The 144179-nt window shown below is 46.6% G+C and overlaps 1 protein-coding gene across 2 annotated transcripts; it reads right to left on the minus strand.

The window, feature by feature from the left end:
* Positions 1 to 19689: 19689 nt before the first annotated feature.
* Positions 19690 to 92692, minus strand: GRB2 (growth factor receptor bound protein 2; the record flags this gene model as incomplete). Of its 2 annotated transcripts, XM_080713430.1 has the most annotated exons (5): positions 19690 to 19900; positions 20678 to 20846; positions 24055 to 24177; positions 33794 to 33891; positions 92615 to 92692. In XM_080713430.1, 5 exons carry the CDS (start codon positions 92690 to 92692, stop codon positions 19715 to 19717), a joined length of 654 nt encoding a protein of 217 aa, XP_080569556.1. In that variant the 3' UTR covers positions 19690 to 19714. The 2 variants fall into 2 exon arrangements, with proteins under 2 accessions (XP_080569556.1, XP_080569557.1); XM_080713431.1 differs by lacking the exon at positions 24055 to 24177.
* Between the last annotated feature and the right edge of the window lie 51487 nt (positions 92693 to 144179).

Genomic DNA, 144179 nt, shown 5'->3' on the forward strand with positions numbered 1-144179 from the left:
TCGGCTACTTAATAAGACTCTCTGCAACTTAGTGAAAGAGACCCTGTCTCAAAATAAAGATTAAATAAAGCTGGGCGTGGTGGCACACGCTTGTCATCCCCGCGCTTGGGAGGCAGAGACAGGAGGATCGCGCAGGTTCGAAGCCAGCCGCGCGCGCTGGCTTAGGAGACCCTGTTTCCAAATTTTAAAAAATGTAAAAATAGGTCTGGGAGTGTAGCCTGGAGGAAGAAGGGCTTCCAGGAACCCCAGTACCACCAAAAAATAAATAAATAAATAAATAAATAAATAAATTTTTAAAAATAAAGATTAAATAATAGGGCTGGGGGTGAGCTCAGAGGTAGAATGCCCCTGGGTTAAATCCCCAATAACAAAAAACAAACAAACAAACAAACAAATAAATAAAATAAAATAAAAAATAAGGACGGGGTGTAGTTCAGAGGTAGAATGCCTCTGATTTTATTCGCCAGTAATATTAAAAAAAAGAGTTGGTAAATTGCCCCTGGGAGGAGGGTGCGGCAGTGGAATATGGATCTCTTCCTTTTTTATTTTTTGGTAGTGGGGATTGAACCTAGGACCTAGGAGCATTCTGCCTCCCAACTATACCTCCAGCACTTTTTTTTTTTTTTTTTTTTTGGTGGTGGTACTAGGGTTCCTGGAAGCCCTTCTACCTCCGGGCTACACTCCCAGACCTATTTAATATTTTTATTTGGAAACACAGTCTCTTAAGCCAGTGAGGCTGGCTTCGAACCAGCGCGATCCTCCTGTCTCCGCCTCCCAAGAGCGGGGATCACGAGCGTGCGCCACCGCGCCCAGAACCAGCACTTTCTTTTTTTTTTTTACTATGATATAGGATCTAAGTTACTGTACTCTGGCCCCGAATCTGCAATTCTCCAGTGTTAGCGTCCCAGGGGAGTGCCACTCCAGCAAGTTAGATCTCCCTCTCTTTATGTAATTCTATACTGTTTTAATTTGTTATATATTAAAAAAACTAAACTCAAATGTAAAATTATTTGAAGCTGGGCGTGGTGGCCCACACTTATAATCCCAGCATTCAGGAGGCTGAGAGACAGGAGGATCGCGGTTCATGGCCAGCCTCAGCTACTTAGTGAGGCCCTTTGCAATTCAGTGAGACCCAGTTTCAAAATAAAGGATAAAAAAAAAAAAATAGAGCTGGGGGTGTAGCTCGGAGGTAGAATGTCCTTGGGGTTCCATCCCCAGACTCGCAAAAAAAAATAATAATAATAATAAAATAAAAATTACTTGAGAAGGGACCTCAGCGTTAACTTGATACTCAGTAAGGGGCAGGAAGCCACTACCTACAGCATCACAACCTCCAGACTCTGTCCTGTCCTGTCCTATCGCTGATTCCTTTTCTTCTCTCACCCATCCTGTAACTCCTCCCGGCACCTGTGAGCAGCCGTTTCAACAGAGAGCAGGCGAGTGGACGGCCAACCCTCTCCCAGGGTTCCCACCGGGCTGCTCAGGGTGCTGGGTAGTGTCAGGTTCTTGCCATCTGGAAGGGAAGGAGGGGCGAGCCCAAGTAGCAGGTGCATGGCTCAATTTCCAGGAGAATACCGGGTTCTTTCCTCTGGAAGCCCAGCCTATAGTTTCATGGCTCACAAGCACAGTGAACAGGGGTGGGGAGCCTGGGTTAGGAAAGAAGTAGACTTTTATAAATAAGTAACTCTAGAGCCGGGCGTGGTGGCGCACGCTTGTAATCCTAGCGTTCGGGAGGCTGAGACCAGAGGATCGCGGTTCGCAGACAGCCTCAGCTACTCAGTGAGGCCTTCCGCAACTTAGTGAGACCCTGTCTCATAAAAAAGAATAAAAAATAGGGCAGGGGGTGTAGCTCGGAGGTCTAATTCCCCTGGGTTCCACCCCGCAAAAAAAAAAAAAAAAAAAAAAAAAAACTCTATGCTGCTGGACATACCTCAGAGCTCAGCACAAGAAATTTGGTTCCTAGCTGGCAGGGTGGCGCACGCCTGTAATCTTGGCCCTTTGGAAGGATGAGACAGGAGAATTACAAGTTTGAGACCAGCGTGGGCAATTAATTAATTAATTTATTTATTTATTTATTTATTTTTGCGGGTCTGGGGATGGAACCCAGAGGCATTTGACCTCCGAGCTACACCCCCTGCCCTAGTTTTTATTCTTTATTTTGAAACCGGGTCTCACTGAGTTGCAGAGGGCCTCACTAAGTAGCTGAGGCTGTCCGCGAACCGCGATCCTCCAGGTCTCAGCCTCCTGAATGCTGGGATTACAAGCGTGGGCCACCACGCCCGGCTCAGCGTGGGCAATTTAATAAGACCCTGTCTCAAAATAAATATAAAGCTGGGCATGGCGGTGCATGCCTGTAATCCCAATACTTGGTAAGCTGAGACAGGAGGACCGCAGGTTTGAGGACAGCCTCATCAAGTAATGAGACTTTCATCAACCTAGCAAGACCCTGTTTCAAAATAAAAATTGTAAAATAGGGCTGGGAGCTGGGCATGGTGGCACACGCTTGTAATCCCAGCATTTGGGAGGTTATGACAGGTAGGTGATCACGATTTGCAGACACCTCAGCTACTACTTAGCGAGGCCCTTTGCATCTCAGTAAGACCCTGTTTCAAAATAAAGAATAAAAAATAGGCCTGGGGGTGTAGCACGGAGGTAGAATGTACGTGGGTTCCATCCCCAGTACCAAATAGATAAATAAACAGGGCTACAGATTACAGATGTGGTTTGGTGGCAGAGGTACTGGTCCTGGGTTCAATCCCAGCACCACAAAGAACCTTGGGTTCTAGTTCTGCTTCTCTCGGGCACCTTTGGCAAGTTAACTTAACAATGGGTTCAGTTTTACCTTCTAAAATGGGCATGATAACTGTCCTGGCATGGGCCGGACTGCTGAGTGAATTATGCAAGGTGCTCTATGTCAAAGCCATATACACCTGAAAGGGTTTGGGTTTTTTTAGCTTTTTTTCAGGACTGGTGATCGCACCCCAGCCTCACACAGGTGTTCTACCACTGTGCCACATTCCTCAGCCCTGTGTGTATATGTGTGTGTACATGTGTGTGTGCATGGTGTTGTATGTACTGGGGATTGAACCCAGGAGTACTCTACCTCTGAGCTCCCCCACCCCAGCCCTTTTCATTTTTTATTTAGAAGCAGGGTCTCACTAGATTGGTGAGAGTCTAAGTTGCTGAGGCTGAGTAATCAAGTACTCAGATTACAGGTAAAAAGTCCCCGAGACTTTGCCGGGCGTGGTGGCGCACACTTGTAATCCCCGCGCTTGGGAGGCAGAGACAGGAGGATCGCGCAGGTTCGAAGCCAGCCGCGCTGGCTTATGAGACCCTGTTTCAAAATATAAAAAAAAAATAGGTCTGGGAGTATATCCCAGAGGTAGAAGGGCTTCCAGGAACCCCAGTACCACCGAAAAAAAAAAAAAAAAAAAAAAGTCCCCGGGCCTTTTTATTTTATTTTGAGGTGGGGGTCTCACTAAGTTGTCCAGGCTGGCCTCAAACTTGTTACCCATCTGTCTCAGCCTCCCACCTTGCTGGTATTACAGGTAAGTGCCACTGTGCCTGGCTTGAAAGGGCTTTAAATGCACTTTTTCAATCAGGCATGGTGGTGCATGCCTGTAATCTCAAGTATTTAGGAGGTTGAGACAGGAGGATAATAGGTTTGAGGCCAGCTTTAGGAACATCTGAGGCTGTTTAAAAATAAAATATAAAATAAGGCTAGGGGTGTAGCCTGAGGTAGAATGCCTCTAGGTTCAGTCTCCAGTGTGACTAAGTAAACAAATGAATGTACTTTGTTGTTGTTGTTGTTGTTTTTCAATACTGGGGATGGAACTCAGAGGCATACCTCTGAGCTATACTCCCTGCCCTATTTTTTATTCTTTATTTTGAAACAGGGTCTCACTGAGTTGCAGAGGGCCTCACTAAGTAGCTGAGGCTGTCTGCGAATCGAAATCCTCCAGTCTCAGCTTCCCAAAAGCTGGGATTACAAGTGTGCGCCACCACGCCAGGCAATTGTGTGTACTTTTTTAGCTGGGTGGGATGGCACCCCCTACTGGGTTATATACCCTTGTAACTCAGTATTTAGGAAGTTGAAACAGGAGGATCACAGGTGCAAAGCCAGCCTCACCAAGCCTCTCAGCAGTTTAGCTAGAACTGTTTCAAATAAAAAATAAGCCGGGCGTGGTAGCACATGCTTGTCATCCCAGCGTTCGGGAGGCTGAGACCAGAGGATCGCAGTTTGCAGACAGCCTCAGCTACTTAGTGAGGCCCTCTGCAACTCAGTGAGGCCTGGTTTCAAAATAAAGAATAAAAAAATAGGAGCCGGGCGTGGTGGCTCACGCTTGTAATCCCAGCATTCGGGAGGCTGAGACAGGAGGATCGCGGTTCACGGACAGCCTCAGCTACTTAGTGAGGCCCTCCACAACTTAATGAGACCTTGTTTCAAAACAAAGAATAAAATATAGGGCAGGGTGTAGCTCGGAGGTCAATGCCCCTGGGTTCCATCCCCAGACCTGCAAAAAAAAAAAAAAAAAAAAAAAAGAGGAGGGGTAGGGGTGTAACTCGGAACTAGAAAGCCCCTAACCCCAGTGCCACAAAAACAAAACAAATAAAATAAAAAAGCCAGGCGTGGTGGTGCACGCTTGCAATCCCAGCGCTTAGGAAGCTGAGACAGGAGGATTGCACAGGTTCGAAGCCAGCCTCAGCTACTTAGTGAGGCTCTCCACGACTTAGTGAGACCCTGTTTCCAAATAAAATATAAAATAGGTCTGGGAGTATAACCCGGAGGTAGAAAGCCCCTGGGTTCCACCCCCAGTACCACCAATAAATAAATAAAAAGGGCTGTGGTGTAGCTCAGAAGTAAAAGGCCCCTGGGTCCACTCTCCAGTACAACACGAAAGAAAGAGAAAAAAAAAAGGGAAATGAGGAAATGTGACGCCGGGTGGTGGCGCAGACTAGTACTCCAGTTATTTGAGAGAATGAGTCTGGAAGATGAAAGATTAGAGGTCAGCCTCAGCAATTTTACGGGACCCTCAGCAACTTAGTGAGACTGTTTCAAAATAAAAAATAAAAAGGGCTGGGGGGTGTATCTTGGAGGTAGAAATTCCCTGGGTTCTCCCCCTGGACCCAAAAAAGAAAGCGAGAAAAAAAAAAAAAAGAAAAAGAAAAAGGAATATAAGCACGGTGTAACACCGCGGCACCCAGAGCTGGCAGGGTGGGTGGGGTGTGCGTGACACTTGGCCTCTCTCCCTGCGGATCTGCAGAAGACCAAGGTTCCGCACACAGGCGCCCTGCGGGGCCGGCGGGGTCCAGGCGCGCCGCGGGAGCGGGCCTGCCGCAGGTGCCGGAGCCCGGGGGTGCGGGGCGGGCGGCGTCCCAGAAGATGCTCCTCAGGTCAGGTGAGCCACGTGAGTACCGTCCCGCCCCCGCGAGGACCAGTCGCGTGTGCTCCCTGGGGTCCGCCCCGAAGGGCGAGGATGCAGGTCCCCAAGAGGACAGCGAAGAGGGCAGAGGTAGAGGTCACTCACCGTCTCCGCCCGGGCCGTCCGCGTCCCGGCGATCCGCTCTCCCTCGCTCCTCTGGCCGTGCAATAGCAACTCTACTGTGCGCTGTGGAAACTGACAGAAATCTGAGCCAATCGCTGCGCTGCTCCTAACAGACGCTAGACCAGTGGTTGTACGCGCTAGAACTAGCCACCGCCTCCCGCAATGCCTCCCTGGGTAATGTAGTCTTCCGCTATCGCGCTCTGTCCCGCCCACCTGCTGGCGCAAAGCCTCCTGGGAGATGTAGTCTCTGCACGGGCACGCGCGCTGTGCTGACGCGTGGGCAATAGACTAGGGTTGCGAAGAGAGACTGCGACCTTAGGTGTCGCCACACTCTGTGTCTTGTGGCTCCGGAGTCCGCCTGCAGGGTGTGGAAGCTTAGGGCGTGCTGAACTCGACACGTTTTCCCCAAAACCTTCATAGTCTCAGAATCCGGCACTCTATACTTGAAAAAGGTAACGAGAAGCCCACCAAAAACTTGGAGGAGGCGGTGCCGCACGCTTGTAATCCCCGCGCTTGGGAGGCCGAGACAGGAGGATCACACAGGTTCGAAGCCAGCCTCAGCTACTTAGTGAGGCTCTCAGCAACTTAGTGAGACCCTGTTTCCAAATAAAGTATAAAATAGGTCTGGAGCCGGGCATGGTGGCTCACGCTTGTCATCCCAGCATTCGGGAGGCTGAGACCTGGAGGATCGCGGTTCGCGGACAGCCTCAGCTACTTAGTGAGGCCCTCTGCAACTCAATGAGACCCGGTTTCAAAATAAAGAATAAAAAATAGGGCAGGGGGTGTAGCTTGGAGGTCGAATGCCCCTGGGTTCCATCCCCAGACCCGAAAATAAAATAAATTAAAATAGGTCTGGGAGTGCAGCCCGGAGGTACAAAGTCCCTGGGTTTCACTCCCAGTACCACAATAAATAAAGAAAATAAAATTTGGAGGACGGGGTGAAACACTAGACGGGTTCTTTTGTGTGTATGGTACTGGAGATTGAACCCAGGGGCCGTCTGCCTCTGAGCTATACCCCCAGCCCTATTTTATTTTTTATTTTGCAACAGGGTCTCATTAAACTGGTGAGGTTGTCCTCGGACCAATAACCCTCAGGTCTCAACCTCCCAACTACAGAGATTACAAGCGTGCGCCTTTGTGCTGGGTTTACATGGTCCTTCACATCAGAATACCTGAGAACTTGAACAGGTTGTGGTGGTACAGGCTTGTAATCCCAGGACTTGGGAGGCTGAGGCAGGAAGATTGCAGGTCTGAGGATCGCCTCAGTAACTGTGTGAGGACCTCTGCAACTGAGGCCATGATTCAGAATAAAGAATAAAAAATAGGGCTAGGGATGTAGCTCGGAGGTAGAATGTCCCTAGGTTCAATCCCTAGTACTCCCCCCACCCGCCAAAAAATAAATAAAAAGAATACATGAGGACAGCCTCGGCAATTTAGCAAGGCTCTCATCAATCTGGGAAGACCCTGTTTCAAAATAAAAAGTAAGCCGGGCTTGGTGGCGCACGCTTGCAATCCCCGAGCTTGGGAGGCTGAGACAGGAGGATCGCACAGGTTGGAGGCAAGCGTCAGCTACTTAGTGAGGCTCTCAGCAACTTAGTGAGGCCCTGTTTCCGAATTTAAAAAAAAACAGGTCTAGTAGTATAGCCCGGAGGTAGAAAGCCTCTGTGTTCCATTCCCAGTACCACCAAAAGAATAAAATAAAAAAAATAAATGAATAAATTAAATAAAAAGGCTGAGACAGGAGGATCGCGGGTTTGCAGCCAGCCTCAGCTACTTAGGTGAGACCCTCCAAAACTTAATGAGGCATTGCTTTAAAATAAAGAATAGCCGGGCGTGGTGGCGCACGCTTGTAATCCCCGCGCTTGGGAGACGGAGACAGGAGGATCGCGCAGGTTCGAAGCCAGCCACGCGTGCTGGTTTAGGAGACCCTGTTTCCAAATAAAAATGTAAAAAAAAAAAATAGGTCTGGGAGTGTAGCCCGGAGGTAGAAGGGCTTCAAGGAACCCCAGTACCACCACCAAAAAAATAAAATAAAATAAAGAATAAAAGCCGGGTGTGGAGGCGCACCCTTGTAATCCCAGCGCTTGGCAGGCTGAGACAGGAGGATTGCACAGGTTCTAAAGTATTTAAAAATAGGTCTGGGAGTACAGCCCGGAGGTAGAAAAGCCCCTGGGTTCCACCCCCAGCACCACTAAAAAAAAAAAAAAAAAGAATAAAAATAGGGTTGAGCCGGGTGTAGTGGCGCACGCTTGTAATCCCCGTGCTTGGAAGGCTGAGACAGGAGGATCGCACAGGTTTGAAGCCAGCCTCAAGCTACTTAGTGAGGCTCTCACTTAGTAGTGAGACCTTGTTTCCACATAAAATATAGAATAGGCCAGGCATGGTGGCGCACGCTTGTAATCCCCGCGCTTAGGAGGCTGAGACAGGAGGATCGCACAGGTTCAAAGCCAGCCTCAGCTACTGAGTGAGGCTCTCAGCAACTTAGTGAGACCCTGTTTCCAAATAAAATATAAAATAGGTCTGGGAGTATAGCCCAGAGGTAGAAAAGCCCCTGGGTTCCACCCCCAGTACTACCAAAAAAACCCAAAAAATATATATATATTTTATATATACAGGAGGATCGCAGTTCACGGACTGCCTCAGCTACTTAGGCCCTTTGCAACTCAGTGAGACCCTGTTTCAAAATAAAGAATAAAAATAGGGCTGGGGTGTAGCTCAGAGGTAGAATGCCCCTGGGTTCCATCCCCAGTACCATTAAAAAAAAAAAAAAAAGAATTGGGATTACAAGTATGCGCCGCCATGCCCAGCTGCGCAAAGTTTAAGGAGATTAATGAACTCACATGTAGTGTCTTCCTCACTACCAGCTTTTACCAATTGGCAGTCAAGCTTGTTTTCACTATCTGCATCTATTGTGATGTCCCTAACATGACCTTGAGGTAAATATCAGACATATGCTTTCACCAGTTAACATTTCAGTAGCTGTGGTGTGTGTGTGTGTGTGTGTGTGTGTGTGTGTGTGTGTGTGTGTGTGTGTGTGGCGGGGGAATGAACCCAGCGGCATTCTACCTTTGAGCTCATTCCCAGCCAGAATTTTTATTTTTTATTTTTATTTATTTTTTTTAGCTTTGGGGATGATGGAACCCAGGAGCATTCTGCACTCCCCAACTTTTTTTTTTTTTTTGGTGGTACTGGGGTTCCTGGAAGCCCTTCTACCTCCGGACTATACTCTTAGACCTATTTTATATTTTATTTGGAAACGGAGTCTTTTAAGCCAGCGAAGGTTGGCTCCGAACCTGTGCGATCCTCCTGTCTCAGCCTCCCAAGCACGGGCGTGTGCCACCACGCCCGACTGTCAACCCTATTTTTTATTCTTTATTTGAAACAGGGTCTCACTGAGTTGCAAAGGGCCTCACTAAGTAGCTGAGGCTGTCTGCGAACCTGATCCTCCTGTCTCAGCCTCCCAAATGCTGGGATTACAAGTGTGTGCCACCACTCCGGGCTCAATTTTTTATTCCTTATTTGGAAACAGGGTCTCACTAAGTTGCTGAGAGCCTCTCTTAGTAGCCGAGGCTGGCCTGGAACTACGATCCTCCTGTCTCAGCCCCCCAAGTACTGGGATTACAAGCGTGCACCACCATGCCCGACTTTTTTTTTTTTAATTGTGGTACTGGAGGTTGAACCTAGGTGCATTCTACCTCCAGTTTCAGTAGATATCTTTAGAAAACAGCATTCTCCTTTTAAAACATATCCACGCCAGGCGTGGTGGTGCACGCTTGTAATCCCCGCGCTTGGGAGGCAGAGACAGGAGGATCACGCAGGTTCGAAGCCAGCCGCGCGTGTTGGCTTAGGAGACCCTGTTTCCAAATAAAAAATGTAAAAATAGGTTTGGGAGTGTAGCCCGGAGGTAGAAGGGCTTCCAGGAACCCCAGTACCACCAAAAAAAAAAAAAAAAAAAAAAAACATATCCACTCCTGGCTCAATACTGATGGAAGTAATTTGTTTAACAATCTCAGAAAGGCTGAGTCAGTCAATTAGTCGCTGTGGATTCTCGTCTGGAAGCGACCCCGTGTCTTAGAGCCTTCGCCGCAAGGCATTTTCCTCGTCCTGATTCTCAGTCTTGGTAGGCATGCGAATAGGTGCTTTCACTTTGAGGTTCTTTTCTTTGGCGCCTGTAATCAAATCAGCACACATCTTTTCCAGCGACTTCACATAGCGGCTGGTGAGGGTAATTCTTTTTTTTTTTTTTTTTTTTTTTTGGTGGTACTGGGGTTCCTGGAAGCCCTTCTATCTCCGGGCTACACTCCCAAACCTATTTTTACATTTTTATTTGGAAACAGGGTCTCCTAAGCCAGCGCGCGCGGCTAGCTTCGAACCTGCGCGATCCTCCTGTCTCTGCCTCCCAAGCGCGGGGATTACAAGCGTGCACCACCACGCCCGGCTTGGTGAGGGTAATTCTGATTCGGTAAATCGCCACCTCTGGTTCCGTGGGTGTCCTTCCAGTATCTTTAAAAGCCACGGCTGTGGTGCGGTTTCCTGACCCGACTTGCTCCTCCACGCGCGAGAACAGCAGTGAGTCAGGAGTGGGATCCCCTCCAAAAGAGCCCTTCTGATTTTGAAACAGGGTCTCATTGAATTGCTGACACTGGCCTTGAACCCAATATGTCTCAGTCTCCCAAGTACTGGGATTGCAGGCGTGTGTCACTGCACCTTAGAATAGGCCTCTTGGAGCAGGCTTGTAATCCCAGCATTCAGGAGGTGGAGATTGGGGGATAGAGGTTAGTGGACAGCCTCAGCTACTTACTGAGGCCCTTTGCAACTCAGTGAGACCTTGTTTCATAAAATAAAAAGACTAAAAAATAAGGCTGGGGTGCAGCTCGGAGGGGGGGGGCGGTTAGAGTGCCCCAGGTTTCCATCCTCAGGACCACAGGGAAAAAAAATAGGCCTCTCTAGTAGCCATTCAGCAGATAGGCCAGTAAGACCTTTGGGCACAGACTAACTGTGGGCTGTGTTATACCCAGGGAAGCAGAGGTCAACATTACCGGAAAGACTCAAGACGTCTAAGCAGGCCCCAGAGGAGCTGTTTTGTGCCCAAGATCTTTCAAGGTCAGATGGCAAATGGATGGCCGAGCCCAGATGAGACTCGTGGCAGGTGCCAGTTTTTCTGGGCTTGCACCCTGATTCTAGTTTTTGACCTTTAAAATCTGATCATTTCAGCCGGGCGTGGTGGCGCACGCTTGTAATCCCCGCGCTTGGGAGGCTGAGACAGGAGGATCACACGGGTTCGAAGCCAGCCTCAGCTACTTAGTGAGGCTCTCAGCAACTTAGTGAGACCCTGTTTCCAAATAAAATATAAAATAGGTCTGGGAGTATAGCCCGGACGTAGAATGCCTCTGAGTTCCACCCCCAGTACCACCAAAATAAAAATAAAAAAATCTGATCATTTCAAGTTACACATATTCAGTAAATCATGTCATGTGAGAAGAGAAACCGGAAAATTACGGTTCCCGTCAGCTTGGGGAAGTGAACTCTTCAGTGACCTCATCAACACTTACCCTAAACAACCTATTAAAAGCAACTTTGGACTTCCCCCGCCTCCTCAGAGAGAGGAAACTTCTCCTTGGCTTTGACCAAACAGCATGAGAACAGCTGCCCGGCCTGCGCTGCCCTTAGTGCCCGGGAGAACTGGCCCAGGGGCCGTGGGGGACTGTGAGGCCAGGGTTGGGAGGCAGCTACCTCCCTATGTGTCTTTGGCAAGTGACTTTCCTTCTCTGGGCTACAGTTGCTCCGTGTACAAAGGTGAAGAGATTTGGGAGCCTGAGACAGGAGGATTGCCCGGGTTCGAAGCCAGCCTCGGCTACCCAGTGAGGCTCTCCGCAACTTAGCAAGAACCTGTATCCAAATTAAACATAAAACAGGTCGGGGTGTATCCTGGAGGTAGAAGACGCCTGGGTTCCATCCCCAGTACCACAAAATAAAAAAGTAGATATAAAAATGAAGAAGTAGCCGGGCATAGTGGGATATCCTTGTAATCCCAGGACTTGGGAGGCGGAGACAGGAGGATCACGGTTTTTGCAGCCAGCCTCAGCTACTTAGTAAGGCTTTCGGCAATTTAGAGAGATCCTACTTCAAAATAAAGAATAATGCCGGGCGTGGTGGCGCACGCTTGTAATCCCCGCGCTTGGGAGGCGGAGACAGGAGGATCACGCTGGTTCGAAGCCAGCCTCGCTGGTTTAAGAGACTCTGTTTCCACATAAAAATGTTAAAAAATAGGTCTGGGAGTGTAGCCCGTGGGAGTGTATCCCGGAGGTAGAAGGGCTTCCAGGAACCCCAGTACCACCAAAAAAATAAATAAATAAATAAATAAAATAAATAAATAAATAAATAAAATAAAATAAAGAATAAAAAATCAGGCTGGGGATGGAGCTCGCATGTTGAATGCCCATGGGTTCAATACCCAGTATTGCAAACATAAAGAAATAAAGTTGCTAATACACCTCCATGTGTAGGTTTTTTCATAGATGTGTTTCCATCACTTACATTATTTGTTACCTATCTATCTATCTGGTGGTACTGGGGGTTAAACCTATGGGCATTCTACCTCTGAGCTATACCTCTAGCCCTATCTTCTTCTTTTGTTTTTTCACAGTACTGGGGATAGAAGCCAGGGTCATTCTACCTCTGAACTATACCCCCAGCCCTATTCTTTATTCTTCATTTTGAAACAGGGTCTCACTGAGTTGCAAAGGGCCTCACTAAGTAGTAGCTGAGGCTGTCTGTGAACCGCGATCCTCCTGTCTCAGCCTCCCAAATGCTGGATTACAAGCATGTACTGCCATGCCCAGCTTAATTTTTTTTTTTTTTTTTTTTTTTGCAGTACTGGGAATGGAATCCAGGGGCATTTGACCTCCAACCTACACTCCCAGCCCAATTTTTTATTCTTTATTTTAAAACAAGGTCTCACTGAGTTGCAAAGGGCCTCACTAGTAGCTGAGTCTGTCCACGAACTGCAATCCTCCTGTCTCAGACTCCCAAATGCTGGGATTACAAGCGTGCACCACCACGCCAGGCTTATTTATTTTAAACTTTAGAGCTATAGCTCTGACACAACCATATAAAAAACCAGCACTAGAGCCAGGCATGGTGGTGCACGCTTTTAATCCCAGTACATGGGAGGCTGAGATAGGAGGATCACAGGCTCAAGGCCAGCCTTAGCTACTTAGTGAGGCCCTCTGCAACTTCATGAGACCTTATTTCAAAATAAAAATAAAAAATAGGGCTGGGGGTGTAGTTCAGAGGTAGAATACCCCTGGGTTCTAATCACAGTACCACACAAAAACAAACAAACAACAACAACAACAATAAAAAACCCAGCCAGGCATGGTGGTGCATGTTTGTAATTCCAGCATTTGGGAGTCTTGAGACAGGAGGATGGAGGTTCATGGACAGCCTCAGCTAATTAGCAAGGCCCTTTGCAACTCAGTGAGACCTTATTTAAAATAAATAAATAAATAAGACTGGGGGTGTAGTTTGGAGGTAGAATGTCCCTGGGTTTCATCCCCAGTACCTCAAAACAAAAACAAATACAAACAAAAAACCAGCGCTACTGCTACTAGAAGATTCTAGAGGAAGTCTGATAGCCTGCAGGGCCAAAGATGGGGGTTCTTCTAATAGTTCCTTCTTTGTTGTTAGAGATTGAATCTTGGGACATTCTATCTCTGAGCTATACCTCTAGCCCTTTTAATTTTAATTTTTTAATTTTTTTAATTTTTTAATTTTTTAAATTTTTTAATTTTTGGTGGTACTGGGGGTGGAGCCCAGGGACCTTCTACCTCCGGGCTTCACTCCCAGACCTAGACCTATTTTTATATTTTATTTGGAAACAGAGTCTCTTAAGCCAGCTGAGGCTGGCTTTGAACCTGTGCGATCCTCCTGTCTCAGCCTCCCAAGTGCTTTATTTTTTGACACAGGGTCTCACTAAATTCCTGAGGCTGGCCTTGAACCTGTGATCCTCCTGTCTCGGCTGCCCAAGTACTGGGATTACAAGCATGCACCACCATGCCTAGCATGGAGCTAATGAATCTTGAGTGTTTCAACTTCCCTCTCTCGCTCTTCTTAGCTGAGCCCAGTGTCAGGGGGCTTGGGGCTGTCGACGTCAGCCCAAAGGGTTCTGAGGCGGCTGGAGCTTTCAAGGCTCCCAGCTTTCGGCTAACTCTGACCAGATCACCAGTGTTGGGGGTGCCAGCGCCTCCCCCATTTCTGAACTTCCTTGAGTGTTTACTGCTCTGTCTGGGGGACGCCTGTCTCACCCTGCCCCCGTCACACAGAGGAAGAGAGTGGGTGTAGCCGTCTTGAAGGCCGAGGTGTCTGTGTGTGGCAGAAGGGCTGGCGTGTCCACATCAACCACAGACCCACGACTTCTTCCACAGACCCACGACTTCTGCTCCCGCCTGACTCGCTGACTCGGGGTGGAGGTGGGGACTACTTCTGGAAACCCCCAATCTAAAAATCAGGGGTCTGTGCTGTCCTACAGTATGGGGCAGCCATTAGGGGGTCTTAGAATGTATCTCCCGTTGGTAAGGAGGGCTCGTGCACTCGCAGAGAAAACAGATCTGGAGCTCTCGGAACAAATAGCAAGTCAGGATGGTTGTGTTACCACACCCAAGACACACAGGAACCTGGCTCTGGAGACATCAGTCCCCTCTACCTCTCGCCAGCACCGTTCCCCCATCAGTCCTTTAGGGCCCATGTCAAAGGCCACCTTCTGTCAGATATGTTGGCACATGCTTGTAATCCCAGTACTTGGGAGGCTGAGACAGGAGGATCACAGCTTTGCGGCCAGCCTCAGCTACATAGTAAGGCCACCCATAACTTAGCAAGACCCTGTTTCAAAATAAAAAATAAAATAGGGCTGGGTGTAGTGGCACATGCTTGTAATTCCAGTACTTGGGAGGCTGAGACAAGAGGATCACAGGTTTGTGGCCAGCCTCAGCTACTTAGTGAGGCTCTCTGCAACTTAGTGAGACCCTGTTTGAGAAGAATGAAAGAAAAAAAAAAAAAAAGCCGGGTGTTGTACACTTGTAATCCCATCCTCTGGGAGGCTGAGACTGGAGGATCACAGCCTCAGCAGTAGAGGCCCTGTTTCAAACTAAAGAATAAAAAAACAGGGCTGGGGGTATAGCTTGGAGATAGAATGCCCCTGGGTTTCATCTCCAGTACTGCAAAAATATATAAAGACCCTGTTTCAAACTAAAGAATAAAAAACAGGGCTGCGGGTGTAGCTTGGAGATAGGATGCCCCTGGGTTTCATCCCTAGTACTGCAAAAATATATAAATAAATAAGTAAATAAGTAAGCTAACGTGCACAGTGCCCACATGGCAGCTGTGCACCACCACGCCCAGCTTCTCTGCTCACTCTCAGCAGCTCTCGTCCTGGGGTGGATTCTTGCTCAAGCCAAGGGTTGGTGTTTTGTAACCGTCATGCGTTTCTCTGTCTCCGGCACTTGACGCCAGCGGTGCTCGCAGAGGGCACGGATGACGCAGGGTCCCGGTGGCTCAGAGTGCGATAATCTCCTTCCCTGCATCTGCCTCTGCCCGTGAGGTATATTTATAGACAAGGGGTGTAGGAGTAGAGAGAACTGGATGCACAGGAGAGTGGAACAGAGAAAGGCTGGGGCATTTTTTTCCTTTGTTCACCTTTGAGGTGGGGATACACCCGCTTGAGAGCTCCCTTGGCGTGAACGGTGGTAGATCAGGATCGAATCAGCTGCCAGGAGGTAGCAGAACCCTGCATAACGGCGGGTTAAACTCACTCAAGTCCAAGCCAGGCGTGGTGGTGCAGGCCTGTCATCCCAGGACTTGGGAGGCTGAGACAGGAGGATGGCGGTTTGCAGACGGACAGCCTCGGCTACTTAGGCCCTTTGCAACTCAGTGAGACCCTGTTTCAAAATAAAGAATAAAAGAAAAGTAGGGCTGGGATGTAGCTCAGTGGCAAAGCGCTTGCCTGGCAAGTGCACCACCCTGGGTTCGATCCCCAGTCCAAAAAGACAACAACAAAAAAAGACTCCCTTTAAAAGAAAAGTGCTAGCTGGGCGTGGAGGCGCACGCTTGTGATCCCCGCGCTTGGGAGGCTGAGACAGGAGGATCGCGCGGGTTCGAAGCCAGCCTCAGCTACTTAGCGAGGCTCTCAGCAACTTAGTGAGACCCTGTTCCCAAATAAAACATAAAATAGGTCTGGGAGTATAGTCTGGAGGTAGAAAGCCCCTGAGTTCCACCCCAGTACCAAAAAAAAAAAAAAAAAAACCCAAAAAACAAATAAAGAATAAAAAAAATAGGTCTGAGAGTAGAGCCTGGAGGTAGAAAAGCCCCTGGGTTTCACCCCCAGTACCACAAAAAAAATTTTTTTTTTAAAATTTTGGTGGTACTGGAGTTCCTGGGGGCCCTTCTACCTCCAGGCTACACTCCCAGACCTATTTTACATTTTTTAAATTTGGAAACAGGATCTCTTAAGCCAGCGAGGCTGAGGCTGGCTCCAAACCAGCGTGATCCTCCTGTCTCCGCCTCCCAAGCACGGGGATTACAAGCATGCACCACCACGCCCAGCTATATACACACCCGGCTATACACACACACACACACACCCCCCAGGGGAGCCAGTGTGTGTGTGTGTGTGTGTGTTTGTGTGTGTGGTACTGAAAATTGAACTCAGAGGCATTCTATCTCTGAGCTACACCCCCAGACCAACTTTATTTCTTATTTGGAAACAGAGTCTCACTAGGTTGCTGAAGGCCTCACTAAATTGCTGAGACTGCCGTCAAACCTCTGATCCTCCCGCCTCAGCCTCCCACGTACTGGGACGACAGGCCTGCACCACCATGCCTGGCTGTTCCCTTATATTTGACAGGAGGATGAGCAAGTCCACCTTTCTCCCTAAAACCTCCATAAGGGGCCTCTCAAGTTTCCCCCAACTCCCCCTCCCCCAGGTGGCCCCTAGGCAGTGAGGGTGGGGGAGCTGCGGACACAGAGAACCCCCTCAGGACGGTGGCTCCACACCTCTCCTTGGGGCCAAGCCTAGCCAGGGGTCTGCGCCCAGCTAGGAACGGAAGGCAGCAAAGACCACATGGCTGACCACGCCATCACACAAGCTGCACTGAGCCCAGGCCTTGGGGCCCACGGCCCAGCGAGGCGGGACGCAGAACGCGGGCCTGCTTCCTTCTTTTTATTTGCTTTGCAGTGCTGGGCATTGAACCCAGGCCCTGTGTATACTGTACAAGAGCTCTGGTGCTGAGCTACACCCCAGCAGGCTCCCTAGGTCCTAGCTAACAGCCTTGGCCTTTTCCAGGCTTCCTGGGTTCTGTTCTGCCTGCGTGCTACTGCAAGCCGGGCGTGCCTCAAACCCAGCTTCCATCCTGCTGCTGGTCTACTCGACCAATGGAGGCCTTTGGTGTGGACGACAGGGCGAGCCCGGGTGTGGTGCCGTGTGCCTGTACTCCCAAGTGCTTGGGAGGCGGAGACAGGAGGATCCCAGGTGCGCACCTTCATGAGAACCTGTTTATTTGGATGGAACCTAGGGGGAATTCTACCTCCCATCTACACCCTCAGCTACTTAGTGAGACCATGTTTCAAAATAAATAATGAAAAAAAGTAGGGCTGGAGGTGTAGCTTGGAGGTAGAATACCCCTAGGTTCCATCCCGAGTATCTTAAAAAAAAAAAAAAAAAAACTGGAAGAGGAAATTCCCTAAGGTACATTCACAAACACATCACTAAGCCAATATGAGGAGGGAGGGGGAGAGAAGGGGGGTGGGAATGGGGTAAGGGCTATTGAGTGATGTGTGTATGTCTCTACCATCTTGTACCCAGTAAGATGTATGACTACAATGCATTAAAAAAAAAAAAAAAGAAAAGAAAAAACTAGGCCTAAGGGTCTAACTCAGAGATAGAAAGCCTCTAGGTTCAAGCCTTAGCACCACAAAAACAAAACAAAACAAAACAAAACAAAAATGTGGTTCAGGAGTATTAAGAAATAAAGAGCTGGGTGTGGCAACACACTCTTGTAATCCCAGTACTTGGAAGTCTAAGACAGGAAGATCACAGGCTCACAGCCAGCCTCCCAGCTACTTAGTGAGGCTCTCCTCAGCTTAGTGAGACCCTGTTTCAAAATAGACTAGCCAGGTGTGGTGGCGCACGCTTGTGATCCCAGCCTTTGGGAGGCTGAGACAGGAGGATCCAGGTTCATGGCAGTCTCAGCTACTTAGGCCCTCTGCAACTCAGTGAGACCATTTCAAAATAAAGAATAAAAAATAAAAAATAGGGCTGGGGGTGTAGCTCGGAGGTAGAATGCCCCTGAGTTCCATCCCTAGTCACTCACTCACACACACACACACACACACACACACACACACACACACACACACACACACAGCAGACCGTCACATCCTGCTCAGTTTTACATTTTTAAGTAAGGGAGGGGAAAAAAAGATACAGAGTGAAGAATTCATTGTATGTTTATTATTCACAGTTAATTACTACCTACCAAATGCTATCCGCAGAGTTAAAGGATTAAGTACATAGGTCTTTTTATTTAAACACTGATTTTTTTTAAATATATACACACAAAACTTAGTTCAGCAAGGCTTCATGATATACACCAATTTCAAAATAAAACAATCAAACGGTCCAGGTGTACAGCGCCAGATTCCTTTCTTCGTCAGCAGGGAAAGGAGGAAGCCGAGCCAGGAGTGCGGGAGACGCTTGTCCGGAAGAGGCACCGCTGCGGGCCTGGCCGAGTCCCCTCTGCCGGAGCCTGGGCGCCCCAGCCCCTCGCAACCCAGAGGCCAAGGTCACCAACTTCGCGGTGTGGAGAGAGGGTTTACAGGCACGTCACCACAGGGGACCAAACCCGACAGAAGGTGGGTTGAGCTTCGCCACAGCCTCAGTCCTGGCCTGGCCTCCCCATCTCTCCTGCCACTGCCCCGGGGCTCACTTGGAAGGCTAGAGGACACACAGGTGAGGGCCAGGAGCTAACTTAACAAACAGGAGAGGCAGAAAGCAAGTACTGCCCGACTCCGAGCTCAGGGCAGGAGCGGGCAGAGCCCGGCCACAGCCCAGCGTGGCAGTTTAGACACTGCCGCCTCCCCTGGGGTTTGTCCCTGGGGACTATGGGGCTAGAAGGGTCAGATCAGCCTGAGCCAGGGAGGGGTCAGGAAGCCGGCAGAGGCCCTGCAGCTGCCCACCAGGTGCATGGCTCTCCCTTTGCTCTGAGGGCTCCCGGACATTAAAGCTGAGCCCGCCACAACTTCTGGCTGAGCGCAGGCAGTGCCCATGCCCTCCTTCCACTAGCCCTCTGCCCTGCTCTCCCCTCCTGAGGGGGGACATTTACACGGGGCAGGGGACAAATTGGCTGAAAAGTTCTGGACTGTCTTTAATTTATTTTTAAAACAAATAATAAAAAAAACACTCATAAGCAACCCTTGAAACAAGAAAAAAAGGCACTATAAAAAAATGACATCCTCAGTAATAACATGGGGGGGCAAGGCGGGAAGGCTCCGGTCTGCAGTCTGATTTTCTTGGGAAGCTACAGGGGCAGCCTGCCCTGCCAGCTGGAGTTCCAAAACACCTGGGAACCTGGAGACTTGAGCTGAAGGTGGCGGCCTCAGGCCTCCTCTAGCAGGAGCCCCGGAGCAAGAGCCAGAGCAGCTCAGGCTGCCCGTGGTTCCCTTACGCACGTGTGCGTGCGTGCATGTGTGTGTGTAACACAGACCAGACTGTTCTCCATTCAGTCATTTCCACTAGAACAGACATTTTGCATAGAGAAAATACCAGCCCACATGGTTTCTTTTCTTTTATTATTGGCATCAGCTGGGACTATATGTGCCTTAAACGTCATGCACCAGAGGACAGGAGAAAAAGGACGAGGAAAAGGACACGGGGAAAACAGGAGCAGCAGTGAGAATCTGTAATAAAAACTCTTCTTAATTCAACAGGTAAGTTTTGGCATTTTGATATCCGACGCCCCCCCACCCCCCCAAAGTTCCAACCAGAGCGAGCGGGTCCCCGCGCGGCCCGCCAGGCGTCCCGAGCTCCCTCACCCGCTGCTCACAGGCAGCTTGTGGGTAGGACTCCTTTGCGTGTTTTAACCTTTCACTTTCTTTAAATAATCTCTTCTTGCTTCTTAGACGTTCCGGTTCACGGGGGTGACATAATTGCGGGGAAACATGCCGGTCTGCCCATGGCAAGCCCCCTTCCACCAGTTGGGGTCTGAGTTATCCATGACGTGAATGAAGTCTCCCCGGCGGAAGCCCAGCTCGCCATCCTCCTGGGGGTCGAAGTCGAAGAGCGCCTGGACGTAGGTGGGCTGCTGCGGAAGAGGAGCAGGGGAAACCAAACTCACGTTCTGGAGCCCGTCAGCTGCGAGCTTCCCAGCTCCCGGAGGACTCCTTGCCCCTCCCCCCCATAGTCTATCTGGGCGGGGGCCATTGGGGACTGAACGGGGGCGGGGGATCAGTCTACCTCCAAGTTACAACCCCAGCCTTTTTTTTTTCTTCTTAATTGGGGATTGAACCCAAAGCCATTCTATCCTCAAACTAAACCCTCAGCCTGATTTTATTTATTTGGAAACAGGATCTCACTAGGTTGATGAGTGCCTCACTAAATTGCCAAGGCTGGCTTTGAACCTGCGATCCCATTTCAGCCTCACTAGTACTGGGATTGCAAGCATGCATCGCTATGCCCAGCTTTCCTTTTATTTATTTATTATTATTATTATTATTATTATTATTATTATTATTATGCAGGTCTGGAGATAGAACCCAGGGTCATTTGACCTCTGAGCTACACTCCATGTCCTATTTTTTATTCTTTATTTTGAAACCAGGTCTCACTGAGTTGCAGAGGGCCTAAGTAGCTGAGGCTGTCCACAAACCGTGATCCTCTGGTCTCAGCCTCCCGAATGCTGGGATTACAAGCGTGCGCCCCCACGCCCGGCCAGATCTGATCTCTGATGTCACTGAGGAGTAACATTCTGAATAATGGACAGAGGAGCCCCAGGAATGACTCTCCAGGGGGCACCAGCTTGCTTGAAGTTGTTCACAGCTGGGAAGAGTCCCGCGATCTCTCTGGCGGGGCTCAGGCTTACCTGTGGCACCTGTTCTATGTCCCGCAGGAAGATCTGCTGGTTTCTGGACACGGATGTTGATCTGTGATAATCTACCAGCTCATTCAAAGAATTGAACTTCACCACCCAGAGGAAATACTTCCCAGCTCCGTCGCGGAGCACCTTAAAGTGCTGCACATCATTGCCAAACCTGGGGAGAGCAGCAACACACGTGAACTGGCGGCTGCCCGGCGGGGAGGTGTGCCGGCCCTGGCAGCACTCCGCACAGTCTGAGGGCGCAGGGACCACAACGCAACTTGTCCCGAAGCTGGGGAGTCAATGCGTATCCCTGCGACCTCCATGACAGGGCCACCAGTAACCAAGGAAGACTCCTCAGACAGGACAACCCACCCAACAGACCGATTCTAAAGATGCTTGTAAGATACAGACGCTGTCCTAACATTTGTGCCCTGCACGGTACCAAGTAACAGCCTTACTCACAAGGTGACTTAACCACTGCCCTCTCAACGGAAAAAACAAAAATTAAAATGTGATGCGACATTAAAAACTAGAAAAGGCTGGGCGTGGTGGCGCACGCTTATAATCCCCGCGCTTAGGAGGCTGAGACAGGAGGATCGCACGGGTTCGAAGCCAGCCTCAGCTACTTAGTGAGGCTTCTACAACTTTGTGAGCCCCTGTTTCAAAATGAAGAATAAAAAAATGAGGCTAGGGGTGCAGCTCAGAGGTAGAATGCCTCTGGGTTTGATCCTTAGTATCACAAAAAAAGAAGAGAAGGAGGAGAAAAAAAGTAAGAGAAAATAAGATGAGAAGGTCTGAAAATACTGCCAACAACTCTCTTGTAACCAGGAACAGTTCAATTTTCAATTCAGGATTTTTTTTTTTTTTTTGGGTGGTACTGGGGGTGGAACCCAGGGGCTTTTCTACCTCCGGGTTATACTCCCAGACCTATTTTCTATTTTATTTGGAAACAGGGTCTCACTAAGCTGCTGAGAGCCTCACTCAGTAGCTGAGGCTGGCTTCGAACCTGCGCCATCCTCCTGTCTCAGCCTTCCAAGCGCGGGGATTAGAAGTGTGCGCCACCACGCCTGGCTCCATTCAGAGATTTTAGTTTTCTCTTTCTATGAGAAAAATGTCTCACAATAAAAAGGACATGCTGGGACACTAAAAGAGGCCCAAGCATCAAAGAAACAATGACTCCATCACCAGACGACACCCTTCGCTGCGGAGGTGGCAAAAATGACAAGAGTGCGGTGAGCCACGGAGGCTGTCATGGCGACATCTGCCGGAACAGCAGCTCAGCGAGGGCTCTGCTGTCCCATTCACTGCCAAGTCCTCAAAAGGCACTCCGAGAACGTCTGTGCGGTGAATGGAGTCTCCTTCAGTTTGAAAGCTTGAAGAAATGGAACACTTCCTAAACACAAGCCAGTAGGTGGCAGCACTGAGCGTTAAGCCAGAGGGCTCAAGGGACCAAGTGTTTGCAGGGTGCTTGCTCTCCTATCCTTGGGGATGCAGTCCACTACCCGGTGACTCCAAACACAGATAGTGCGAGCCCTCTCTTCTTCCCCCACCACACACACATGTACCCGGTTAAAGCTTGACTTCCAGTAAGAGATTAACAATAATAGAACAATTGTAACAAAAAGCTCTGGTCTAACCCAGGGTCTCACACATGCGAGGAAGGCGCTCCACCACTGAACTGCGCCCTGCCCTCATTAGTTCTTTGTTTTGAGATGGGGTCTTGCTAGGTTGCCCAGAATGGACAAGAAAAAAATGTGGACCATGAGAAGGCCTCGGGAGGAAGGGCGTGTCCAGTGGCACTGTGACCACGCAGATTCACTCAGGGACGCCTGCAGTGAGCACAGCAATGGCCATGTTTGAAATCGCCTAGTATGAGCCGGGCATGGTGATGCCAGCCTCGGCTACTTAGTGGGGCCCTCCGCAACTCAGCGAGACCCTGTTTCAAAATAAAGAATAAAGAACAGGGCCGGGGTGTAGCTCAGAGGTAGAACGCCCCTGGGTTCCATCCCCAGTACCACAGAAAAAAAGGGGGGTTGGGCTGTAGCTTGAAGGTGGAATGCCTCTTAGTTCAACCCTCAGCACCGAAAATAAAGAAAAGCATAGTAATATGAATCTTTTATTTATTTTTATTTTTTGTGGATTGAGCCCAGGGGCATTCTACCTCTGAGCTACACCTCCAGTTCTAATTTTTTTTTCTTAATTTTTATTCTGAAACAGGGTCTTACTAGGTTGACGAGAGCCTCATTAGTTGTTGGAAGTTGTCTTCGAACCTGTGATCCTCCTGCCTCAGCCTCCCAAAGTACTGAGATTACAAGCATGTGCCACCATGCTCAGCATGAATGTAGAAAACATTAAAAATATAGAAACTAGCTGGGTGAGGTGGCTCACGTTTGTACTCCCCGTGCTTGGGAGGCTGAGACAGGATGATCGCACAGGTTCGAAGCCAGCCTCAGCTACTGAATGAGGTTCTCAGCAATGGAGTGAGACCATTTCAAATAAACTATAATATAGGTCTGGGAGCATACCCTGGAGATAGAAAGCCCCTGGGTTCCACCCCTAGTACCATTAAAAAAAAAAAAAAAAAAAAAAAAAAAAAAAAAAAAGCCGAGCGTGGGGGCACACACTTGTAATCCCCGCGCTTGGGAGGCTGAGACAGGAGGATCGCGCAGGTTTGAAGCTAGCCTCAGCTACTTAGTGAGGCTCTCAGCAACTTAGTGAGACCCTGTTTCCAAATAAAATATAAAATGGGTCTGGGAGTACAGCCCAGAGGTAGAAAGCCTCTGGGTTCCACCCCCAGTACCACCAAAAAAAAAAAAAAAAAAAAAAAAAAAAAAAAAAAAATCCTTACTTCATAGATAGGTGTGATTAGCAGAATCTTTGAAGTTCCAATTTATGTTCAACATGACTGCCAAGGTGGTAAGACTCTGTCTTCCCCATTCACTGCTTACCAGCTCCCTTCCACACTTAAACTTATACTGGGCAAAAAAACATTTCCCGACCCTCTCTGTAACCTTTTGAAGCTACGTGAGAGGCCTGCGCCGGGGCTGCTAGACTGCTCCTTGGTACAGGCGGCTGCGATGGCAACCAGCTGCTCCTCAGATAGCAGCAGGAGCCCCACCAGGGCAGGCCACGCATGGTGGGGCCCGGGGGACATGGCCGGCGCGTGCTGTCTGAGGGGCTGCTGCCAGCTCAAGACCCACCCCAACACAGAGGAAGACCTAGCGCTGCCAGAACCGTTTCTTTATGAGAACGCAGAAGCTAGGATTTGGAAGTGAAGTTACAATACTGAGCAGGCTAAACCCCTAAGAGTTTGTGTGTAGCCAGACACCTGACCAATGGCCCAATTTAGTCAGCCAGAGACTCCAGCAGGAAACACTTACTTGACGGAGAGGGAGAAATCCCCAGGCGCACTCTCACTCTCTCGGATTAGAAAGGCCCCATCGTGCCGCTGTTTGCTAAGCATTTCTTCTGCCTTGGCTCTGGGGATTTTGCCAAAAAACCACCTAAGGAAGGAAGGCAAGCCAGTCAACATCTGCTTCCCCAGAAAGAAACGGCATGTCCAGCTTTGAATGCAAGTAACAGGACGCCGCTTGCCAGAGGATGGGGCTGGTTCTTTACCCTCTGGTCTCAATGTGCCCAAGATGGGAGGGTGTTGGGTTGCGTTGTCCCCGAGATAGACCTTCAAAGAGCTCCAACCCACTCCACTTCGCAGAGAGAAACATCTGGGCACCATTGAAGGAAGACACTTGAAAATGGGCACCCAAGCCCAAGTCCAGGCCTCTGGATGAGCAGTACAGGAGGGACACTGGGGTGGACAGCCCTTCTCGCAGCCAGTGGATATGGTGGCAGCAGGGCCACACCTGCTAATGGGCTATGAAAAAGTCAGGCGTGGTGGTGCATGCTTGTAATCCCAGTGCTTGGGAGGCTGAGACAGGAGGATTGCACAGGGCACAGGTTCGAAGCCAGCCTCAGCTACTTAGTGACGCTCTCAGCAACTTAATGAGACCCTGTTTCCAAATAAAGTATAAAATAGGTATGGGAGCCAGGTGTGGTGGCACATGCTTGTAATCCCAGCATTTGGGAGGCTGAGACAGGAGGATTGCGCAGGTGTGAAGCCAGCCTCAGATACTTAGTGAGGCCCTTTGCAACTCAGTAAGACCCTGTTTCAAAAATAAATAAATAAAGAATAAAAAATAGGGCTGGGGGTGTCGCTCAGAGGTACAATGCCCCTGGGTTCCATCCCCAGTACCCAAAATAAAACAAAATAAAATAAAATAAAATGGGGTATGGGAGTGTAGCCCAGAGGTAGAAGGCCTCAGTATTCCACCCTCAGTAACACATACACACACACTAAAAAAAAAAAAAAAATAGGGCTGGGGGTGTCACTAGGAGGTACAATGCCCCTGGGTTCCATCCCTAGTACCCAAAATAAAATAAAATAAAATAAAATAAAATAAAATAAAATAAAATAAAATAAAATAAAATAGGTATGGGGGTGTAGCCCAGAGGCAGAAGGCCACAGGGTTCCACCCTCAGTACCACACACACACACACACACACACACACACACACACACACAATAAAAAAAATAGGGCTGGGGGTGTAGCTCAGAGGTAGAATGCACCTGGGTTCCTCCAATAAGAGGGCGATGAAAGCAGCATCTACCAGTTACCGCGGCCGGCACTCCTCTTGGGTGTCTTTCTGGGCCATGTCCCAGTGCTCAGCTTCCCAAAGCGTCAGAAAGGGGCTGGGGTGGGCTCAGCAGTACAATACCTGCCTAGCAAGCATGAGGCCCTAGGTCTGACACCCATCACCACAAAAATAAAATAATAAATAAATAAATAAATAAAACAAAACACAACATAGGCCGAGTGTGGTGGTGTATGCCTATGAGCCCACTTACTTGGAAGGCTGAGACAAAGAATTGCAGGCTTGAAGCCAGCTTCAGCATTTTAGAGAGATCTGTTCAAAATAAAAAATAAGGGCTGTAGCTCAGTGGGAGGGTTCTTGCATACATGCATTGCCTTAGGTTCAGTAACCAGCACAAATAAATGAATAAGTCAGTAAGTACAGAGGGCTGGGGGTATAGCCTGGAGGCAGGACACCCCTGGGCTCAATCCCCAGGACCCAAACAAACACCCCCCCAACACACAAAAAACAGCAAACAAACAGCCAGGGGTGGCGGCGCAGGTTTGTAATCCCAGCATTTGGGAGGATGAGACGGGAGGATCACGGTTCGCGGACAGCCTCAGCTACTCAGTGAGGCCTTCTGCAACTCAGTGAGACCTTGTTTCAAAATAAAGAATAAAAAAATAGGGCTGAGGGTATAGCTGGAAGGTAGAATGCCCTGCCCCAGGTTCCATCCACAGTAACACACACACACACAGCCCTGGATAGCAAAAGAAACACAACATAAAGACATCATAATTTACCACACACACAACATAGTTCCCAAATCAAGATTTTTCATCTGAAGCAAGTTACAGATGCTTCTGTTCCCAATATGATTTCACTTTGGCTAGAAAAAAAGGGAGGCTGAATTCATGGAAAATTGTGGAAGCAACTGGCCTGTGGCTCACTGGGAAGAAATGGGGGACACCTCTATAAGAGCAGGGCAAGGCGGTCTGTTACTAACGATGCTCTTTTCACAATCATCTTCCAATTTTTTTTTTTTTTTTTTTTGGCAGGTCTGGGGATGAAACCCAGAGGCATTTGACCTCCAAGCTACACCCCCTGCCCTATTTTAATTCTTTATTTTGAAACAGGGTCTCAATAAGTTGTGGAGGGCCTCACTAACTGAAGCTGTCCGCAAACCGCAATCCTCTAGTCTCAGCCTCCGGAATGCTGGGATCACAAGCGTGCGCCACCACGCCCGGCTATCTTCCAATGTTTTGCTATGATTAATAATTTTTTGTGGTGCTGGGGATTGAACCCAGAGGCATTCTACCTCTAGGTACACCTCCAGCCCCCCGTTTTTATGTTTTGTTTTGAAACTAGGACTTGATAGGTTATTAAAAGTCTTGCTACTTGCTGAAGCTGTCCCGAACTTGTGATCCTCCTGTCTCAGCCTCACAAATACTGGGATTACAAGCATGCACCACCATGCTCGGCTTGTGTTTCTTCCTTTCTCCTTTTCTTTTTCTTATTATTCTGAAAAATGATCTAAATTAGCTGGGCGTGGTGGCGCACGCTTGTAATCCCCGTGCTTGGGAGGCAGAGACAGGAGGATGGCGCAGGTTTGAAGCCAGCCGCGCGCGCTGGCTCAGGAGACCCTGTTTCCAAATAAAAATGTAAAAATAGGTCTGGGAGTGTAGCCTGGAGGTAGAAGGGCTTCCAGGAACCCCAGTACCAAAAAAAAAAAAAAATCTAAGTTGTGGAGGGCCTAAGTAGTTGAGGCTTGCTGTGAGCCTGCGATCCTCCTGTCTCAGCCCCCTAAGTACTGGGATTACAAGCGTGTGCCACCAACGCCTGGCTTTTTATTATTATTATTATTATTATTATTATTATTATTATTATTATTATTATTAAACTTATTTGCAGTACTGGTGATGGAACCCAGGGGCATTCTAACTCTGAGCTACACCCCTAGCCGTATTTTTTATTCTTATTTTGAAACAAGAACTCACTGAGTTGCAAAGGGCCTCACTAAGTAGCTGAGGCTGCCCACGAACCGCAATCCTCCTGTCTCAGCAGCCTCCCAAATGCGGGGATTACAAGGGTGCACCACCGCACGCCCAGCTTGTTTTATTATTTTTTATTTTATTTTTAAGATTTAAAGAAGTTTATTAAAAAGATAGAAATACAGAAAATAGAAATTCAGAAAATAGTTACAGCCCTATGCCAAAATGGCATGAGGGGGGAGGGTGGCCCAGGCCAACTCACCACTCCCCCTTGTTTTATTATTTTTTAAAAGCACAAACATTTATAGCCAAGACCCATCTTACATGATAACTAGCATCCATTTAATGTGCAAACGATAATAGCACGTGTATTAAATAGTTCACTGAAGTTATAAACTTAACCTTTCTATCTTATAAGCAACCCTACTGCAAGGCGTTTCTAATACACGGCACACAATGACCTTCAGGCAGGTGTGCAGAGGCGGCCTCAGCTACCCGAGGCCTCATCCTCTTGCTCTCTCCCACCTGGCACAATCAGATGCCAAGTTGCAAAGGAGCTGGTATAACACATCCACCTGCTTCTACAAATGCTCAGGGGTTAAGTCCTGTGGTGCCTGGGAATCAGGCCACATGAAAGAAATCGCAAACTCAACAGGCCAGAGGATTTCTAAAGATGAAAACAGCTGCCAGTATCAAGGCCGCTTGGACATTTTTGGAGAGCGCACTGAACGCGTGAGAAGCCTCAGCAGCCTTGCCCGCGTGCCCCCGCTGCACGAGGGGGGGGTGCAGGTTCTCCACAGCACCCCTGTCCTCCTGGACTTCAACATCTTCCCACCAGGACCACTAACACTGAGCAACAACCCACCAGCCCTTTTTGTTTCCAGATAGGGTCTTGCTATATTGCCCAGGCTGGTCTCAAACTAGATTCTCCTGTCTCTGCCTCCCAAGTCACTGAAATTACAGGCCACAGCCCCTCACTTTAAGGTATAGAGTAATTAATATAAATTGAAAAGGTCTAGATGTATTTGAAGTAAAAATAAAACTCAAGACTTCCTCAATCCCCACAAGCACTGACTATTGGCAGCTGTATGGGTGTGTTTCAAGACCTTTCCTTATGGGCAGACATTCATAAATTTGCTAAGTTGCAGTGTTTTCTCCCCCCCAGTCTAAGATCATCTTAATTTTATTTCCAATTTAAAAGAAAATTGTAGGCCAGGTGTGGAGGTGCACGCTTGTAACCCCAGCATTCGGGAGGCTGAGACTGTAGGATCACGGTTCACGGACAGCCTCAGCTACTTAGTGAGGCTCTTTGCAACTCAGTGAGACCCTGTTTCAAAAATTAAAAATACTGCCGGGCGTGGTGGCGCACGCTTGTAATCCCCACGCTTGGGAGGCGGAGACAGGAGGATGGCGCAGGTTCGAAGCCAGCCACGTTGGCTTAAGAGACCCTGTTTCCAAATAAAAAAGTTTAAAATAGGTCTGGGAGTGTAGCCGGAGGTAGAAGGGTTTACAGGAACCCCAGTACCTCAAAAAAAAAAAAAAAAAAAAAAAAAAAAAAAAAAAAAAAAAGGAAGGAAGGAAGGAAGGAAAATACTGAGCTGGGCGTGGTGGCGCACACTTGTAATCCCAGCATTTGGGAGGCTGAGACAGGAGGATCCTGGTTCGCAGACAGCCTCAGCTACTTAGTGAGGCCCTCTGCAACTCATTGAGACCCTATTTCAAAATTAAAGAATAAAAAATAGTGCTGGGGTTGTAGCTCAGAGGTAGAATGCCCCTGGGTTCCAGACCCAGTACTGCAAAAATAAATAAATAAATAAATAAATAAAATTCATTAAATAAAGATCTGTGGAGGCCAGGGGTAGTGGCACACACTTGCAATCTCAGCATTCTGGAGGCTGAGAGAAGAGGATCGTGGTTCACGGACAGCCTCAGCTACTTAGTGAGGCCTTCTGCAACTTAGTAAGACCCTGTTTCCAAATAAAGAATAAAAAATAGGGCTGGGGGAGTAGCTCAGAGGTAGAATGCCCCTGGGATGAATCCACAGTACTGCAAACAAAAAACAAAAACCCCACAAAGGTCAGTGGATCTGCTATTTCATAAAATACACTCACATCCCCTCTCTGAAAGACGTCCCACCGAGCAGAAGGGACAGTACACTGACGAGGAGCTGTCGCTCTCAGTTAAAACATCTAACCTCCACCACTTTAAGTTCCCTCAACGTTTCTTATCATTTATAAATGGGACAGACCTCCTATAATTTTTTTGTAGTGCTAGGGATGGAACATAGGGTCTCATGCATGCTAGGCAAGCACCTACCACTGAGCTACACTGAGCCTGACAAGCTTAATGGTGGCACATTTACGAGTACATCTGTACAGTCCAATGTTCTACAAATCTTTAAAAGAGGAGTCTGTACAAAATAGAAGCAGCAAGGGAGGAAGCCAAGTGGAGGAGAGATTTATTTTCCAATTTATTATTCATGGCACGCTGCAGGCTCCCGTCCACATGCACTTACCAAGCACACACGTGGCTCTGCCCAGCACGCACCGCTCAGGACTGCACCGCGGCAGCGGTCATTCCCAATCTGCTTTTAGTATGTTAACATAAAGCCACACTAGGTGAGGTGAGGTGAGGCGGTGCTCTCTTTTATACTTTCTTTTTTCCAAAGAATGGGGGGTAGGCTGGTGTCTGTTCTGCCCCACACCTCTGCCCACCCAGGCACGGCAGCCCCTCAGTGGGAACCGTGCCTGTGAGGCCGCGGCTCCACGGGGCACAAGCGCCGTCTTCCCCGGCCATGTGGCAGACACGGACCAGGAGAGCTTCTCGCTCTTCAGCCAGAGAGCTGGTGTGGGCACTTCCCCATCAGACGTCACCCCAGAGCTCTGCACGAAAGGGGCGCAGGAGCGACTCGCTTCTTTCTTTTTTGTGGTGCTGGGGGTGGAACCCAGGGGTATTCTACCTTTGAGTTACCACCCCAGCTTTACCTCCCTCCCTACCTCCCTATTTATTTTGTAGTACTGGGGATGGAACCCAGGGGCGTTCTACCTCTGAGCTACATCCCCAGCCCAATTTTTTTATTCTTAATTTTTGAAACAGAGTCTCACTGAGTTGAAAATGGCCTAAGTAGCTGAGGCTGCCTGTGAACTGTGATCCTCCTGTCTGAGCCTCCCAAATGCTGGGATGACAAGTGTGTATTACAAGGGTGTGCCATCACGCCCGGCTCTATTTTATTTTTTATTTGGAAAAAGCATCTTGCCAAATTGGTAAGAGCCTCACTAAGGTGTTGGCTTGAACCTAAATCCTCCTGTCTCAGCCTCCCAAGTACTCAAATTACAGGCAGGAGTCACCATGCCCTGCTGAAAGTGACTTTTGAATCAACTGTCCAAAGAAGGTCGCCTTTTCTATTTTTTTTCTCAACAGTCAGATACAAAATGCTACCAGGTACGGCCCTGTCTCAAAAAAAAAAAAAGTATACAGGGTATAAAGGGCTGGAGGTGCAGTTCAGTGACAGTGTTCTGGGTTCCATCCCCAGTGCCACAAAACAAAAAACCCCAAAATGCCCATGTTACCTGAAACTATCTAGAAAAAAACTAAGATTCTGAGCCACGGGTCTTGTATTTAATATAAAAATCAGAGTATGGTTATTCTCCTGGGTTCCCTTTCAGTCTGAAAACATGAAAATGAAAAGGAGCTGAAGCTGGTTTTATCATCGCTGGATCCGGTGCTGTAACTAGCAAAGCATGGCTCTTGACCTAAACTTGCCCTGTTTCTGTGTGGCCTACAACCAAGGCTGCTTTTAAGATGTTTAGCTGGGCGTGGTGACACGTGCCTGTACTCCCAACACTTGGGAGGCTGAGACAGGAGGATGACAGGTTCAAAGTCAGCCTCGGCAACTTAGTGACAGTCTCAGCAACCTAGAGGCCTTGTTTCCAGTAGAAAATAAAATCCAAAGCTGGGCGTGGTGGCGCACATTTGTAATCCCAGGATTCGGGAGGCTGAGACGGGAGGATCACGGTTTGCAGAGGGCCTCAGCTACTTAGGGAGGCCCTTTACTCAGCGAGGCTCTGTTGCAAAATAAAGAATAAAAAATAGGGCTGGGGGTGTAGCTCAGAGGTACAATACCCCCAGGTTCCATCCCTAGTACTGAAGGAAGGAAGAAAGGTCAGTCCACCTGCAGGTGTAGCTTGAAGCTAGAATGCCTCTGGGCCCAGCCTTCAGTACCAAAACAAACAAAATATTTAAGGTGGGTGAGGTGGCAATCGCTTGTAATCCTAGTACTTCAGGAGGCTGAGCCAGGAGGACTGCAGGCTCTGGGACAGTCTCAGCAAATAGTGAGACTCTCATCAATCTATCAAGACCCTACTTCCAAAATAAGAAATAAAATTGTGTGTGTGTGGTGTAGAGCATCGCAGAGGTATGCCTGGCATGGACTGCCAAAAGAACAAATTTGAGCTGAGTATGGTGGTACACGCCTGTAGTGCCAGCACTCAGGAGGCTGAGGTGGAAAATCATTTGAGCCTAAGAGGTTGAGAGTAGCCTGAGCAACACGGTGTGCGTGTGTGGGGCGGGGAGGGCCAGGCATGGTGGCCCACACCTGTAATCCTGGTACTTGGGGGCCGAGACAAAAAGATTACAGGTTTGACGAGAGCCTTGGCAATGTAGCAAGACTCTCAAGCAACGTAGTGAGACCCTGTTTCCAAACAAAACTAAAAAGGGCTGGGGTAGCCGGGCGTGGTGGCGCATGCCTGTAATCCCAGCGTTTGGGGAGGCTGAGACAGGAGGATCGCGCAGGTTCGAAGCCAGCCTCGGCTGCTTAGTGAGGCTCTCAGAAACTTACTGAGACCCTGTCTCCAAATAAAATATAAAAAAGAGGTCTGAGCTGGGTGTGGCGGCACACGCTTGTAATCCCAGCATTCGGGAGGCTGAGACCCGAGGATCACGGTTCGCGGACAGCCTCAGCTACTTAAGTGAGGCCCTCTGCAACTCAGTGAGATCCGGTTTCAAAATAAAGAATAAGGCCGGGTGTGGTGGCGCACGCTTGTAATCCCCGCACTTGGGAGGCTGAGACAGGAGGATCGCGCAGGTTCAAAGCCAGCCTCATCTGGCTTAAGAGACCCTGTTTCCAAATAAAATATAAAATAGGTCTGGGAGTGTAGCCTGGAGGTAGAAGGCCCCTGGGTTTCATCCTCAGTACCACCAAAAAAAAAAAAAAAAAAAAAAAAAAAAAAAAAAAAGAATAAGCCGGGCGTGGTGGTGCACGCTTGTAATCCCCCAATTTGGGAGGCGGAGACAGGAGGATCGCGCAGGTTCGAAGCCAGCCGCACGCGCTGGCTTAGGAGACCCTGTTTCCAAATAAAAAAATGTAAAAATAGGTCTGGGAATGTAGCCCAGAGGTAGACGGGCTTCCAGGAACCCCAGTACCACCGCCCTCCCCCAAAAAAGAAGAAAAAAAATCTAGTAAAAAAGAAGAGACGAGACGAAATGGGACTGGACGAGAAGGAATCCAACTTGTGGTCAGGATCTGCCTCAGTACTTGGGAGAAAAGGAGCGAAGAGGTGACAGGTACATGGTGGCTGGTGGCAGTGGGGAGGGCCGGGGTTACCACGTTAAGTCACCCAGAGCCTCACTTGGTGTTGCCCCTTAACAGCACTCAAGGCCCAGCACCAAGAGCTGGGGCTTCCCCTCACACACGAGCAAGGCTTGCAAACGACTGTTTTACCTTTCTTGGTACTGGGGATTGAACCCAGGGGCATTCTACCTCCAGTTCCTTTCTTTTTATGTTGAACTAATTCTCACTAAGTTGCTGAGGGCCTTGCTAAGTTGCTAAGGGTGGTCTCAAAAATGTAATCCTCCTCTCAGCCTTTTAAGTACTAGGATTACAGGTGTACATCACTGGGCCTAGCTTCATTATACATTACTTTTTTTTTTTTTTTTGATGGGTCTGGGGATGGAACCCAGGGGCATTTGACCTCCAAGCTACACCCCCTGCCCTATTTTTTATTCTTTATTTTGAAACAGGGTCTCACTAAGTTGTGGAGGGGATCACTAAGTAGCTGAGGCAGTCCACAAACCGCAATCCTCTGGTCTCAGCCTCCGAATGCTGGGATTACAAGTGTGTGCCACCACGCCTGGCTTTATACATTACTATTAACATGTACAATCAACATGCTTTGTTAGTTTTCTAGAGAGACAGAATAGTATGACATCTATTCTAGTGGCTACAATTTTTTTTGAGGGTCTGGGGATGGAACCCAGGGGCATTCTACCTCTGAAAGAATTTTTATTCTTTACTTTGAAACAGGATCTCACTAAGTTGCGGAGGGCCTCACTTAGTAGCTGAGGCTGTCCGCAAACCGATCCTCCAGTCTCAGCCTCCCGAATGCTGGGATTATAAGCGTGCACCACCATCCCTGGCTCAGTGGCTACAATTTTAAACACAGTATTTGAAATAGGCAGGTGGGTATCCTCCCGCCTGGGAAACCAGAGGTGCCTGACTTACGGGTGTGGTTTCATTTCTATGTAGTTCTTGGGAATGAAGCCGTCCTTCCCGTTGAGCTCTGCCTTGTACCAGTTTTGATCACATTCTTCATTCAAAACCTGAAAAGAAATAAGACGAGAAAAATCAGTTAGCCTCAGCTACTTAGCAAGAGCTTTTTTCCAAATAAAAAATAAAGCAGGGCCAGGCATGGTGGCACACGCTTGTAATCCCCGGCGTTGGGACGTGGAGACAGGAGGATCGCGCTGGTTCGAAGCTAGCCACGCTGGCTTAAGAGACCCCGTTTCCAAATAAAAATTAAAAAAAAAAAATGGGTCTGGGAGTGTAGCCCGGAAGTAGAAGGGTTTTCAGGAACCCCGGTACCACAATAAATAAATAAATAAATAAATAAATAAATAAATAAATAAAGCAAGCAAGCAAGCAAGCAAGCAAGCAAGCAAGCAAGCAAGCAAGCAAGCAGGGCTGGGGTAGAGGTTAGATGCCCCTGGGTCCCATCCTTCCACCTCTGTATCCCCACCCACTCTCTCTAACTCTGATGTCTGTGTATTGACATTTATTTTTAGCACTGGGAATTGAACCCAGGGACATTCTACTTCCAAGCTACACCCCAGCCCTATTTTTTATTCTTTATTTTGAAACAGGGTCTCACTGAATTGCAAAGGGCCTCACTAAGTAGTAGATGGGGCTATCCAAGAACTGTGATCCTCCTATCTCAGCCTCCCAAATGCTGGGATTGCAAATATGAGCCACCATGCCTGGCTCCACTCTGTCCTGTTTTTAATCTTCTTTTGAAATAGGATCTAAGTCACTGAGGGCTTCAAAACTTTATTTTCATACTCCGTTTCAAAATAAAGTAAAAAAAATAGAAAAAGCCGGGCGGGTGTGGTAGAGCACGCTTAAAATCCCCGCGCTTGGGAGGCTGAGACAGGAGAATCACACAGGTTCGAAGCCAGCCTCAGCTACTCAGTGAGGCTCTCAGCAACTTAGTGAGACCCTGTTTCCAAATAAAGTACAAAAAAATAAGTCTGGGAGTATAGCCCAGAAGTAGAAATCCCCTGGGTTCCATCCCTAATACCACCAAAAAAAAAAAAAAAAAAAAAAAAGCTCTTGGGTTCAATCCCCAGTGAGACAGACAGACACGCGCGCGTACACACACACACACACACACACACACACCCCATTATTTTATTTTATTTATTTATTTATTTGGTGGTACTGGGGTTCCTGGAAGCCCTTCTACCTCCGGGCTACACTCCCAGACCTATTTTTACATTTTCATTTTGGAAACAGGATCTCCTAAACCAGCGCGCGCGGCTGGCTTCGAACCTGCGCGATCCTCCTGTCTCCGCCTCCCAAGCGCGGGGATTACAAGCGTGCGCCACCACGCCCGGCCCAACCATTATTTTAGCTGGGCATGGTGGCACATGACTGTAATCCCAGTACTTGGGAGGCTGAGACAAGACAACTGTTGAAGGTTTGAAACCATCCTTTGCAACGTAGAGAAGCTTGTAGCAACCTAGCAAGACTCTATTTTCCAGTAAATAAAATTGAGCTGGGGGTATATCTCAGAGGTATAATGACTCTGAGTTCATTCCCCAGTAACACCAAAAAAAAAGCAAGCAAAAAAATCTCATGTCATTTTATTAAAAACTATAATGATAGAAAATTATGTAAAACATTCATGCTGTGCATGGGCGGTAAAAACTTGTAATTCCAGTACTTGAGAGGCTGAAATAGGAGGACTGCAGGGTCGTGACCAGCCTCAACAACTTAGTAAGAGCTTTCACAACTCTGTGAGACTCTATTTCAAAATAAAATAGGGCCGGGGGTGTATTTCATAGGTAGAATGCCCCTGGGTTCAATCCCCAGTATCATCAAAAACAAGCAAACCAACAAACAAACCCCAACAAACCCCACATCCACTTTTGTGTGTGTGGTACTGAGGATGAAATCCAGGGGCATTCTACCTTCAATCTACACCCCCAACCAGCCCTATTTTTTATTCTTTTTTTTTTTTTTTTTTTTGTGGTACTGGGGGTGGAACCCAGGGGCCTTCTACCTCTGGGCTACACTCCCAGACCTATTTTATATATTTTATTTGGAAACAGGGTCTCTTACGCCAGCGGAGGCTGGCTTCAAACCTGCATGATCCTCCTGTCTCAGCCTCCCAAGAGTGGGGATTACCAGCGTGCGCCACCACGCCCTGCCTATTTTTTATTCTTTATTTTCAGTCAGGGTCTCGATGAGTTGCAAAGGGCCTCACTGAGGAGCTGAGACTGTCCACAAACCCGGATCCTCCTGTTTCAGCCTCCAAATGTTGGGATTACAAACGTGCACCATCACGCCTGGCAGCATTCACAATTTTTATCTTCATTTAGAAACAGTGAAGGGTGCTATGTCCAGCAGACGTCTTTTGTTGCTCATGAAGACACGCTGGTGATCTGGGTGTGGTGGCACAGGCATGTAATCCCAGCTACTTCAAAGGCTGAGATAGGAAGACTGCACACTCAAGCCCAGCTCGGGCAACTTTGCATGACCCTGTCTCAAGATAAGAGTTGGGGATGTAGCTTAGTGGTAGAGTGTCTCTGGGTTCAATCCCTAACACCAAACAACACACACACACACACACACACACACACACACACACACACACACACACACACACACACACACACACACACACACACACCCCACTTAGTGTTAGAGTGTCTCTGGGTTCAATCCCTAACACCAAACAATACACACACACACACACACACACACACACACACACACACACACCCCACGACAAAGGGAAGAGGACAAAGCTTAGGAAAGTGTTAACTCCACTAGGATCACTGCCCATCCCCGCACAGAATAGAGCTCCTAACAGCCTTCCAGAAGCTACTTCAAAGTTGCTTAAGGCCAGGTTTTTGTTATCTACAAAAAAGGGGCAGTTAATTATCTTATAAAGCACCATCCAATGTTCAGTAGGTTATAAACAAGAGCTTTTTTTTTTTTTTTTTTTTTTTGGTGGTACTAGGGGTGGAACCCAGGGGCTTTCTACCTCTGAGAAATATCCCCAACCCCATTTTTTATTCTTTATTTTATTTTACTTTATTTTTTTTGCAGGTTTAGGGATGTAACCCAGAGGCACTCAACCTCCGAGCTACACCCCCATCCCTATTTTTTCTTTATTTTATTTTATTTTTGCGAGTTTAGGGATAGAACCCAGGGGCATTTGACACTCCCTACCCTATTTTTTATTCTTTATTTTGAAACAGATTATCATTAAGTTTCGTAGGGCCTCACGAAATTCCTGAGGCTGTTGAGAACCACGATTCTCTGGTCTCAGCCTCCCAAATTCTGGGATAACAAGCATGCACCATCACTCCCGGCTTATTCTTTATTTTGAAATAGGGTCTCACTGAGTTGCAGAGGGTCTCGCTAAGTAGCTGAGGCTGTCCATAAACCGCGATCCTCCTGTCTCAGCCTCCCGGATGCTGGGATTACAAGCGTGCTTGTGTGCCACCACGCCTGGCTGAACAAGAGTTTTTCTAAATTTCTTAGGAACTCCTGCACTGCTCAGAGGCACACACTGAAGAATTTTTGGAAGATAAAGGAGAGTTCCGCTGACAAGGAGCTGACTGTGGCCTAGATGGGCGTCAAAATGGAATACGGTAATGACAGAAAAAGTCAGTATGACCTGTGCCTAACAGCCTTGCAGAAAGAGACGAGTGTGCACATACCAGGAGCTCCTGGAACAGCACACCCTGTCACCTTTACTAAGGGGAAATCCCCTAAGAGGTGTCCTCCTCTGCCAATAAATGAGGCTGCACAGCAACTCCAAAACCTGGGACGAATTTAGAATCATGGCTTTCTACAGCATAAAATTATTACTTGTTGTTGAGCATGCTTCTCTGTCCCAGAAGGCAGGGAAATACAGAACTGGTTCTCTTAAAGTAATGCTTGGATACACAAGTGCTTACCATTTTGGTTATCTGGAAATTCTGGCATCCAGAATATCACCAGACGTTTCTGTGCCTGGCTTTAAACCTCTTCACGAGCCGGGTGGGGATGCGCACCAATCCTAGCACCTGGGAGGCTAGGACAAGAGAATCTCGGGCTCCAGGCCAGCCTCGGTCATTTAGTGAGACCCCGTTTCAAAAGAAAAGAATAGCCAGGCTACACTCGTAATCCCACCATCTGGAAGGCCGAGACAGGAGGATGCTGTCTGAAGCCAGCCTCAGCTACTTAGTTAGTTGCCCTTTGCAACTCAGTGAGGCCCTGTTTAAAAAAATAAAGAATAAAAAAGAGGGCTGGGTTTTTTTGGAGGTAGAATGCCCCTGGGTCCCATCTGCAGTACCACTCACACACAAAAAGAATAAAAAAAATAGGACTGGGGGTGTTGCTTGGAAGTAGAATGCCCCTGGGGTTCCATCCCAGTGTTGCGAGAAAAGAGAAGAAAAGAAAGAAAAAGTTAAACTTTTTTTAAATGCTTAAGTAACATAGCAGCAGAGGACACAGAGCACAGCAGAGGGGAGCAGAGCCCGGGCCAGGGCGTACCTCCAGGGCCTGCAGCTCTCAGAGAGCACGCCACTTCCATCAGCGCTGCTTACAGCCTGCCCAGAGCCCTGAGACCAGGGAAGCTTGCTGAGCAGGGCCTCCTCACAAACAGGTGAGCTCACAGCTGAAGCTACAAGGACGGAGGCCAGCCACTGCCCAAGGCTGTGTTCTCCTTCCAGCCCCCACGTTCCCTCAAGTTATGACTCAGGAGCCACACTAAACATTACAGGGTAACGGAAGCAGACTGAGAGATGAGATGACAAAATGGGGAAGAACCAAGTTCTAGTGAAGGCTCAGCCCCCCCCCCCACCAAAAAAACCCCACCACTGCTGACGATGCTGACCCACATCAGGACAATTTAAGAGACAGGAATGAGGGAGCCGGGCGAGGCGGCGCACGCTTGTAATCCCAGCGTACGGGAGGCTGAGACAGGAGGATCGCGGTTCCTGGACAGCCCCAGCTACTTAGACCCTCTTCTTTGTAGTACTGGGGGTGGAACTAAGGGGCCTTCTACCTCTGGGCTACACCCCAGACTTACTTTTATTTGGAAACAGAGTCCAAGTTACTGCTGAGAGCCTCACAACAAGTTGCTGAAGCTGGCTGTGAACACACCATCTTCCTGTCTCAGCCTCCCAAGTACTGGGATTACAAGAATGCGCCACATTCTACCTCCGACCTATACCCCCAGCCCTATTTATTATTCTTTTCTCTTTTTTTGGTGGCACTGGGGTTCCTGGAAACCCTTTTACCTCCGGGTTACACTCCCTGACCTATTTTTATATTTTTAAAATTTGGAAACAGGGTCTCTTCAGCCAGCGCTTCGAACCTGTGCGATCCTCCTGTCTCCGCCTCCCAAGCGCAGGGATTACAAGCGTGCGCCACCACGCCCGGCAATTATTCTTTATTTTTTTTTATTTTTTTTATTTTTTATTTTTGGTGGTACTGGGGTTCCTGGAAGCCCTTCTTCCTCCGGGCTACACTCCCAGACCTACTTTTTTACATTTTTGTTTGGAAACAGGGTCTCCTAAGCCAGTGCGCACGGCTGGCTTCGAACCTGCGCGATCCTCCTGTCTCTGCCTCCCAAGCGCGGGGATTACAAGCGTGCGCCACCACGCCCGGCATTTATTCTTTATTTTGAAACAGGGTTTCACTGAGTTGCAAAGGGCCTAAGTGGCTGAGGCTGAACCGCAATCCTCCTATTTCAGCCTCCCAAATGCTGGGATTAAAAGCACATGCCACCACTCCTGGCTCCAAGTCCTATTTTTTATTCTTTATTTTGAAACAGGTTCTCACTAAGTAGTTGAGGCTGGCTGCGAACCTGTGATCTTCCCGTCTCAGCCTCCTAAATACAGGATCACAAGCACCCACTGTCACCACCATGCCCAGCTCAAAAAGCCTTTTTTTTTCTTTGCAGTACTGGGGATGGAGCCCTGGGCCATTCTACCTCTGGGCCACAACCCCAGCCCTATTTTTTATTCTTTATTTTGAAACACGGTCTCACTGAGTTGCAAAGGGTCTCACTAAGTAACTGAGGCTGTCCATGAACCACGATCCTCTTGTTTCAGCCTCTAAATGCTGGGATTACAAGAATGTACCACCATGCCCAGCTTAAAAAATACGCTTACTTATTTATTTATTTAATTTTTTTGTGGTACCAGGGATAGAACCCAGGGGCATTCTACCTCTGAGCTACACCCCCATCCCTATTTTTTATTCTTTATTTTGAAACAGGGTCTCACTGAGTTGCAAAGGGCCTCATAACATAAAAACCAAAAATGCCATTTATAGCTAGTCCCTGCATTATAGAAATTCAACATCAACCACTGAATTTCCCTTGGTCCTTTTCCTTTTCTCCTTCTCTCTTTCCTTCTGAGCATGTTACCACTTTTATTTATTTATTTATTTATTTGTTTGTTTATTTATTTATTTTGCGGGTCTGGGAATGGAACCCAGAGGCATTTGACCTCTAAGCTATACCCCTGCCCAATTTTTTATTCTTTATTTTGAAACAGGGTCTCACTGAGTTGCAGAGGGCCTCACCAAGTAGCTGAGACTGTCGGCAAACTGTGATCCTCCGGTCTCAGCCTCCTGAATGCTGGGATTACAAGCGTGCACCACCACGCCCAGCTACCACTTCTATTTTTTGAGACAGGGTCTTGCTAAATTGCTCAGGTGGTTTCCAACTTGCGACCCTCCTGCCTTGACTTACAAATTGCTGGGATTACAGACGTGTTGTCACCTTGCCCAATTCCCTAGTCCTTCTAAAACCCAGGTGATACTAGTTCAATCCCCAGCATCAATCATTCCCAAAGGAGCAATACTGAAACACTGCCATGACTAAAGACAAATTTAAAATTCCTAAACACACACTTTAAAAGACTATGACCCCTAGTTGGGCGTGGTGGCGCACATTTGTAATCCCAGCATTTGGGAGGCTGAGACAGGAGGTTTGCGGTTCGTGGACAGCCTCAGCTACTTAGTGAAGCCCTTTGCAACTCAGTGAGACCCTGTTTCAAAATAAAGAATAAAAAATAGGGCTGGGGAAGCTGGGCATAGTGGCGCACGCTTGTAATTCCAGCATTTGGGAGGCTGAGACTGGAGGATCGTGGTTCTTGGACAGCCTCAGCTATCTAGTGAGGCCCTCTGCAACTTAGTGAGACCCTGTTTCAAAATAAAGAAGAAAAAAATAGGGCAGGAGTATAGCTTGGAGGTTGAATGCCCCTGGGTTCCATCCCCAGACTCCCCCCCCCCAAAAAAAAAGACTATGACCCCTAAGAACAAAGGAAGGGGCAGGGCCCTGGCTAAGGTTAACACTCCTGGGAGAGCCTTTTAAAATTAATTCTTGCCTGGCCTGACCTGATAGGGCAGACTTGTAATCCCACTACTCAGAAGGCTGACACAGGAGGATCATAGGTTCAAAGCCAGCCTCAACAACTTAGAGAGGTTGTTTGCAACTTATGGGACCCCGTGTCTCAAAATAAGAAATAAAATTGGGTTAGGGGTATAACGTGGAGGTAGAATGCTTATGGGTTCTATTCCCAGTGCCAAAAAACCAAACCAAAACAAAAAAATCAGTTCTCTCCAGTTGTGTGTTACGTATTTGGCTAGAAACTGCTGGCATGCTTGTCAGCCGCCCTGAGCACAGCTGACTCAGTCTGAGGCCATACTGATTCATCATCCACTCCGCGTGCCTTACGATCACCACCTCCATCTGTTACAGGTTTTGTTCAGCATGAGAAACATCTTGGCTACTCTGCTTGATCTCCTATGTGCCAAACCATAGAAAACACCCACCACGCAGATAGGCCGTTAAGAACTTTCATGACGAGATAACCAATTTGAAGGTAGCTGGATAATCAAGGTTCCTGGTGCCACAGAAGCCTCCAACTGCTTCCTGAGCAGAGACAGCAAGTTTTCAGGTTTGCCTGACGGAGGCCTCCATTCTAAATGAATGTCAACGGCCACAGCTATCCGCAGGCCACAACTCGGTGAGGCTGGCAGAGCCTCCCAGCCAGGCAGGCGCGCACTTAGCTGAGGAGTAGCAACGTGGGAAGAAAGGAAATGCACCGGTTAGGTTTAGACCTCTCCAAAAAGTAAAAAAAAAAAACAAAAAACCAAAAACTGCTGATTTTGGTAGATTTATAAAATTGTATGTAAACAGAACACTAAGCTGGTTTAAAAAATGATTGAAAAGTATCTATGTAATGATATCGAACCAAGAGGGTATGTGTGTAGGTACTGAATTCAAGGGCTCTCTACTACTAGGCTAAACCCCCGGTCCTTACTGTTTTTTTTCTAAGACAGGGTCTCCCTAAGCCACCAAGGCTGGTCTACACTTGTGGTCCTGACTTGGCCTCCCAAGCAGCTGACAATGATACGGGCATGAGCCACCAGGGCTGGCTATCTTGAAGGAGTGGCGTGTACATGAGGTTTTGTTCTGAATGGGCACACAGCACCGCAGAAAGTGGGGTCCAGAAACCCTTGTTATCCCAGTACTTGGGAGGCTGAGACGGGAGGATCGCAGTTCACGGACAACTTCAGCTACTTAGTGAGGCCCTCTGCAACTTAGTGAGACCTCGGTTCCAAATAAAGAATAAAAAACAGGACTGGAGGTGTAGCTCAGGGGTAGAAAGGTAGACTGTCCCTGGGTTCCAGCCCCAGAGCCTCAAAAAAACCAAAACAACAACAACAAGCATATGATCTGTGTTCCTTGAGGAACCGCTTCAGCAAATCCTAGAAAGACTGGTCCCTGTGAGTTTGTTTCTTCAAGGAAGGAACAGCAAAGTAAAGGAAGTGATGGGGTCAGGCAGGCAGTCCTCCTGGAACGGGGCGATGCCGCCAAATGACACCACGTGGAGGGCCTCGAAAGGGCATGCCAGGCCTTCCCGCACGACCGCCCGCCGGCACTCTCTCCAAGACAAGGGTTGAGGGTGGATGAGCGCGGAGAAAAGTTTCAACCTGACCTGGATAATAGGAGGCCATGTCTCGGCTGGACTGGGAGAGAGGAAGTGTGGCTGCGGTGGGCCCTCCTCACTGGGGCGGGAGAAAAGGAAGATGCTTGCTTCAGCTCACACGTCTGACTCGTGACTGACTTTTGCAGGGTGTTTATGTTATTTCTGGTACTGGGATGGAGCCCAGGGGCATTCTACCTCTGAGCTACACCCCCAGCCCTTTTTATTTTTATTTTTGGAAGAGTCTCACTAAGTAGCTGGGGCTAGTCTTGAACCTGTGATCCTCCTGTCTCAGCCCCCCAAATACTGGGATTACAAGCTGTGCCACCACGCTGACCGGGTGTTTATTTTATAGCTTCGATTCTTCCAGCAACATTTGTATACAAGAGTCTAGAAGACTTTGGATTTTTTTTATTCTTCCACTGAATGACAGCAAGATTGATGTAGAGACAAAAAATGGCCACACACACAAAATTACATTAGGAGCCCAGGACAACTGTATGTTTTGTACTAAGAATTGAACCAGGGACAATTTACCTCCAAGCTATACCCCCATCCCTTTTTATTTATTTATTTTTTTATATTTGGTGGTACTGGGGATGGAACCCAGGGGTCTTCTACCCCCAGGCTACACTCCCAGACCTATTTTTTATATTCTATATGGAAACAGGGTCTCTTAAACCAGCTGAGGCTGGCTTTGAACCTTCATGATCCTCCTGTCTCAGCCTCCCGAGCGCGGGGATTACAAGCATGCACCACCACGCCCAGCTTTTACTTAATTTTAATTAATTTATTTATTTTTGGTGGTACTGGAGAATAGAACCCTTCTACCTCCTGGTTACACTCCCAGGCTTGTTTTATATTTTATTTGGAAACAAGATCTCTTTAACCAGCAAGGCTGGCTTCAAACCTGCACGATCCTCCTGTCTCTGCCTCCCAAGCAAGGGAATTACAAGTGTGCGCCACCACGCCTGGCAAATTTTATTTTTAAATTACGTCTAAGTTGCTGGGGCTTGTCTTGAGCCTGAAATCCTCCTGCCTCAGCCTCCCAAGTATTATTTTTTTTTAAAGGTAAGACTTCCTTTATGAGGTGTCTATCTTTTAGAAGGTAAGCAATTAGCCGGGCATGGTGGCTCATGCTTGTAATCCCAGCATTCAGGAGGCTGAGACCAGAGGATTGTGGTTCACGAACAAACTCAGCTACTTAGTGAAGTCCTCTGCAACTTAGTGAGGTCCTCTGCAACTTAGTGAGACTCTGTTCCAAAATGCTAAGGCTGGACTAGAGGAGCCTTGGGATACAAGGATGCCCTGCCGGGAGCCTGGGGCACTGAGATGCACACCAAGGGAGGTGCGGGGCTGCGGTGAGAATCAATTCAACAGAAAATGCCTGGGCTTCAAGAATGAGAGACCACTTAACCTCAGTGCAGGGGATACTGGGAAAGTTTCCCAGAGGAAGTGTGAACTAGGTTACATTTACTGTATCTTTTTTTTTTTTTTTTTGGTAGTACTGAGGATGGAACCCAGGGATATTCTATTCCCAGAGCTATACCCTCTTACCCTGATTTTTTTTTTTTATTATTCTTTATTTTGAAACAAGGTCTCACTGAGTTGCAAGGGCCTCACTAAGTAGCTGAGGCTGGCTGACAACCCTAATCCTCCTGTCTCAGCCTCCCGAATGCTGGGATTACAAGTGTGGCCACCACGCCCGGCTCTCTCCCAGCTCTAATTTTTATTTTTATTTTGAGACAGGGTCTCACTGGGTTGATGAGAGTCTCACTCCTTGCTGAGGCTGCCCGTGAACCTATGATCCTCCTGTCTCAGCCTCCCAAACACTGGGATTATAAACCTGTGCCACCATGCCCTGCTGTTTGGATCTTTAGTGGGAGGAAAACAGCTGACTTCTCAACTTGCTGTCAAGACAGATGGACTTTTCTTTTGGCTAAACTTAGGCAACTATCTAGAAGGCAGGTTACAGTTGCTTAAATTGAGAAGTAACGTCTTTACTGATCATATCAGAACTTCCTAATGGAAATAGCCCAGATAACCTCAAACTACAACTAACTCTTCAACAGTATCGTTTTGGCTACTGTCCTTTTCCTCTTGTTCACTAATTGAATCTTAAGTCAAGTTCTACACTCTGTCAACAAAACAAAAAACAAAGCCACTCAGACCAGGCCAGCGGTCACAGGCACCAGCTTCCCCAGTGCCTCTCCAGAGAACAGAGCAGGAGCCCCCAACACCCTGTGACCAATGGCAACTGAGTCCATCGCACCTAGGGCCTTCCTGGTTGAAGAGGCAAGCTGACTCAATCCACGCACAGCCTCTGGGACCCAAAAGCCTCAACAGAGAATGGTGCTTTAGGAGGCAAATGAACTGACATCTGCATAAGGACCCAAGGCTTGCAAACACTCCAGGCCAGCGTCCTTGCACTCGCCAGGTCTCATTCTCAATTAAAAAGCCAGTTTCAAACGCATTTCCACTGCTGAAGTAGTTAATGTAGCTGCAAATTAGGAGACCCCCCCACCCCCACCCCCCCGTGCTGGGAGTTGAACCAGGAGCGTTCTACCTCTGGGCTGCACCCCTAAGTTGCTGAGACAAGCTGAAGGAGTATACATGAGGGTCGGGGTTAGGTTCTGTAGGGAGCCCTGGGCTGGTGGAGGGCAGCGCTGTGTGCAGAGGGCTCCCGGGGTGCTCAGGAGAGTGGGAGGCGGGTGCACGGAGGGTCACTGCAAGCACAGCTCCGCTGCTGGCTGTGCCTTTCACTGCTCTGCGCATGACCCACGGCACAGAGGCGGGCACTACACCATGCGCAGGTCAGAGGACAGCAGGCAGGGCAGTACAGGGCGAGGCACTTGGGTTATTTTTGGAGAAGAAACTTCTTCTCCAAAATGTTTGGGGAAATAGTTTCATTTTCCACTAAATTTTTCTGGAAAGTGTTTTGCTCATTTATTTACTCACTTACTTTTGTGGTACTCGAGAGTGAACTCAGAGGTGCTCCACCACTGAGCTACCCCTCAGCGCCCATTCTATCTCACCACGGCCCCTGCCGTTCTCCCAACCTCCCAAGTACTGGCATTACAGGCATGTGCCACCACGCCTGGCTTATTTTATTTTGAAACAGGGCCTCACGAAATTTGAACCTGCCACCCTTCTAGCTCATCCTCTGGAGTACTGGGATTACAGGTGTGCACCGCCACACCTGGCTATCTCCAGCCCTTCTGAACTTTTTAAAATTGTGAAACAGGTCTCAGTTGCCCAGGCTGGCCTTAAATTTGCAGTCCTACCTCAGTCTACCAAGTATCTGGGATGACAGGTGTATGGCACTACACCCAGCTAAACCCCCTCTTTGAAATCTGCCATGGGTGAAAAGCCTCGTTTGAGCAGGCAGGCGTGCTTCGCCGCCACCTGCCTCAGTCTGTCAGCATCCTGCTCTCTGTATGGACCCCGCTCACAGGCCCCACCAGAGCTGTGACTATGCAGAGGCCCACAGAAGACAGAGGGGGCTGACTGAGTGACTGAGGTCAGGGTATTTGTTCCTCTGGCTCCTTCCCAGGGGAGGTCTGTGAGAACCTCCAACTTGCAACTGAAGGTCAGAGTCCTTACACCCTTACACCTCAAGGTTTGGGGAACTCCTCCCTTCCTTTGCCCCCCAGCCTTCCTCCTCTGTGTTTTCTGGAGCAACTACCTACACCTGGCAAACATTTTTTCCTTTTCTTGTCTTTCTTTCTTTCTTTCTTTCTTTTTTATTTTTATTTTTTTGTGGTACTGGGGATGGAGCCCAGGGACATTCTACCTCTGAGCTACACCCCCAGCCCTATTTTTTGTGTGTGTGGTACTGGGGTTCCTGAAAACCCTTCTGCCGCCAGGTGTGGTGGCGCACGCTTGTAATCCCCACGCTTGGGAGGCAGAGACAGGAGGATCGCGCAGGTTCAAAGCCAGCCGCGCGCTGGCTTAGGAGATCCTGTTTCCAAATAAAAATGTAAAAATAGGTCTGGGAGGGTAGCCCGGAGGTAGAAGGGCTTCCAGGAACCCCAGTACCACCAAAAAAACCCACAAAAACAAAAAAAAACAAAAACAAAAAACAAACAAACAAAAAAAACCCTTCTACCTCCAGGCTACACTCCCAGACCTGTTTTATACTTTTATTTGGAAACAGGGTCTCTTATGCCAGTTGAGGCTGGTTTCAAACATGCGCGATCCTCCTGTATCCGCCTCCCAAGCGTGGGGATTACAAGCATGTGCCATCGCACCCAGCATATTTTTTTTTTATTCTTTATTTTGAAACAGGGTCTCACTGAGTTGTAGAGTGTCTCACTGAGTAGCTGCGGCTATCCGCGAACCGCAACCCTCCTGTCCTCAGCCTCCCGAATGCTGGGATCACAAGCATGGGCCTGGTGGCCCCGCCTGGCAAACATTCTTGTTAATGAAGTCCCCTCATGCATTTCCTACCAGAAACATGACTATTGCCTTTGAACTCACCTTAGTTAATATTTAAGTGTCTGCTATACTGAAAGCATTTGTTAGGAAGCTGCAACAAAGGGAAAAAAGAAGACACAGGCCCTACCCTCACCAAGTGTTTACGAACTAAGGGAGCGTTGCATGTAATAACAAAGGAATGAGTAAAAAGTGGTGCGCCGTGGGCCGAACGTGGAATTCACGGCAACGCGCTTCCGTACTGGCTGCGGCGGAGGCGGAAGGCGTTCGTGTCTGGAGAAACTAGAAAAAGGACAACTTCAAACAGCCCCGAAATGGAGCAGGGCCCCCAAAGCAGAGCGAGTCAGTGTGTCAAGGATATAAGGAGGCATTTTCCCTTTTGGTTTTAATTGGGTTTAAGCACAGAAGGGAGCCATTGTTGTTTGAGGCACTTTGCTGGCTTCCTCTGCTGGCTACACACTGCCTTCCTGCGATGGAGCTGTCCTGTTTAAACAACAAATGGTACTCTGCGTGCCTTCTGGACAGCTGGCTGTGGTCATCAAGCAGTCGTCTCTCACAGGTAACCAGCTGGCAGTGTCACTCCACTGCAGACGCACTGCTGCCACCAGGGCAGCTATCCCTGCACCCCACCACGGGAAGGCTGGGTGCCCTACAGCTCTCTAGTCTCAAGGACGCAATTTCACGCAGGCTGGCCTGCAGGGACAGGATGAAGGTCTCCCCCAGACTCTGACAGGCTGCTCCTCCTTTTGGATGACCATACTTAATACTCAGAGATACAAAAAGATATATGGTTTTATGAAAAGTGATATGGCCATATGCTGCTGCTGCTGCTGCTGCTGCTGCTGCTGCTGCTGTTGTTGTTGTTATGGCTTTTGGCAATGAGGGTTAAATCCAGGGACATTCTACCTCTGCACCCCCCCCAGCCCTAAGTGTGAACAGGCTATAACTCAGCCCAAGGATGGATCATTCACGTGAGCAGGAGTAACCCTCCAGGCAGAGGGAAGACACTAAGCCAATGCTCCTCGGCAGGGAGGGGCACAGAAAGTCCAGAAATGGAAACGCTAAGTGTGGGTGAGCTAGGCAGCCAGTGTAGACCCAGGACCAGAATACTGGTCAATTCCCAGTACTGAAAGAAGAAGAAATCCTATTCTTGGAGGAAAACGAAGGTGATGTTTTAGCCACTATTAATAAAAAAAAAATCTGACACTGCCTTTTCATATTGCCAATTCAAACTGGCAGTTGCCATGGCGGCGCACACCTGTAATACCAGCATACTTGGGATGCTGAGACAAGAGGATCAGGAGTTTGAATTCAGCCTCAGCAATTTAGCAACTTTGTGGAACCCTGTTTCCAAATAAACAATAAAATGGGGCTGGAGGTACAGCCTGGAGGTAGAAGGTCCCTGGGTCCTATACCTAGTACCAGAAAACAAACTGAAGCAAACAGTGTCACACACTTGTAATACCAGCAACACAGGAGGCTGAGGCTGAAGGATCAAAACGCTTGTAATCCCAGAACTTGGGAGGCTGAGATCAGAGGATCCGGGTTTGCAGACAGCTTCAGCTACTTAGTGAAGCCCTCTGCAACTTAGTGAGACCCTGTTTCAAAATAAAGAATAAAAAATTGGGCTGGGGGTGTAGCTCAGAGGCAGAATGCCCCTGGGTTCCATCCCCAGCATCATTAAAAAAAAAAAAAAAGTTCAAGGCCAGCCTAGCAATTCAGCCAGATTGTGTTTTAAAATTTAAGAAAAAAAAAAAAAAAAAGGCTGATGTATAGGTTAATGGTAGAATGCCCCTGGGTTCAATGCCAAGCACTGCAACCTCCTCCCCAACCTCCCAAAACAAAACAAACCGATACAATGTGTAGGAAGTCTTTTTTTTTTTTGGTGGTACTGGGGTTCCTGGAAACCCTTCTACCTCTGGGTTACACTCCCAGACCATTTTTATATTTTTTTATTTGGAAACAGGGTCTCTTAAGCCAATGCGGCTGGCTTCGAACCTGCGCAATCCTCCAGTCTCCGCCTCCCAAGCGCGGGGATTACAAGCGTGCGCCACCACGCCCGGTGTAGGAAGTCTTTGAATCCATGAAGATGTTCCATTTTGACTAATATGCCCTGACTCAAGCTTATTCCTTACCAGGTGCACTTTCTCTACTTCAAGAGAGATACCAGAGGGCGTATAGACCCCAAATACAGCCCCTTCCATGAAGGAAATGGGCACAGGAGTTCAGGATATAAGCACTTGTTCCAGGCACCTCCGATGGGACAGGGACAAACAGAACTGCTGTAGGAGACAAGCTAATGCCCTGCTGTGCTGGAGGAATCACCACGCTTCTGGCCTCCTCCAGACAGCCGCAGAGCTGGAGGCCTCCACAGGAGCAAGCTCCTGAGAGCCGTCAAAAGAGGACCAGCCTGCGCCTGGCTCCGCCTGCAGTTTCTCTCTCTGAGCACCTACACACGGCTCTGTGCGGAAAATCAGCACTTGTATCCTGCAGAAATGTCACAACCTGCAGAGAGGAGAGGGACTAGAAGGTCTAAATAATAGGATGTGAGTACAAACCATGGGCATGTCAGACCCTCGATCCCAGACTGCAGGAGCAACTTCCTGATGTCACACAGCATTAAAGGGGAGCCTTGTTACCACTCCTCGATCTGGGGTGGGCCACGGCGCTGAGAGGACCACGTCACTGCTGCTTGGAAGTGGAAGGGTGGCCAAGCATAGAAGACCTCACCCTCAGTGCAGGCAGGCAGCACACACCTGTAATCTCAGTAAATGAGAGCCGGGGACAGGAAAGTCGCAGGTTCCAGGCCAGCCTTAGCAACTCGGTGAGGCCTCCAGCAACTCGGTGAGCCCCTGCTTCAACCTAAAAGGGCTGAGGGTATAGCTCAGAGGCAGAATGGCCCTGGGCTCAATCCTCAGACCCTGGGTTCAATTCTAAGTACCAGAAAATCACTCTCTTATTATAACAATGACCAGACATACTACAGAATATTATTTGGCCTTTATGATCCCAACCCCTAACTCGGGGGGGGGGGGCTGTGTTTGGGTGTGCGCGTGAGTACGCACACTGGGGAATGAATTCAGGGGCATTCTGAGCTACATCTCCAGCCCTATTTTTATTTTTTATTTTGAAACAGGGTCTTGCTAAGTTGCTGACAGCCTCACTAAATTGCCGAGGCTGGCTTCCAACCTGCTGGCCTCCCGTCTTGGCCTCCCAAGTCCCGGGGTTACGGGCATGTGTCACCATACCTGGTAAAAGTTGTGTGTGGGGGTGGGTGGTGGTCCTGGGGGTTGAACCCAAGGGCTTCACGCATGCTAAGCAAGCACTGGGTGTCATCCTCAGCCTACTGCACTTTTTATTTTCAGACAGGGTCTTGTTAAGTTTCCAAGGCTGGCCTCAAACTTGTGATCTTGCCTCATATTAAAGTTGCAGATATCCTATCAGTACTGATAATGCAGATATCAGTATTCCCCTAAATACCTGGCACACACACTATTAACTCTAGTTAATGTTTAACTGGTGGTGTTTTCTTTTGGTGTGAATTTACATAACCACCACCATGGGGAAAGAGTGTGGAGGTCACCCAGCAAGTTTCCTCAGGCCCCCTCCCTGGTTCCCCCTTCCGGAGCCTGCCCCAGGCCTGCTTCTGCTCTCACCAGTCATCAAAGTCTCATCAAGGCCACCAGAAGTTCCGAAGCCAGAGACCTAGGCCCTGTTCATTTGACTTGGCTCCAGGAGCACGTTAACACAAGTGACCATTTCCTTCACCTCGACACTTTCTTGGCTTCCAGAATATAACATTTCCCAGGGTTTCTTCCCACCTGTCTACTTACTAGTTCTCAGCTTGTTAATTTTTTTTTTCCTTGTAGCACTGGGGATTGAACTCCGAGGGCATTTTACCTCTGAGCTACACTCCCAGCCCTATTTATTTATTTTATTTTTGCAGTACTGGGGAAGGAACTCTGGGGCATTCTACCTCCAAGGTACACCCCCAGCCCTATTTTTATTTTATAAGTTTTTATTTGCGGCTTCTCTAGAATCAGTTTCCAACAATATCAAGAGTGTGCAAACAAACTGACAGTCATGTGGAACTTTTTAACTGGAATGGAGTTGTTCTGAAATGCAGATATTTCACATCTCCTAACTTGACCTTACTTTTTATTTTTATTTTATTTTATTGCAGTACTGGGGATGGAAACCAAGGGCATTCTACTTCCAAGCTACACCTCAGTCCATTTATTTATTTATTTATTTATTTATTTATTTATTTATTTATTTATTTATTTATTGTGGTACTGGGGTTCCTGGAAGCCCCTTTACCTCTGGGCTATACTCCCAGGCCTATTTTATATTTTTATTTGGAAACAGGGTCTCTTACGCCAGCAAGGCTGGCTTCGAATCTGCGCAATCCTCCTGTCTCTGCCTCCTAAGCGCGGAGATTACAAGTGTGCACCACCACACCCTGCTTGTCTTTTTTTGGTACTGGGGATGGAACCGAGGGGCATTCTACGTCTGCACTACACCCTCAGCCCTATTTTTTTATTCTTTTTTATTTATTTTTTAAATAGGCTCTCACTGAGTTGCAAAGGGCCTAACTAGCTGAGGCTGTCCACATCTCAGCCTCCCAAATGCTGGGATTACAAGCATGCGCCACCACGCTGGGCTTTTTTGTTTGTGGGTCCGAGGATGGAAACCAGGAGCATTCTACCTCTGAGGTACTCCTCAGCCCTATTTTTTAATCTTTTCATTTCTCACTGAGTTGCAAAGGACCTAAGTAGCTGAGGCTTTCCACAGCGATCCTCTCAATCCTCCCATCTCTGCCTCCCAAATACTGTGATTACAAGCAGGCGCCACCACGCCTGACCCTTTTTTTTTTAAATCAAGGAATCTTCTCAGTCCCATAAAGATTATTTCCTTTATATCCTACCAGATGGTTCAGATCTTCTTTAAATATCCTTGCTCCTTTAAACAACAGAATGCCCAGAAAAGCTGGTCTAATGGAGAAAATTCTTCCCGAGAAACCCATCCCCAACTTTCATTTTTTTCAGGTTCTACATCTTTGGTCCTGACTCATGAGTCACATCTACTTCTCCTTTCATTAATATAGTGACGTAATAATAACTCTCCTTCTCAATGAATGAAAGAATTCGCCACCAAGGCGAAGCGGACGCTCTGTAGGTGAGTGTCCCAGGTGTCCCTGTGAGCGCACTCTTCCCAGATCTCTAGGTGAGTGTCCCAGGTGTCCCTGTGAGCGCACTCTTCCCAGATCTCACCCAACTCCAAAGGACCCCGGGGAGGCTGGAAGCTGCCTGTGCGGCGCCAAAGGACACTTTCCTCTTGCCCAGGAGGACATACTGAGGGTGCCGCCCCAGCCCTATTTTTATTCTTTACTTTGAAACAGGGTCTCACTAAGTTTTGGAGAACCTCACTAAGCAGCTGAGGCTGGCCATGAACCTGTGGTCCTCCCGTCTCTGTCTCCCAAGTACTGGGATTACAAGGGTGCATCACCATGTCCAGCTCCTTTTTATTTTTTGTTTGGAAACAGGGTCTCACTAGATTACCAAGAGTCTTGCTATGCTGCTGAAGCACCTTGACCCTCATCTTAGCCTCCAAGGGCTGGGGTTAAGGCCTGCACACCTGGTTTCCTTAAATACTAGAGTGCTCCTCCTCCTTTGTCTACACTAATGCCCTAGGTTGTCCCAGCCAGTTTTATGGCTTTCCCCACCCAAACGGCACAATCCTCTCACCCAATCCATTTCCCAGAACTGGCTTCCTAACCGTCACCACCTTCTCTTTGTATCATTAAAGTATAATCCAGAGCTGTGACAGCCAAGAGGAATCTGAGGAGACATGACCACAAAATGTGCCTCGCTGTACTAAAGAAATCTGAATATCATCTGCTAGTCAATGAATGTTAACAATGGGAGACTGGGTTGGGGTGTACAGGAACACGTCCTAAAACTTGTCTAAGTCTAAAACTGTTCTAAAGAATATTAAGTAAAAGAAAAACAGCTACCATGTTGTTGTATACAAAATCTCATTCCTCAAACATATTGTGTACCTTTTTCTTTTCTTCTTTTTTTTTCTTTTGGTACTGGTGATTAAACCCAAGGTACTCTGCAGAGCCGGGCGTGGTGGCGCACGCTTGTAATCCTGCGCTTGGGAGGCTGAGACAGGAGGATCGCACAGGTTCGAAGGCAGACTCAGCTACTTAGTGAGGCTCTCAGCAACTTAGTGAAACCCTGTCTCCAAATAAAATAGAAAATAGGTTTGAGAGTAGAGCCCAGAGGTAGAAAGCCTCTGGGTTCCACCCCTAGTACCACCCAAAAAAAAAAAAAAAAAAAAAAATCCAAGGTACTCTGCTACTGAGCTATATACCCAGGCCACCCCTTTTCATTTTGAGACAGGGTCTCACTAAAAACTGCCTCCACCAGCCTCAAATGTGGCTCCTCCCTTCAGCTTCCAGAGCAGCTGGGATCACAGGAGTGTACACACTTGTACCTGTTCATATTTGTTACTTTGGTTTTGATTCCTCTCCCCCTTTTGGTACTGGGATTGAACCCAAGGCATTCTACCTCAAAGTTACATCCCTTTTTGTTTAATTTTTTGTGGTACTAGGGACTGAAGTCAGGAGCGTTCTATCTCCGAACTACATCCCTAGTCCTATTTGATTCTCCATTTTGAAACAGGGTCTAAGTTGCAGAGGGCCTCACTACATAGCTGAGGCTGGTTGCGAACTTGAGATTCTCCGTCTCAGCCTCCCAAGTACTGGAGTTACAAGCGTGCACCACCACACTTGGCTCCTATCCCTTTTTATTTTGAAATAGGATCTTGCTAAGTTGCTGGGGCTGGCCTTGAACCTTTGACTCTCCTATCTTAGCCTCTAACATACTGGGATTACAGGTATGTACCACCTTGCCTGACTGTGTTTGTGTTGAAAACTTGAAGCAATACAAAAGCAAACTAGGTATTCTACTGATGTGGGTGTAACCTGAAAACAGAGATTACTTCAGAGCATAAAGGGACCTGGTTGCAGGTACCATGGGAAGAACTATTGAGTGCCATGTCCAGTGCTTTTTCCAGACAACTCAGCCTATGTGGCCCTGTTCACCACCTTCAATGACGGTATATCCCCAATGACAGGTCTGCTGTCACTGGTGACACGTGGACACTGTCTCTGCTAAAAACACATTCCCTTATCATATAGTGACATCCTTTTGAACTTACAGGCCCTGACTACTGTTCTTTGAATTTCCCCTTCAGAATAAGGTCCTGACTGTACAAATAAACAAATGTTGGAAAGAAACGGGGAATATGAAGCAGATGAACAATAAAAAAGGTTAGCATCCATTTAAGTTGAGATTTAAAAAAACCCACAGCCAGGCGAGTTGGCGCATGCTTGCAATCCCAGCATTTGGGGGCGGAGACAGGAGGAACGGGGTTCGCGGACAGCCTCAGCTACCACTTAGTGAGGTCCTTTCCAACTCAGTGGGACCCTATTCAAAACTTATCTTATTCAAAACAAAGAATAAAAAATAGGGCTTGGGATGGTGCTCGAAGGTAGACTGCCCCTGGGTTCCATAGCTGGTACCACCACCAAACAAACAAACAAACAAACAAACATAAAAAAAAAAACACACACACACTCATAAGATAGGAGATATTTAGCAATATACATTACATCTTTGAAAATGTTAGGGGCTAGCTGGGCATGGTGGCACAGGCTTGTGATCCCAGGACTTGGGAGGCTGAGACCAGAGGACTGCAGGTTCACGGCCAGCCTCAGCTTAGTGAAGCCCTCTGCAACTTAGTGAGACCCTGTTTCAAAATAAAGAATAAGCCAGGCGTGGTGGTGCACATTTGTAATCCCAATACTTGGGAGGCTGAGACAGGAGGATTGCACAGGTTCAAAGCCAGCCTCAGCTACTTAGTAAGGTTCTCAGAAACTTAGTGAGACCCTATTTTCTATTTTCAAATAAAACAGAAAATAGGTCTGGGAGTGTAGCCCGGAGGTAGAAAGCCTCTGGGGTTCCATTCCCAGCACTCCCATCCTAAAAAAAAGAATAAAAAATAGGGATGGGGCATAGCTCGGAGATAGAATGTCCCTGGGTTTAATCCCCAGCACCACAAACCCAAAACCAAAACAAACAAACAAACAAAAGAGCATGTGACTTGGCAGTAAACCCATACTTATCATATGCAAGACCTGAGTTTGAATCCCAGCACCAATTAAAAAATAATTTGGCATCAGTTATTTCCTTTTATTTTTTGGTACTGGGGATTGAACCTAGGGCCATTTTACCTCTGAGCTGTGCCCACTGCTCTATTTATTTTGAAACAGGGTCTCACTAAGTTGCCACGGCCAGCCTTGAACCTGCAATCCTTCTGTCTTGGCCTCTCAAGCACTAGGATTACTGGTGTGCCCCACCTCGCCCACTTTGGTATCAATTATTTATTATATTTTTTGCGGTACGGGGAATTGAACCTGGGGGCATTCTACCTCTGAGCCACACCCCCAGACCTTTTTTTTTATTCTTTATTTTGAAACAGAGTCTCACTACTTTGCAGAGGGCCTTACAAAGTAGCAGAGGCTGACTGTGAACATGTGATCCTCCTGTCTCAGCCTCCCAAGTATGGGAATTACATGCCTGCACCACCACACCTGGCTGGCATTAATTATTTTAAATAGGTCTTGTGTCCTATTTTTAGTTTAAATATTTACTTACAAAAGTTACTTTTCAGGGCTGGAAATGTGGTAGAGTGCTTGCCTACCATGGACACGGTTCTGTGTTCAATGTCCACTACCACAAAAAACAAAAGCTATTTTTCTTCCATTATACTTACCTGTGTAGGCAATGGATCTAGTTAATTTAAGTTAAAAGACCAAGAACACCAAGTCCAGAGAGCTTGTCTTTTTTTTTTTTTTTTCCCTCCTTTCTTTATGGTACCAATCCCCCCCGCCTTTTTTTGTTTTGGGCAGTACTAGGATGGAACCCAGGGTCATTCTATCTCCGAGCTACATCCCCGGCTTAGTCTTTTTATTTTTTGAAACAGGGTCTCACTGAGTTGCAAAGGGCCTCACTAAGTGGCTGCGGCTGTCCAGGAACCGCAATTCTCCAAGTCTCAGCCTCCCAAGTGCCGGGATTACAAGCGCACACCCATCTTCCCATCCCCATTTTTGATTCTTTATTTTGAAACAAGGAGCCACTAAGCTGCGGAGTGCCTAAGTATTTGAGGCTGGCCAAGAACCTGCCTTCCTCCTGTCTAAGCCTCCCAAATCTTGGGATTACAAGTGTAAACTACCATGCCTGGCTTAGAGCTTGCCCTTGACTAACAAAGCCGGTAAACACTATCCTTCAGGAGAGATGGCGGTGCTTTCAGATGGGTGGAAAGAGCACACCCTGAGCATGCAGCTCCCACTGTGCAGCTCTTCTCCCACGACCTAGGCTCACCTTCCTGCTTTTTCCTGCCTTGAACTCCAAGTTCTAACAACACTGAAGCTACTTCCCCGTTTCCTAACTTCTAGGGTGTTATCTAGAATGACAAACTCAAGTACTAACCGAGAGGCTGGCTGTGGTAGCGCAGGCTTGTAATCCCAGTACTTGGGGAGCTGAGACAGGAGAATCACGGGTTCGTGACCAGCTTCAGCTACTTAGTAAGGCCTTCTGCAATTTAGGGCTGGGGATGTAGCCTGGAGGTTGACAGGCCTCCCTGGTTTCATTCTCAGTACAGAAAAGCAAAGCAAAACAAAACAAAACAAAGATCATTCCTCTATGAGCCCTGTATCGTGTTAATAGTTCGATTGTCATATTTACCTCAATATATTCTAGACTTAACTCTGTGTGGGCTGGAGACTCATCTGTTAATCCTGGGATCTTTGTGGGCACTGAGTAAGTGTTTGGCAGTTTGACTTGTCTTGCTAGGAAAAACCTTTGTTGGAGAAACAGTATGTTACAATTTTTACTTTGTTCTTAATTTTTATTTTTGGTACCATTCTACTTCTGAGCTGCATATCTGTAGACTTAGTTTGATTTTTTTTTTTGTGTGTGTGTGGTACTAGGGATGGAACCCAGGGAATTCTAACTCTGAGCTACACCCCCAGCTCTATTTTGTATTCCTTATTTTGAAACAGGGTCTCACAGAATTGTAGAGGGCCTAAGTAGTTGAGGCTGTCCTTGAAACGCGAACCTCCCGTCTCAGCCTCCCAAATCCTGGGACTATAAGCGTGTGCCACCACTCCCAGCTGGATTTATACATTTTACAAATTCTTCTTCCTCTTTTGTTTTTGGAGGGGGGGTAGTGCTGGGGATTGAACTCTGAGGCATTCTCCTCCCAGTCCCATTTTGTTTTATTATTTTGTGTGTGTGGCAGTAGGGGTTGAACCCAGGGGCATTCTACCTCCAAGCTATACCTCCTGCCCTATTTTTTATTCTTTATTTTGAAACAGGGTCTCACTGAGTTGCAGAGGGCCTCACTAAGTAGCTGAGGCTGTCTGTGAACCGTGATCCTCCTATCTCAGCCTCCCGAATGCTGGGATTACAAGCGTGTGCCACCATACCCAGCTTTTTATTTTTTATTTTTAAACAGGTTCTCACTAAGTTGCTGAGGATAGCCTCAAAACTGTAACCCTCCTGTCTCAGCCTCTCCAGAACTAGGACAGTTGTTTTTTAAAAGAACTCTTAAACTAGGCATGCTAGTGCATGGCTATAATCTACTCAGGAGGCTGAGGCAGTAGGATTCCAAATTCAAGGCCAGCCTGGGCAGTTTAGTGATACCCTGTCTCAAAATAAAAATAAATCAACAGAGTTGAGGATGTAGCTCAGTGGTAGCACACTTGACTAGCATGTATAATAAGGTCCTGCATTCAAGCCCCACTACCATAAAAACAAACAAAATGAAACAAATAAAAATAGTAAACTATCTACCAAGTGTAAATTAGGAGATGTAGTTATCATGTAATGAATGTTTATGCCTGGTTTTCTTTCTATTCACAATAAGCAAATGCTTTAATCACTTAAATCTAAAATGTAGTCTCACCAGATTGCAACCACTTACCCCCAACCCCCAATCTCTTCCTCTACAACACAGACCAGTTTTATAAGTGTTTGGAACAATTCCTAGGAATTTTGAGAGAGAGAGAGAGAGAGAGAGAGAGAGAGAGAGAGAGAGAGAGAGAGAGTGTGTGTGTGTCTGACACACACACACGTGCACGCGTGCATGCACGCACCCCAGATGGGACTTTAGGAGATCTTCCAATCCATTTTCTTATCACAAAGCCTGGTATATCTGAAATCACAAATTCGGCAAGGTAATTATCCAATTACAGAAGGCGCCCACCGAGCTGTCCTTAAGAACCCTCACAAATGCATTCCCCAACCTGTGCGACTGAGTTCACACAGGGCAGGAAACACCACCATTGCCACACGCATCTGCACAGTAAAGGGTGACTGAGATGGAAGCAGAGGGTAGCAGAGCAGACGAAGGCAGGGCCCAGTGCCGATGGCTGCACGGCTTCTGCTACCGTCTCTCTCACAGCCTGGCTTCTCTGGACCTCAGAGAAATCTCCCTGAAAATAAGTAACAGCCCTATACGCCGTTCTTTTTTACTTTTTTTTTTTGGCTGTACTGGAGATTGAACCCAGGGACATTCTACCTCTGAGCTATATTCTCAGTCTTATTTTGTGCTTTATTTTGAAATGAGGTCTTGCTAAGTTGCTGAGGCTGGCCTTGAACCTACAACCCTCCTGTCTCAGCCTCCCAAGTAGTATACTGTACACACCTGGCTCTTATGAAATTTTAATACCTCTGATATATTTATGTATTGTAATTTATATTATACTATATTTTGTACAAAAAAAAGAGTAAGATTTTTTTCGCTCGCCAAAAATAAAATTTTGCCCTCTTGAAGGAAAAATCACCCCTGCTGGGAATGCAGATCCAGTTACTCCGCTAAATTAGTCAGAACACACATAAGCCAGAAAGTATTAGCTTGGGAGCCAGCAGATATTTTTAAATGTGTTGATTTGACTGGGATGCACAGATACAAGTACTGAATAATTTCCACTTTTTAAGCATTTTATACTGGTGGATTTTAAGACAAGAAAAACAGGGGGGGAAAACTTCTATCTGTTGTAAAGCTGCTTCCGCTGGCTTCATCAGGTGCATGGGCTTTGTCTTGACTTTAAAAAAAACTCTGAAACTATACATGCTCCCACCCACAGCATCCTGCCTCTGCACTCAGAATCCAGCCAGCGCGCTGCTGCTCCTGTGTGTATCTAAGCACAATGGTGTGTGGGCCAATCTACAGAAGGGCAGAACGGCCCCCCACCTCCAGCCAGGCCCACCCAACGACTACTGTGACAAAAACTGACAGCCAAATAAAGCACTACAGTTAAATGCTAAAGGCTTTCACATTTGGGGAGCGGAGGAAGGAATAGTGAGTCTAGGAAACAGAAAAGGGGGAAATGAGAACTGTGGACGGTGGATAATAAAAGACAGAAAGGGATATGAGTGCTCCAGGAGCTCACCCTTTTAAAAGGGGCATGGTGAAGCTGGGCGTGGTGGGGCATGCTTGTAATCCCAGTACCCAGGAGGCAGAGACAGGAGGAGCGCAGGTTTGCATCCAGCCTCAGCTACTTAGTAAAACCCTATTTCAAAATAAAATAGTATAGCTCAGCAGTAGACTGCCATCCCCAAATAAAGGAAGAAAAAGAAGGGCATGGTGGTACACTGCTATAATCCCAGTACTTGGGAAACTAAGACAGGAGGATCGCAAGTTCCAGGCCGGCCTCAGCAACCTAGCAAGACTGTTTCAAAATAAAAAAATAAAAAGGTATGGTGGTGTAGCTCAGAGTTAGAATGCCCCTAGGTTCAATCCCCAGCAACACACTCACACACACATACACACACATACACACACACACACACTCTCTCTCTCTCTCTCTCTCCCTCTCTCCCTCCTTCCCTCCCTCTCCCTCTCCCTCTCTCTCTCCCTCTCCCTCTCCCTCTCTCCACCCCTCCCGCCTGCCTGCCTGCCTGCGGGGACTTTGTTCTGGACACACCATGTCTCATGATCTATTTTTGTCACAAAAGCATGTGTCTGTTCGTTCTAGTGGGATAGTAAGATTACTTTCCATGGCATAGATTTCCTGGTTTCTAACTTTGTGAGGAGACCCTTTCTCGAAGGTTTACCTACATATTTCCTCCGGTCAGTGTATGCCCCCACCACCCAAAAGCACCCTTCTAGCAGACAGATCATCCCTAAAATCAGTTACAGAGGATGGGCTCATTTTACTTCTACTCACTGCAGCATCTTCTGCTCTCTGGGATATCTTTCCTACTTTGTAAAACTATGTGGGTCATGAAGAAGACAGTGATACTGTTTTAACAATGATTTCAGGAATCCCAAAGTACAACAGACACAAAGAATCTTTCAGTATATTTGCAAAATGCTTTACTGAACCTCATTCTTATGAAATCCCAGCCTTGAATTTTTGTTGAGCTTGTCCTAAGTGCAAATTAGCTAAAGAACATGGAGAGCGCTAACGTGGTGGGTGCCACACAGTCAACACGGTGATTGCATACCAAAAGTCAACAAGACTCTCCTGTATGGCAACCTCTTTGGGCTTCAAGGACAGCAGACGTGTCCCATGGCACAGCTCACTGCTGGCTCCTTTGGAAGTGGCTGAGATATTTCTCAAGGTTCTCTTTTTGGTATTGTTCTAGCCATACAGTTCCACTTTTTAAAAAGCCCACTTCTGCACAAATGTCCAATTTGGGCTATTCCCCAAATTCTTCACCAGTTCACAGCGCCCACTGCCTTCATCAGGTTTCCTACCTCTCCCCAAGTCTAGTTCCTTGCGTCCCCTAGGTGAACGTCCCCTCAATATCGTCTCTACGAGAAGAAAGAGGACCATCCTCACTGACTTCCTCCCCACCACTGCTGCAACTCGTCCTTAAAATACCAGTGAGCAGCCAGGTGTGGTAAGCCCCAATTTAGTAGTGAGAGCCTGTTTTGAAACAAAGAATAATATATATATATATATATACACACACACACACACACACACACACACATACATACATACATACATACATACATACACAGGGCTAGGGGTATAGCTTGGTAGCAGAATGTCCCTAGTACCACACACACAAAGAAAAAAAAATCAAAATCAAAACCTTTTTGTGTGTGCATGTGCTGGAGATTGAACCCAGAACATTCTGCCTTTGAGCTACACCTCACACCCCCCTTTTTTTGTGTGGTACTGGGGGTGGAACTCAGGCGCCATTCTACCTCCGAGTTATGTCCCCAGCTCTTTCTTTTTTTTTTTTTTTAAAAGGTCTCACTGAGTTGCAAAGGGCCTCACAAAGTAGCTGAGGCTGGCTGTAAACCCAGATCCTCTTGTCCCAGCCTCTTGAATGTTGGGATTAGAAGCCTGTGCCACCACCCCCGGCTCCAATGTTTATTTTTTGAAACAGGGTCTCACTAATTTCCAGAGGGCCTTACAAAATTGCTGAGGCTGGCTTTGAACTTAAGATCCTTTCGTCTCACCCACCTTACTTTTTTCATTTTCAAACAGGGTCTCACTAAATTATCCTCGCTAAATTACTAAAGCTGTCTTCAAATCTGTGATCCTTCCTTCTGTCTCCATCAAATCCTATTTTTAGTCCAGCATTCAGTTAGTCCCTAATGGTAAAGTTTCTGGTTGCTTCTCCAACCACCTCTGCCATTTTCTCACGAAGACCCCTGGTTTTTTTTTTTTTGATGGTACTGGGGGTGGAACCCAGGGGCATTGTACCTGGGAGCTACACTCCCAGGCCTATTTTTTAGTCCTTTTTATTTCTGAAACAAGGTCTGAGTTGCAAAGGGTCTCACTAAGTAGTTGAGGCTGTCCACGATCTGCGGTCCTCCCGTCTCAGCCTCCTGCAGGCCGGGGTTACGCGTGTGCGCCTCCCCACTGAGACTCCTCTTGGTGACTGCAGTAGCAGAACTATCTGCAGTTCCCCTCATGTTCTTACTTCTACCATGTCTGCCTGGAAGGCCATTCTCACCAAATTCATTCACCTAGTTGTGTGTGTGTGCATGTGTGTGCATATGTGGTTCTGGGGACTGAACCCAGGGCATTCTATCTCTGAGCTACACGCTCAGACCTTTTAATTTTTCATCTAAAAACAGTATCTCACTAAGCTGCTCAGAGTCTTGCTAAATTACAGAGACTGGCTTGGAACCTGAGAGCCCTCCTGTTTCAGTCTCCTAAATACTGGGATTACAGGCATGTGCCACCATTCCCATAATCCCTTTCACCTAGTCTTAATTTACCTTCAGAACTTCTGGGAGCCGGGTGTGGTGGCGCATGCTTGTAATCTCAGCATTTGGGAGGCTGTGACAGGAAGATCGCGGTTCAAGAAGTATCAACTATTTAGTGGGGCCCTCCACAACTTTGAGATCCTGTCTCAAACTAAAGATAAAAAATAGGGCTGGGGTGAGGCTCAGAGGTAGAATGCCCCAGTACTGGGGGAAAAAAAGAAAAGAAAAGAAAGAAAAAAAAAACTTTGAGGAATGGCCCATCACCTGTGATGTGAAATCCAACATCACCACTCCTTTCGAGTCTTGTACCAGCACCTATACAAACCTCTACTGGTGAACTCCAACTGGACCACCACAGCCCATGTCTTTCAGAAGTGCATTTTTATCACAAACACATTTGAAGAACGAATTAATCTCCCCTTTAATAAAGGGAAGACAGGAGGATCGTGGTTCGAAGACAACCTCAGCTACTTAGTGAGGCCCTTTACAACTCAGTGAGACCCTGCTTCAAAATAAAAAATAAAAAACAGGGCTGGGGGTGTAGCTCAGAGATAGAATGCCCCTGGGTTCCATCCCCAGTACCGTTAAAAACACACACACACACACACACACACACACACACACACACACACACAACTTACATTTACTAAATATATTTTATATGCCAGAATTCATAATATATTTGGCCAGCTCATCCTATAAGGTGGGTAAGTATCCCACTTTACAGATGAAGAATCTTAGGTCCATCTGGAGAGGCCAGGGACTTGTAAATGGACTAGGAGGATGAGAACTCAGGCCACGCTCACAGCCACCATGAAAACATCCCTCCCTGCGGGCTGGGCTGCTGCACACGGCCCTCAAACACTTTGTCCACACTACTTGTGACCAGCGTTTCTGTCATCATCCACCTGGGTTTCTACTGGGTATTTTATTTTCTGCAGCTGAGGAGATAGAGGTATTTCAGATTAAGAGTGTTATAGACAATAATCTTGGGATAAACTTTACACCAAACTTGGATGCATTTGGTATTCAACCTAATCTTTCCATTCTATCCAAACTTAAAAGACCCATCCAAGAAGAAAAGGCCACTGAGGTCCTTTAAGGTCTACTCAAAGGGCGGGGGCAGAACATCTATTTACTCAGGTTAACACCAAAACAGAACTCTTTTTTTTTTTTTTTTGAGAAGGCAGAACAGTCTGAAACTATGGCAGTTTTGAGCCTAATACACAAAGTTCTCACGACAGACCATGAAAAAAAGTAAGATCAAGCTAATCGTCCTGGCTTCTCCTTTGCTATTGCCCATCTCTATTTTTAGGACATTCCTTGGCAGTTCTAGAGTCAAGGGTTTGCTATAATGAGAATATGTGAGCGTTACCAGCTGGCAGGTGTCTGACACCAATCCTACCGCGGCTCCCGCTGCGGCCCACCCAAATGCTCCTGTTTAAACTGGGGGGAGTCCCCGGAGAGAGTAGAAGTAGAAAATGGCTCATCCGACTCCAGATCTCCCACTTTTATTCCTATTTATTTATTTTTGTGGGTCTGGTGATGGAACCCAGGGGCATTCACCCCCTGCCCTATTTTTTATTTTGAAACAGGGTCTACGTTGCGAAGGGCCTAAGTAGCTGAAGCTATCCGTGAACCGCAATCCTCCAGTCTCAGCCTCCTGAATGCTGGGATTACAAGTGTGTACCACCACGCCCGGCTCCCTATTTTTTTTTTAATGGTACTGGGGAGCTGGGCGTGCTAGCGCTCGCTTGTAATCCCCGTGCTTGGGAGGTGGAGACAGGAGGATCGCGCAGGTTCGAAGCCAACTGCGCTGGCTTAAGAGACCCTGTTTCCACATAAAAAAAATGTGAAATAGGTCTGGGAGTGTAGCCCAGAGGTAGAAGGGCTTCCAGGAACCCCAGTAACACCAAAACAAAAAACAAAAAAACAAAACAAAACAAACAAACAAAAAAACAGTGGTACTGGGGACTAAACCCAGGGGCATTCTACCTGCAAGCTACACACCTACCACTATTTTTTAATTTTTTTTGTTTTATTTATTTATTTATTTATTTATTTATTTATTTATTTATTTATTTATTTTGGTGGTGCCGGGGTTCCTGGAAACCCTTCTACCTCCAGGCTACACTCCCAAACACCTATTTTTTAATATTTTTATTTGGAAACAGGGTCTCCTAAGTCAGTGAGGCTGGCTTTGAACCTGCTCGATCCTCCTGTCTCCACCTCCCAAGCACAGGGATTACAAGCGTGCGCCACACGCCTGGCTATTCTTTATTTTTGAGACATGGCCTCACTAAGTCGCTGAGGCTAGCCAGGAACCTGCAGTCCTCCTATCTCAGCCTCCCAACTACTGGGATTACAAGCGCGCACCACCACGTCTGGCTTTCATCTTTCTTTAGAACACCTCTAAATTAAACAAGGATGCTCACCTAAGCATTAGTATAACTAGAGGGAAGAAAAGAAACATCCTAACATATGGAATGGTTAAGTTGCCGAGCACTCATCTGATGTAACACTGTGTGGCTGGTACAGATATTATTCACAGGGCACAGGGAGAAAAACAGCAGAGACTCCGAGTTGTAGTCCTGACCAAACCCCATCTGGTCTCCAGCTCCCTTTGAACTTTTTGTTTATGTACGCCAATATATACCTGCTGCTGCATAGGCCAGTGTTAAGTACTACACTGTTATTTCCAAGTAACAGTGTAACGGTGCCATAACACAATTTTTAATTTTTTAATTTTATTTTTGGTACTAGGGACTGAACTCAGAGCATTCTAACTCTGAGCAACACCCCCAGCCCTATTTTATTTTGAAGCAGAGTCTCACTGAGTTGACGAGGCTGGCCTCGAAACTGTGATCCTCTTGTCTCCGCCTCCCAAGTACTGGGAGCACAGGCGGGCACCACACTGCCCACCTTGTATTTTTTGTTTTAGAACAGTGTCTTCCTAGGTTTGCTAAAAGTCCATAAATTGTTGAGGCGAGCCTCAACAATGTGATCCTCATGTCTCAGCCTCCCGAGTACCAGGTGTACAGTGTGCAGCCACCAGGCCTGGCTATCACAATCTATTACTAACTATGGTCCTCGGAGATCATCCAGCTTGTCCATATTGTCTATTGCTACTTCATATCCTTGGATACTTCTCCCCTATTTCCTCCCTGAACCCACATCCTGGCAATCCCTTTTATTCTCTATCCTTATATTAGACTTTTCTTTTATATGTCTGTTTTATTTCACTCAGCACAATGTCCTCCAGGTCTGTCTATGCTGTGGCAAATGACAGAATCACTTCCTTTTTATGTCTGAAAAATGGGTGTGTGTGCGCGCGCACGTGTGCACACGCGCACATTGTAGTTTATTTGTTCACCCAATGATGTACAGACACGTCTTGGCTAATGTGAACAATGGGGCAACACACATGGGATGCGACCGACTTTTACGCAGAGATGATTTCATTTCCTCTGGGTATATACCAAGAAGAGGGACTGCTCAGTGCAATGGCTGGCACAAAGGGTCATAATCCTACCCACTACTCTGTTTTAAAAAAGTCATGAAACAGGAGCTGCCTAAAGCAATAGTCTCTGGCGCGACTCAGTCCTCCATGACAGGCGTGGCAGCTGCTCCTGCTGCCCCTGTTTGGTTTCGGTTGTGATGACTGGACCCAGGGGCCTTCTGCCTTGGGCCACACCCTCCATCCCCTTTTATTTTAAAACAGGGCCTCAGCTGGGTCCGGGGCCTACTCCACAACAACAAAGGGCCAGCGGGCCCTGCAACCGTGTGGCCAGGAAGCACTAGCCGCTGCCGCTGCCGCTGCCTCATCTCTCAGCAGATTCCCAGATCCAAGTGACCTCCACCAAAAAAACTGATCGTGAGTGGATCGTCTTGTCATAGTTACTCACCTTCTGGCTTTCAGGATTTTAGTAAGTGGGAATCAGTGTGTAAACTAAAAGAAGGACTTCCAAGGAAGAAAGAAACTGTAATTCATTGGATGTGGAGAAATAGAAGCTCTAATACATTATTGGTGAGATTGCAAATTAATTTAACCACTTTGAATAACAGTATGGAAGATCCTCAGAAGAAGGAAAAGGAACTTACCATATGACCCAGCAATACCACCTCTGGGTATCCACCAAAAAGAATGAAAACCAAAATACCAAACTAATGCGTGACAACCGTGTTCATAGCTGCACAGTTCACCATTGCCAAACTATGGAACCAGCTAAGATGTCCTTCAACGATGAGTGGATTACAAAACTATGGGATATGTACTCAATGGAATTTTGCCCAGCCATAGAGGACAACAGAATTATGGCATTTACAGTGAAATGTCACAAAAAATAAGAAATCAGATGCTTTCCCTAATGTGCAAAAACTAGAGAGAGATGGGTAACAGGAGGAACTCTAGATGAAGAAGGGACCCTATAGAGGAGCGATGAAGGTGGCCTATCTGAGGGGATGGGAGGGGGAGAGGGAAACTCTTTAAAGCACATGACGTACTTAAACATACCAAAGTCAACCAGGAAACCAAGCTTGGGAAGGAGGGAGGGGGAGGGAAGGGGTTAAGGATTGGGTAGGGGCTGATTGGGTGATGTGTGCATGTGTATCTCCACAAGTTTTTTATCCCATTAAGATGTATGACTACAATGTACCAATAAAAGAAAGAAAGAAAGAAAGAAAGAAAGAAAGAAAGAAAGAAAGAAAGAAAGAAAGAAAGAAAGGAAAGAGGACCTCAGTAGGTTCCTTAGAATCTTGTTACACTGTTGAGGCTGGTCTTGAACCTGCAGTCCTGTCTCATCCTCCCAGTACTGAGATTACAAGTGTATAGGCCACCATGCCTGGCTTCATTCTTTTGTGGTACTGGGAGTCGAACACAGGAACACTCTACTACTAAGCTACTTCCAGTCCTTTTAATTTTATTTTGATTTGCCTGGGAGTAGGGTACTGAGGAGTGAACCCAGGGGTATTCTACCCTTAAATCCTTTTTATTTTGAAGTAGGCTTTTGCTAAATTGCCCAGGTTGGCCTCACACCTGTGATCCTCCTGCCTCTGTCTCTCGAGCACACATCACTGTGCCCAGCTTAGTAAAATCTCTTCCTATGGTTTAGTATCAAACTAATTAATTCCCCAATTAATTCCCAGCTTTCTCATCTCTGTTAATGGCCCCATATTTTCTCATACTCAAAGCTCTGCAGTTATCTAGCCAAACCGCCTTTCACTCAACGGTCAACTCTCTAGATTTTAACTTTTCCCATTTCATTAACTTATTCCATCAACTTGACTGAAACAAAATTGTTTCTCATTGGTAATAACTCTATACTTGCTGTTTAAGTGCTTTCAGATCTCAATGAGTTTCTGTACCTCTGGGCTAAACCCCTAGGCCTTTTTTTTTTTTTTTTTTTTTTTTTAATTTGGAAACAGGGTCTCACTAAGTTGCTGAGGCTGGCCGTGAACCTGCAATCCTCCTGTCTCAGCCTCCCAAGTACTGGCATTACAGATGTGCACCACCATGCCCAGGTATTTATACTTTTAGAATGAGTATATTTTAGCATCCAGCAGTTTAAAGCCCTTGTCCGGAGCCAGGCATGGTGTAATCCTAGTACTTGGGAGGCTGAGACTGAAGGATCACAGGTTTTCGCCCAGGTTTAGCAACACAGTGAGGCCATCTGCAACTTGGTGAGTTTCTGTTTCAAAATAAAGAATAAAAATAGGGCTAGGATTGTAGCTTGGAGGTAGAATGTCCCCAAGTTCAATCCCCAGTACCACAAAACAAACAACTTGTCCATCTGACTCTCCTGGCAAAAGGCACAAAGTGCCAACCAGAAGGTCTGGCTCCAGCCTGGGCTCCTCATACCCATGTCCTCTACCCTCCCTATTTCATGTGTACTACCCAAAGTAATCTTTTCTAAAGCATAGTCTTGATAAAAGCAGTGTTCCAGAATCTATTAAAAATGCTGTCTATTCCATCACAATAAATACCTACCTGAGCCAGGCGTGGTGGCGCACGCTTGTAACCCCAGCATTCGGGAGGCTGAGACTGAAGGATCGCAGTTCGCGGACAGCCTCAGCTACTTAGTGAGGCCCTCTGCAACTCAGTGAGACCCGGTTTCAAAATAAAGAATAAAAAATAGGGCAGGGACTGTAGTTTGGAGGTAAAATGTCCCTGGGTTCCATCCCCAGACCCGGAAAAAAGAAAGAAAGAAAGAAAGAAAGAAAGAAAGAAAGAAAGAAAGAAAGAAAGAAAGAAAGAAAGAAAGAGCAAGCCAGGAGTGGTGGTGCACACTTGTAATCCCCACGCTTGGGAGGCCGAGACAGGAGGATCACGCAGGTTCGAAGCCAGCCTCACTGGCTTAAGAGACCCTGTTTCCAAATAAAAGTATAAAATAGGTCTGGGAGTATAGCCCGGAGGTAGAAGGGTTCCACCCCCAGTACCACCAAAAAATAAAGTAAAATAAAAAATAAAATAAAGAATAAAAAAAAATAGGGCAGGGGGGTGTAACTCAGAGGTTGAATGCCCCTGGTTCCATCCCCAGACCCACCAAAAAAAAAAAAAAGCCTACTTGTGATGGAACCACAGTTCAAATCTGAGCCAGTAAAAATGATACCCAAAGCTGGGTGTGGAGGCGCACACTTGTAATCCCAGCATTTGAGAAGCTGAGACCGGAGGATCACAGTTCACGGTCAGCCTCAGCAACTTAGTGAGGCCCTCTGCAACTCAGTGAGGCCCTGTTTCAAAACTAAAGAATAAAAAATAGGGCAGGGCATGTAGCTCAGAGGTAGAATGCCCTGCATTCCATCCCCAGTACCACAAAAAAAAGAAGAAAGAAAGAAAGAAAGAATAGAAGTGAAAAGAAAAGAAAAAGAAAAAAAATGATACCCAAATACCTTGCTCTTCTATTTAGCGGGGGCAGTTTTAACAAGTCACGGGACACCCTCTAGTCTCTGATAATCCATTTGAAAGTGCTCTCTAGTGGAAGTGGGAGAGACTGAGAGCAGACAGATGCCCAGATCCTAAAGCTGCAAGCGCTCAGTCAACTCACTCTCCTCCCTCTGATGGCCTACTTCAGTGAGGGGTCTCGGTGTTCAGATCCGCCTGTACCTGTGATGGGATCTACTGTTTTACGAAGTGTTCCTGGCATGGAGTTCAAACCAATTCACAGCAGACAAGCACTATATCGTACTGTGCCATATTGATACTTCCTCACCAACTCAAATTCTGCCTGCTGAACTGGTCTCCTTGGCACACACTCAAGAACTTACTGACTGACACAACACACGGGAAAAGCTCCCTTAGAGATTTACTGACATAATCGGGCGTGGTGGGCACGCTTGTCATCCCAGCATTCGGGAGGCTGAGACCGGAGGATCGCAGGATCTCACCCAGCCTCAGCTACTTCGTGAGGCCCTTCAAAATTCTGTGAGACCCTGATTCAAAATAAAGAATAAAAACAGAGCTGGGGAGCCTATTTTATTAGGGAGCCAGGCGGGTGGTACACACTCGTAATCCCAGTATTTAGACGCTGGAACCGAAGGATCACAGTTTGTGGGCAGCCTCAGCTACTACTCAGTGAGGCCCCTTGCAACTCAGTGAGACCTTATTTCAAAATAAAGAATAAGCCTGGCGTGGTGGCGCACGCTTGTAATCCCAGCATTCGGGAGGCTGACACTGAAGGATCGCGGTTTGAGGACAGCCTCAGCTACTTAGTGAGGCCCTCTGCAACTCAGTGAGACCCTGTGTCAAAGTAAAGAATAAAAAATAGGGCAGGGGGTGTAGCTCAGAGGTCGAATGCCCCTGGGTTCCCCCCCCAAAATAAAAAAAATAAAAAATAGGGCTAGGGGAGTAGCTCAGAAGCAGAAGGCCCCTGGGTTCAATCCCCAGTTAAAAAAAAAAAAAATTGCAAAACAAAAAATTAACCTATGGTTGTCTTTGTTTTAGATTAACCTACCACTAGATAGTCCTCACCTGAGAGTTCAATATTGGGTAAGAAGCAGGAAAGCACCCCTGAAAACGCGGGGCACAACTCGGAGTTCAAACAGCTGTTTGTTAAGCTAAGTGTTCTGGCAAAGCTTGAAAGACACAGCAAGTCTTCCCCTCAGCCCTGTCGCTGCAAGCAGCTCAGTAAGTGTGAGCGGACGAGAGGCCATCTGATGGATGTGTGAGCTGTGTGAGGAGGACCAGGCAGCAGGGCCAGCCCAGATACCCCAGTGATGGCCTTTCCTTCTTGTTTTTTGTACTGGGGGTTGAACCCAGAGGCATTCTACTTCCAAGCTACACTCCCAGTCCTATTTTTTAAATTTATTTTGAAACAAGGTCTTGTTAGTTTCTGAGAGTCTCACTACTTGCTGAGGCTGACTTCGAACCTGTGATCCTCCTGTCTCAGCCTCCAAGGACTGTGATCACAGGAACGCACCACGATGGCTGGCTTCTTTTCCTATTTCTTATGTACTTAAAGGATAAAGAGCAAATTCAGGTGAAGAGACCTGATGTGTCAGATGCTCCTAGGTTGGATTTCTGCTGAAACAAAATGCTGCCATGACTCTGGATGGAATAAACATTTAAAAACTGGTGAAAATTAGAGCCGGGCGTGGTGGCGCACGCTTGTAATCCCCGAGGCGGAGACAGGAGGATCACGCTGGTTCGGAGCCAGCCTCGCTGGCTTAAGAGACCCTGTTTCCACATAAAAAAAAGTTCAAAAATAGGTCTGGAAGTGTAGCCTGTGGGAGTGTATCCCAGAGGCAGAAGGGCTTCCAGGAACCCCAGTACCATCAAAAAAAAAAAAAAAAAATGGTGGAAATTAGAATTGTTTATTGGGCAGAATCTTATTTTTAGTTTTAGGTACTAGGGGTACAGGTATGCCTCAACACACCTGTTATCCTAGTACTTGGGAGACTGAGCCAGGAGGACCACAGGTTGGAGGCCAGCCCAGCATCTTAGCTAGTCTCTCAGCAATTCAGTGAGACTGTTTCAAAATAAAAGATAGCTGGGCATAGTGGCACACGCTTGTAATCCCTACGCTTGGGAGGCGGAGACAGGAGGATCGCGCAGGTTCAAAGCCAGCCTCACTGGCTTAAGAGACCCTGTTTCTAAATAAAAATATAAAATAGGTCTGGGAGTGTAACCCGGAGGTAGAAGGGTTTCCAGGAACCCCAGTACCACAAAAAATAAATAAATAAATAATAAAGCTGGGCACGGTGGAGCACACCTGTGATTCCAGTACTTGGGGAGGTTGAGACAGGAAGATTACAGGTTTGAGACTAGCAACTTAGTGAGACCCTATTTCAAAATAAAAACTAAAAACAAGGTTGGCAGCCGGGCGTGGTGGTACACACTTGTAATCTCAGTACTTGGGAGGCTGAGACAGGAGGACTGCACAGGTTCGAAGCCAGCCTCAGCTACTTAGTGAGGCTCTCAGCAACTTAGTGAGACCCTGTTTCCAAATAAAAAAATATAAAATAGAAGCCGGGCGTGGTGGCGCACGCTTGTAATCCCCGCGCTTGGGAGGCTGAGACAGGAGGATCGCACAGGTTCGAAGCCAGCCTCAGCTACTTAGTGAGGCTCTCGGCAACTCAGTGAGACCCTGTTTCCAAATAAAGTATAAAATAGGTCTGGGAGTATAGCCCGGAGGTAGAAAGCCCCTGGGTTCCATCCCCAGTACCATGAAAGAAAGAAAGAAAGAAAGAAAGAAAGAAAGAAAGAAAGAAAGAAAGAAAGAAAGAAAGAACGAACAAGGTTGGTGGTGTAGCTCAGCGAGAGAATGCCCCCCATGTTCAATCTCTAATACAAAAACAAAAAATTATACCAGACAAAAGGAACAAGATGACTGAAAAACCAGGAATGTGAGCTCTTTCGGTGTGTGGGGAACCAAGCAACTAACTGAAAGCTGACCGGCTTTGACTAGATATAGCCACTAAGATGGCCTGACCCATTATTTCTGACTTTACTTGCTTTTCTGCAGAGTTCTTGTGGTGAGGATAAGAAATTATGCAAAAGCTGCAGTACAGTCAGCACAGACACTACATGGCCATCTGCCATAGGGTAGGGCTTTGCCCTCCTGAGTACTTGCGTAAAACAGTTCTGAAAGGAAAACACAATAATTATGGTTTTGCTCAATTCAAAGAAATGCTGTCTCTGCCCCCCGGACGCGCCCTAGATGCTGCTGTCTGCACATTCGGCTCGAGACCACATTACACACCCAGTGAGCCTGCCCACAGGAGAGGCGGGCCACCAGAGGGGCGGCCACAGGGGACGCCGCTCCTCTCATTTTATCTTCACTGCGAAGGACGCAGTGCTAGGTGGTGACAGGCCCCCAGGATCTGCCTTCGCTCGGGCCAGAAGAGGGGCAGGGCCATGACGGGTTGGGAAAATCCAAGGTTCTCAGGAAAGGGGTAGGGCGACAGGAAAGGAACTCCTGAGAGTGCGAACCTGACCACACTGGCCCCCAAACCACAGCAGCACTTTGCTCCCCTGCCCACCCCTCTGCCCAGGGCCTCACCTCCAAAGGCCAGAATAACCTCCCAGAGTTAGCAATGAGGGGAAGACAGGACTCTGGGCCTTTCAAACTGAAATTGCAAATACTTTAAGCACCCAAACACTTGTGATTCAGGCGATGACATTTACATCGGAGCTATCCAACAACTCTATTTGCACTGTGCAATACAGTTGCCAATAGCCACACACACACACACACACACACACACACACACACACCACACACACATCACAAACACATCACACATGCATGCGCGCTATTGGGGATGGAACCAGGAGCAATCTACCTATGAGCTATGCCCCAAAACCCATTTTATTCTTTTATTTTTAATTTATTTATATTTTTGTGTGGGCCTGGGGATGGAACCCAAGGGCATTACATTTCTGAGCTATACCCCCTGCCCTATTTTGTATTCTTTATTTTGAAACAGGGTCTTACTAAATTGCAGAGGGCCTCACTAAGTAGCTGAGGCCGGCCGCGAACCGCAATCCTCCAGCCTGAGTGTCACAAATGCTGGGATTGCAAGCGTGCCCTACCAAGCCTGGCTTATTCTTTCATATTTATTTATTTTTATTTTATTTTGGTGGTACTGGGGTTCCTGGAAACCCTTCTACCTCTGAGCTACACTCCCAGACCTATTTTATACTTTTTATTTGGAAACAGGGTCTCTTAAGCCAGCGCGGCTGGCTTCGAACCTGCGCGATCCTCCTGTCTCCGCCTCCCGAGCGCGGGGATGACAAGCGTGCGCCCACCACGCCCGGCCTGTATTCTTTATTTTGAAACAGGGTAAGTAGCTGAGACTGGCTCAGCTTCTTATTTTCTACATGCAAATACGTAGGAGAAACTTATTCCACAAAGTATTCCTTAGAAAAAGTGAGAAAAAAATAAACAAAATTAAGTGTGCATGTGGCTAGGTGTGGTAGCAAATGTCTGTAATTCCAGTACTTGGGAGACTGAGGCAGGAGGCTTCAGACTTAAGGACAAACTCAGCAATCTACCGATACTCTCAGCAACCTAGTGAGGCCCTGTTCAAAACAAAACAACAAAACATAAAAAGGGCTGGAGTTGGAGGTTGGAGGTAGAACGTCCCTGAGTTTAATCCCCAGTGTCACACACAAAAAGCATACATGTATTTATCCACCGCTTTGAATCTCATTATTAAGTACGATGCACCCACCAATAAGAGTGTATGTGTGTACATATATAAAAATAAGAGTGGTAGTGCACACAGGAAGCTTGAAGCCACAATCTTGAAATGTAAATATAAAAGAGGCTAGGGAGGGTGGTATATGCCTCAAGTACTTTGGAGGCTGAAAAAGGAGGGTCACAAGTTCAAGGCCAGCCTCAGCAACTTAGTGAAGCCCTGTCTGGGCTCCAGCAGCCTGGAGGTAGAATGCCCCTGGCATTCATCTCAATCCCCAGTGCAAAAGAAGAAAGTAAACCGGTGTCATAATTATTTTGAGTTTCTTGCTTATGCCGCGCTGTGTCAATATGGCTCCTGTCTACTTTTATAACTGCCAAACACACTGAAAGGCAATTTAACCTCCAAGTTTAAGTGTTCGAGGACAACTCCACCAACTGCAGAGCTGACAGCAAGCTCTGCTAATGTTAGAGCGGGAAGTCTTCAGTAATCAGGCACGTACGGACAAAGAAGTCATCAGTGCTCCTAAGTTATTTCAGAAATACGTTTAGTTTAACACCCGTGTCTTACTAAGCCTGTTCCATTCAAAATGTCCAAAGCACACGTCTAGCAAAGCTCTTACTAAATAGTATTCAGGTCCTGAATCAGACCATACCAACCTTAGTATTTAAGCACAGTACCTTTTTCCTAAAAGATACTCAGTAGTTCACTGATATAAATTGACCAAGGTCCTAGATTAAGTAGGTTTTGTGTTTTGTTTTGTTTGTTTGTTTAGGTCTTAGGGATGGAACCTAGGAGCATTTGACCTACCTCTGGGCTACATCCCATGCCCTAATTTTTATTATTTATTTTGGTGGTACTTGGGTTCCTGGAAGCCCTTCTACCTCCAGGCTACACTCCCAGACCTATTTTATACTTTTTTATTTGGAAACAGGGTCTCTTAAGCCAGCGCGGCTGGCTTCGAACCTGCGTGATCCTCCTGTCTCCGCCTCCTGAATGCTGGGATTACAAGCGTGCGCCACCATTGCACGGCTTAGATTAAGTCGTTTTAAGAATCTATCCAAATGCTACAAATACCATGACACACTCATCCCCCACCCCCGCCGGGTCTGGGGGTGGAACCCAGGGGCATTTGACCTCCGAGCTACACCCCCTGCCCTATTTTTTATTCTTTATTTTGAAGCAGGGTCTCACTGTGTTGCAGAGGGCCTCACTAAGTAGCTGAGGTTGTCTGCGAACCACGATCCTCCAGTCTCAGCCTCCCGAATGCTGGGATTACAAGCGTGCGCCACCACGCCCGGCTGACACATTCATTTAACATGCCGGGCGTGGTGGCGCACGCTTGTAATCCCAGCACTTGAGAGGCTGAGACAGGAGGATCACACAGGTTCGAAGCCAGCCTCAGCTACTTAGTGAGGCTCTCAACAACTTAGTGAGACCCTGTTTCCAAAAAATATATAAAATAGGTCTGGGAATATAGCCCTGAGGTAGAAAGCCCCTGGGTTCCACCCCCAGTACCACAATAAATAAATAAATAAATAAATAAATAAATAAATAAATAAATAAATAGGAAAAAATAACGAATTAGATCTAACAGACATTTATAGAAGACTCCACCCAAGTACAGCAGATGAATAAACATCCATCTTGAACAAATAAGAAAATATTCTCCAGGAGAGACCATATAACAGGCCACTCAAACGCCCCAATAAATCTAAAGAGTAAAATCATACAAAGGATGTGTATAGACCAATATGGGATTAAAATAGAAATCAACAAAAGAAAGCATTCTGGGAAATTCACAGAGAAATTAAAGAGGCTCCTAAAAAGACCAATAGGTCAAAGAAATAGCAAGGAAAATTAGGAAAAATTTTGACAAAAATTGTACATCCAAATTTATGGAATATAGCAAAAGTGAAAAGTTTGAGGGAAGTTTATAGCTGTAAATATCTTTTAACAGGATGGGGGATGGGAGGAGACATTGGGAAAGGGCTAAATGAGTGATGTGTGCATGTATGCGTCGACCATCTTGTACTCCACTAAGATGTATGACTATAATGCACCAATTAAAGAAAAAGAAAGAAAGAAACAGGCTGAGTAGGAATAGGTGATCCTTCTGTCTCGTTCTCCCAAGTTCTGGGATTACAGGCGTGCATCACCACACACAGCTGTAAAATTTTTTATATGGGTGGTACTGGGGACTGAACCCAGGGGCATTCTACCTCTGAACAACACCCCCAGCCCTGTTTTTTTTTTTTTTTCTTTTTCTTTTGAAATAGAGTCTAGCCGGGCGTGGTGGCGCACGCTTGTCATCCCAGCATTTGGGAGGCTGAGACCAGAGGATCACAGTTCATGGACAGCCTCAGCTACTTAAGTGAATCCCTTCGTAACTCAGTGAGGCCTTGTTTCAAAATAAAGAATAAAAAATTGGGCAGGGGGTGTAGCCTAGAGGTCAAATGCCTTGGGTTCCATCCCCAGACCCCCCCCCCAAAAAAAAAAAAAGAAACAGAGTCTAAGTTAGAGAAGCCCTCACTAAGTTACTAAGGCGGCTGCAAACATGTGCTCCTGTCTCAGCCTCCCAAGTACTGGAATTACAGGTGTGCACCGCCACACTGACTACATTATCCTCACTTAGAAGGTTAAGACAGGAGGGTCACAGTTCGAGGACAGCCTCAGCAAGTAGTGAGACTCTTTCATCAACCTAGCAAGACTCTGTTCCAAAATGAAATAGAGAAGGGCTGGTGTGGAGCTTGGGGGAAGAATGCCCCTGGGTTCAAACCCTAGTACCACACCAAAAAAATTAAAACCCAAACCCCAAAGCAAGTTATAAAAGAAGAGCTTTCGCTGGGTTTAATGAGGATGTGCAGATGAGATGAATGTCTTGCCAGATCTTTAATCTCTTAGATGGGAAGGTAACATGAGGAAATCCTTACACTATTTTTTTCTTTTTCTGTTGGTGGTCCTGGGGATGGAACCCTTCTACCTCTGGGCTACACTCCCAGACCTATTTTATACTTTTTATTTGGAAACAGGGTCTCTTAAGCCAACACAGCTGGCTTCAAACCAGCACGATCCTCCTGTCTCCACCTCCCAAGCACGGGGATTACAATCGTGCGCCACCACGCCCGGCTAAATTTCCTTTTTTAATGGCACTGAGGTTCAAACTCTGGAGTATTCTACCTCCCAGCTACACCCCCAGCCCTTTTCACAGGGTCTTAGTACATTGCTGGGAGTCCTGCTAAGTTGCTGAGGCTGATCTTGAACCTGTAACCTTCCTGTCTGCCTCCCAGGTGCTGGGATTTTAGACACATGCCACCACATCTGGCTGAAATCTTACCCTTTAACACAAAATACTCTGACAAACTAGTAGCTAAGTTTGAAAATCACTACTAAAGATTTAAGATAATAGCTGCTCAGGTGAGTATAATTATATTGCTGGATCAAAGAAAGCAGATAAAGGGCTTCTGAATAGAGGATGACTTTTCCAAGTGTATCAACAACTTAAAGTGTTGGTTCTTCTATACCAGTAACTTAAATGTACAAGATTAAGTAATTAATTTCGAGGACACACTTGTAGGGTCTATCAGTTTCCACTTTTGGCCTTAATTAAGTAGGGCTGTAGCCACAAATTCAATTGATGGTTATCTGACACAGACTGCATTAGCACAACTTTTCAGAAAATTCACAAATTTCAGGTTGCATTCTGACTCAGCTTTAACATGTAACTTTGAGAAGTCTTAATCATTATGATCTTCTCTAACAGCCAGGCACAGAAATCCTTTGAGACACTGATGCTTTGTAAAGAGGTAGCGTACACCTAAACAGAAAGCCCGTCAGTCTTTGCAAAGATGAAGTACGCGCTTACTTCCATTACTAAAGTTTTGCAGCCAGGTATGGTGGCGCACACCTATAATCCAGGTACTCGAGAGGTAGAGACGGGATGACTGCGTTTTGAGGCCGGTCTCAGCAATTTAGAGACTCTCACAACTATGCATGACCCTGCTTTGAAATAAAAAGTCGGGCATGATGGCGCGCACTTGTAATCTCAGTACCTGGGAGGCCGAGACCTAAAGATTGCAGGTTTGTGGCCAGCCTCGGCAAGTTTAGTGAGGTCCTCTTCAACTTAGTGTGACCCTGTTTCAAAATAAAAAATAAAAAATAAAAAGAGGCCTAGGTGTGTAATTCCAAGGTAGAACGTCCCTGGGTTCAACCCCCTGCCCAAAATCTAAAATAAAATAACATAAAATAAATCCCCCAGTAACAACCAAAACAGAGAGCCAGGGGAGGTAGTGCATGCTTGTAATCTCAGTACCTGGGAGGCTAAGACAGGACAATCACAGGTTCGTGGCCAGCCTCAGCTACTTAGTGAGGCCCTTTGCAACTTAGTGAGATCCTGTTTCCAAATAAAAATAAATAAGGCTGGGGATGTAGTTCAGAGGTAGAATGTTCCTGGATTCTATCTCCAGTACCACAAAAAAAGAAGAAATAAAGAGGAAGGAAGGGAGGAAGGGAGGGACCGAGCAAGCTGAGGGTGTAGCTTGAAGGTAGAATGCCCCTGGGTTCTCCCGTTTCATTTTTTAGTTGTTTTTTTTTTTTTTTTTTTTTTTTAATCTAAGCATGGTGGCCCACACCCATATAGTCTCAATTCTTGGAAAGCTGAGACAGCAGGATCACCGGACAGCCTCAGCAAATTAGTGAGACCCTGTTTCCAAAAAATTTCTAAAGTAGGGAAAGTGAAATCCAGGCTTGGTAGTACGTGCTTAGAATCCCATGATTTGGGAGCCTGACACAGAAGGATTCATGGTTCAAGATCAACCTCAGTAACTTAGTGAGGCCCCTGAAACTTAATGCGACCCTGTTTCAAAATAAGAAATTAGAAAAAAATAGGGCTGGGAGTGTAGCTCAGAGGTAGAACGCCCCTGGGTTCAACCCCCAGTTCCAAGGGGAGCGGGGAGAATAAAAGAGTGATATAGCCTGGTGTGGTGGGGCATGCCTATAATTCCAATAGTCGGGAGACTGAGACAGGAGGAACACAGGTTTGAGGACAGCATCAGCAAGTAGTATTCTTATCAACCTAGGGAGATCTTGTTTAAAAACAAAAATAAAGCAAGGCGTGGTGGCGCACGCTTTTAATCCCAGCATTTGGGAGGCTGAGACAGGAGAATCACGGTTCGAGGACAGTCTCAGCTACTTAGTGAGACCCTGTTTCAAAAATAAAGGATAAAAAATAGGGCTAGGGTGTAGCTCAGAGGTAGAATGCCCCTGGGTTCCATCCCAGTACTGAAAAAAAAATAAAATTAAATAGGTAATAAAAATAAAAATAAAATAGGGCTGGGGTGTAACTCAGGTAGAATGCCTCTAGGGTTCAATCTCTAGTACCACATACTCACATACAAAAGAATAGGATGAAAAACTTGACTTTTTTTTCAGTACTGGGGATAAAACACCAGGGGCATTCTACCTCCAAGCTACACCCCCAGCCCTATTTGATTGTTTATTTATTTATTTACTTACTTATTTATGGTACTGGGGTTCCTGGAAGCCCTTCTACCTCCGGGCTACACTCCCAGACCTATTTTATATTTTTATTTGGAAACAGGGTCTCTTAAACGAGCACGGCTGGCTTCGAAACTGCGCGATCCTCCTGTCTCCGCCTCCCAAGCGCAGGGATTACATGTGTGCGCCACCACGCCTGGCTCTTTTTATTTTTGAAAAAGTGTCTCACTGACTTGTAAAGGGCCTCGCTAAGTAGCTGGGGATGTCTGCAAACCGCGATCCTCTAGTCTTCGCCTCCAGAATGCTGAGTTTACAAGACTTTTTTTTTTTTTTTTTTTAAGGTACTGGGAATGGAACCCAGGGGCAATCTACCTCTAGGTACACTCCTAACCCCATTTTTTATTATTTTGAAACAGGGTCTCGCTGAGTTGCAAAGGGCCTAAGTAGCTGAGACTGTAGGCTAATCGGGATCCTCAGCCTCCTAAATCCTGGGATTACAAGCACGGGCCACCACACCCAGCTACAACTTGACTTTTTAATGCCCAATGGATAACTAAAAGCCACTAATAATTTTAAACCTTTGTCTCTAAATACCACTTAAGGCACACTGATAGAAGTTGGTGGATAATAGCCACGAACTGTGGCACAGGCTTATAATCCCGGTGGTTGGGAGGCTGAAACAGGAGGACTGCAGGTTCAAGGCCAGACTCAGCTACTTAGTGAGATCTTCTGCAACTTAATGAGACCCCTATTTACAATAAAGAATAAAAAATCGGGCTGAGGATGGATGTAGCTCAGACATAGGATGTCCCTTGGTTCAATCCCCAGTATCGATGGATGGATGGATGGATGGATGGATGGATGGATGGATTAGGAAGGAAGGACAGGCAAGCCAGCCAAGCATGGCAGCACACATTTATAATAATACTTGCAATGCTGAGACAGGAGGATCACAAGTCTGAGGACAGCCTCAGCAAGTAGTGAGATTCTCACTAATCTAGCAATACCCTGCTTCAAAATAAAACTAAAACAGGAGCCGGGCGTGGTGGCGCACACTTGTAATCCCAGCATTCGGGAGGCTGAGATCGGAGGTTCGCAGTTCGCGGACAGCCTCAGCTATTTAGTGAGGCCGTCCACAACAACTTAGTGACACCCTGTTTCAAAGTAAATAAAAAATAGGGTAGGGGGTATAGCTCGAAGGTCGAATTCCCCTGGGTTCTATCCCCAGACCCGCCAAAATAAATAAATAAATAAATAAATAAATAAATAAATAGAAAAATAAAACAGGGCCGGAGGTAGAATGTTCCTAGGTTCAATCATTAGTACCAAATTAACAAAAAAGGAAAGAAAACAGATGCTCTACTACAGCTAAAAATGAAAAGACAAAGAAACCTCTGAAATACTGCAGTGTGGTAATACAATTTGGAAATTGATCTAAGTCAAAAAAAAGCACATTACTTTTCTATAGCGTATGGGGAAAAGATAAGTGAGATAGAATTCTGGGCAGCAAGAATCTACCTAGTTTTAGGGCAAATCTATAGGTCCATAAAGAAGAGTTGAGCAGCCTTCTGATTCATCACAGAGCCTACGTGGAGTCTATGTAGCCGGCCTAGACATGGTGGAAGAGGCTACACTGCCTGCACCAAGAGTGTCAGCATGAAATAAGTTTGCCCAGGAAGCTGTGCACAAAAAAGGGTCTTTTCTCCTTCTCAAAGGAAAATGTGCCTTCAAATGTTTGTGGACTTGTAAACTGACATCTGGAAGACCATCATAGTGTATTTGCTTCCATGGCTTTTCTCACTACAAAGCCAACACTTGTTACAACATCCACTATAGAAATGCACGTCACAGAAAGTGAAGTCCTCCATGAGCCGACACCCACAGTGCACCACGGCACAGGCGAGCACGCGCGACTCATTCTCATTGAGTGAGAGTATTTATCACTCAACTTTTTCCCCAAAACCCTGCATGGCAGAGCCTCCTCTGTAACACTCAACATTTGCAACAAAAACTAAACAGCATGTTACAAGCCTTCCCATCTTTTTCCTGACATGAGTTAGGATGAAAGGTCTGCCTCTAAAAGATATTCATTTAGTGCAAAGATAGAGAACTGAATTAAACCTACAATATCTCCATATCTTTCTTTTCTTTTCTTTTTTTTTTTTTGCAGGTCTGGGGAATAGAACCCAGGGGCATTCCATCTCCGAGCTACACCCCAGCCCTATTTTTAAATTCCTTATTTTGAAACAGGGTCTTACTAAGTTGCAGAGGGACTCACTAAGTAGCTGAGGCTGTCCGCGAACCGCGATCCTCCAGTCTCAGCCTCCCAAAAGCTGGGATTACAAGCGTGCGCCACGACGCCCGGCTCTGTACATCCGTATCTATGAATACATGCCAAATTTCTCCAGGATCTCAATTACTTATCAATTTAAACTGGAACATCAATAACCTAAAAGCATAACACAAAATAAAACCTGCTTCAGAAAAGCTGCACCAAGCACTGGAGCTGCCAAGGACGTCTAACCACCTCATAGATCTGGGCACCACAGTTCTATCACACATGGTCAGACTTCTATTGTTAAGGGACACGAAGAAGGAAACACACGCTAACTGAAGAGTATGTGTTCCGGCTAGAAATCACAGGCCATTCCCATTTAACTTTATCTTAAGTAGGTAACCCCTGTTTAGTCCTTTTGGACAACAGTGCAACTCTTATCAAGTCTCCCTTGAGATTATTAACTAAATTAATAGGAACTAGCAAAATGTTCAGCAAGAGAGAGATAGCTAAATCAATTATAGAGCATTACCCTTGACATAGTATATAACCGCTAAACATAATTAGTAGCACGAATATGGAAAACGGTTAAATGTTACAGTAATTTTAAGTACACTACAATGAGTGCCATAAAATGTATGCACAGTGATACAAGTTTAGAAGAAAAATCTGAAAGAGCCTTAGAAGAGATCTGAAATAGTAAAAATAGCGGCAAGAAAGAAATTTATAAAGAGCCAGGAATGGTGCATGTGTTTGTAATCCCAGTACTTGAGAAGATGAGACAGAAGGATCACAGGTTAGCAGCCAACCTCAGCTACTCAATGAGATCCTGTTTCAATAAAAAATAAAGATTAGGGCTGGGGGTGTAGGTGGAAGGTAGAAAGCCCCTGGGATTGCCGGGCGTGGTGGCGCACGCTTGTAATCCCCGTGCTTGGGAGGCGGAGACAGGAGGATCGCGCAGGTTCGAAGCCAGCCGCACGCTGGCTTAGGAGACCCTGTTTCTAAATAAAAATATAAAAATAGGTCTGGGAGTGTAGCCCAGAGGTAGAAGGGCTTCCAGGAACCCCAGTACCACCAAAAAAAAAAAAAGAAAGCCCCTGGGATCCATCCCTGGTACTAAAAAAAAAAAAAAAAAAAAAAAATCACTTGAAATCCAGTCACTTGGAAGCTACGGCTATCTTCTAGGGAACCATAAAAAAAAAAAAAAAAAAAAATCTGTGTAATAAGCAAAGACAGAAAGACAGCAATTTTCCCTAAATGAGGTCTTTTTATAGTTTGACCTCATTTGTGTATAGAAAGGTTCTAAAGGGGAGTGATTAAGAACATTCAGTCAGGTCTCCAACCAGCCTGGGTCTGAATCCTAACCCATGAACTTGGGCAAATTATTTTACCTAGACCACAGACTCCTTACCATAAGCTGGAGAAAATAGCACCTGTCTCTAGACCGCTACTAAAAAAATTGCAAAGTGGGCAGAGTGGCCCACCCTGTAATCCCAGTACTTGAGACGCTGAGACAGGAAGATTGAGGACAGCCTTAGCAAGTAGTCAGATTCTCATCAACCCAGCAAGACCCTGTTTCAAAATAAAAATATAATAGGGCTGGGAGTGTAGCTCAGAGTTAGAATGCCCCTGGGTTCCATCCCCAGTAACACAAAAAATTAAAATTAAAAAAAAAGAATGCAAATGAAATACTTAGCTTAGTGCAAGGGCTTACTAAGCACTCAATACATTAGTTATGTTACCTTTTTTTTCCTTCAGTACTGAGAATGGAACCCAGGGGCATTCTACCCCGAAGTACACCCCCAGCTCTATTTTCTTTTCTTTCTTTTTTTTTTTTTTTTGCAGTATACATTAACCCTATTTTATTTTTATTTTAAAACAGTATCTCTAGGTTGATAGTCTCACTACTTGCTGGCACTGTCCTTGAACCTGTAATCCTCGTGTCTCCGCCTCCCAAGTACTGGGATTATAGGCATAAACCACCAAACTCAGCTCATATGCCTACCTTTTTTTTTTTTTTTTTTTTTTTGCAGTACCAGGGATAGAACCCAGGGGCATTCCACCTATGAGCTATACCCCCCAGCCCTATTTTTTATTCTTTATTTTGAAACAGGGTCTCACTGAGTTAAAAAGAGCCTAAGTAGCTGAGGCGGTGTCCAACTGCAGTCTTCCTGTCTCAGCCTCCCAAATGCTGGGATTACAAGCGTGCGCCACCACATCCGGCTATATGCCTACATTTTAAATAACTTGTTTGGTCGAGCATGGTGGCACATGCTTGTAATCCCAGTACTTGGGAGGCTGAGACAGGCTTGCACTCAGACTCAGCTACTTAGGCCCTCCACAACTTTGTGAGACTCTGTTTCAAAATAAAAAATAAATAGGGCTGGGAGGTGTATCTCAGAGGTAATGACCCTGGGTTCAATCCCCAGTACTGAATAAAACTGTTTGGGGTTTTGTGGGAAGTGGGGGGCTGGGGATTTAATCTAGTGGCATTCTACTTCTAAGCTATACCTCCAGCCCTACTTTTTAATTTTGAAACAGGGTCTCACTAAGTTGTGGAGGGCATAAGATGCTGAGGGTGGCTGTGAGCCCTCCATCCACCTACCTACCTCTGGCTCCCAGGTATTAGGATTACAAGTGTGTGCCACATGCCTCGCTTTGAGAATTTCTTAGAATAAATCTTAGAAGTCCAACTGCTGGGTCACTGTGTGCTCTTCTACATATCACCCAGCTACCACTGGGAAAGAATGTCCTAGTACAAGCCTGCACGGACCTGGGGAGGCAGCATCATTTCCGCACATCCTACCCAGCAGAGGACAGCGTCTATCTTTATCATCTTTGCTAATCTCCACACAAAATGACCTCCTTTTATTTGCATTTCTTTCACCATCTACACTTAGTTAGGCAGAAAGTCCAGTGACTTACTCAGCAGAAGCAACGCCTGAGAGGCAGTGTTTCTGCCGGCGAGGAGGAGCGGACTGCATGCAGAGGGAGCCCACGGCTGATGAAACAGTGCGCCCCACCCCGCCCCGCCCATGCAGCTCTGGGACCTGAGCAAGCCCCACACTCTGGGCCTCTGCGTGCGCCCATAAGACAGGTGAGCACGAGGCCTCTCGGTGCCCAGGAGGACCAGGCTGTGCACGAACTCAGGGGCATACGGTGATGCTCCCTAAGCGGTTGCTATTTAATGGTCACTGTGACCTGTGGCTTCTGGAGGTAAAATCTTAAAGACTCTAAAGGAACACTGGATTTCTTTACCCATTCCTTTCTCCAAAAGAAAAAAGACTGAAAAGACATTTTATACAGGAACTGAAAAGTTCATTCTCAGCACCTATTTGGAAATAGTCCATTCTGCTGACAAAATGAATATAATAAAAGGCAAACAATTTTATGTGCTTTGAGAGAACTCAAAACAACAAACAAGCCAGGTATAGTGGCACATGCCTATAATCCCAGTTCTTAGGAGGCTGAGGATGAGACAGGAGGATCGCAGGTTGAGGATAACCTCAGTTGCTTCGTGAGAGCCTGTTTCAAAATAAAAAATAAAAAAAGGCTGGGGGTTTTGCTTGGAGGTAAAATGCCCCTGAGTTTAATCCTCAGTACCAAAACCCAACAGTCTTCATTCTTAAATATGAAATTCAACATTCCAGCTTACTCAACAAGATTGAAAAGAATTCCTAATAGGCAACAAGAAATGCTTCTACAAAGTATGATGACACTAGGTCTTTAAAATAATGAAGGCTGCTGGGCGTGGTGGCGCAGGCTCCTAATCCGCATGCTTGGGAGGCTGGGACAGGAGGATCGCACAGGTTCGAAGCCAGCCTCAGCTAGTTAGTGAGGCTCTCAGCAACTTAGTGAGACCCTGTTTCCAAATAAAGTATAAAATAGCCCAGAGGTAGAAAAACCCCTGAGTTCCACCCCCAGTACCAAACACAAAAAAAATAGGGCTGGAGGTACAGCTTAGAGATACAATACTGGGCTCAATCCCCAGTACCACAAAAATTAAAAATAAAATAGCGAATAAAGGAAAAACACCCCTACCTCTTACTTCTTTGGATAATTCAAATACTAAAATTAGACATCCACTGAAATCCAGGACCTATAGCTGTGATGAAAACTGCAACCAACCAAACCAGGGTCAGTTCTCGGGGATTATAATGCGTGGTTATTTACCCAGGGGCATTTGACCTCTGAGCTACACCCTCTGCCCTATTTTTTATTCTTATTTTTGAGACAGGGTCTCACTAAGTTGCGGAGGGCCTCAATTAAGTAACCGAGGCTGTCCGTGAACTGCGATACTCCGGTCTCAGCCTCCCAAATGCTGGAATAACAAGCAAATGCTGGGATTACAAGTGTGCGCCACCATGCCCGACTTCCTTTAGTCCTTTCTTAAACCTTTTTCCTCCTTCATTCTTTGTATCTAATACTTAAGCAGATCCAGGCACGGTGGCACACGCTTGTAATCCCAGCATTTGGGAGGCTGAGACTGGAGGATCAGAGTTTGCAGACAGCCTCAGCTACTTAGCGAGGCCCTTTGCAACTCAGTGAGACCCTGTTTGAAAAAAAAGAATAAAAAAAATTAGAGGTAGGGGTGTCTCTCAGAGGTAGAATGTCCCCGGGTTCCATCCCCAGTACCACAAAAAAAAGGGGGGGGGATTTAAAGAACAGGGCTGGGGATGTAAGCTCAAAGGTAAAATGACCAAGATTCCATCATCTCTGATGCACGCATGCGCATGCACACACACACGAATTTATGGAGGCACGTAGCTGATGCCCTGATTACTACAACTTTCCAGATGTGGGCTCTGTTCCCCACCCCAACACCTGTTGTTGTTGTTGTTGTTGTTGTTGTTTTGGGGGGGGTATTGGGGATTGAACCCACAGGCTACTCAAGTACCCATCTGTAACTTTTTTCCTTTTTTTTTTTTTTTTTGTAGTACTAGGAATTAAACCCAGGGCTTTCTATCTCTGAGCTATTCTCCCAGCCCAATTTGATTTGGAAAGAGGGTCTCCCTAAATTGCTGAGGGCATCCCGAAGTTGCTGAGGCTGGTCTCAAGCCTGTGATCCACCTGTCTCAGTCTCCCAAGTACTGGTATTACACGCTTGTGTCATCACTTCCCGCTCAATCTGTAATCTTCTTGAGTCGGTTTTGTTATTTGGGTTGGGTTTGTACTGGTGACTGGTCCCAGGGGCATTCAACCTGCGCTACTTCCCATCCCTTTTTGCATGTGTGTGGTACTAGGAATTGAGCCCCAGGGCATGACACCTCTTAGCTATACCTCCAGCCCTATTTGACTTTTATTTTGAAACAGGGTCTCACTAAATTGCTGAGGGCCTCACTAAATTGCTGAGGCTGTGCTCAAACCTGTCATCCTCCTGTCTCAGCCTTCCAAGTACTAGCATTACAGGTGTGTGCTACTCTCCATCCCTTTTTATTTTTTATTTTGAAACAGAGTCCCACAAAGTTGCTGAGAGCCTGGCTAAGGGCCTGAGACCGGCTGGGAACCGGCGATCCTCCGTCTCAGTCTCCTTAGAGGATGACAGACATACACCTCCATGCCTGGTGTCAGGCCTCCTTTTCATAATCCATTACGCGCATCCTAAGTTCCTATACAACACTGTTTGAAGTAGGTATGCTTACGTTCCTACATGGAGCTGCAACTGTTAGACCAACTCAAGCAGTTTTATGTGACCTAAGGTAGACAGACTGCTTGGGATCTGTGTTGTTTCTTTTGGTGCCGAGGAGCTGCATGCTTGTGCACATTAGGCAAGCGCTCTACCGCTCAGCTACACCCCCAACCCGTATGCAGGGCCATTGTCAGAAGAGAACCTCAGGGAACGATTTCAGTGTGTTTCAATGATGGGGGAACCTAAGTGCATTTCAACCATGCAAGGCCCTGAAGCCTGCACTAGAAGAACAAGTACTTCCATTTTAAAACCCCAGTGCTCTCCCATTGTCTCACCTCCCCAAAGAAAAGCACCACCTTATATAAGAGAGAATTTACAAAGACAGATTATGTTGAAGCATTCGGCTCTATTTTCGGCTTACAATAAAATGTTTTCATTTTTCTCTTAGGGCAGTAGCAGGTCAATGTGTAGATAGAAAAGAAAGGGTCTGCTGGATAGGAGTCAACATTAACTAAAAGTTAACCAGGATAGAGCCAGGCATGATGGCCCACGCTTGTAATCCCAGTACTTGGGAGGCCGAGACAGGAGGGTCACAGATTCATGGCCAGCCGCAGCTACTTAGTGGGGCCATTTGCAAATTAGCAAGACCCTATTTCAAAATAAAGAATAAAAAATAGGGCTGGGGGTAGAGTTTGGAGATAGAATACCCCCTGGCCCCTGGGTTCAATCTCTAGTACCCCCCAAAAAAAGTTAACCAGGAACTCCAAGACAGTGGGAAGATATAATCCTTCTAAACTCTAGTAAAAGGTAGTGGGCAAAGCCCCTGTCAGTTTCATTATCTTGGGGGGAAAAATATATTCAATACTCATATATCTGTCTTTCTTTTAAGAGAGAGGAAATACACTTCTCTTTCAGAATTACACTGATCCATACTATTTCACCCACTTTCTAAACACGCTTTGGCTCTGGTCTACCAGCCTCAGGAGTTATCGAAGGCTATCATTTGTTTGTTTTTGCGGTACTGGGGATGGAACCCAAGGGCATTCTACCTCCGGCTGTACCTCCAGTCCTACTCTTTATTTTGAAACAGGGTCTCACTAAGTTGCAGAGGGCATAAGTTGCTGAGACTGGCTGCAAAACCATGATCTTCCTGTCTCAGCCTCCCAAGTACTGGGATTACAAGGGTGCGCCACCACGCCAACCCCAGGAGAACGTTTTATACTTCTTCCCGAGCTGGCTGATTTAAGGTACGGAACTTATAAAATGTCCACGGTCTAAGTCTAGGACCAATGCCAGAGGTAGTGATAAAGGAACATTTTTGGGGGGTTTTGGGGATAGAAACCAGGGGCATTTGACCTCCGAGCTATATCCCCTGCCCTTTTTTCTTATTCTTTATTTTGAAACAGGGTCTCACTAAGTTACAGAGGGCCTCACTAAGCAGCTTAGGCTGGCTGCGAACCGCGATCCTCCAGTCACAGCCTCCCGAACGAACGCTGGGATTACAAGCGTGGCCACCACGCCCGGCTTCTAAGGAACATTACTGTCTTAAAAGACTCCAAATCCCTAATTTTGATTTAATTTGTTGGTTTAGTGCTAAATATGAAGTGGGACTTTACAGAAAAATATAAACTACCACCCTTTTAGGTTCAAGTTTCTAGAGTAAGCTTAGTGAAAAAAATTTATAAAAAAAAAAACCACGCCGGGCGTGGTGGCGCATGCTTGTAATCCCCGCGCTTGGGAGGCAGAGATGGGAGGATCGCGGAGGTTCGAAGCCAGCCGCGCTGACTTAGGAGACCCTGTGTCCAAAGAAAAATATAAAAAATGGGTGTCTGGGAGTATAGCCCAGAGGTAGAAGGGTTTCCAGGAACCCCAAAACCACCAAAAACAAACAAACAAACAAAGAACAAAAAACAAGAAAAGGGATTGGAGGGGTATACCTGTAATCCCAGTACTTGGGAGGCTGACACAGGAGGATAGCAGGTTTGAGGTCAGACTCAGGAACTTAGCGAGGCCTTCACCAAGCCAGCAAGACCCCTGGTTCAAAATGAATAGAAAGGGCTGAGTATAGCTCAGAGATAGAATCCCCCTGGGTTCAATCCCCAGCACCAAACCAAACCAAAGACTGGCTTAAAAAGAATTGTACAGGTTGGAAATGTGGGTACTTGAGTAGCCAGTCTTAACATATCACAAGTGGCTTATCTGAGCCAGGCATAGTGGCACGGGCTTATAATCCCAGTACTTTGGAGGCTGAGATAGGAGGCACCCAGGTTTGAGGCTAGCCTCAGCTACTTAGTCAGGCCCTCTGACAACTTAGTGAGAACTGTTTCCAAATAAAGAATAAAAAAAATACAGCTGGGGGTATAGCTTGGAGGTAGAATGCCCCTGGGTCTACCCCTAGCTGAAAAAACAAACAAAAAAAGGTGGCTTATCTGTTGAAAATCTTGTAATCACCCACAAAACATCAAATTATCTATGTACCAATGACACAAAGTAATTTAGTATCCTGTTCAGCTTTCTAGCTTCTGGCTCTCTCAGAAAACCAGAACGGAAGACACACGTCTAGAACTTCTTTTTTTTTTTTTTTTGGTGGTACTGGGGTCCTGGAAGCCCTTCTACCTCCGGGCTACACTCCCAGACCTATATTTTTTTTATATTTTTGAAACAGGGTCTCTTACGCCAGCGCGACTGGCTTCGAACCTGCACGATCCTCCTGTCTCCGCCTCCCAAGCAAGGGGATTACAGGCGTGCGCCACCACGCCCGGCTACATGTCTAGAATTTCTAAAACTATAACTCATTCTGTCAGCTTTCTGACAAACAGTGCTAACTCCGAGACCACCCTCAAAGAGCTCCGTGTCACAGTGATGTTTTCTTCTCCTGAGGGGCTTTACAGTATCACCTTCTATGAGATCTAACCTACATTACCATCATTAAGAAATGACTGTGCAGCTGGGAGGGGGGCGGAACCTGCCTATAATCCCAGGATTTGGAATAATGAGACAAAAGAATTGCAAGTTCGAGGCCAGCCTCACCAATTTAGCAAGTTCTTGTTTCAAAATAAAAACAAAGCATAAAAAGGACCGGGAGTATAATTCAGAGGTATAATATCCCTGGGTTCAATCAAGAGAGAGAAAAAAAAGAAAGAAATGACTATGCAACCGGGTACAGCAGTGAATGCCTATAATCCCAATACCTGGGAGGCTAAAACAGGGCGCAAGTTTGAGGCCACAGTGCAATAATTTAGCAAGACCCTGTTTCAAAATAAATGAGCCAAGTGTGGTAGCACACGCTTGTAATCCTAGCATTTGGGAGGCTGAGACAGGAGGACTGTAGTTTGAGGACAGCCTCGGCTACTTAGTGAGGCCCTTTGCAACTCAGTGAAACCTTGTTTCTAAAGTACAGAGTGGCCGGGCGTGGTGGCGCACGCTTGTAATCCCCGCGCTTGGGAGGCGGAGACAGGAGGATCGCGCAGGTTCGAAGCCAGCCACGCTGGCGTAAGAGACCCTGTTTCAAAAAAAAATATAAAATAGGTCTGGGAGTGTAGCCCGGAGGTAGAAGGGCTTCCAGGAACCCCAGTACCACCAAAAAAATAAAAAAATAAATAAATAAATAAATAAATAAAGTACAGAGTGAAAAATAGGGCTGGGGGTGTAGCTCAGATGTAGAATGCCCCTGGGCTCAATCCCCAGTGCCACAAAAAAAAAAAGAAAAGAAAAGAAAAGAAAATAGGGCTGAGAGTATAGCTCAGAAAAGTAGCTAAGTGTGGTGGTACACACTTGTAATCTTAGTTCTTAGGAGGCTGAGGCAGGAGGATTGCAAGTTCATAGCCAGTCTCAGCTACATAGTGAGACCCTGTTTCAAAATAAAAGAATAAAATCAGATTGGGGGTGTAGCTCAGAGGTAGAATGCCCCTGTGCTTCAATCCCCAGTACTACTACTACTACTACTAATAATAATAATAATAATAATAACAACAACAACAACTTCAAGAATGGAACTCCATGGGCAAAATAATAACTATCAATAGGTACACATAACTGAAAAAATCCTGAATCCTTCTATACAGTTCTTTCTGTAAATCACATTTTCTCTCTATAAATCACATTTTCACTTTCTGTATATATAAATTCTAAGAACTTCATTCAGGAGTAGTAAACAAATGGCTGGCAAATTCCACAAATGAGAGTAGGGCTCAAAAGCAAGAATGTCAGAACTGGAGACAGAGCAAGCACTCAGACATCAACCTTCAGCTCCTCCTCACGCCAGCGCGACCCTCTGCCAACACTCACCCTGTAGAGGTAAACGATATATCCAAAGGGCGAGCTGCCCCAGTCGATTGGGTAAACAGCATAAAGAACAACTGCCAGGTGCAGAGGGGTGTTCATGTAATAGAGGCCCCAAATAAGCTACAAATGTGAGGCTTATTTCTAAACTGTCAGCAGATTTCTTTTGTGCAATTAGATTGTAATATGGGCTAATTGCTCCAAGTTTCTCTTAGGAAATCAAAATCTGATTTGTACAATGGCAAGTTAACCTCTACTATTTAGAACTCCATTCGTTTTTTCACGAAGAATAAAAATACGTTGAGGTTCTTTATTAAGTTTTGGCGCATATGTCTAACAATCTCTAAGCTGGGGAAATTAATGTCTAACCTACCGGGATATTACAGAATGAAAAATCTTTTGGCTATGTAAAATAAGACTAACGGAATGCTTTTATATAAATACTTCAAGTTTACGTCTTTTTTCTAATTCTCTGATTTTTACAAGGCTCCACAAGCTGCATCTTCTCATATCCTCCCTTTCTACAATCACAGTACTTTGACTTTTCTTGAAATACTGGCAGTGTCTCCGGCTGCTCGCGGCAGTCACACAAAGGCAGTTAAAGGGCACACGGAACCCAACTCTCTGAAGTCACATTTACTATCTCCCCGCATCTATGGCAAGCCGCAGCTCGGAGCTGATGGAGCGGCAACTGCGAGCGTGCGGGCCAAGGCAGGAGCGCGGCTCTTTGTGTGCCATCGGGCAAGCACCGCGCTGGCGTCTACACTTACCTTCAGGATGTCCCCCCTCTTGAAGCTCAGCTCGTCGTCCGCAGTGGCTTTGAAGTCATACTTGGCGATGGCTTCCATTCTGAGCGCCTCGGAGCTCGGCAGCCTGCGGCGGGGGAGGCAGTGTTCCCGGCTGAAGCCACCCAGCGCTCTGGGCTCGCCGGCCTCTCTGGACTCCGCTGCACGCCGAGCAGCACAATGCCACCCTGAGCGAGAGGGACGCGGTGAGAGGGGCGGCGGGACGGACGGCAGCCCCGCCCTGCCGCCCAGGCCCTTGGGCCCAGCCCCCACGCCCCCTGGCCAGCCCGCCCAGCCTCCTCCTCGCCTTCTTCCTCTTTCAGCCTCAGCCCCAGGCGACTGACAGCCCCGGCGGCCAATGGCGGCGGCTGCCTGCGCGGCCGGAGCACACTTCCTCCCCGCCGGTGCGCGGCTGCCGTCCGGCCGTCCCCGCCTCTCCTCCCGCATCCCTCCTGCCGAGGCTCCCGAGGCTCCCAGGACGACAGGCCCGCTGGGGATGCGCCCACTCTTCCCGGCGGGGCAGGGCCCCTCGCTCCCCCCAGCAGCCCTGGCTTCCCGACAGAGCCGCCAGGGGCCGAGGTCCGAGCCGCTTTCCGCTGGTCATCAGACCCAACCTCGGTGGGCTCCCGGGGGCCGGCCGTGAGCCCGGGACGCCGGCGTCCTGACCGCTGGGGTCCGCGCACCCAGACCCCAGAGGAGGAGGTCCAGCCAGGCGCGCGTCTTCTCTTGCCTAAGACTCTCCCCTGGGGAGCCCCAAGACTGTGGGGTCCCCGTCAGCCCTTGAAACACAGGCCAAGCCCGGCATTCTGGAAATGGCCTCACATTGTTTCTAAGAAGACTAGAACAGAACTGGAAGTCCTCATCTACACTTGAAAGGACCCTTTTCCCTTTTGCAATACTAGGGACCGAACCCGGGGGCGCTCTACCATGGCACTAGGTCCCCGGCCCTTTTTCTTGTGACAGGGTGCCACTAGGTTGCCCAGGCTATCCTGGATGTCAACCCGCTGGGCCCGCTGGGATTGCGGGCACTCACCGCGCCGGCGGAAAGGAACCCCTTTTAAAGAACCTGAACTGCCAAGGATGATCTGGGGAGAGAAAGTACAGGGCTTGATGTCAAGGCCCAAGGACTCAATTACCCTCAGCACAGCCTCTCTTCTCAGAACCAGAAGAGCACTGAAGGCAGTTGTGCAGGGGAGGGTCTCACAGCGCATCTGGCTGTTTTCATACACACTAAACAAAAGCAGAAAACGACAAGGGCACTGGCAGAAAGGAGAGATTGTTTATAGTGACACCTTTCTTGGATAATTACCATCTAGCAGCTCAGCTGAGGGGCAGGAGTGATTATTATTCTTTTGTTCTAAAGTTAACAATGGGGCATTAATTAACCATAGCTGCAAATGGACTAAGCAGTAAAGCAGCTGGGCGTATTCAGATCAGGCAGATGAGTATTGCCGAGGAGGAGAGACATCACTTTGTAAGAAGTCCTTCAGGCAAGCCGCACATTCTGCCGCAGGTAACTAATAAACCCCGCCAACATTTACTCTCCCAGGCCATACCTAAAGTACTCTTTTTTTGAGGGAGTGGTAGCTGGGGATTGAACCCAGGGGCATTCTACCTCTGAGCAACACTCCTAGCCCTTTATGTTTACTTTTTGTTTTATTAAGTGTTTGAAGCTGGTCTTGAACCTGCAAACCCTCCTGTCTCAGCCTCCCAAGTACAAGGGTTACAAGCATGTGCCACCACACCCGGCTTACCTAGTTTCCAAAGTACTTATCTAGCAGGCATTGTGGTACACGCCTATAACCCCAGTACTTGGGAAGCTGAAACAGGAGGACTGTAGGTTAGAGGCTAGCCTCAGAAATATAGTGAAAATCTATTTCAAAAGAAAAATCAAAAGGGCTGGGGGTAGCCGGGCATGGTGGCGCACGCTTGTAATCCCCGCACTTGGGAGGCAGAGACAGGAGGATCGCGCAGGTTCGAAGCCAGCCCCGGGCGCTGGCTTAGGAGACCCTGTTTCCAAATAAAAATGCAAAAATAGGTCTGGGAGTGTAGCCCGGAGGTAGAAGGGCTTCCAGGAACCCCAGTACCACCAAAAAAAAAAAAAAAAAAAAAAAAAAAGGGCTGGGGGTAGAGTTCCAAGGTAGAATGCCCCTGGGTTCAATCTCCAGTATAGTTTATTTAGAGGCAGGCTAACTACCATTCAGTCAAGTAATGGCCCTGCCAAACACAGCTACAATTTTGGGTAAGTCTTTTAAACAAGCCCCAGTTTTCTAATCTGATAATAGTTGCCTCATAAAATGCAATGAACATTCAATTAAATAAAATATGCAAGGTGCTTTGGACAGAGCCTGAAATATAATCATTCAAAAGAATCTAAAATGTTACTCCACTTAAAACACACAAAAAGAAATGCATGCCAGGTGTGGTGGTGCATGCTTGTAATTCCTGTCCTTGGGAGGCTGAGACAGGAGGTCGGCAGTGGCCAAACCTAAGCAACTTTGTAAGCTGCTCTCAGCAACTCAGTGAGACCTTGATTCAAAATACAAAATAAAAGCTGAGTGTGGCGGCACACACTTGTAATCCCAGCATTTGGGAGGCTGAGACAGGAGGATCTCAGTTGGCAGACAGCCTCGGCTACTACTTAGTGGGGCCCTTTGCAACTCAGTGAGAACCTGTTTCAAAATAAAGAATAACAAACAGGGCTGGGGGTATAGTTTGGAGGTAGAATGCCCCTGGGTTCCATCCTTGGACAAAAAAAAAAAAAAAATCCAGAAGGCTAAGAAGTGTTATCTCTAGGAGTGAAACCAGGCATTGCTTTTCTATATGACACAGCTCTATGGTACTTTACAGTAAGCATGTGTTACTGGGCTTTGGGGGAAAGCTCACTAGGGGTAGAACCACAAGGCATTTTACCTCTGAGCACTTTTTGTTTTGAAACAAGGTCTCTAGGTTACTGAGAATCTCATCAAATTGCTGAGACTGGCCTCAAACCTGTGATCATCCTGTCTCAGCCTGCTGAGTACTGGAATTACAGGCATGCGCCACCATGCCTGGCATGTCTTACTTTGTGTGTGTGTGTGTGGGGGGGTAACTAGGGGGTGGTAATTGGGGATGAAACCCAGGGCCTTCTACCTCTGGGCTGCACCTGAAGACCTATTTTACTTTTTATTTAGAAACATGGTCTCATTAAGTTGCTGAAAACCTAAACTGCTTAGGCTGGCTTTGAACCTACAATCTTCCTGTCTCAGCCTCTTAAGTACTGATTATAGACATAGGCTATGTATTACTTTTGAAGCATGTAGTGAGAAAGAACACAAATCAGAAGTGTACTGATGCTGTACAGTTAAACTTGTTTTTGTTTGTTTTTGTGTCACTAGGGATAGAACCCAAGGGCATCCTACCTTTGAGTCACATCCCAGCACTTTTGTGTGTGTGTGTGTGTGTGTGTGTGTGTGTGTGTGGTACTGAGGATGGGACCCAGGTGCATTCTACCTCAGAGCTACACCCCCAGCCCTATTTTTTATTCTTTATTTTGAAACAGGGCCTCACTAAGTTGCAAAGAGTCTAAATAGCTGAGGCTGAGAACTGCAATCCTTCTGTCTCAGCCTCCCCAATGCTGGGATTACAAGCATGCACCACAACGCCCAGCAACATGCCTATAATACCTGGGAGGCTGAGACAGGAGAATTGCAGGTTCCAGGCCAGCCTCAGCAATTTAATGAGACCCTGCTTCACAAATAAAAAGAGCTGGGGTCTAGCTCGGAGAAGAATGCCCTAGGTTCAATCCCTATTACCAAGAAAGACAGACAGATGAGAGACTGGGAGGGAGGGAGGGAGAAAGAAAAAAGAGAGGGGGAAGAGGGGGAAGAGAAAAAGAGAAAGGGAGCGATATCAAGATCCATCAATCGATCCTGAGCCGGGAATGGGGCACACTCCTGTAATCTCAGTACAGGAGCTTGAGGCTAAAACAGAAGACTCTAAGTCCAAGGACAGCCTCAACAATTTAACTGAGGTCCTCTGCAATTTAATAAAACCTTGTGTCAAAATTAAAAATAAAAACTGGCTGTGGTGGTGCACACTTGTAATCCCAGCATTTGGGAGGCTGATACAGGAGGATTGCAGTTTGCCACCAGCTTCAGCTACTTAGGTGAGGCTGTCTGCAACTCAGTGAGACCCTGTTTCAAAATAAAGAATAAAAGCTGGGCGTGGTGGTGCACGCCTGTAATCCCAGTGCTTTGGAGGCTGAGACAGGAGGACTGCACAGGTTCAACCCAGCTTCAGCTACTTAGTGAGTTCTCAGCAACTTAGTGAGGCCTTGTTTCCATATAATGTATAAAATAAGCCTGGAAGTATAGCTAGGAGGTAGAATGCCCCTGGGTTCCATTCCCAGTACCCCCAAAAAATAAAAAATAGGTCAGACATAGAACACCCCTGGGTATTCTCAATACCACAAAAATAGAGATAAAGCTTGGCTGGGTGCAGTGGCTCACATTTGTAATCCCAGTACTTGGGAGACTGAGATGGAAGGATCACAGGTTTGAGTTGCCTCAGCAATTTAGTGAGACTCTGTTTCAAAATTTAAAAAAGGTCTGGAGGTTTAACTCAGTGGTAATATGCCTCTGGGTTCAATCCCCAGTAAAGACCTCCAGCCAGGCATGGTGGCGCACGCCTGTAATCCCAGTACAGGGGAGGCTGAGACAGGAGGATCACAGTTCGAGGACAACCTCAGCTACTTAGTGAGGCCCTCAGCAATTTAGACCCTGTTTCAAAATAAAGAATAAAAAATAGGGGTGGGGTGTAGCTTGGAGGTAGAATGCCCCTGGGTTGAATACCCAGTACCAGAAAAAAACACCCTCTTATTCTTTTTTCCTTTCAGTGCTGGAGATTAAACCTAGGGCCTCACAAAAGCTAGACAAATGCTCTACCACTGACTGAGCTACATCCCATTTTAATTTGAGACAGACATTCCCTTTTATTTTGAGATAGTTTCACTAGGTTGCCCAGGTTGTCCTCAAATTTGAGATCCTCCTGCCTCTGCTTCCAGCTAACACGTACATGCCACCATGCCTAGTAGATAGGTATAAATTTTAAGATTTTGTACCTTAAAATTTGTTTTTGTGTATGATACTGGGGGTGGAACCCAGGGGCCTATTACCTCCGGGCTATCTCCCAGACCTATTTATATTTGGAAACAGCGTCTCACTAAGTTGCTGAGGCTGGCTTCGAACCTGTGAGATCCCCCTGTCTCAGCCTCCCAAGTACTGTGATTGCGAGCCTGTGCCACCACGCCCGGCTTACCTTAAAATTTATAACTTCCCTTCCAGAAAATGCACTGTAATGTCTTTGAATGAAATGAAAATAATGTATATTCATTTGGCACAACTGGAAAAAGCCAACTTTGTCAGAAGAAAAGTTTCAATGGCCATTCAGCACCACTTGTTTGAATTAAACAAGTAACTCCTGATTTTTCTCAGAACATTGTGGTTCTCTATTCTGTATTATCATTTAGTCCTAATACATTACTCTTCTTCTCTATATAACAATTACAACTTCAGTTTGCACAGGCAACATGATAACAAGAATTAACCAGAAAAATCTCTAAGCAACATTAACAAGTACTATTTAAAACCTAGCAATTGTCTAAAATCTGGATAACCTGCTGAGAAATTAAACTGCCTCAAGTATTTGAATGCTTGCCTTATATGTAAAAAACAAAAAACAAAAACTGACTATGAGCCAGGCATGGTGACATATGCTTGTAATCCCAGTACTTGGGAGGCTGAGACAGGAGGAGGATCCAGGTTCACAGCCAGCCTCAGCAATTAGTGAGGCCCTCTGCAACTTAATGAGACCCTGTTTCAAAATAAAGAAAAAAACACTGGGCTGGGGGTGTAGCTCAGAGGTAGAACGTCCCTGGGTTCTATCCCCAGTAGCTAGCTAAATAAATAAATAAATAAAGGCAAGCAAGCTGGCGTGGTGGCGCAGACTTGTAATCTCACTACTTGGGAGACTGAGACAGGAAGATCACAGGTTCACAGCCAACCTCAGCTACTTAGTGAGGCCCTCCACAACTTAGTAAGATCCTGTTTCAAAATAAAGAATAGAATATTGGGCTGGTGGGGGTGTAACTCGGAGGTAGAATGCCCCTGGGTTCCATCCCCTGTACTATAAATGAAAGAAAGAGCCTGAAAAAGAATAAATTAGTAGAATTACAATGAACAGGCCTTAAGTGTTTTATCAATGGTCTCTTGTTTCCATATATTATTTTGTCTTGTTTTTTAGGTACTGAGGATTGAATTCTGTTTCCTTATAACATTCAGGCTGCCTTAATTCTTAATTCTTTTTTTTTTTTTTTTTTGGCGATAGTTGGGATTGAACCCAGGGGCATTCTACCTCAGAACTACACCCCAAGCCCTATTTTATATTATTTTGAAACAGGGTCTCACTGGGTTGCAAAGTAGCTGAGGCTGTCCGCGAATGGTGATCCTACTGTCTCAGCCTCCCAAATGCTGGGATTATAAGCGTGAGCCACCACGCCTGGCTCTCTATTCTATTCTATTTTATTTTTCTTATTTTTTGGTGGTACTGGGATTCCTGGAAACCCTTCTACCTCTGGACTACACTCCCAGACCTATTTTATGGTTTTTTGTTTTGTTTTGTTTTGTTTTTAAACAGGTCTCTTAAGCCAGTGAGAGGCTGGCTTCCAATCTGCACGATCCTCCTGTCTCCGCCTCCCAAGCACAGGGATTACAAGAGTGCAACACCACGCCCGGCTTAATTCTATTTTAATATAGATCTATAGTTGATGTGTGTGTGTGTGTGTGTGTGTGTGTGTGTGTGTGTGTGTGTGTGTGTGACTGAAGATTGAACCCAGGGGCATACTACCTTCGAGCTACACCTCCCAGCCCTAATTTTTAAAGTTGCAGAGGGCCTTAGTAAGTAGCTGAGGCTGGCCACGATCCTCCAGTCTCAGCCTCCCAAGTACTGAGATTACAAGCATGCATCACCATGAATTTCATTTGTTTTTTAATATTAACCGCTCCTAGTAAAAGTCAAAAGGAATCATATTAAGCCCCAAACTGACCCAATCATCCTTATTAGCAAGATATCATAAGATATGATTAGCAAGAATCATCCTTATTAGCAAGAAAGATGTAACTGGCTGGCACAAAAGCATAATCCTTTTTCTTTTTTTCGCAGTACTGGGGATGGAACCCAGGGGCATTCTACCTCCGAGCTACACCCCAGCCCTGTTTTTTATTCTTTATTTTGAAACAGGGTCTCACTGAGTTGCAAAGGGCCTCACTAAGTAGCTGAGGCTGTCCGTAGACTGCAATCCTCCTGTCTTAGCCTCCCAAATCCTGCGATTACAAGCCACCACCCAGCTTATTCTTTATTTTGAAACGGGGTCTCACTGAGTTGCAACAGGCCTAAGTAGTAGTGAGGCTGTCTTCGAATCGCGATCCTCCTGTCTCAGCTTCCCAAATGCTGGGATTACAAGCTTGTGCCACCACACCCAGCTACAAAAGCATAATCTTAAAGTGAAGAAAAAGTGGGGCAAAGTGAAACACACCTGTAATTCCATGATTTGGGAGGCTAAGACAAAAAGACCACAGGTTTGAAGCCAGCCTCATCAACCTAGTGATACCTGTCATAAAATTTGAAAAAAAAAAAAATTTAAAAAGGTCTAATGGTGTAGCTTGGAGGTAGAATATCCCTGGGCTCAATCACCAGTACCAAATAAAAAAATAAAATGAAAAAAAAAAAAGGGCACAAACTGAGCATGGTAGCGCATGTTTGTAATCCCAGCATTTGGGAGGCTGAAATAGGAAGATGGCAGTTCGCGGACAGTCTCAGCTACTTGGCCCTCTGCAACTCAGTAAGACCTTGTTTCAAGGTAAAGAAAATTTAAAAAATAGGGCTGGGGGTGTAGCTCAGAGGTAGAATGCCCCTGGGTTCCATCCCCAGTACCGTTAAAAAAAAAAAAAAAACTAAGACACAAATAACACAACTATACTTGTGACCAGATGGCAAGCAGTATTGATTACTTACTGATGAATTCAACACTTTGAGCCATCAAATTCTCGGGGGGTTAGAGGGGAGACTTTTAAGTCTGGTAAGGCTCTCTAGCAACCCTTCTGGCTAGCTGAAGGAACACAGCAGATGCTTCAAAGAAATGGAATGAGAGCAACAAAATAGGGTATCATCCCGAGAAAGGAAACGGAATCTCGAAAAACGAGGGAGAAAATAAACAGCGCCAAAAGGGAAGAAACTTCAAAACACCGTGCCTGAGATGGGACAGTGAGGAGGAAGGGGAAGTCGATTAGATGGACGGGGGTGCGCGAATGACTAGTTACAAAAGGAAGCATCTCGTGCCCCCAGTGGAATGGAGCAGGCAGAGAGGGAAGGCAGTAACTGGGGAAGTAAAAAATGAAAGGGGGGTAAGAAAGCCAAACAGACAGACTAAAGCGGGTTCCTCTCAGGTTCCTTCTCTTTTGTGAGCGTCAACACCACCAAAACATAGACCTCAAGTACACTTCAGCTCCCCTGCAGATTTCACTTTCCTAGCGTTTGAAGCCAGCCTGGAATCACTTTCCAAACAAGCCATAACTCATCTGGCTTACAATCACGTCCATAAGAGGCGAGCACTGCAAATCAGCCATTACCAACGCTCTCGCGCGCGCGCCGAAACCTATCTTCCGACCATTCCAACCTGCTGCTCCTTATTTTGCCTTGGCAAATATCTTTCAAGTCCTTTAAATAAAAAAAAAAAAAAGGCGCCAGCACCCAGCCCTCTCCCTCCGGGCTCCGGTGGCCAACGTTCTCACCGTGGATTTCCGCACAAAATTCGGCCCAGAGACGCTGAGAGAGGGTGACGTGCCGCCGTGCAGGTCGGAGGCGCATCCATCACCACATCAGCAGGCTGCACCGAATCCCCCGCCTCCCGGGCTAAGTCAGGCTGACTCACAGCGAGTCCCCTGGCCTCTCGGCTGCTCCCGGGCTCGGGGTGCGCAAATCCTCCCGACCGCGCAGCGGCGGGAGCTTCACTCCCGAGCCGGGCTCTCCCCGGGTCCGGAGTCGGGGAAGGACCGTCCCCAGGAAGGAAGCGCCCCTCCAGGGGAAACGACGAGCGCGGAGCCCCGGGGTTCCGCTTCTCCTCCCGAGCCCAGAGTCGGCCCCACGGCCCAAAGCGGCAGCCGGGGCCGGGCCGCCGGGGCCGAGCGGGGAGGAAGAGGCTCGGGAGCCGCCGCCCGAACTCACCGTGGCGCAGCTGCCCGCTCCGCGCCCGCCCGGCCCTCCGCAGCGCCGCGAGCGGCCGCCGACCCCGCAGCTGCTCCCGGAGCGCAGCGCCCGCTCCCGCCGCCGTCACCGCCTCAGCCTCGGCCGCCGCCGCCGCCGCCGCCGCCCGGTCGCCGAAGCAGCAGAGCCGCCTCGCTTCCGCTCCTCGTCGGGATCCCGCGAGAACTTCCCCCGCGCGGCCCCGCCCCGCCCCGCCGCGCCCCGCCCCCGCGAGACTTCCCCCGGCGGAAGGGGCGCGTGGCGCATGCGCGCCGCCTCGGCCCCGCCCCCCGCAGGTAGAGGCCGCCGGGGTCGCGGCGCGCATGCGCCCGGTCGCCTGCAGCAGGTGGCACCGGCTTGGCTCCGCCCCAGGCCGCAGTAACCTGCTCGGTGCCGGAGCGGGTTAATTACAGCGCTGCCGTAAAGGAGTAACACTTTCCACACTCGAATCGTTTACTCTGCCCTTTCTTTCTTTCTTTCTTTCTTTTTTTTTTTTTTTTTTTTGCGGGTCTGGGGATGGAACCCAGGGGCATTTGACCTCCGAGCTACACCCCCAGCCCTATTTTTTATTCTTTATTTTGAAACTGGGTCTCACTGAGTTGCAGAGGCCTCACTAAGTAGCTGAGGCTGTCCGCGAACCGCGAACCTCCAGGTCTCAGCCTCCCGAATGCTGGGATTACAAGTGTGCGCCACCACGCCCGGCTCCCCTTCTTTCTTTCTTTCTTTCTTTCTTTCTTTCTTTCTTTCTTTTTGTTGTTGTTGTTGTTGTTGTTGTTGTACTGGGGATGGAACCCAGGGACATTCTACCTCCAAGCGACATCCCCAACCCTACTTTTTATTCTTTATTTTGAAACAGATCTCACTGAGTTGCAAAGGGCCTCACTGAATAGCTGAGGCTGTCCTTGAACCGCGATCCTCCTGTCTCAGCCTACCAAATGCTGGGATTACAACCGTATGCCACCGCACCCGGCTTTTCTCTGTCCTTTCTGACAAACCAAGGCAATGAGAGAGACGAGAGAAGAGATCTCGTCCTAGCACAGCGCACCTCATTTGTAGGACCAGATCTTAAGTCGTTTGGGAATCAGCTTTATACAAACCGCAGTGTTAGATGAATTTGTGGGTTCCTTCTTTCAGTGACTGAACTCTGCATCTACTATACGTAAGCACTGTGCCCAGGGTAGAAAACGAGAAACAGAAATCATGGCCCTCAAGCAGTTCACAGACTAGAGAAGTAGCAGGAAAGTAAACAACGCCATGTACAGTTCTAACTCTTAGGGGAATGGAGTGCCTCCTTCCTCTGCCGGCTGCAGAAAAGCCGTCATAGAGGAGGCAGGCGATGTAGGGCTGAGTCCCGGAGGATGAGTAGGAGTCACTAGGCAGCGCAGCTCAAGTAAGGGTATATCAGGCGAGGGGAATGGCACGCGGCCCCCAAGCACACAGGAACTGAGGCGTGAAAAAGTCGTGTTCTGAGCCGTGCTAAGGAGTTCGATTCCTGTGCAAAGCCCCTGAGTACGGGGGAGTAGCAAAATAAGTCTTGGAGGAATACATCTTATTTTTCAATTCCAAAAGCTCTTCCCAGCTACAGGAGAGAACAGAACACATTAAATGTTAATGTGCTTCTGGAAGCCAACAAAATAGCACTGACACCAGAATATCCAAGCCTCTGACTCTATAGAGAGAACAAGCCCATAGAAATAAGAGGAATGTTGCCGGGCGTGGTGGCGCACGCTTGTAATCCCCGCGCTTGGGAGGCGGAGACAGGAGGATCGCGCAGGTTCGGAGCCAGCCTCGCTGGCTTAAGAGACCCTGTTTCCAAATTTTAAAAAAAATTAAATAGGTCTGGGAGTGTAGCTCGGAGGGAGAAGGGCTTCCAGGAACCCCAGTACCACAAAAAAAAAAAAAAAAAAAAAAAAAAGAAAAGAAAAGAAAAGAAAGAAAGAAAGGAAAGAAAGAAAAGGAATGTCTTGTTTTTCCACCAAGTATTTCCTGAGCATCAACTAAATTCGGTGCTCTTCAGGGTAAAAGATGAACCCTCAAACAGCTACTTATGAGGCCCTTTGCAACTCAGTGAGACCCTGTTTCAAAATAAAGAATAAAAAATAGGGCTGGAAGTGCAGCTCAGAGGTAGAATGCCCCTGGGTTCCATCTCCAGTACCGCAAAAAAAGGGGGGGGGGGGACTGAGAGTATGGCTCTTAGGTAAAATGGCCTTGAGTTCAATCCCAAGTACCAGTCCCAAAAAATAAAAAAATAAAAAAGATAAAGATGAACCAGGCAGAGCCTCTGCTTTCACCAGTTGGTAATCTGGAGTTTCTGAAGCCAAAAAAAAAAAAAAAAAATTTGGCCCTGGAATCACGGTTCTGTAGAAGCAACCTACGTGAACTGGCCTGAGTGTCACGGATCTTTGTACATGTAGGAGCAACCGCACAGAAGGGAACTATGGCTTGATGCTGAGGTCATCAGGAAGGAGGTGGTTTGAACTGCAACTGAAAGCCGGAAGGAAAGTGATAGAATCTGCCAATATTTCAAATTAGGCGGAGCCCAGGCATTGGGGGAGCAGAAACGAGAGCGAGGCCCCCGACGTACAGTACGCTTCACTGTCAGTGACCAGGAACCTGGAACGTTGTTGTTTTTTTTTTTGTTTCTTTGTCTGATTTTGTGGTACTGGGGATTGAACCCGGGGCATTCTACTTCCGAGCTCCACCCCAACCCTATTTTTTATTCTTTTTACTTTGAAACAGGGTCTTACTCAGTTGCAGAGGGCCTCACTCAGTAGCTGGGGCTGGCCATGAACCCGCCGGCCTCAGCTACTGAGTGAGGCTCTCAGCAACTGAGTGAGACCCTGTTTCAAATAAAACATAAAATAGGTCTGGGAGTGTAGCCCGGAGGTAGAAAGCCCCTGGGTTTCACCCCCAGTACCACAAAGAAAGAAAGAAAGAACAAAAGAAAGAAAGAAAGGAAGAGAATGAAAGGAAGAAAGAAAGAGAAAGAAAGAAAGAAAGAAAGAAAGAAAGAGGCTGGAGGTGTAAATCAGAGGTAGAAAGCCCTTGGGTTCCATCCCCAGTACCACAAAAAGAAAGAAAAAAAAAGTGCAGCTTAGAGAGACTAATGATTTATCCAAGGAAACCAAATAATAATAGACCCAAGACTTAAACCCAGGCCTATTTTCTTCTAAAACCCATGTTTTTTTCTTCACTGTGACACTTTTAGAATGATGGCCAAAAAGAAAAAAAAAATTATATCACGGAAGGACTTGGGTGCAGAGCAGAAAGGAGGAAGAGGAAGTGGGAGAGCCGCAGTTCTCTGTCTTGAGTGGGCCTGGGTATCGGGAAACAACACAGAAATTTGTCACTCAAGACCAATAGCTTGAGCCAGACGTGGTGACGCACGCTTGTAATCCCAGCACTTGGGAAGCTAAAACAGGAGGATCGTGGTTTGCGGACAGCCTCAGCTACTTAGTGAGGCCCTCTGCAACTCAGTGAGACCCGGTTTCAAAATAAAGAAGAAAAAATAAGGCAGGGGATGTAGCCCAGAGGTCGAATGCCCCTGGGTTCCATCCCCAGACCCGGGGGGAAAATAATTCTTTACCACTTTAGCTACAGAGTGGAAAGTTGATTGGAAGTAAAATATTTATCATCTACAAGATAAATTTAAGATCCATTGCAAGGCTCTTAAAGATCAGACCCTACCTGCCAGCTCTACCCACCCAGTCCCTAGCCAACACAAACTCTACCAATACTAAACCACTTGTAGTTTCCGGAAGGTGCCAAGCTCTTCTCAAGGTCCATATCTCAGCATATGCAATTTCCTCTATCCAGTTGGCCCTTTCCTCTGTAATTAGTCCTCATGTCAGTAATAAGACTTCTTCAAAATTCTATTATTATCAGTCAGGCATGATACCAGTCACACATGGAATTACATGCTTGTAATTCCACTACTTAGGAGGCTGAGACAGGAGGATTGCAGGTTTGAAGCCAGCCTCAGCAACTTAGTAAGACCTTGTTTCAAAATAAAAATAAAAAAAGAATTAAAGGCCGGGCATGGTGGTGCACGTTTGTAATCCCAGGATTTGAGAGGCTGAGACAGGAGGATTGCGGTTTGCGGACAGCCTCAGCTACTTAGTGAGGCCCTTTGCAACTCAGTGAGACTCTGTTTCAAGATAAAGACTTAAAAATACAGGGCTGTAGTAAGCCGGGTGTGGTGGCGCACACTTGTAATCCCAGTATTCGGGAGGCTGAGACCAAAGGATCGTGGTTCACGGACAGCCTCAGCTATTTAGTGAGACCCTCCACAACTTTGTGAGATCCTGCTTCAAAATAAAGAAAATAAAATAATGTTGGGCATGTGGCAAACACTTGTAATCCCAGCGTTTGGGAGGCTGAGACAGGAAAATTGCACAAGTTTGAACCCAGCCTCAGCTACTTAGACTCTCAGCAAATTAGTGAGACCCTGTTTCCAAGTAAAATATAAAATAGGTCTGAGAGTATAGCCTGGAGGTAGAAAAGCCCCTGGATTCAACCCTTAGTAACACACACACACACACACACACACACACACACACACACAATAGGATAGGGCAGGGGATATAACTCGGAGGTCAAATGCCCCTGGGTTCCATCCCCAGACCCGCAAAAATAAATAAATAAATAAATAAATAAATAAATAAATAAATAAAAATATATAGGGCTGGGGGTGCAGCTCAGAGGTAGAATTCCCCTGAGTTCCATCCTCAGCACCACAAAAAAAAATTTTTCTTTTAATTAAAAAGCCAGGCGTTTGGGAGGCTGAGACAGGAGGCACACACTTGTAATCCAGACATTTGGGAGGCTGAGACAGGAGGATCATGGTTCATGGACAGCCTCAGCTACTTTGTGAGGCCCTTTGTAACTCAGTGAGACCCATTTCAAAATAAAAATTAAAATATAGGGCTGGGGGTATAGCTCAAAGATAGAATGCCCCTGGGTTCCATCCCCAGTACTGCAATAAATAAATAAATATATAAGCCGGGCATGGTACCACATGCTTGTAATCCCAGCATTTGGGAGGCTGAGACCAGAGGATCCCGGTTCGCAGACAGCCTCAGCTACTTAGTGAGGCCCTCCGCAACTCAGTGAGACCCTGTTTCAAAATAAAGAATAAAAACTAATAGAGCAGGAGGTGTAGTTTGGAGATCAAATGCCCCTGGGTTCCATCCCCAGTATCCCACCCCGCAAAAAAAAAGAATAAAAAACAGGGCAGGGGGTGTATCTTGGAGGTTGAATGCCCTTGGGTTCCATCCCCAGACCCGCAATAAATTAATTTAGTTAATTAATTAATTAAATAAAATAAAAGGACTGGGGGAGTAGCTGGGATGAAAAATGCCTCTGGGTTCCATCCCCAATACAAAAAAAAAAAGAAAAAGAAAAAAGAAAAAAAATTCTACAGGGCGTGGTGGCACATGCTTGTAACCCGTGAGGCCCTTTGCAATTCAGTGAGAACCTTGTTTCAAAATAAAGAATAAAATAGGGCTGGAAGCCAGACATGGTGACTCACACTTGTAATTCCAGCATTGGGGAGGCTGAGACAGGAGGATCGTGGTTTGTGGACAGCCTCAAATACTTAGTGAGGCCCTTTGCAATTCAGTGAGACCCTGTTTCGAAATAAAGAATAAAAAATAGAACTGAGGGTGAAGCTTGGAGGTAAAAAACCCCTGGGTTCCATCCCCAGTACTACACACACACACACACACACACACACACACACACACACACACACAATCCCAATACACCTCCAATCACATTGTATTACCACTGTTTGCTGTCCTGCTGCCCTTCACCCCCTGCCCGAAGCTCTACAAGTTCCCGGACAGTCAGGACTACATCTTTTCACATTTGTATTCTCAGTACTCAGCACAGCGCACAGCGCACCGTGGATGGATGGGTGAACAAACAACAGGCTGACTAGAGATAAAAAAAAAAAAACACGTGCCCAATACTTGGGAGGCTGAGACAGGAGGATCGCAGTTCGTGAACAGACTCATCTACTTAGTGAGGCCCTCTGCAACTTAGTGAGTAGCTCGGGGGTAGAATGACCGACCCTGGGTTTCATCCCCAGTCCTTGAAAAAAAAAAAAAAGATATATATATATGGCTGCTTTCCTGTGCCGTGGTGATATTTGAAGCTAAAGAAGTGGGTGACATCTCAGAAAAGAATAGATGTCTAAGAGAAGAGGGGGAACAAAAAAGAGTTATGTGCTTCCTTTTCAAACGCAGCCTTGAAGAAACCAGACTCTGAGTCTGTCTATGTAAAAATGTATGCGTAGGGACTAGACTTAGAAGGGAACATTTAAGTCACCGTCATTGTTTAAAAAGGCACAATCGTGGGCGGCTAAGGAGATGTCACACCCTGGCATAAAAACTCGTATCTGTAACAAAAGTTGCTAATTACAAACTGGCTACATGGGGTTACTTCAGAATGCAAATTATTCGCCCAAAAGTCTTGGGGGGTGGGGTGGGGGGGGGTTGTGGTTATTTTTAGTCGCCAGAAAGGGTTCCTGTCGTCCTTTCCTGTGAGTTGTGGTGCTGCCACCTGCAGGTAGCAACTGGTCACTGCCGTGGGATTGGTTTTCAGGGCACTTACAGGTGCCCACATTCATTCATTTCTAGCGCGCCCCTGCCTGCCTGCCTTCCTTTCTATCTCAGAGCTATACCCCCCAGCCCTATTTTTTATTCTTCATTTCAAAACAGGGTCTCACTAAGTTGCAAAGGGCTTCATTAAGTAGCTAAGGCTGGTCACAAACCTGCAATCCTCCTGTCTCAGCCCCCCAACTACTGGGATTACACACTTATGCTAGGATGCCCGTATAACATTTTTATTTTATCTTATTTTTTCTTGTTCTTAGCTTTTTTTTTTTAGTCTTTTTCTGGTCTTTCTTTTGGGGACTGGGGGTTGAATCCACCTACAAGGAAAGTACTTTGCCGCTGAGCTACATCCCAGCCTTTTATTTTTACTTTGAAACAGGGTCTTGCTATACTGCTGAGGACCTCACTGAGTTTCTGAGGCTGGCCTCAAACCTGTGATCCTCCTGTCTCCGCCTTCCAAGCACTGGAATGACAGCCATGCACCACCTTGCCAGTAGCTTCCTGGCTTCTTTAGTGGGAAAGAACCAGACAGCCTTTGACAACCTAAAATTGATCATTTGAAATTTTAAGGCAGGCATGGTGGAGCATACTTGTAATCCTAGTATTTGGGATGTTGAGACAGGAGGATTGCAGGTTTGAGACAGCCTCAGTAAGTAGTGAGAGACTCTTATCAACCTAGTGAAACTCTGTTTCAAAAATAAAAAATAAGCAGGGTGTGGTGGTGCACGGTCATAATCCCAGCATTTGGGAGGCTGAGACAGGATGATCCAGGTTTGTGGAAAACCTCAGCTACTTAGTGAGGCCCTTTGCAACTCAGTGAGACCCTGTTTCAAAACAAAGATTAAAAAATAGGGCTGGGGGTAGAGCTCGGAGGTAAAATGCCCTGGGTTCCATCCCCAGTACCGCAAATAAATAAATAAATATATATATATTTTTTTGGTGGTACTGGGGTTCCTGGAAGCCCTTCTACCTCCGGGCTACACTCCCAGACCTATTTTTACATTTTCATTTTTGGAAACAGGGTCTCCTAAGCCAGCGTGCGGCTGGCTTCGAACCTGCGCCATCCTCCTGTCTCCGCCTCCCAAGCGCGGGGATTACAAGCGTGTGCCACCACGCCCGGCAAATAAGTAAATTTTAAAAAATAAAAATAAGAGCCAGGTATGGTGGCACACGCTTGTAATCCCAGCATTCGGGAGGCTGAGACCTGAGGATCACGGTTCGCGGACAGCCTCAGCTACTTAGTGAAGCCCTCTGCAACTCAGTGAGACCTGGTTTCAAAATAAAGAATTAAAAAATAGGGCAGGGGGTGTAGCTCGGAGGTCAAATGCCCCTGGGTTCCATCCCCAGACCCGCAAAAAAAAAAATTAAATAAAAATAAAAATAAGGGCCGGGCTTGGTGGCTCACACTTATAATCCCAGCATTCGGGAGGCTGAGACCAGAGGATCGCAGTTTGCGGCTAGCCTCAGCTACTAAGTGAGGCCCATCGCAACTGAGTGAGACCCTGTTTCAAAAATAGAATAAAAAAATAGAGCTGGGAATAGAAAGAATTTAAAAAAATAGTGTGGGTTTTTATCTCCAGTACCACACAAAAAGTAAATTAATTAATTAATTAAACTGCTGAGGCTGTCCTTGAATCTACTATCCTCATGAAGGAGCACCTCAAATACTAGAGGTATAGGAGTACACCAGGGTGCCTGCTTTTGCTTGGCCCTTTTTATTTATTTATTTATTTACTTACTTACTTTTGCTGGGGATTAAACTCAGGACATTCTACCTCCAAGCTACACCCAGCCCTATTTTATTGTTGTTGTTGTTGTTGTTGTTGTTGTTGTTATTATTATTATTATTATTATTATTATTATTATTATTATTGCAGTGCTGGAGATGAAGCCCAGGGGCATTCGACCTCTGAGCTACATCCCCTACCCTATTTTTTTTTTCTTTATTTTGAAACAGAGCCTCACTAAGTAGCTGAAACTGGCCGCGAACTGCGATCCTCCAGTCTTAGCCTCCCCCCAAATGCTGAGATCACAAGGGGGCGCCACCACCCCCAGCTTATTATTATTATTATTATTACTATTATTATTATTATTATTAGTAGTAGTAGTAGTACTAGGTATGAACCCAAGGGGCATTCTACCTCCAAGTGAGACTCCCAGCCCTATTTTTTTATTCTTCATTTTTATTTTTATTTATTTTATTTATTTATTTTTGCAGGTCTGAGGATGGAACCCAGGGGCATTTGACCTCTGAGCTACACCCTCTGCCCTATTTTTTATTCCTTATTTTTTAAACAGGGTCTCACTGAGTTGCAGAGGACCTCACTAAGTAGCTGAGGCTGTCCGTGAACCACAATCCTCCTGTCTCAGCCTCCTGAATGCTGGGGTTACAAGTGTGTGACACCATGCCCGGCTCTATTTTTATTTTTATTTTTATTTTATTTATTCATTTATTTTTGTGTGGTACTGGGGTAGAACCCAGGGGCTTTTCTACCTCCGGCCTGTACTCTCAGAGTAGATTTTTTAATACTTTATTTGGAGACAGGGTCTCACTAAGTTGCTGAGAGCCTCACTAAGTAGCTGAGGCTGGCTTTGAACCTGCGCAATCCTCCTGTCTCAGCCTCCCAAGCACTGGGATTACAAGCGTGCTCCACCACGCCCGACTATTAATTAATTAATTAATTAATTATTTATTTTTGGTGGTACTGGGGTTCCTGGAAGCCCTTCTACCTCTGGTTTTACACTCCCAGACCTATTTTTATATTTTTATTTGGAAACAGAGTGTCTTAAACCAGCAAGGCTGGCTTCGAACCTGAGCGATCCTCCTGTCTCTGCCTCCCAAGTGCGGGGATTACAAACGTGTGCCACCATCCCTGGCCTATTTTTTATTTTTTTATTTTTTTTATTTTTTTGGTGGTGATACTGGGGTTCCTGGAAGCCCTTCTACCTCCGGGCTACACTCCCAGACCTATTTTTTTTTTTTACATTTTTTAAAATTTGGAAACAGGGTCTCCTAAACCAGCGCGCGCGGCTGGCTTCGAACCTGCGTGATCCTCCTGTCTCTGCCTCCCAAGCGCGGGGATTACAAGCGTGCGCCACCACGCCCGGCCCTATTTTTTATTTTTAAACAGGGTCTGTCTCAGCACCTACTTTATTTTTTTAATTTGGAAACAGGGGCTTGCTAAGTAGTTGAGAGAGTCTCACTAAATTGCTGAGACTGGCTTCAAATCTGTAATCCTCTGTCTCAGTCTCCCAAATATTTATAAGCATGCACTACCATGCCCAGTGTTTGTTTGTTTGTTTGCTTGTTTGTTTGTTTGTTTGTTGGGGGGAGTTACTGCTGGAGGTTGAACCCAGAGGTCGTCGCCTTTCTTCTTCTTCTTCTTCTTCTTCTTCTTCTTCTTCTTCTTCTTCTTCTTCTTCTTCTTCTTCTTCTTCTTCCTCTTCTTCTTCTTCTTCTTCTTCTTCTTCTTCTTCTTCTTCTTCTTCTTTTTCTTTTTTTTTTTTTTGCAGGTCTGGGGATGGAACCCAGGGGCATTCGACCTCCAAGCTACACCCCCTGCCCTATTTTTAATTCTTTATTTTGAAACCAGGTCTCACTGAGTTGCAGAGGGCCTCACTTAGTAGCTGAGGCTGTCCGCGAACAGCGATCCTCCCTTCATTCTCAGCCTCTGGAATGCTGGGATTACAAGCGTGTGCCGCCACACCCGGTTTACGGTATTCTACTTCTGAGTTACACCCCTAGCCCTATTTTATTTCTTTTATTTGAAAACAGAGACTTGCTAAGTTGCTGAGGGTCAGGCTAAATTGCTGAAATGCTGAAATCTGTGATCCTCCTGTCTTAGCCTCCCTAGTACTGGAATTACAGGCATGTTTGGCTTTTTTTTTTTTTTTTTTTTGGTGGTACTGGGGATGGAACCCAGGGGCTCTTCTACCTCCGGGCTATACTCACAGACCCATTTTATATTTTATTTGGAAACAGGGTCTCACTAAGTTGCCGAGAGCCTCACTCAGTAGCTGAGGCTGGCTTTGAACCTGTGTGATCCTCCTGTCTCAGCCTCCCAAGCGCGGGGATGACAAGAGTGCACCACCATGCCCTTGTTTTAAAACAAAAACAAGAAGCAGGCCTGGTGGGCTCACACTTGTAATTTCAGTACTTGAGGAGGTTGGGACAGGAGGATCACAAGTTGGAGGACAGCCTTAGCTATTTAGTAAGGCTCTCAGCAACTTAATGAGACCCTATTTCCAAATAAAAAATAAAAATAAGGCTGAAGGTAGAACCTAGAGGTAGAAAGCTCCTGGGTCTCACCCCCAGTGTCACACACACACACACGCACGCACACACGCACACACGCACGCACGCACGCACACACACACGGACTGGGGATATAGCGCAGACATAGAATAGATTGTTTCGGGGTTCAGTCCCCAAATCTCCAGTGGCAGTGGTACTGCACGGCTGTAATCCCAGTACTTGAGAGGCTGAGAGAGACTGATTGAAGTTTCAATGGAAACTCAGCAAACAGTGAGACCTTCAACAACCTGTAATCCTAGTACTTGGGAGACCGAGACAGGAGGATCGCCAGTTAAAGGCCACCTCAGATTCACAGCAACCTGTTGAGACCCTGTTTCACAACAAGGAAAACAAGAAAGGTCTAGGAGTGTAGTTCAGAAGTAGAATGCCCCTGGGTTCAATCCTCAGTACCACAAAACAAAGAATAAGAATAAAAAAACCGCTACTTCCTTAGATATTTTATATCTATAAATGATAGATACAAAAAGAACAAATCATTTTTTATCTGTGAATGATAGATACAAAAAACTGAAAAATATCTTTTTGTATTCATCTGTTATAGATACAAATATCTATGGCAGGACAATTTTGTATCTAATGGTAAATAGATAGAAAGATGCCTTATTTATTTACTGTGGTGCTGAGGATTGAACCCAGGGGGCTCTCTGTCTCTAAGCTACATCAGTAGACGGATTGTATTTTTAATTTGGAAACAAAGCCTCACTAAGTTGCTGAGAACCTTGTTAAATTGCTGATACTGGCTTTGAGCCTGCAATACTCCTGTATTCTTTTTCCAAGTGCTGAGATTACTGGCATGGGCCTCCCCATGCCTATAATCCTATATTAATGGAGGCCCATTATAGGCATGGGCCTCCATTAATATATAAATGGAGGCCCATATATATATATATATATTATATATATATGAAATATATATTATATATATATATTTTTTTTTTTGCAGTACTGGGGATAGAACCCAGAGGCATTCTCTCTACAAGCTACACCCCAGCCCTATTTTTTATTCTTTATTTCAAAACAGGGTCTTGCTAAGTTGCAGAGGGCCTCACTGAGGCTGGCCGTGAACCTGAGATTCTCCTGTCTCCGCCTCCCAAATGTTGGGATGCCCGACTTACTGTATTATATTTTGAAACAGGGTCTCACTAAGTTGTAGAGGGCCTCGCTAAATTGCTGAGGCTGATGTGTGTGTGTGGGGAGGTACCGGGGTTGGAACTCAGGGTCTTTCTACATCTGGCTATACTTCCCAGCCTTATTTTATTTTTTATTTGGATTTTTTATTTGGATCTTACTAAATTACTGAGAGCCTCACTAATTTTCTGAGAACAACTTTGAACCTGCGATCCTCCTGTCTCAGTCTCCAAGTACTGGGATTACAAGTATGCACCACCACAGACCCAGCTTTTTCTTTCTTTTGTTTCTTTCTTTCTTCTTCTTATTTATTTATTTATTTTTTGTCGTCATTTTTTCATTTTGAAACAGGGGCTTGTGAAGTTGCCGAGGGCTGACTAAAATGCTGAGGCTGAGCTGGCCATGGTAGCAGATGCTTGCAATCCCAGTACTTGGGAGTATGAGACAGGAGGATCACAGGTTCACAGCCAGCCTCAGCTACTTAGTGAGGCCCTCTGCAAGTTAGTGAGACCCTGTTTCAAAATAAAGAACAAAAAACAGGGCTGGGGTGTAGCTCGGAGGTAGAATGCCCCTGAGTTCAATCCCTGGTACTGGAAGGAAAAAAAAAAAGATGCTGAGGCTGGCCGCAAACCTGGGGCCCTTCTGACTCAGCCTCTCAGGTACTGGAATTACAGGCAGGTGCCACCACGCCCCGCCCTTCCCCGTCCTCTTTGCTACCATTCCCACATCCCTCTTTCTACACATTCTGTTCATTACAGAGATGGAGTCAATTCCATTTCAACTGTGAGCTAACGTGCAAGTGTTCTTAGACCTATGAGAAAGAACCATTAGCCATTAAGACTGGGAAGTTTCCCTGAAGATGATTTTATTGTTGTTATTATTTTGGTGCCAGGGATGGAACCCAGGGGCATGCTACCTCTGAGCTACAGCCCCAGCCCTTTTGGTTATTTGGAAACAGGTCTCACTGGGTAGCTGAGGCTGGCCTCAAACCTTGGGTCCTCCTATCTTAGCCTTCCTGTCCCCACTGTCCCACCTAGTTTGTGCTGGTTGTCATGATATGCCATCTCTATCCTCTCTCTCTCTCTCTCTCTCTCTCTCTCTCTCTCTCTCTCTCTCGTACTAGGGATAGAAACCAAGTCCTTCTGCTTCCAAAAGGAAAGTTCATTCAATTCAGTCCAGTATTGCTAAAGAGGGGGTATACGAAGAGGAATTTGGCGAGGGCGGCACATGCCTGTACTTGGGAGGCTGAGACAGGAGGATCACAGTTCCAAGGAGAGCTACAGCAAGCAGTGAGACTCTCATCAACCTAGTGAGACCCTGTTTCAAAATAAAGAATGAAAAATAGGGCAGGGTGTGTAGCTCAAAGGTAGAATGCCCCTGGGTTCCATCCCCAGTAATTGCCGGGCATGGTGGCACACGTTTGTAATCCCCGCGCTTGGGAGGTAGCGAGACAGGAGGATCACGCAAGTTCGAAGCCAGCCACGCTGGCTTAAGAGACCCTGTTTTCAAATATAAAAAAAAAGTGAAAAATAGGTCTGGGAGTGTAGCCCGGAGGTAGAAGAGCTTCCAGGAACCCTAGTACCACCAAAAAAATAATAAAGAAAGAAAGAAAGAAATAAGGCTGGAGGTGTTAATTCCCAGCAACTCTCTCTCTCTCCTCTGTCTCTGTCTCTGTCTCTCTGTCTCTCCCTCCTGTCTGTCTGTCTGTCTGTCTGTCCGTCTGTCTGTCTGTCTGTCTGTCTGTCTGTCTCTCTCTCTCTCTCTCTCTCTCTCTCTCTCTCATGTGGCTGAGCTGGTCTGGACTAGGGATGTATCAGTGAATTAAAAGGACAGGGGTCCTAACCTTATTTATTTATATATTTATATGTATTTTTTAGGGAACTGGGGAGTGAACCCAGGGGCATTCTACGTCTGAGCTACAGCTGAGGTGTACCCCAGCCCCATTTTTTATTCTTTATTTTGAAACAGGGTCTCACTGAGTTGCAGAGGGCCTCACAAAGTGGTTGAGGCTGGCTGCAAACCACGATCCTCCTGTCTCAGCCTCCCGAATGCTGGGATGACAAGCGTGCGCCATCACACCCTGGCTTCTCCTCCTCTTTTATTTTTGTTATTTTTGCAGTACTATGGATTGAACTCAGGGCACTCTATCACTACGCCATATCTTCAGCCCTTTTTATTATTTTTGTTTTGTTTTGAGTCAGACTGTCCTCCTACCCCAGCCTTCTTTTTGATCCTCCTACCTCAGCCTTCTGAGTCACTGGGATTATATTATAGGCGTGCACCACCACACCTGACTGGAGTCCTGTTCTCTTGGAGTTTAAACTTCTGCAGGGAGAGGTGAACAACAGGCCAGTAAATAAATATTTAACTACAAATTCACAAGACTGATCAACCATCAAAAGGGAGCCTGAATGAGCCGGGCGTGGTGGCGCACGCTTGTAATCTCGGCATTCGGGAGGCTGAGACAGGAGGATCACGGTTCAAGAACAGCCTCAGCTACTTAGCGAGGCTCTTTGCAACTCAGTGAGACCCTGTTTCAAAATACAGAATAAAAATAGGGCTGGGGGTATAGCTCGAAGGTAGAATGCCCCTGGGTTCCATCCCAAGTATCACGAGGGGGAGAAGAAAAAAAAGGGAGACTGAAATAGCCGGGTGTGGTGGCACACACTTGTAATCCCAGTACTTGGGAGATTGATAACAGGAGGATGGCCGGTTTGCAGCCAGCCTCAGCTACTTAGTGAGTCCCTCAGCAAATTAATGAGACCCTGTTTCAAAATACAGAATAAAAAATAGGGCTAGGGGTGTAGTTGTGAGGTAGAATGCCCCGGGTTAAATCCCCAGTATCACAAAACAAGACAAAATCCCCCAAAAGTGAGTCTGAACCAAGAAGGTGGGTTGGAGATCCGCCAAGTTGCTGTGGGGCCAGATGACTTCAAGGTTCTGTAGGGACAGAACACAGGTCACATCAAGTTGCTAATGGATCCGAAGGGAGTTGCTTGAGAGAAAGAAAGCGCGCCGCCCAGGTCTGCGCGGCGGGGCCAGTGCAGGGGCCGAAGTTCAACAGGAGCGAAGTATGGTGCAGGGCTCCGGAGCCCGCCTTCCCGCCGCCTCTGAGTCTGGTCTCTTGTTTATGATTTCATTTCCTCATCTGAAATAATGGAGGTAGAAATATATCTGTAAGCAGTGTTGTCATGGAAATGAAATAAGATGATGTATATTAAAATTGCTGAAGCCGGGTGTGGTGGCGCACGCTTGTAATCCCAGCATTCGGGAGGCTGAGACAGGAGGATCCAGGTTTGTGGACAGCCTCAGCTACTTAGTGAGGCCTTTTGCAACTCAGTGAGACCCTGTTTCAAAATAAAGAATAAAAAATAGGGCAGGGGGTGGAGCTCAGAGGTCAAATACCTCTGGGTTCTATCCCCAGACCCACATACACACAAAAAAATTGCTGAAGCCGGGTGTGGTGGAGCACGCTTGTAATCCCAGCATTTGGGAGGCTGAGACAGGAGGATCCAGGTTCGTGGACAGCCTCAGCTACTTAGTGAGGCCTTTTGCAACTCAGTGAGACCCTATTTCAAAATAAAGAATAAAAAATAGGGCTGGGGGTGTAGCTCAGAGGTAGAATGCCCCCTGGGTTCCATCACTGGTACTGCAAAAACAAAACAAAACAAACAACAACAACAACAACAACAAAACCCTGAAAATATTCCCCCCCCCTCTCTCTCGATCTCTGGCATGGTACCCATCCCAGCTTTTTTATTTTTTATTTTTGTTATGAAACAGGGTCTTGCTGAGGCTGCCCTCCAACTTGTGATTCTCCTATCTCAGCCTCCCAAGTACTGGTATTACAGGTGCATGCTATCATGCCTGGCTCAAAGTGTGTGTGTGTGTGTGTGTGTGTGTGTGTGTGTGTGTGTGTGTGTAGAATGCCCAGAGCCATACACCCCTCCCCAGGTCTACTTTATTTATTTTGAAACAAGATCTCACTAAATTGTGGAAGGCCTCACTAAGTAGCTGAGGCTGGCTTCGAACCCATGCGATCCTCCTGTCTCAGCCTCCCAAGTGCTGGGATTATAGGCGTGCACCATCACACCCACCTATCAGAGAAAAAAATTTTTTTTACAGTACTGGGAATGGAACCCAGGAGCATTCTACATTCAAGCCGTACCCCCAGTTCAGTCCTATTTTTCATTCTTTATTTTGAAACAGGGTCTCACTGAATTGCAAAGAGCCTCATTAAGTAGCTGAGAATGTCTTCGAACCACCATCCTCCGCCATCGTCCTGTCTCAGCCTCCCAAATGCTGGGATTACAAGTGTGCGCCACCACGCCCGGCTTTCAAAATGTTTCTTAATCATCGCGTGTAAGACATTCATGTCTCAGTTTTCTTTCTTCCTTCCTTTCTTTCTTTCTTTCTTTCTTTCTTTCTTCCTTTCTTCCTTTCTTTCTTTCTTTTTGTGGTACTGGGTATTGAATCCAGGGGAATTCTACCTCCAAGCTACATCCTCAGCCCTACTTTTATTTATTTATTTATTTATTTATTTATTTATTTATTTATTTATTTATTTATTGCAGGTCTGGGGATGGAACCCAGAGGCATTTGACCTCTGAGCTACACTCCCAGCCCTATTTTTTATTTTATTTATTTATTTATTTTTTGCGGGTCTCAGGATGGAACCCAGAGGCATTTGACCTCCGAGCTACACCCCCTGCCCTATTTTTTATTCTTTATTTTAAAACCAGGTCTCACTGAGTTGCAAAGGGCCTCACTAAGTAGCTGAGGCTGTCGGCGAACTGCGATCCTCCTGTCTCAGCCTCCCAAATGCTGGGATTACAAGCGTGCGCCACCACGCCCGGCTTTTATTCTTTATTTTGAAACAGGGTCTCGCTGAGTTGCAGAGGGCTCACTAAGTAGCTGAGGCTGGCCGCGAACCTGCGATCTTCGTGTCTCAGCCTCCCAAGTACTGGGATGACAAGCATGCGCCACCATGCCTGGAGGTTTCGTGTTTTGCATGAAAGCACGCTTCGCGGTTTTAATTAGCAAGTGGAAGCACTTCAGGCTGCTCCTGTTGTTAGCTCCACTTGACATCAGCGACCACAGGGCCATTAGTGAAGGAAAGGGACCAGTGTTTCACCGTGATTTTTCCGCAGGTTGGAAAATTGGGCAAGTCCCTGTGCCTGCCAGTAGGTGTCACTCTAGACGGGCAGGCGCCCCCTCGGAGGTTGTAGAAATAACTAACTGTAAAGGAATGCTGCCGTTTGGCTCCAAAAGTGGGTTTGACCTCGCTGCCGGGACTCGCCGCTCAAGAGTGCCAGGAAACTCTGTTTGCCAAGCCCCAGAGATGGAGCGTGGAGGAAATATCCAGTTGCACCCTATGCAATGGAAACCCTACTTCCCTGGAATCAAAACAGACCAGGAAACAAACCTCTCCACCCTCTCCACTCTCCTCAACCCCTAAATCTTTGTTAACCACAGATTTCAGTTCTTTATGGTTACAAAGTAAAAGACTAATACTATTTTCTCATTTATTAATAAACACAGCTGTTCCTCCCCCTCCTCCTTCTTCTTTTGTGGTGCTAAGAATTGAACCCAAGGGCATTCTACCTCCAAGCTACACCCCAGCTCTATTTTATTTTATTTTATTTGTTTTGTTTTGAAGCAGGGTCTCATTAGATTGCTGAACATCTCCTTATAGTGCTGAGACTGTCCTGGAACCTGCGATCCTCCTGTCTCAGCCTCCCAAGTATGGCATTACAGGCGCGCACCACCGTTCCCAGCTGCAGTATTCCTCCTCCTCCTCCTCCTCCTCCTCCTCCTCCTCCTCCTCCTCCTCCTCCTCCTCCTCTGTGTGTGTGTGTGTGTGTGTGTGTGTGTGTGTGTGTGTGTGTGTGTTGCAACATTGAACCCAGGGGCATTTACCTCCGAACTACATTCCCTGCCCTATTTTTTATTCTTCATTTTGAAACAGGGTCTCACTGAGTTGCAGAGGGCCTCACTAAGTAGCTGAGGATGTTTGTCAACTGTGATCCTCCTATCTCAGCCCCCCCCAAATGCTGGGATTACAAGCGTGCGCCACCACGCCCGGCTTCCCACCCCTATTTTTTTTTTTCCGGTACTGGGGGTGGAACCCAGGGGCATTCTACCTCCAAGCTACACCCCCAGCCCTATTTTTTATTCTTTATTTTGAAGCAGGGTCTCACTGAGTTGCAGAGGGCCTCACTAAGTAGCTGAGGCTGATGGTGCCACCACGCCCAGCTTCTCTGGCTTATTGAGTGACTGAATTGCAACTTGCATTTCTGCTCTGCTATTCTTTTGTTTGTTTGTTTGTTTTCATGGCTTAATGGCAGGAGCTAGAAAACCTCTTCTCTATTTCTCAAACTTTTTCAGATAATCCTCCATCCGATCATCAGGTCTAATATTCTTCTATCTGGTAAGGATCATCAGCATCTGAATGTTTTTACTTAGGAACCAAAATGAAGTAATACACGGAGCGCATTTCACTTCAGGTCTGGCCCATAGTAGGCTCTTAAGAAATGTTAGCTGTCGCCGGGTGTGGTGGCGCACGCTTGTAATCCCAGCATTTGGGGGGCTGAAACTGGAGGATTGTGGTTCGCGGACAGTCTCAGCTATTTAGTGAGGCCCTCTGCAACTTAGTGAGACCCTACCTCAAAATAAAGAATTAAGCCGGGCGTGGTGGCACACGCTTGTCATCCCCACGCTTGGGAGGCTGAGACAGGAGGATCGCACAGGTTCGAAGCCAGTCTCAGCTACTTAGTGAGGCTCTCGGCAACTTAGTGAGACCCTGTTTCTAATAAAATATAAAATAGGCTCACAGACATAGAAAAATCAGTCCTTAAATTTATCTGGAATAACAAAAAGCCCAGAATAGCCAAGGTAGTTCTCAGCAACAAAAACCATGCAGGAGGAATCACAATACCTGACTTTATACTACAAAGCCATTGTAATAAAAACAGCATGGTACTGGCAAAATAACAGATATATAGACCAATGGAGCAGAATAGAAGACCCAGAAACAAGTCCATACACTTTCAGCCAATTGATTTTTGACAAAGGGGCCAAAAACATACATTGGAAAAAAGATAGCCTCTTCAACAAATGGTGTTGGCAAAACTGGTTAACCATATGCAGAAAATTGGATGTTAATCCCACTTTTTCACCCTGTACAAAAGTCAACTCATGATGGATCAAAGACTTGGAAATTAAACCAGAGACTTTGAAGCTCCTTGAAGAGGGCATAGGTCCAACACTACAACACATAGGCACAGACAAACATTTCCTCAACAAGACCCCAAAGGCACAACAAATTAAAAGGAGAATCAATACATGGGATTGCATGAAACTGAAGAGCTTCTGTTCAGCAAAGGAAACTATCAAGAATCTCAATCGAGAGCCAACAGAATGGGAGAAGATTTTTGCCACCTACACCACTGATAGAGGACTAATATCTAGAATATACAGAGAACTCAAGAAACTCAACACTAAGAAAACAAAGCATCCAATAACAAAATGGGCAAATGAACTAAATAGACACTTCACAAAAGAAGAAATTGAAATGGCCAATAAATGCATGAAAAAATGCTCAACATCACTGGCAATCAGAGAGATACAAATCAAAACTACCCTGAGATTTCACCTAACTCCAACTAGAATGGCCATCATTCAAAACACAAACAACAACAGATGCTGGCGAGGATGTGGAGAAGTGGGAACTCTAAGACATTGTTGGTGGGATTGCAAATTAGTGCAACCACTTTGGAAAACAGTATGGAGAATCCTCAGAAGAATGGGAACAAATCTACCATTTGATCCAGCAATACCACTGTTGGGTATCTACCCAAAAGAAAAGAAACCAAACTACCAAACTAATGCATGTGTATCTATGTTCATAGCTGCACAATTCACCATAGCCAAACTATGGAACCAGCCAAGATGTCCATCAACAGATGAATGGATTACAAAACTGTGGGATATGTACACAATGGAATTTTACTCAGCCATCAAAAAAAACTCAATTACATCATTTTCAGGGAAATGGATGGAACTGGAGGACATTATGCTAAGTGAGATTAGTCAGGCACAAAAAATAAGAAATCAGATGCTTTCCCTAATATGTGAGAGTTAGGGAGAAAAGAGGAGCAAACAAGACAACCTAAAGGAGGAGAAAGGAGGTGGGAAGAGGAAAATCTCTAAAGCTCACAACGTACTTAAACATATTGAAGTCAATCACTAAGCCAAGCAAGGGAGGGAGGGACGGGGAGGGAATGGGGTGGGATTTGGGTAGGGGTTAAATCAGCGATGAGTACATGTTTGTACACACAAGTTTTTTACCCCAATAAGTTGTATGAATATAATGCACCAATAAAAATAATTTAAAAAAAATATATATATAATAGGTCTGGGAGTATAGCCCGGAGGTAGAAAGCCTCTGGGTTCCACCCCCAGTGCCACCAAAAGAAAAAAAAAAGGAATTAAAAATAGGAAAAGAACCAGGCATGTTGGCTCACGCTTGTAATCCCAGCATTCGGGAGGCTGAAACTGGAGGATCGCGGTTCCCGGACAGCCTCAGCTACTTAGTGAGGCCCTTGCAACTCAATGAGACCCTGTAGAAACAGAAGAGACCCCATTTTGTCTCCCCTCCTGTTGTAAAATGCTAATCTAAAGTTTAATCTTGCACCTCTAGGAATGACTGAGCTACTCCAGCGGGAAGGAGACTACCCCCTGCCTCATGGCTTATGTCTACCTAAAATTCCTGTGTGCCATCCCTCCCCCAAAGTCTCCTAACCCGAGAATTCCGCTTCTATAACCCGCTTGCCTACCCCTTATCCACCCTTAGTCCCAACCAGTCGGCGGCCCCTCTGGTCTGATTTTAGACTGAGGGCTCTGCTGCTGGCCAGCTAATAAAGGCTTCAATTGGCACCTTTCCCTTGGGCTCCCGAGTCTCTCGTTTCTCACAAACTCTGCGTACAACACCCTATTTCAAAATAAAGAATGAAAAATAGGGCTGGGGGTGTAGCTCGGAGGTAGAATATCCCTGGGTTCCATCCCCAGTACCACACACACACACACACACACACACACACACACACACACAAAAAAAAAAAAAAAAAAAAAAAAAAAGAAAGAAAGAAAAATGAAGGAAAGAAAGATGCAGCTGTGTGAGCCAGGCGTGGTGGCGCACACTTGTAATCCCAGTACTTGGGAGACTGAGATAGGAGAATCCGGTTCGCTGCCAGCCTCAGCTACTTAGGGAGGCCCTCTGCAACTTAGTGAGACCTTGTTTCAAAAATAAAGAATAATCCAGGCATTATAATAATCCAGGAATTATTATAATCCAGGAATAAGCATGGTGGCGCATGCTTGTAATCCCAGCATTCGGGAGGCTAAGATTGGTGGATCACGGTTTGCGGACAGCCTCAGCTACTTAGTGAGGCCCTTTGCAACTCAGTTTTCAAATATACAACAGAATCAGGCTGGGGGTGTAGCTCAGAGGTAGAATGCCCCTGGGTTCCATCCCCAGTACTGCCAAAAAAAAAAAAAAAGAAAAGAAAAAGATAATTGGCATTCAGGATCTAAGGCCACCCAAGGCCCCTCCCACAGAGGCCAAGCCACCTGAACTCGGCTGTCAATGGGGCCAACCCTTCCCTGTGCTGTCGGACCACAGAATGAGAAGTACGAAGCATAATAAGACCATTAATTTCGCTGGTAACAGACACCATTTACTGGCTGTGTTTTATATGCCAATATAGCTAAAGGTTTTCGTTGGCAACTAGAATGTCAGCTCCATTATGCCTGCCTTTATCCCAGCACTATAATTAGGAAGAGAGCTTGGTGGTGTTGAATACTGACAATGTTTTAGGGCCCTGTGCTGGACACTGGGCCTAAGTTATCTAACCTCACTAAGCCTCAAAGCTCTCCTCTGCATCAAGGAGAGGATATTTTAAGAAACAGATAAGCTGGGCATGGTGGCAAGCGCCTGGAATTTTAGCACTGGGGAGGCCCAAGACAGGAGGATTGCAGGTTGGAGGACAGCCTCAGCAAGTAGTGGGACTCTCATCAACCTACTGAGACCCTGTTTCAAAATAAAACAGAGCTGGGGGTATAGGTTGGAGGTAGGATGCCTCCGGCTTCGATCCTCAATGCCCCCCCACACACACACACACAGAATAGGGCTGATGGCAAATCAATTTCAAGGCTCTTGGCTTTCTCAGTCCCTTCTCCGTTTTTGTCTAGCTGAGTGTTTTATGAGACTGCGCTCAGTCACAAAGCCCGTGGAAGGTGACTAATACCTCCTCTGAAAGGTCTGCTCTGAGCTGCAAAGAAATAAAAGCAATTTGCTCCAGAGGTTTGCTGGCAGCTTTTCTGGGGCTAGAGACCAACCAGTTCTCAAATCTCTGGCTCTGCTAAAGAAATCAAATCTCCATCCTCCTCCAAATTAACATGAACATCTGATCTGGAGGAAAATTAAATCTCCATAAATATCCTGAGCCAATATCAATACAAAACCCAAACTGCCTAGCAACCAGGAGGAACAGTTTTACTCACACCGATATTTGAGTATGTCAGATGGGGGAGCTTTCCCTTTATACAGCTGTGCACACATACACACAGGCTGAAGATGAATAGGGCAAGTAGCTCCCAATCCACAGATGATGCCAGGGATATAAAAAGGACAGGGAAAGATGCTATAAGAGCCGGGCGTGGTGGCGCACGCTTGTAAGCCCAACATTTGGGAGGCTGAGACAGGAGGATTGCGGAGGTTCGAAGCCAGCCTCAGCTACTTAGGGAGGCCCTTTGCAACTCAGTGAGACCTTGTTTGAAAATAAAGAATAGCCGGGCGTGGTGGCACACGCTTGTAATCCCCGCGCTTGGGAGGCAGAGACAGGAGGATCGCGCAGGTTCGAAGCCAGCCGCGCGCGCTGGCTTAGGAGACCCTGTTTCCAAATAAAAATGTAAAAATAGGTCTGGGAGTGTAGCCCGGAGGTAGAAGGGCTTCCAGGAACCCCAGAACCACCAAAAAAAAATAAAATAAAGAAAATAAAGAATAAAAAATAGGGCTAGGGGTGTTGCTTGGAGGTGGAATGGAACTGGGTTCCATCACAAGTACCGCAAGGGGGAAAAAAAGATGCTACAATAAAGATGCTATAAGCACTTCCTTAGCATGCATGAGACCCTGGACCCTACGCTCCATCCCCAACACAAGGAAAAAAAAGCTATGTTACAGTTCTTTCTTCTTTCTTTCTTTCTTTCTTTCTTATTTTTCCTTTTTTTTTTTTTTTTTTTTTTGGTGGTACTGGGGTTCCTGGAAGCCCTTCTACCTCCAGTCTACACTCCCAGACCTATTTTATACTTTTTTATTTTTGGAAACAGGGTCTCCTAAACCAGCGCGCGCGGCTGGCTTTGAACCTGCGGCTGGCTTTGAACCTGCGCGATCCTCCTGTCTCTGCCTCCCAAGCGAGGGGATTACAAGCGTGCGCCACCACGCCCGGCTTCTTTCTTTTGATAATAGGGATAAAACCCAGTCTCATGTACACTAGGCAAGCACTCTACCACTAAGCCACACCCCCAACCCTATTTAAATTTTATTTGGAAACAGGATCTTGCTAAATTTCTGAGAGCCTCACTAAGTTGTTAAGGCTAGCTTCAAACTTGTGATTCTCTTGTTTTAACCTCTCAAGTACTGGGGTTACACGCATGTGCAACCATGCCGGGCTATTTATTTATTTATTTATTTATTTATATATTTATTTATTGCAGAACTAGGGATGAAACTCAGGAACATTCTACCTTTGAGCTACACCCCCAGTCTTATTTTGTATTCCTAATTTTCACTACGTTGCAAAGTCTTGAATTTTAAATCCTCCTGCCTCAGCTTCCCAAATGCTGGGATTATAAGCATATGCTTATGCTTATTCCCTGGGAATGGAACCCAGGGACATTCGACCTCCAAGCTACACCCCATGCCCTAGTTTTTATACTTTATTTTGAAACAGGGTCTCACTAAGTTGCAAAGGGCCTCACTAAATAGCCGAGGCTGTCCGTGAACTGCGATCCTCCTGTCTCAGTCTCCCAAATGCTGGGATTACAAGTGTGTGCCACCACGCCTGACTCCTGTTTTATTTTTTATTTTGAAAAAGAGCCTCACTAAATTGCTGAGACTGGCTGCGAACCTGCGATTCTTCTGTCTCAATCTCCCAAAGTATTGGGATTCAAGCGTGCACCACCACACCCGGCTCACCTAGTCCTTTTTAAAATTTTTGTTGTTAGTGGGGCATGGTGGTGCATGCTTGTAATCCCAGCATTTGGGAGGCTGAGACCAGAGGATCGCGGTTCGCGGACAGCCTCAGCTACTTAGTGAGGCTCTCTGTAATTCAGTGAGACTCTGTTTCAAAATAAAGAATAAGCCGGGCGTGGTGGTGCACGCTTGTAATCCCCACGTGTGGGAGGCTGAGACAGGAGGATCGCACAGGTTTGAAGCCAGCCTCAGCTACTTAGTGAGGCTCTCAGCAACTTAGTGAGACCCTGTTTCCAAATGGGTCTGGGAGTATAGCCCGGAAGTAGAAAGTCTCTGGGTTCCACCCCCAGTACCATCAAAAAAAAAAAAAATGGGCAGGGGGTGTAGCTCGGAGGTCGAATGCCCCTGGGTTCCATCCCCAGGCCCGCCCCCCCCAAAAAAAAAATAAATAAATGTTTTTCTCTTGTTGTGAAACAGGGTCTCCCTAGGTTCTGAAAGCCTCCCTACATTACTGAGGCTATCTGCAAATTTACAATCCTCCTGTCTCAGCCTCCCAAGTACTGGGATTACAGGTGTGCACTACCACACTTGGTTTTATTTTGAGACAGGGTCTCATTAAGTTGCCCAGGCTGATCTCAAATTTGCAATCCTCATGTCTCAATCTGGGATCACTGGGTTTACAGGGGTGCACCATACCTGACCAAGTGAAAAATTTTTTTCAATATTGGGGATGGAACCCAGGGACACTGTACCTCTGAGCTATATCCCCAGCCCTATCTTTTTAATCTTTTTATCCCCAGCCCTAGTTTTGAGTCTTTTTTATTCTTTAATTTGAAACAGGGTCTCACTGAATTGGGAAGGGCCTCGCTAAGTAGCTGAGGCTGTCCGCAAACTACGATCCTCCAGTCTCAGCCTCCCAAATACTGGGATTACAAGTGTGCGCCACCACACCTGACGCAAAATCTCTTTAAATTGAGACAATTAAATACCTGTTTGTTTAGTAGAAGATTGGATGCCACAGAGCAGACTCTCGGCTCTCTCTATACGGTTGCCCTGATGATACTGGCAACAAATGTCCCCGTTTATCCAATAAACAGGTGCACTGTACGATTCGCGATGCCTTAAATTCACCAAGTCAATCCTAGATAAATATAAGATCTGGACATTTTACAGAACAGAAATGGGACCCAGCAGCCAGGGGAGAATATGGGAAGGGGTCCTTGCTTTTTCATAAGGCTGCTGTCCTCTGGACCCTCCGGCAGCTGAGGGTAAAGCTATGTGACCCCAAGAATCTCTGTCCCTGAAGAAAGAAGAGAAGCCAGCCCCGAGGGGAATGTCAACAATGAGGGCTTGGCAAATCCAGAATGCGGGGAATGAGCCACAGCGCAGAGTGCAGATCTGGAAGCTGGTCTGGTCTGGCCCTGACATCCCCCAGGAAAGATAAAGCTGGAGTCACAGGGAGAGGGGCTCTGCACGGGCAGCTATGAGTCCTCCTTCTGAATCATCTTGCTTTTCTGAGCCCATGTGTCTTATTATAGCTAGGGAGATGTTATCCCGTCTGGCTTAGGCCACAGAGAACTAAATATGCTGTCAAAACATTCGCTAACCTTGGGGTCCGATGAGGCCGCACAAACAGCTGGTTTTATTATTGAGCGGCTCTGTCCAGAGCTTAGCGTTTCAAGAACGCTGCCAGCCAGTGCTCTGCGAAGCTCTCTTGGCCCCAAAGTTGTCTTTTAAACGAATGAAAATTTCGGAAAGGATGCTCAGGAAATTTAGTAATCCCAGGAGAGAGAGGAGAGCTAGGAGGTAGGGGACAGGAGAAGGAGGGGCAGGAGACATCGTCTTCACTTTATCTCCTCCTCCTCCTTCATCGGTATTGTCGCCTTTCTTTCTTTCTCTCTCTTTCTCTCTTTCTCTTTCTTTCTTTCTTTCTTTCTTTCTTTCTTTCTTTCTTTCTTTCTTTCTTTCTTTCTTTCTTTCTTTCTTCTTCCCTTGGTATTGGAGCCTTGAACCCAAGAGCATTCTACCTCTGAGCTATACCCCCTTGCCCCAATTTATCTTTTGCAGTACTAGAGATGGAACCCAGGGCATTCTACCTCTGAGCTACACCCCCAGCCCTACTTGTTTATTCTTCTTCTTTTTTTTTTTTTTTTGGTGGTTCTGGGGTTCCTGGAAGCCCTTCTACCTCGGGGCTACACTCCCAGACCTATTTTATTTATTTATTTATTTATTTATTTATTTATTTATTTATTTATTTTGCGGATCTGGAGATGGAACCCAGGGACATTCGACCTCCGAGCTACACCCCCTGCCCTATTATTATTATTATTATTATTATTATTATTATTATTTATTTTTGGTGGTACTGGGGTTCCTGGAAGCCCATCTACCTCCGGGCTACACTCCCAGACCTATTTTTTTATATTTTGAAACAGGGTCTTGTAAGCCAGCGCGGCTGGCTTCGAACCTGCGCGATCCTCCTGTCTCCGCCTCCCAAGCGTGGGGATTACAAGCGTGCGCCACCACGCCCGGCTATTTTTTATTATTTTGAAACCGGGTCTCACTGAGTTGCAGAGGGCCTCACTAAGTAGCTGAAACTGTCCGCGAACCGCGATCCTCCAGGTCTCAGCCTCCCAAATGCTGGGATTACAAGCGTTCGCCACCAAGCCCGGTTTACTTGTTTATTCTTAATTTTGAAACAGGGTCTCATTGAATTGCAAAGGGCCTCATGAAGTAGCTGAGGCTGTCTGCAAACCGAGATCCTCCTGTCTCAGCCTCCCAAATGCTGGGGTTACAAGCGTGTGCCACCATGCCTGGCTTATTCCAAAATTAATATAACTTTTTACTTTTTATTTATTTTTTGTTTGTTTGTTTTTTGGTACTGGGGATGGAACCCAGGGGCATTCTACCTCCGAGCTACACCCCCAGCCCTATTTTTTATTCTTTTTTTGTTGTTGTTGAAACAGGGTGTCACTGAGTTGCAGAGGGCCTCACTAAATAGCTGAGGCTGTCCACGAACTGCGATCCTCCTGTCTCAGCCTCCCAAATGCTGAAATTACAAGCATGTGCCACCATGTCTGGCTTAAATTTTTACTTTTTTTTTTTTTTTTTTTTTGCAACTGAGGGTTGAACCCAGAACCCAGTATCTCCCAGCCTTTTTATGCATTTATTATTTCATTTTGAAACAGAGTCTCACAGTTGATGAGTCTGACTTGGAACTTGCAATCCTCCTGTTTTAACCTCCCAAATACTGAGATTACAGGTACACACCAAGCCGGCAGCCCTATTTTACTTTTATTTTGAAACAGGGTCAAGTGGGAATGGTGGCACACGCTTGTAATCTCAGTACTTGAGAGGCTGAGACAGGAGGACGGCAGGTTCGCAGCCAGCCTCAGCTACTTAGTGAGACCCTCTGCAACTTAGTGAGACCCTGTTTCAAAAGAAAGAATAAACTAGGGCTGAAGATGTAGCTCAGAGGTGGAATGCTATTGGGTTCAATCTCCAGTACCGCAAAAAAAACAAAAACAAGAACCCATAAACAAATAGATAAGTAAATAAATAAATGAAGGCACTAAAGGCTAAAGTAGTCTAGACGCACATGCAATGCATTGTTTTGCTCACAACAAATCTGAGCACATGCTTTTCATGTTAAGGGTACAGCCTATGTCTGCAGAATGACTAGCTCTGGGGCCGGGCGAGGTGGCGCACGCTTGTAATCCCCGCGCTTGGGAGGCGGAGACAGGAGGATCGCGCAGGTTCAAAGCCAGCCGCGCATGCGCGCTGGCTTAGGAGACCCTGTTTCTAAATAAAAATGTAAGAATAGGTCTGGGAGTGTAGCCCGGAGGTAGAAGGGCTTCCAGGAACCCCAGTACCACCAAAAAAAAAAAAAAAAAAAAAAAAAAGACTAGCTCTGTCAAAGTCTGAGGTTTCTTACCCTCCACAAACAAATCCCGAGCCAGCACTATCTCCGTGGGATGTGTCCCAAATGGCAAGGGGACCCTTTTGTACCCAGCAAGGAAACTCCACCAAGAGACACACCAGCCCTATTTTTGGCTTGCGGGGCAAGCTCTTGGGCTCAGAGCAGAGCTGTGGGAATCTCCGGGGCCCCACAAAAGGACAAGCCCTGGCATTACTGGTGGTTTCTATGGACACAGGAAGAAAGGACCGGATTGCAAAGAAAAACAACCACGCAGCCTGCAATTCGAGCCCAGGCCACACAAGGCCAGGTGGAACAACAGCTGATAATATATCACACACTCTCACAAAGCCCCTGCCACCCCAAGATAGAAAAGGGGTTTTATAAACAGTCATCAGTTACGCTAACTTTTTGCGGTAACAGTCAAGACAGGAATTCGGTTGTCATCCTTAAATAAACCCGTCTTCCACTGAGTGTGGTGTTGCACACCTGTAATCCCACGATTTGGGAGGCTGGGACGGGAGGATTGCAGGTTTGAGGTCAGCCTCAGCAGTGTTGTTAGACTCTCAGCAATCTAGTGAGACTGTTTAAAACAAAACAAAACAGACTAGAGGCGAAGCTCAGAGGTAGACTGCCCCTGGGTTCGATCCCCAGTATGACAAATATAAAAATACATAAAAATGTAAACCTGTCTTCCTTCATATAGTTTATTCATACTGTTAAGGGAATTAATTAATTAATTTATTTATTGTGTGTGTATATGTTTGTATGTATGTGTGGCACTGGGGATTGAGTCCAGAGGCCTTCTACCTCTAAGATACACCAAGGGGAAGCTTTATATGAATATATGCTTTGTGTGTGTGTCTCACTGAATTGCAAAGGACCTCACTGAGTAGCTGAGGGTGTCTGGGAACTGCGACCCTCCTGTCTCAGCCTCCCAGATGCTGGGATTACAAGCATGTGCCACCACACCTGGATTTATATCAATATATTATTTGCAGTCAGTTTAAGAGCATTTTCACATGTATTATTGTGTGTGTGTGTGTGTGTGTGTGTGTGTGTGTGTGTGTGTGTTACTGAGGGTGGAACCCAGGGGCATCATTCTACCTCCAAGTTATATCCCAGGTCTATTTTATTTTGAAATAAGGTCTCACTAAGTTGTGGAGGGCCTCACTAAGTAGTTGAGGCTGGCTGTGAATGTGCAATCCTCTGTGAGCCTTCAATCCCCTGTCTCAGCCTCCCAAGTACTGGGATTACAAGTATGGGCCACCATGCGCCTAGGTTCTGCGTGTGTGCGTGTGCGTGTGTGTGTGTATGCTACTAGGGATGGAACCCAGAGGCTTTCTACTTTCAAGCTACATCTGGAGCCTGATATAATTTTGCTGTATTGGGGATGGAACCCAGGGGCATTCTATCTCTAAGCTACACCGCCAGCCCTATTTATTATTATTATTATTATTATTATTAATTATTATTATTATTAATTTGGTGGTACTGGGGGTGGAACCCTTCTACCTCTGGGCTACATTCCCAGAACTATTTTTTTATATTTTTACTTGGAAACAGGGTCTCTTAAACCAGAGAGGCTGGCTTCGAACCTGCGCCTGCGCGTCCTCCTATCTCTGCCTCCCCAAGCCCAGGGATTACAAGCGTGCGCCACCACGCCCGGCCAGGGCCATTCTTTTTTTGTTTGTTTTTTTGAAACAGGGTCTCACTGACTTGCAAACGGCCTCACTAAGTAGCTGAGGCTGGCCGCAAACCAGTATCTTCCTGTTTCAGCCTCCCGAAAGCTGGGATTATAAGAATGTGTCACCATGCCTGGCTCCAATATAATTTCTTATTTCGAAACAGGGTCTCTGTAGATTGATGAGAGTCTCACTACTTGCAGAGGCTGTTCTTGAACCTGAAATCCTCCAAAAACTGAAACTACAAGCAAAAAAAAAAAAAAAAAAATACTGGGATTACAAGCATGTGTGTCACCATGCCAAGCAGGATTATTATTTTTTTCTTTCTTTCTTTTTTTTTTCAGGTCTGAGGATGGAACCCAGGGGCATTCGACCTCTGAGATACACCCCCTGCCCTATTTTTTATTCTTTAATTTAAAACAGGGTCTCGCTAAATTGCGAAGGGCCTCACTAAGTAGCTGAGGCGGCCGCGAACCCAGATCCTCCGGTTTCAGCCTCCCAAATGCTGAGATTACAAGCGTGCGCCACCACACCCGACTCCCCAGCCCTATTTTATATTCTTTCTTTCTTTCTTTCTTTCTTTCTTTCTTTCTTTCTTTCTTTCTTTCCATTTAGTGTGTGTGTGTGTGTGTGTGTGTGTGTGTGTGTGTGTGTGTGTGTGTGTTTGTGTTTTACTGGGGATTGAAGCCAGAGGCATTCTACTTTCAAGCTATTTTTTATTCTTTATCTCGAAAGAGGGTCTCACTAATTTGCAAAGGGCCTTCCAAGTTGCTGAGGCTGGCCATGAACCTGAGATCCTTCTGTCTCAGCCTCCCAAGTAGTGGAATTACAAGCACCGCACCCAGCTTTATTTTTTATTTACTTATTTATTTTTTGTGGGTCTGGAGATGAAACCCAGGGGCATTTGACCTTCAAGCTACACCCCCTGCCCTATTTTTCATTCTTTATTTGGGCCTCACTAAGTAGCTGGGGCTGTCTGAACAATCCTCTTGTTTCAGCCTCCCAAATGCTGAGATTACTCAGCCACTACGCCTAGCTCCTAGTTAAGAGTTTTAGAAAAGATCTGAACTAAGGGTCTATAATGGCTGTCAGAGTCTTTATTTTTATTTTATTTTTGCAGCACTGGGACATTCTATCTCTGAGCTACACCCCTAACCCTATTTAATTTTTATTTTGAAACATGGTCTCACCGGGCATTGTGGCTGAGACAGGAGGATTGCACAAGTTCGAAGCCAGCCTCAGCTACTTGGTGAGGCTCTCAGCAACTTAGTGAGACCCCGCTTTCAAATAAAATATAAAATAAGTCTGGGAGTATAGCCCGGAGGTAGAAAGCCTCTGGGTTCCACCCCACTACCATCAAAAAAACAAAAACAAACAAACAAAAAACAATGAAACATGGTCTCACTAAGTTGCAAAGGACCTCCTCACTAATTAACGGAGGCTGCACTCAAACCTGCCATCGTCCTGTCTCAGCCTCCCAAGTACCAGGATATATGTGTGTACATCACACCTGGCTAGAAAGTTGTTTTCTAATGAAAGACTCTGAGACGGGCATGGTGGCTCACACTTGTAATTCCAGCATTTGGGATGCTGAGACAGGGGGATTGCTGTTAGAGGACAGCTTCAGCTACTTACAGAGGCTCTTTGCAATTCAGTGAGACCCTTTTCAAAATAAAGAATAAAGAGCCGGGCGTGGTGGCTCATGCTTGTAATCCCAGCATTCGGGAGGCTGAGACAGGAGGATCAGGGTTCATAGACAGCCTCAGCTACTTAGTGAGGCCCTCTGCAACTCAGTGAGACCCTGTTTCAAAATGAAGAATAAAATATAGGGCTGGGGGTGTAGCTTGGAGGTAGAATGCCCTTGGGTTCCATCCCCAGTACAGGAAAAAAAATAAATAAATAAAATAAAATAAAAAGAAAGAAAGAAAGAAAGAAAGGAAGAAAGAAAGAAAGAATAAAAATAGATGGGTATGGTGGCGTATGCTTGTAATCCCCACACTTGGGAGGCGGAGACAGGAGGATCACGCAGGTTCGAAGCCAGCCGTGCTGGCTTAAGAGACCCGGTTTCCAAATAAAAATATAAAAAGTAGGTCTGGGCCGAACCTGGTGGCGCATGCTTGTAATCCCTGCGCTTGGGAGGTGGAGTCAGGAGGATCCACGGGGGTTAGAAGCCAGCCGAGCTGGTTTAAGAGGCCCTGTTTCCAAATTTTAAAAAAATATAAAAATAGGTCTGGGAGTATAGCCCGGAGGTAGAAGGGCTTCCAGGAACCCCAGTACCACCAAAAAAAAAAAAAGAATATCCCCAAGTTACAACCTCAGTACCGCAAAACAAACAAACAAACAAAAAAGACTCTAAAGCTGGGTGTGGTGGCACATGCCTATAATCCCAGTATTTGGGAGGCTGAGACAGGAGGATCACAGTTTACAAGACAGCCTCCATAAGTAGTGAGACTCTCACCAACCTACTGAGGCCCTGCTTTCAAATAAAAATAGAATGCCTTTAGGTTCAACCCCCAGTGTCACAGAAAGAGGGAGAGAGAGAGAGAGAGGGAGAGAGAGAAGAAGAAGGAGGAGGAGGAGGAGGAGGAAGAGGAGGAGGAGGAGGAAGAGGAGGAGGAGGAGGAAGAGGAGGAGAGGAGAGGGAAAAAAAGAAAAGAAAGCCGGGTGTGGTGGCCAGTTTGTAATCCCCGGGCTTGGGAGGCGGAGACAGGAGGATCGCGCTGGTTCGGAGCCAGCCTCGCTGGTTTAAGAGACCCTGTTTCTACATAAAAAAAAAAAAAGTTAAAAAATAGGTCTGGGAGTGTATCCCGGAGGTAGAAGGGCTTCCAGGAACCCCAGTACCACCAAAAAAAAAAAAAAAAAAAAAAGAAAGAAAGAAAAAAACAAAAGAAAAGAAAGCAAGGCTGCACAGTGTACCCTCAAAGTGTGCTAGGGTTTTCTCTTCTATTCTAGAAGCGGTCGGCAGCGTTGGATCAGCGGGGATCCTGGGCCTGGCTGCAGCAGGCACCAGCTCCCTACAGAGTGCGCCCCTCTCCTCGCAAACCCAGACGGCAATGGAAAGACAGAGTCGCTCCCACCATGGGTGATGAATGGCAAAATTAGAGTGTATTTTCGGCTCCAGCCCACATCTACTGTGTGATCCGGAGGAAAAGCACTTAGCCTGCTTGTGCCACGTTTCTGCCTCCTCGAATACTAATATGAAGTCCCTCAGCGCTCGCCAGGCGTCCTCAGAGGAAGAGAGGTCACTGGGAAAAAGCCCTGGAGTACAGAAAGGAAATGCAGGTCAATTCTAGGGTTTGTTACCAGAACTGCAACTAAATCTGAACCTCAGTCCAATAAAGACATCCAGAGAGCAGGGCATGGTGGCTCAGGCTTGTAATCCCAGTACTTGGGATTACTGAGACAGGAGGATCACAGGTTCAAGGACAGCCTCAGCTACTTAGGCCCTCTGCAATTTAGCAAGACTTTGTTTCAAAATAAAGAATTAAAAAAAAAAAATAGGGCTGGGTGTGTAGCTCTGAGGTAGAATGCCCCTGGATTCAATCCCTAGTAATACACACACACACACACACACACACACACACACACACACACACACACTCAGAGTTCTAAAGTTCATTTGATCCTAGAAAACACGCTAACCACACCCCATGATAAAATAAAAACAAAATCAAGCAACAACCGGTGTTTGTTGCCCTTTTCACCCAAGACCCAAGGCTGAGAACGGGCTGGCCCCTCAACACGGTTCTGTTTCCCCGGGGGAAGGCACCTGAGTTTGTTAGCTGACACTGGTCAACACAGCCATTACTGTACCGACTGGCCCCTGCGTCTGCCTCGTCCGCCTCGCTCAGCGGGGGGAGGTGCAGAAATGAAGGAACAGGGGGTGTTTGGACGACTGGCGTCTGACACTACCAGTCAGGCTGTGTCCAGAGTTGGTCAAGAGCTAAGCAGAGGCGGGCAGGTGGTGCACGCCTGACATCCCAGGACTTGGGAGGCTGAGATAAGAGGGTCGCAGGTTTGAGGACAGCCTCAGCAAGTAGTGAGATTTTTATCAGCCTAGAAAGACCGTTCTTCCAAATAAGAAATAAAATCAGGAGCCGGGCATGGTGGCGCGTGCAATTTATAATCCCAACATTCGGGAGGCTGAGACTGGAGGATGGCGGTGTGAGGACAGATCCAGCTACTTAGTGAGGCTCTTCGCAACTCAGTGAGACCCTGTTCCAAATAAAGAATAAAAATGGGGCTGGGAGTGTAGCTCAGAGGTAGAATGCCCCTGGGTTCCATCCCCAGTACTGAAAAAAAAAAAAAAAGAAGAAGAAGAGAAAAAGAAGAAAAGGAAGAGAAAAGAAACAAAATCAGGCTGGGGGTGTAGCTTGAAGGTTGAACCCTCTGGGTCCCAACCCCAGTACCACAGAAAGAAGAAAAAAAGCTAAAAAGCTAGGCAGAGTCATCTGAAGAAGTCACATTCCAAAGCAGCCCCTCTCTCAGACCCTCCTGCCCATTCTCTGACGCCCCTGGGTCTCGTAGATCCCAACAGCCAGCTTCTATTCATCTACACATGCTGGCAGACGGAGGGCAGCCTGGGGAGAAAGAGCCATCTTTGTCACTGGCACTCAGTCCAAAGAGGCCGATGAGGAGCCGGGAGCCTTAGCAGAAGGGTTAGGAAAGGTGCCAGAGCCCTCAGGTCTCTTGATGGCTAAGTGCCTGCTGATTTGGAACAGAAATATTATACTCCCAGGTACTGATAGCACCTCCAGACACCAACCTATCTTCTTGCAATTTCCTGCCCTTGATTAGAAAAGGCACTGGGCAAGTCGGGGCCAGTGAGGCCAGAACCGGGGCCTCCCATGAGGCAAGGCCGCTGCTCGAGCCAGCGAGGTCTGGATCAGTCCACCAGGTATCCAGGCCACAACTGGGGCCGTCAAGAGTGGGATCGGTATTTGCAACGTGGCATGCACAGAGAAATATTGCAGAAAATTAAAACCAGATGCTTCCCCTAATCAGCAAAAACTAGGAGGAAAGGGGCAACAGGAAGTGGTCGAGCTATAGAAAGGGCCCTATAGTGAAGCAACTAAGGTGACCAATCAGAGGGTATGGAATAGGGGAGGATGGAGCCTCTTTAAAAAGCAGGAGGTACATAAACATATGTATCAAAGTTAATCACCAAACAAGCATGGGATAGAGGGAGGGGGAGGGAATGGGATGGGGACTGGATGAGGGCTAATTGGATGATGTGTGCTTGTATATCCTCTCAAGTCTTGTATTCCAATGTGATGTATGATTACAATGCACCAATAAAAATAAATTAAAAAAAGAAAGAAAAGGCACTGGGTAAAAGGGTGCAGGCCAGCAGACACAGGTGTATTATGTCTTATAAAATTAGCAATAAACTGGGCTTAGTGGTGCACACTTGTAATACCAGTACCTGGGAGGCTGAGATGGGAGGATCACGGATCAAGGACAGCCTCAGCTACTACTTAGTGAGGCCCTTTGCAACTCAGTGAGACCCTGTTTCAAAATAAAGAATAAAAAATAGGGCTGGGGGTATAGCTTGGAGGTAGAATGCCCCTGGGCTTCATCCCCATTACTGCTAAAATAATAATAATAATAATAATAATAATAATAATAATAATAGGGCTGGGGTATTATCCAGAGGTAGATTTCCCAAGAGTCAATCCCCAGCAGCAGTCAGGTATGGTGGCACACTTCTACAATCTCAGTACTTGGGAGGCTGAGACAGGAAGATTGAAGGTTCAAGACCTGCCTTAGCAACTTAGTGAGACTCATAGCAACCTAATGAGACTCTTTTTCAAAACAGAAAGAAAGAAAGTAAGAAAGAAAGAAAGAAAGGAAGGAGTAAATAAATAAATAATGACTGGGGGTGAGTTCAATCCCCTGTATCACACACACCCAAAAAGAGAGAGGGAGGATGGAGGAAGGAATGAATGAATGAAAAAAGGAAGGGAGGGGGGGAAAGGAGAAAAGAGAAAAGGAAAGGAGTGTAAACACATGGGAATAATCGTCAATAAGGAGTCTGCAACTAGCAGCCGTTTTTTTGTTTTTGTTTTTGTTTTTTTGCAGTGCTGGGGATGGAACCCAGGAGCATTCTATCTCCGAGCTAGAGCGACACCCCCGGCCCTATTGCTTATTCTTTATTTTGAAATAGGGTCTCACTGAGTTGCAAAGGGCCTCAGTAAGTAGCTGAGGCTGTCCTCAAACTGCGATCCTCCTGTCTCAGCCTCCCGAATGCTGGGATTAAAAGCGTGCGCCACCACGCCCGGCATGGCAGCAGTTTTTCCTCTGCCAGCATCTTCTGGCAAGTCTTCTTAGGAGCCATCTCTCATCTCTTAGGTTTTAGGGCACCAAAAAGTGCCCTCGGGTCAGGCAGGTGCTAACTGCGCTACCCGAGAATCTCAAGACCAAACTGGTGATGAATTCAGCAACTCCAGAAGGCGGAGAGCAAAGCAGTTAAGGACCTGGGCTTTGTGCTACGTGACCTAACAGTTCCCCTCCCAGGTGTCTACCCAAGAAATGAAAATGCATGTCCATACAAATGCTCACATAGGGTGGCTCATAGCAGCATGATTCATAACAGCATAACAGCTCTAGAGTGGAAACAACCCAATGCCCATCACTCGATGAGTAGCTAAAACAGATGCGAAATATCCAGAGAAGATTATTCCAAGAAAAAAGGAATCAAGTACTGATCCGTGCTGCAAGATGGAGGGACTTGAAAATTCATGCTAAGGGAGAGAAACCAGTTACATTTTATATGATTCCATTTACATGAAAATCCAGAGTAAATAAATCCATAAAAACATAAAGGAAGCCGGGTGTGGTGGCCCACACCTGTCATCCCAGCACTTGGGAGGCTGAGACAGGAAGATCTCAGGTTGGAGGACGGCCTCAGCGAGTAATGAGGCTCTCAGCAACCGCGCAAGACTGTTGCCAAATAAAAAATAAAATTGGAGTGGGTGTGGTGGCGCATGTTTGTAATCCCAGTACTGGGGAGGCTGGGACAGGAGGATCGCACAGGTTCGAAGCCAGCCTCAGCTACTTAGTGAGGCTCTCGGCAACTTAGTGAAGCCCTGTTTCCAAATAAAATATAAAATAGGTCTGGGAGTATAGCCCGGAGGTAGAAAGCCCCATGGAGTCCATCCCCAGTACCACACACACACACACACACACACACACACTAGAGCTGGGGGTGTTGCTCGGAGTTAGAATGCCTCTGGGTTCAAACCCCAGTACCCCTCACATAAATAAATAAATAAATAAATAAATAATAACATAAAGGAGATTAGTGAATGCCTAGGGCAGGGGGAAGGAGGTTGGGGGAAAATAGAGACTGCTAAGGGGTGAAGGGTTTCTTTTAGGGTGGTGAGAATGTTTGGAAATTGGTTGTGTCGGCTACACAACTCCAAGAATATCCGAAGAGCCGTTGAGTGGTCTGCCTTATTTATTTATTCATTTCTGTAGTGCTGGGGATTGAACCCAGTGATGTTCTGCCTCCAAGCTACACCCTTCCTATTTTATTTTATTTATTTTGAAACAGAGGCTTCCTAAATTACTGATGCTGGCCTCAAACCCTTCTGTTCCTTTTTTTTTTTTTTTTTTTTTGGTGGTACTGGGGTGGAACCCAGAGGCTTTCTACCTCCGGGCTATACTCCCAGACCTTTTTTATATTTTATTTGGAAACAGGGTCTCACTAAGTTGCTGAGAGCCTCACTAAGTAGCTGAGGCTGGCTTCGAACCCGTGTGATCCTCCTGTCTCCGCCTCCCAAGCACGGGGATTACAAGCGTGCGCCTCCACGCCCGGCTTCCCCTCTGTTCCTTCTCTTTTGGATTCCTAAGTACTAGGATTATAGATGTGCGCCTCCACACCCAGTTTCAATGGTATATATATATATTTTTTTTCTTCAGTACTGGGGATTAAATCTAAATCCAGAGGTATTCTACCTGCAAGTTACACTTCTAGCCCCCCCCCCCCTTTTTTTTCCCCTGTGGTACTGGGGATGGAACCCAGGGACTTTCTAACTCCATGCTACACTCCCAGACCTATTTATTTATTTATTTATTTATTTATTTACGGGTCTGGGGATGGAACCCAGGGGCATTTGACCTCCGAGCTACACACCCCCTGCCCTGATTTTTATTCTTTATTTTGAAACAGGGTCTCACTGAGTTGCAGAGGGCCTCACTAAGTACCTGAAGCTGTCCGCAAACCACGATCCTCCAGTCTCAGCCTCCCGAATGCTGGGATTACAAGCGTGCGCCACCACGCCCGGCTTTCCAAACCTATCTTATATTTTATTTGGAAACAGGGTCTCACTAGGTTGCTGAGAGCCTCACTAAGTAGCTGAGGCTGGCTTCAAACCTGCGCGATCCTCCAGTCTCAGCTTCCCAAGTACTGGGATTACAAGCGTGCGCCTCCACTCCTAGCTAACCCTATTTTATTTTTTCATTTTGAAACAGGATCTCACTAAGTTGCAGAGGACCTCATGAGGTTACTGAGGCTGGCCATGAACCTGAGAGCCCCCTGTTTCAGCCTCCCAAGTACTGGGGATAGCAAATATGCACCACTATGCTCGGCTCAATGGTATACTTTATTTTTATTTCTTTATTTTGGGTACTGGGGTTGAACCTAAGGCATGTACCGTGCCTGGCTAGATTTTGAGTACTAAGGATTAAACCCAAGGGCACGTAAAGTTTTTTCATTTTGAAACAGGGTTTTGCTAAATTGCTAAGACTGGCTTTTAACCTGTGATCCTCCTGTCTCAGTCTCCCAAGTGTTGGAATTATAGGAATATGCCATCACTCCCAGAAATGGTATACTTTAAATGGGTAACTTTATTACTATTTTTTATTTTTATTTTTTGCAGTACTGGGGATGGAACCCAGGGGCATTCTACCTCTGAGCTACACCTCCAGCCCTATTTTTTATTCTTTATTTTATTTTTATTTGTTTATTTTATTTTATTTTATTTTATTTTATTTTTTGGTGGTACTGGGGTTCCTGGAAGCCCTTCTACCTCCGGGCTACCCTCCCAGACCTATTTTATATTTTTTTATTTGGAAACAGGGTCTCTTAAGCCAGCTAGGCTGGCTTCGAACCAGCCTGATCCTCCTGTCTCTGCCTCCCAAGTGTGGGGATCACAAGCGTGCGCCACCACGCCCGGCTTGTTCTTTATTTTTAAAATAGGGTCTCACTGAGTTGCAAAGGGCCTCACTAAGTAGCTGAGGCTGTCTGTGAACCGTGATCCTTCTGTCTCAATCCTCCCAAGTGTGGGGATTACAAGCGTGCGGCACCATGCCCAGCTAAATGGGTAACTTTAAATGGGTAAGTTTTATGGTATGTGAATTATAACCCAATAAACTGCTTTTTAAAAATACATATGTATAGATAAGTAAGAGACCTTGGCCTCTGGCGCCAGACGGTCTGGCTCAGGTCCTCTCTGCCCTGCACTGACTTCTGTGATTGGAAGGCAAGTTACTTGGCCTTTCTGAGCTTCATTTTCTCTTGTCTGAAATAAAGATGATAGTGGGTTTGGTTTTTTTGGTTACTGGGGATTGAGCCCAGGGAAGTCTACCTCTGAGCTTATACCCCTAGTGTATTTTTGTTTTAATTTTGAAACAAGGTCTTGCTAAACTGCTAAGGGTCTTAAGTTTCTGAGATTGGCCTTGAACTTGTGATCCTCCGCTCTCAATCTCCCAAGTACGGGGATTACAGGTGTGTGCTGCCACCACCTTCAGCTATTACTGATAGGAGAATTACTTTATCTGTGTCTTTTAAGAGGCCCCTAGCTGTTTTGTTATTATTTGTTACAGTGCTGGGGATTGAACCCAGCCCTGGAGCATGCTAGGCAAGCGTTCTGCTACTAAGCTATATACCCAGTCCCCTCCTCTGGGTCTTTCTTTCTTTCTTTCTCTCTTTCTTTCTTTCTTTCTTTTTTTTTTTTTTTTTTTTTTGGTGGTACTGGGGTTCCTGGAAGCCCTTCTACCTCCGGGCTACACTCCCAGACCTATTTTATATTTTATTTGGAAACAGGGTCTCCTAAGCCAGCCCGCGCAGCTGGCTTCGAACCTGCACGATCCTCCTGTCTCTTCCTCCCAAACGCGGGGATGACAAGCGTGCGCCACCACACCCGGCTCTTTCTTTATTCCTTCTTTCCTTCCTTCCTTCCTTTCTTTTTCTTTTTCTTTTTTTTTTTTTGGTACTGGGAATAGAACCCAGGGGCATTCTACCTCTGAACTATATACCCCCAGTCCTATTCTTTATTCTTTATTTTGAAACAGGGTCTCACTGAGGTGCAAAGGGCCTCAGAAAGTAGCTGAGGTTGTCCGCGAACTGTGATCCTCCTGTCTCAGCCTCCCTAATGCTGGGATTACAAGCGTGCGATGTCACACCCAGCTTTTATTCTTTATTTTGAAACATGGTTTCCTAAATTGCTCCCAGGTTGCTAAGGCTGGCTGTGAATCTGCAGATCCCCCTGTCTCAACCTTCCAAATACTGGGATTGCAAGCATATGCTACTACGTTTGGCTTTCTTTTTCTTTTCTTTTCCATTTCCTTTCTTTCTTTTTTTGTTATTGAGGATTAAATCCAGGGGCATTCCACTTCCAAGCTACATATCTGAGCACCCCCCTCTTTTTTTTTTTTGCGGTACTAGGGATGGAACCCAGGGGTATTCTACCTCCAAGGTACACCTCCAGCTCAAGCTGCACCCCCTGCCCTATTTTTTATTCTTTATTTTGAAACAGGGCCTCACTAAATTGTGGAGGGCCTCACTAAGTAGCTGAGGCTGTTCGCGAACCTCGATCCTCTGGTCTCAGCCTCCTGAATGCTGGGATTACAAGCTTGTGCCACCATGCCCGGTTTACATGTGAGCCCTTTTTATTTTCAAACAGGGTTTCACTAAATTGCTGAGGGTGTCCTCAAACATGCGATCCGCCCATCTCTGCCTGCTAAGCACTGGGATTAAAGGCATGGCCCGGGGTTTCCAGATTAAGGGTCAGAATATTGACAGCTGAGAATATTGACAGCGAAGTTCCTCAGCGGGCCCTCTTGACCGAATCACAGGCCCAAGAAGGGGCCCTCATCCGTGGGACATCACTGCCACAAGTTCCAGAAGCTGGAGGAGTACATTGTTCTAAAATATCACTCACAATTTAGCGGCAAAGGGCTCTTGCCAGGCTGGGGATGTAGCTCTGACTTACTGCTTGCCTAGCATGCTTGGGGCTCTGGGTTTCATCTCTGACATCACAAAAATAAACAAACTTGGCATGGTGGTGCATGCCTGTAATCCCAATACTTGGGAGGCTGAGATTCGAGGCCAGAGCCAGCAATTTATCGAGACTGTCAGTAAATTAGACTGTCAGCAACCTACAGAGAACTTGTTTACACACACACAAATAAAAAGGGTTGGCGGTATAGCTGGGCGTTAGAATGCCCCTGGGTTCAACCTCCACTACCATAAAAAATAAATAAGTAACTAAAAGGCACTTGCCAATGGCATAAGTGGAACCAACTTCTTCAGAATGGACAGCTCAGAGAATTTCGGCTGGCCTCTCAATCCAGGTACCCTCAATCACGACCCCCAATACCAGCGCTTGTCAGACATCCCTCTTTTGGAGTCTCTGGGCCATTTCCTCGCTGCAGCCTCGCTCAGGCTCTTCCCGGACTGATCTGAAGCCCTTCCTGTGTTTGCAGACAATCTCCATCTCCCTCAAGATCTTCAGAGGATGCTCCTGCGCCTCCTCCTTCCTCTCCCTGAGAAGCGGCTTCCCAGGAACAGGCCACTTCCTCCGCAGCTTCCTCCGGGAGCTGGGGGAGCGATTGTCCCAGACTCAAGCACCTCAGGGGTGGGAAGTAGCATCGTTTTTCCTGTGTGTACTTATTTATATTTGGTAGTGAAAATTGAACCCAGCAGCAGTCCGCCTTTGAGCTACACTCCCAGCACTTTTTTTTTTTTTTTTTTTGCGGGTCTGGGGATGGAACCCAGGGGTATTTGACCTCCAAGCTACACCCCCTGCCCTGTTTTTTATTCTTTATTTTAAAACAGGGTTTCACTAAGTTGTGGAGGGTCTCACTAAGTAGCTGAGGCTGTCCACGAACTGCGATCCTCCAGTCTCAGCCTCCCGAATGCTGGGATTGCAAGTGTGTGCCACCACGCCCGGCTTCACTCCCAGGACTTTTTTTTTTTTTTTTTGCAGTACTGGGGATGGAACCCAGGGACATTCTACCTCTAAGCTACACCCCAGCCTAATTTTTTATTCTATTATTATTATTATTATTATTATTATTATTGCGGGTCTGGAGATGGAACCCAGAGGCATTTGACCTCCGAGCTACACCCCA

This window comes from Muscardinus avellanarius, assembly GCF_963383645.1.
Source record: "Muscardinus avellanarius genome assembly, chromosome: 16".
In the NCBI taxonomy this organism is placed as follows: domain Eukaryota; kingdom Metazoa; phylum Chordata; class Mammalia; order Rodentia; family Gliridae; genus Muscardinus; species Muscardinus avellanarius.